Below are 144,179 nucleotides of genomic sequence, written 5' to 3'. Positions count from 1 at the left end.
GTAATTCAATCTGTGTATTTTCCACAAATAATTCTACCTCAAAACCCAGTTATACCACTCCTGATCATATACTCAAAACATGCTTCCCCATAATACATGGACACTTGCTCAACTACATTCATAGCAGCTTTATTCATAATAGGCAGAAATTGGAAACAACCCACCTGTCCCTCAACCATAGAGTTGATAAGGAATATCGTGTACATTTATGCCATGGAATACTGGTCATCTCTTAAAAATAAGGAATATTATGTAATTTTCAGGAAAATGGATGGAACTGGGAAATATCATTCTGAGTGAGGTAACTCAGACCCCGAAGAACTTGCATGGTATGTAGTCACTGATAATGAGTTATTACCCATACTGTACAAGATGTCCATGCTACAATCCAAGCACCTAAAGAAGCTAAGAAACAATAGGGCCCAAGGTAAGATGATTGAATCTCACTAAGAAGGGTAAATAAAATATCTATCCGAGGTGATTGATCAGAGGGAATTGTATGGGAGAGTGTACATGGTGAGGAACAATTTGTGGTATCAGGTGTGGTGGGAGGGCCTGTGGGGTTGAGAGTTTTGAGACATAGAAAAGCAATCCATGTGGAATCATTATAGGGGCAAGCAAGAGAGCTGGGATAGAACAGGCTGCTGGGAGTATATGGGAATGACCTTGGCTGAGACCCCAGCAGATGGGTATAAAGAATTGAAGTAGCCACCTCCTCTAGCCAGGCAGAATTTCCAATGGGGGGAGGGGGGACACAAAACCACCCACAAATCTCTCCATCCAATATTTTCCCTGCCTACAAGATATGCAGGGATAAAGATCAAGCAGTGTTTGAAGGAATAAACAACCAATGATTAAACAAATTTGAGACCTACCCCACGGAAGAGAGCCAAACTCTGACACTCTCAATGATACTTGGTTATGCTTAAGGACAGAAGCCTTGCATACTGTCTTGTGAGTTACTTCATCCAGCACCTGATGGCAACAGATGGATATCCACAGCCAATCATTAGGCAGAATTCTGGGAGTCTTGTGGAAAAATCAGAGGAAGAATAGAGGGAGCCAGATGGTTAAGAGATCAGCCCAGGGCTTTTACCAAATTCCACCAAACCCCAGAGCCTAAGGATCCAGCCCTTCCTGGAAGACAGAGGATGTCATGAAGCATGTACGCAACCCTCCCTTCGTGGATTACATTTCTCAGGAAAACCTCAGGGCACACTATCTGTTGGCCACCTACAGACAAGAGAAGTCCTTGTCACCTCATTCCCTAAGGCCCAATCAGTTTAAAAGTCATACTGTTTCACAAATGATATTGTGCCTAGTTGTTGTATAAAAACTTGCCAAATGGGCCATGTGGGATTGGCATCTCTTCTTGAGGTGCAGGACAACCCCAGCAAACTGGAACAATAAATTTCTCATGCTTTTGAATTGATCACTGGCACTGAGTCTTTACTTAGCAGTCTCCAGTAGCTATGGGCCATCAATGCCTTACAATGGGGTCAAGTATACCAGAAGGAGACCTACAGAGCTAAGCTATTCTGACCCATTGGGCGTTCAGAGAGACTGAACCAACCAAAGAGCATGCATGGCCTAGACCTATGCCTTCTACACACATGGAACAGATGTGAAGCTTGGTCTTAATGGGGTATCTCAATAATGAGATTGGGGGTTGTCTGTTTTAGACCTTTTTCTCTTCGTTTGGAACCTTTTTGACTTGTGGACTGACTTGTCTGGCTTTAGAGGGAGAGGATGCATTCAATCCTGATGCAACCTGGTGTGTCAGGGTTGTGTGGCACCTGTTAGGGGTGGGGAATTGGTGCCTTTCTTTCTCTGGGGATAATGGGAGGAGGAAATGAGGAGAAAAGGTCAGAGGGTAGGATTTAGTGGAAAGGAAAGGCAAGAGGTGATCAGCTAGTAAAGTGAATACATAAATGAATTAATGAAAACAAAAAGGAATGAAAAACTGGGAGCTAGATGTGTTAGCATTTAAACTTGGCACAAACTGAATGGAAACAAGGTTTCCTGAAACTTCTTAACAACATATATTCTCATGAGGTACTTATAATTACATTAAATAAACATGAAATTTGCAATTATTTTGATATAAGATAAAGTTCTGAATATTTGTGTGAAGCTTTGTATCTATAGTTAGTATGCACTTATAACTGATAATTAGATCATGTCAATTTTACAAAGAATGTTGTTTCAGTCAGACATTTCCCTAAGACATAAATAGGCATGGTTATATTTATTTTAGTCCTTATCTCCCTCCATTTCTACATGGTTTCTTTCCCTTCTGTTATCAACATACCCTTAAAGTTCATAGTATAGAAATTGTCTAGGTGTTTTTGTTATTTTGATTTTTATTTACCTATTTTGCAGTTTTTTTATTCCGTTGCTGATCAGGGATAAGATGAAGTCAATAGACAGCAAAAGGAAAGTGCTCAGGGACTCAAACTCCATGTCAAGAAGAAGTTTCTAGAATTTTTATATTAGGTATTAGATAAGTACATAGAATGATATTGATTTTCTGCTCTGAATTCTCAACCTATAGGGTACTGAGATAACTGTTACATATTATCACACTGTGTTTAATGGGGTTCACAGATCCTGTGAATGGCTAGGTAAATGATCTATGAAATGATGCACATCCAGACCATTCTTGGAATGACTCAGGATATTGGTATTGCATTGGCAGATCTACTTAGAAACTATCTAAAAAAAGCAAACAATCAAGCAAACCAGCAACACACACATGTATACAAATCGTTTAAACTGAAATGAATTAAAGATAATGTCAAAGTCATAAGCTTTTGTGCAAATGAGATTCCTGATTCCTTGTGATTCTGTATCCATGAGCGCATTTACCATTGTCACACATGCAAGAATCATCTGTCAGTAAGTATGAGTCCTGGCTTCTCTTTCAGACAACGGGAGTTCAATTCTATACAACCACCTTGTAGCTGACAACCATCTATACAAGGTTCTGATACCCTTTTCTGTCATGCAAGGATACATGCAAATAGAACAAGAATATACATAAATGCATACAGAAATAAATGTACCGGGACAAACTCCTAATTTCCTCTCACTCACCCATGGTGTCAGAGGTAAACTTCTGGATCCCAGAACACCCTACACTATTGCTCACCAATGGAACTCAAAGGATATACCTAAACCTCCACATACTCTCTTCCTAGAGCAACACAACTGAGACTGATCAACATCACCATTTTAATTAAATGGGCCATTTTTATTCCTTTGTGAAATTAAGTCAATTTTTTAATTTAATTTTTTAATTAGGTATTTTCCTCGTTTACATTTCCAATACTATCCCAAAAGTTCCCCATACTCACCCACCACCCCCACCCCCCGATCCCCTACCCTCCCACTCCCCCTTTTTGGCCCTGGCGTTCCCCTGTCCTGGGGCATATAAAGTTTGTAAGTCCAAAGGGCCTCTCTTTCCAGTGATGGCTGACTAGGCCATCTTTTGATACATATGCAGCTAGAGACAAGAGCTCCGGGGCTCATATTGTTGTTCCACCTATAGGGTTGCAGTTCCCCTTAGCTCCTTGGGTATTTTCTCTAGCTCTTCCATTGGGGGCCGTGTGACCCATCCACTAGCTGACTGTGAGCATCCACTTCTGTGTTTGCTAGGCCCCGGCATAGTCTCACAAGACACAGCTATATCTGGGTCCTTTCAGCAAAATCTTGCTAGTGTATGCAATGGTGTCAGCGTTTGGAAGCTAATTATGGGATGGATATCTGCATATGGCAATCACTAGATGGTCCATCCTTTCGTCACAGCTCCAAATTTTGTCTCTGTAACTCCTTCCATGGGTGTTTTGTTCCCATCTCTAGGAAGGGGCAAAGTGTCCACACTTTGGTCTTCGTTCTCCTTGAGTTTCATGAGTTTAACAAATTGTATCTTATATCTTGTGTATCCAAAGTTTCTGGGCTAATATCAACTTATCAGTGAGTACATATTGTGCGAGTTCCTTTGTGATGGGGTTACCTCACTCAGGATGATACCCTCCAGTTCCATCCATTTGCCTAGGAATTTCATAAATTCATTTTTTTAATAGCTGAGTAGTATTCCATTGTGTAAATGTACCACATTTTCTGTATCCATTCCTCTGTTGAGGGGCATCTGGGTTCTTTCCAGCTTCTGGCTATTATAAATAAGGCTGCTATGAACATAGTGGAGCATGAGTCCTTCTTACCAGTTGGGATATCTTCTGGATATATGCCCAGGAGAGGTATTGCGGGATCCTCTGGTAGTACTATGTCCAATATTTTGAGGAACCGCCAGACTGATTTCCAGAGTGGTTGGACAAGCTTGCAATCCCAAAAACAATGGAGAAGTGTTCCTCTTTCTCCACATCCTCGACAGCATCTGCTGTCATTTGAATTTTTGATCTTAGCCATTCTACTGGTGTGAGGTGGAATCTCATTGTTGTTTTGATTTGCATTTCCCTGATGATTAAGGATGTTCAACATTTTTTCAGGTGATTCTCTGCCATTCGGTATTCCTCAGGTGAGAATTCTTTGTTCAGCTCAGAGCCCCATTTTTTAATGGGGTTATTCAATTTTCTGGAGCTCACCTTCTTGAGTTCTTTATATATATTGGATATTAGTCCCCTATCCGATTTGGGATAGGTAAAGATCCTTTACCAATCTGTTGGTGGTCTTTTTGTCTTATTGACGGTGTCTTTTGCTTTGCAGAAGCTTTGCAATTTTATGAGGTACCATTTATCGATTCTCAATCTTACAGCACAAGCCATTGCTGCTCTATTCAGGAATTTTTCCCCTGTACCCAAATCTTCGAGGCTTTTCCCTACTTTCTCCTCTAAGTTTCATTGTCTCTGGTTTTATGTGAAGTTCCTTGATCCACTTAGATTTGACCTTAGTACAAGGAGATAGGAATGGATCGATTCTAATTCTTCTACATGATAACAACCAGTTGTGCCAGCACCATTTGTTGAAAATGCTGTCTTTTTTCCACTGGATGGTTTTAGCTCCCTTGTCAAAGATCAAGTGACCATAGGTGTGTGGGTTTATTTCTGGGTCTTCAATTCTATTCCTTTGGTCTGCTTGTCTGTCACTATACCAGTACCATGCAGTTTTTATCACAATTGCTCTGTAGTACAGATTTAGGTCAGGCATGGTGATTCCACCAGAGGTTCTTTTATCCTTGAGAAGAGTTTTTGCTATTCTAGGTTTTTTGTTATTCCAGATGAATTTGCAGATTGCCCTTTCTAATTCGTTGAAGAATTGAGTTGGAATTTTGATGGGGATTGCACTGAATCTGTAGATTGCTTTTGGCAAGATAGCCATTTTTACTCTATTGATCCTGCCAATCCATGAGCATGGGAGATCTTTCCATCTTCTGAGATCTTCTTTAATTTCTTTCTTCAGAGACTTGAAGTTCTTATTATACAGATCTTTAACTTCCTTAGTTAGAGTCACGCCAAGGTATTTTATATTATTTGTGACTATTGAGAAGGGTATTGTTTCCCTAACTTCTTTCTCAGCCTGTTTATCCTTTGTGTAGAGAAAGGCCATTGACTTGTTTGAGTTAATTTTATATCCAGCTACTTCACTGAAGCTGTTTATCAGGCTTAGGAGTTCTCTGGTGAAATTTTTAGGGTCACTTATATATACTATCATATCATCTGCAAAGAGTGATATTTTGACTTCTTCCTTTCCAATTTGTATCCCCTTGATCTCCTTTTGTTGTCTAATTGCTCTGGCTAGGACTTCAAGTACAATGTTGAATAGGTAGGGAGAGAGTGGACAGCCTTGTCTACTCCCTGATTTTAGTGGGATTGCTTCCAGCTTCTCACCATTTACTTTGATGTTGGCTACTGGTTTGCTGTAGATTGTCCATTTTATCTTTAAAGACGTCTTCAGCTATTTGAATAGCTACACATGTATTATGTGGATTAGTGATTGTGAAAGGTGGGATCAATAGAGGATAGAAAGGAGGGTCCTAGAACAGGAAGCCTGAGTTCCATTAGACAACCACCTGATTATTAGCTCTGAAACAAAACTTTGGTTCTCTGAAAAAGCAGCGTGTGCTCTTCACCTGTGAAGAATCTCTCTCCATCTATGCATTGTTTGTTTTAAGAATATGAAAGAATCTTAATTGTCAGAAAATATCAGGTGAGTTTACTGGTCCTAAGGAAAAAGATCAGGTAACTGGACATTCAGACAGGGAGACGTGTTGTGGGGGAAGACAGAAAGAACGAACCTGAGAGAGGTATGTTCTTTACTTTTTGTCTACCTCTGTACTTTAGGCCAGCCTAAAAGTTTATATGTATCCCACCATAGCTGATAACTTTATCCACCTTCCCAAGATTGTAAACTGGACTTCTTGCCAGAGGGTGATTGTTGCATAATCTTTAAATGTACATGCTTTATTCAATTTGGACGAAGACAATGATATTTAAAGAAAGAACTCATGTTTTACCTGTTCAATAAATATAGATTAACATATTATTTTATTGAGAGGTTACTCTACAGAAATGGGATATAATGATGAGGCCGAGGGTGATACTTTTCTCTCTTCTTTTGATTACAACTGAAGACTTAAAATACATTTTTTTTTGTACAGTAAATGGTTTATGGAGAAGAGGGACCTGCATCTCATTGGATATCTTTAAATAAATATGGGTACTTCAGAGAGTTTTGGAGTACATTGGAATAAGGCTTTAGGGACATGTGGCATAACAGATGTATATAGTGGTTCCAGCAGTCATCTCTTTAAAGCATGTCAAAAAGGTCAAGATTACAAAGCCAGACTATAAAGCCTGTTTACTTTGCACTATGTTGTCTTCTTCCCTTTAGGCATTCCTTATAGGTCCACAGTGCCTTGTGGTCTGAATATACTAGATGTTAATTATCTGTGATCCTTTTAATCTTCCTTCCTAGTAGGTGTGTCTATGTTGCTCACATTAGTTTAAATGTTTTGTGCACGTAACTGTTCTGCCACACAGGAGTGTTGTACATGTAGCCCAGGAAAAGGACAAGGGAAAGAAGTGTCAAGAAACTTTCATTTTAATGTAACAGGTTAATTTCACCAAGACCTTTGCTTCACTAATGAAAAACAGTGTCTTTCCATTTCTCCACCCATTGAACCTTCCTGACCCTGAACCAGGTAGTGAGGTTGTTAACAGTCAAATACCACACAGAGAACATCCAGGTTTATAGGTATCCAGACTAGTTAGTCTGTCCATGGAGAAGACATGTAACAATGAAAAGCTGTGTATCTGACTCCACTAGGCCCCTGTTCCCACAGTCCATACAACTGTTCCCCATGTCAAGCTCAGTTTCCAAGACCCAGTCAATGAACAACATTGTCCCTCCTGATGCAACTAGGACATGGACTCCTTGGCTTGTGGGGCATAAGGCAAGCTCTCTCCCAATGACCTGGTTGACCACATCTATAGCAGGGGCATGTTGGTCACTGAGCTTAGAAGACCAGTAGTATGGTGTCATAGCTGGGGCTGGTCAGATAGCCTTTGCCAGCCTGTGGTAATTTTTTCCGTGGGCTTCTCATCTCTCTTATGGTACACCTTGAAGGCCAGCACCAAGGCTTCTGTCTGAGAAGTGGGGTCCCTTCTCCAACAAGTTAAGTTTAACTTTTATTTTGAAGTAGCTCTGGGAAAAAAAGTAAGGCATCAGAAGTTGCTTACCTTCTGGGTTTTCAGGGTCCAGATTAGTGTATTGAAATAAAGCCTTTGTGAGGCATGCTAAAAATTGAGATGGGTTTTTCTCTTTGTCCTGGAAAACCTCGTGGAGTTTTTCAAAATTTACCATCTTTAAGACTGCCTTTTTTAGGCTGGCCTGAAGGCATGTTATAAATCAATCTCTGGGTAAAATACCAACTGCAAAATTGTAATTCCATCGAGGAACTTGGTCAGGTACTGCACTGATGCAATTAAACCAATTGGATAGGTTCCATCTATTTGGTGAATTTTGTCTGCATGTGTTTTTGTCTCTTCCCAAACTCACCTGTGTTCATCAGGAAGTAAATTATTAGTAAGGATCATATGTACATAATGGAAAGTCAAGCTATAAGATTTGGTAAAGTAAACAAAGAAGTCTCACCTGAGGAATATGAATGGCTTAGAAGCACCTGAAAAAATGTTCAGCATCCTTAATCATCAGAGAAATGCAAATCAAAACAACCCTGAGATTCCACCTCATATAAGTCAGAATGGCTAAGATCAAAAATTCAGGTGACAGCAGATGCTGGTGAGGATGTGCAGATAGAGGAACACTCCTCCATTGTTGGTGGGATTGCACACTTGTACAACCACTCTGGAAATCAGTCTGGCCGTTCCTCAGAAAATTGGACATAGTACTACCGGAGGATCCAGCAATACCTCTCCTGGGCATATATCCAGAAGATGTTCCAACCAGTAAGAAGGACTCATGCTCCACTATGTTCATAGCAATCTTATTTAAAATAGCCAGAAGCTGGAAAGAACCCAGATGTCCCTCAGTAGAGGATTAGATACAGAAAATGTGTTACATTTACACAATGGAGTACTACTCACCTATTAAAAAGAATGAATTTATGAAAGTCCTAGGCAAGTGGATGGACCTGGAGGGCATCATCCTGAGTGAGGTAACTCAATCAAAAAAGAACTCACATAATATGTACTCACTGATAAGTGGATATTAGCCCAGAAACTTAGAATACCCAAGATATGAGATACAATTTGTGAAACACATGAAACTCAAGAAGAATGAAGACCAAAGTGTGGATACTTTGCCCATTCTTAGAATTGGGATCAAAACACCCATGGAAGGAGTTACAGAGACAAAGTTTGGAGCTGAGACAAAAGGGTGGACCATCTAGAGACTGCCATACCCGGGTATCCATACCATAATCAGCCTCCAAACGCTGACACCATTGCATACACTAGCAAGATTTTGCTGAAAGGACCCAGCTATAGCTGTCTCTCGTGAGACTATGCCAGGGCCTAGCAAAACACAGAAGTGGATGCTCCCAGTCAGTATTGGATGGATCACAGGGCCCCCAATGGAGGAGCTAGAGAAAGTACCCAAGGAGCTGGGGGGATCTGCAACCCTATAGGTGGAACAACAATATGAACCAACTAGTACCCCCCCCCCCAGAACTCATGTCTCTAGCTGCATATGTATCAGAAGATGGCCTAGTCGTCCATCAGTGGAAAGATAGGCCCATTGGTCTTGCAAACTTTATATGCCTCAGTACAGGGGAACGCCAGGGCCAAGAAGTGGGAGTGAGTGGGTGGGGGAGTAGGTGTGGGAGGGTGTGGGGGACTTTTGGGATAGCATTGGAAGTGTAAATTAAATAAATACCTAATAATAATAATAATAATAATAATAATAATAGATTGCGTAATGTACTGAAACTCTTTAATAAAGGTAGAGGAATTAGAGAGACAGGAACCAAGTCTGTTTTCTATTTGAGAAAGTTCACTCAGGTAGAAAGGGACATGTACTCTGACAAGGCTGTCCACCCCAGTAACTTCCCTTAGAGGAAGGACCAGTGCTTGGTCAGGTGGCCCTGGAAGAGGACTTGGGGGTTTGGCTGTGGCCTTATAGCAGGTTATAGGAGGAGTAAAGGTCAACACCAATGCAATGTGATTGTAGTGACCTGCAGCTGGCACAGGAGGAGGGGAGGGGTTTGAGAGGTCAAGCTAGGAGGGTATGGGTTGTCCTGGTGAGAAGGAGAAACTGAGGCAGCAGTTTGGGTTTTCAGCAGCGTGGAACAGGTCTGCATTGTAAAGGAGGTGGATGAAGGGTCGTAGACTCATCTATCAGAGGTTATGTAGGTTTCACAGTTAAGAGAAGTTTGGTTGGGGTACAAGAGGAGCACATGGAGGGATGGGAGTGAAGATAGATGAATGCCTGTACAAAGGGAACCTCTTTCCATTTACCAGACCTCTGAAGTATGGATGAAGATCCCTTAAAATCATTAGATCTAGTGTACCTTTAAGTGTCCATTTGGAGCTATTGTTTAATGGGTACTTAATCCTGACCTTATTGAACTAACTTCAGAGATTTGAGATTTTCCAGGAGACATCCCAGTGGAGTGCCCATGGATGTGTTCAAAGACAATTTAGCACCCCCTGGGTGATGGGGTGTTACTGAACTATTCGTACTGGCATCCAGAGCAGAGTTCAGTAACAGGTTTAAGTCTACAGCCAAGGCTAGATGTTCAGGTCATCACAAGAATGTACTGAATTTGCCTGAAAGTGGTTCAACCTAGATGTAGGAATTTAGGAATTGCTACAAGAGCCTGAGGGATTATGAATGGCTTTCAAGAAGAGAAGTCACCCAAGGGTCTAATTCTTATCTCAAAGATCAGCTAGGAGGTTGGTCATAAGAATGAGAGCATTGAAATGCCAACCTCTTAGCCCAAGAAAGGCTGACCAGGCCCTATCTGGGCATTTAGGGTCCCTTCTGCCTACTGGGGAAACACCTTACTAAATTTCTGGTGTGTGTTCCCAGACTTTTCTGTTTAGTAGCAGAAAACATGGAACTGTATGGTTGGTGTAGACCTATCTGACTGTAACTCCACATGGTATTACACATCTTGGTGTGCCAGGATAGTGGGGAGTAGGTGCCTCTTCTTTACAGGGGAGAATGGGAGCAGGAAATGAGGGGGAAAGACAGAAGGTAGGACTGGAAGGAAAAGAAAGGCAGGATATGATCACCTGGTAAAGAAAATAAATACATGAGTTAATGAAAATCAATAGAAGTGATAAATAGGGAGCTAGCTATTTTTAACATTTAAATGTTGTCCACTGCAAACTGAATAGAAACAAGTTTTCCCTGAGACGTACTAGCAACAAATGTTTTTGTGGGCCACTTTTGTGTGTGTGTGTGTGATTTTTTTTATTAGGTATTTTCCTCATTTACATTTTCAATGCTATCCCAAAGGTCCTTCATACCCACCCCCCAATCCCCTACCCATCCACTCCCCCTTTTTGGCCCTGGCTTTCCCCTGTACTGGGACATATAAAGTTTGCAAGTCCAATGGGCCTCTCTTTGCAGTGATGGCCAACTAGACCATCTTTTAATACATATGCAACTAGAGGCAAGAGCTCCAGGGTTGCTGGTTATTTCATATCATTGTTCCACCTATACGGTTGCAGTTCCCTTTAGCTCCTTGGGTAATTTCTCTAGCTCCTCCATTGGGGGACTTGTGACCCATCCAACAGCTGACTGTGATCATCCACTTCTGTGTTTTTCCTAGGCCCCGGCATAGTCTCACAAGAGAGAGCTATATCTGGGTCCTTTCAGCAAAATCTTGCTGCTGTATGCAATGGTGTCAGCATTTGGAAGCTGATTATGGGATGGATACCTGCATATGGCAATCACTAGATGATCCATCCTTTCGTCACAGCTCCAGATTTTGTCTCTGTAACTCCTTCCCTGGGTGTTTTGTTCCCATTTCTAAGAAAGGGTAAAGTGTCCACACTTTGGTATTCTTTCTTCTTGAATTTCATGCGTTTGGCAAGTTGTATCTTATATCTTGGGTATCCTAAGTTTCTGGGCTAATATCCACTTATCAGTGAGTACATACTGTGCGAGTTCCTTTGTGATTGGGTTACCTCACTCAGGATGATACCGTCCAGGTCCATCCATTTGCCTAGGAATTTCATAAATTCATTTTTTTAATAGCTGAGTCGTATTCCATTGTGTAAATGTACCACATTTTCTGTATCCATTCCTCTGTTGAGGGGCATCTGGGTTCTTTCCAGCTTCTGACTATTATAAACAAGGCTGCTATGAACATAGTGGAGCATGTGTTCTTTTTACTGGTTGGCATATTTTCTGGATATATGCCCAGGAGAGGTATTGAGGGATCCTCCGGTAGTACTATGTCCAATTTTCTGAGGAACAGCCAGACTGATTTCCAGAGTGGTTGTACAAACTTGCAATCCCACCAACAATGGAGGAGTGTTCCCCTTTCTCCACATCCTCGCCAGCTTCTGCTGTCACCTGAGTTTTTGATCTTAATCATTCTGACTGGAGTGAAGTGGAATCTCAGTGTTGTTTTGATTTGCATTTCCCTGATGATTAAGGATGTTGAACATTTTTTCAGGTGATTCTCTGCCATTTGGTATTCCTCAGATGAGAATTCTTTGTTCAGCTCTGAGCCCCATTTTTTAATGGGGTTATTTGATTTTCTAGAGTCCACCTTCTTGAGTTCTTTATATATATTGGATATTAGTCCCCTATCCGATTTGGGATAGGTAAAGATGCTTTCCTAATCAGTTGGTGGCCTTTTTGTCTTATTGATGGTGTCTTTTGCTTTGCAGAATCTTTGCAATTTTATGAGGTCCCATTTATCGATTCTTGATCTTACAGCACAAGTCATAGTTGTTCTATTCAGGAATTTTTCCCCTGTACCCATATCTTTGAGGCTTTTTTCTACTTTCTCCTCTATAAGTTTCAGTCTGTCTGGTTTTATGTGGAGTTCCTTAATCCACTTAGATTTGACCTTAGTACAAGGAGATAGAAATGGATCAATTCGCATTCTTCTACATGATAACCGCCAGTTGTACCAGCACCATTTAATGAAAATGCTCTTTTTTCCACTGGATGGTTTTAGCTCCCTTGTCAAAGATCAAGTGACCATAGGTGTGTGGATTCATCTCTGGGTCTTCAATTCTGTTCCACTGGTCTATTGTCTGTCACTATACCAGTACCATGAAGTTTTGATCACAATTGCTCTGTAGTGCAGTTTTAGGTCCGGCATGGTGATTCCACCAGAGGTTCTTTTATCCTTGAGAAGAGTTTTTGCTATCCTCGTTTTTTTGTTATTCCAGATGAATCTGCCGATTGCCCTTTCTAATTCATTGAAGAATTGAGTTGGAATTTTGATGGGGATTGTTATAATTACACTAAAAATATCATGAGATATGCAAGTATTTTGGTATAAGATAAAGTTTTAAAGATTGTTGTGAAGCTTGGTGGCTATCATTAGTTTGTACTTATAACTGATAATCAGCATGTGCCAATTATACAAAGAATGTTGCTTCAGTCAGACATTTCCCTACAGACATAAATAGGTAAAGTTATATTTATTTTAGTTCTCATTTCCCTCCATCTGCACATGGTTTATTTCTCTTCTCTTAGCAATGTATGCTTGATGTCTATACTATAGAAATCATTGAGTTTTTTATTATTTTGATTTTTATTTACTTATTTTGCACAGCTTTTATTCCATTCCTGAGCAGGGATAAGATGATGTCAAGAGAGACTGGGAGGAAAGTGCTGAGGGACTCTAGCTCCACATCAAAAGTAAGTTTCTTGAATTTTCATATTAGATATTTAGCTAAGTAGATAGTATGATATTGAATTTCTGCTCTGAAACCAGAAAACTCCTATGTACTATTACACCCTGTTTAATGATGTTCACAGATCCAGTGAATGGATAGATAAACAATCTATGAAGAGAACTACATCCAGACCTTTCTTGGACTGACCCTGAATATTTTAATTTCTTTGGCAGACCTATATAGTGACTATATAAGAAATAAACAAGCAATACTTCAACACACACATGTGTAAAATATGTTTGAAATGTAATGAATTAAAGACAATGACAATCTGGTAAGTTTTTATGCAAAACAGACACCTGATTCCTTGTAATTATGTATCCACAAGTACTTTTTGGATTGTCAAACATAGGTCTGGAGAAATGTCTCAGTAACTAAGAGTACTGGCTGCTCTTTCCAACAACCTGAGTTCAATTCTAGACAACCCCCTGACCTGCTTAAAACTATCTATACAAGGTTCTGATGCCTTTTTCTGACATGTAAGCATACATGCAACTAGAACAGGAATATAAAATACATACAGAAATAAATGTTGAACATGGACAAACTCCTAATTTCCTCTCACTCACCAATGGTACAGTAGTTCAAACTCTGAAGCCCAGAGCACCCTACACTATTGATCACCAACTCAACTCAATGGAAACACCTGAAATTCCACAGGCTCTCTTCAGAGACACACAATCAACATCCCCATTTTAATTGAGTTCTATTTGTGAAATTGAGTCATTTTTAAAGGACTTCTTTAGCTATGTGCATAGTGACATATTACGTGTTCATGCATGTGAAAGCCAAGATCCACATAGTCCAGAAAAGAGAGTCCTTTCACCTGAAGTCTGAGTTCAAGAGTGACCTGATTATTAGCACTGAAACCAAACTTTGCTCCTATGCAAAAGCAGCATGTGCATTTAACCTGTGAGCAATCTCTCCCAAACTACGGGCTGCCTGTTTAAAGAGTGTGAATGCATGTTTATTGTCAGCAAATTTCAGGTGAGTTCACTGGTCCTAAGGAACAAGGCTAGGAAACTGGACATTCAGACAGGTAGTCAGAATGTAGGGGAAGACAGAAAGAAGGAGCCTAAGAGAGGCTTGTTTGCTTTGTCTTCCTCTGTGCCTTAGGCCAGCCTAGATGTCCATGTGTTCAACCATAGCTGATAACTTTACCCACCTTCCCAAAATTTAATTGTGACATTCCTGGCATCAATGTGTTAATTTTGACTTCTCTCCAGAGGGCATTTGTGGCAGAGTCCTTAAATTTTGATATGTTATTCTATTAAGACAATAACAATGATCTTAAGCAAAGGACTCATGTGCCAAGTGTTCAATAAATACAGAGTAACAATAAATTATTTTATTGATAGTTTGCTATACAGAAAGGGGTATAATGACTAGGCAGAGGGAGATTCTTTTCTTTTGTTTTTATTACAACTAAAGCCTTAAAATACATTTTTTAAAAGTAAATACTTCATGTAGATAAGTTACCTGCATATTATTGGACACCTTTACATATACTATAGGTACTTCATAGATTTTGGGACTCCATAGGAATAGGGCCCTAGAGACACATGTCATGAAGACCTCATATAGAGGTTCCTGTTAGTAAACTCATTAAGGCATGACAAAAATATCAAGAGTTCAAAGCTAGAATGGAAAGCCTGTTTGCTTTGCTCTATGTTGTCTTCTTAACTTTAGGCATCTTTGATGGGTCCAAGGTGCTTTGTGGTCTGAATGTACTGTATAGTAACCATTTGTGACACTTTTCTTCCTCCTTCAAAGAATTTGTCTATGTTGCTCACTTTAGTTTAAATGTTTTGTGCACATAACTGATCAGCCACACAAAAGTGTTACACATGTAGCCCAGGCAAGAGACAAGGGAAAGATGTGTCACGAATACTTTCATTTTATACATGCCATTTATCACCTAAAACTTACCTTTCTTTATAAAATAACAGTGTATTTCCAATCCTGGACCTATTCAACCTTCTAGACCCTGACCCTGATAGTGATGTTGTTAATAGTCAAAGACCCATGAGAGAGATCATCTAGGTTTATGAGTACACAAAAAAGCATCTATATATACAATGTCTGGGCAGAAGCCACATATAAATGCCAAACTCTTTTTCTGACCCCACAACCCCCCTGATATCAGATTCCATCGAAATGGTCCCAATGTTAAGCTCAACCTTCAGGGTCCCAGTCACTGTAAATCTCTTTATTTCCAACCATATGGGAAGTGTCTGAAATCACAGTTTCTGAGCACTGCAGATAAAAGATGTGTCCCAAGCCTGTCATTTATTCATATCCAGAAGTCCTGTATCTATGTTTACTGAAAACAAGAACAAAATATTGGGCCCTGGTCATAGACACAGGGCTTACCACATTTTTGACAGTTATCTGTAGCAAAAGAGATGCTCTTGGGCTGCCTTATAGCTCTGAGAGTATACATGAGCTCCTGACAAAGTTGGACAAATCTTTCTACAGAGACATGACCCAACTCATTATAGCACTGCAGAGGGGCAGGGTATTGTTCCACATTCATCTTGCTCCAGTTGGCTGTGTGCTGGAAAAGGGCCTTCAGGGTGCACATGGAGAAGTCATTGTTGTAGAAGTTGATCTGGTTGAGCTGAGTGCATTGACTGAGGGCAGGTAGGAGGGCATTGATCTGGGAGTCCTACATCCTACACCACTGAAAATCCAGAATCTCAAGAGTGTCTGCTACTTTTTGTAGGAGACCTCTCAGAGGCATAAGATCCAAAGCATATAAGATCATCCCTCTTATTTCCAGATGTTTTAATTTAAAGAGGTTTTGGGAGCAGGAAAATAAATCAAAGTCTCTCTGTGAAATTAGGCATTGAGTGATGGAGAGGGTCTCCAAGGGTGTCATCAGGCACCTAGGGATAGAGGAGACCAGAGGGTTAGTTCTAAAAAGTAGTGTTGTAAAGGTTTGGCTGGGATGTACATAGAGGTAGAATAAACCAGGGGCCCCAAGCTCAGTTTGACAAAAGGATCAAGTACATCATCTATGATGCTTACTATTGGATCTGCTCATTCATGCCAATCCCACAATTCATCCTTGGATCTCACACTCAAGCTGAAAACCAGTTCATCATTAAAAAACAAAAAACACACACACAGAAGAACTTCCAATCTAAGAAAGTCCTGACAGAATTTTGATAAATTCTGTGGACTCATTGAATCTACATTCCATCATTCCTTCTGCAATCATCCTTGCTCTAATTTACATTCACCTGTCCCATACACTCAGTGCTACTTAGGCTCAAAACGTTTCTCCCATTGGCACTTGGGGAAGATAGAAGGCTGTTCTCACAGATCTGAGCATATAGCTCATGTTCAAACTGTACTAATGAGTATCCTGACTCATCTATACACTCCCCTTTCTCTTCCCTATCCATTTGATTGGACGGGCATGATTCCAGGAAGAATTACAACTCATTCTTACAAGATCTGACCTACTCTTTACACCAAATCACTTCTCTACACCATGAGTTCTCATTTGAGATACTATTATAACTTGTAGTATTCCCATTGTATATTTCAGTATACATTGAAACAAGATACAACTTTCTGAGTCTAATGAATGTCTAAATGTTGTTCCTAGTGACTGGCAGGCATCATGGACCACTAATCTTAAGATAGACAGATTTGCTTTTGTACCTGACCCAGATCTCCATTCTTGCTTACCCTAGGACCTGATTCATGTAGTCTCTTAGAAAATGGACGTGTTTCATGAAGATATGCTGGAGACAGTTGAATTGGGAAAACTGAGAAATAATTTTGTGAACACACTTGGCTTCTGTGGCACTTGTTATATTGATAATAGGGGAGGTATTCTTGTGGAGGGGTGCCAGGAAGACTTTTTGAAGATTTTTCATGTGCCCAAAATAGGGAGCAAAATGTGCAAGCTGTAACAGAGTCCAGTCAGTATTCAGTTCTAATTCTGTGATGTGCTCTGGATCAAAAACATTAAAGATGTCTCTGATAACTTGGTCTGGTGGGTCCCAGATCTTCATCTTTATACAGCAGAAATATAGGGATCCTATTCTCTGCTTGGCCCAATTCAAGAAATATGCCTTTGATTTATTGAAGTGGGAACTGATTGACAGGTTGACTATGACCTTCAGACGCTGCCTCCGTGCATATCTCGGAAGGACCTTCACTAGCTGCTTTTCATCCAATGTCTTTGATTTACAGTCACTGTCATTTGCATCAGCCCGTATGTTCCAGAAGGCATGGTACATATTTCTCATGTCAAGAACCTGAAGTTTTGCCCTCCTGTGGTTGAAACATATGAATGTTAGCACACCCTGAATCATCTTTTGCTGCATATATCTAAACTCAGCTCCCCTCCTATTTAAGGTGTTTGATTTTTAAGCACCTGATATCCAAGGTGGACTCAGGTATGCTACAGAAGCTTTCCTGGGCTTCATTACACTTGATTACTTTCCTTTCAGTAAGGTAACCATTATTTCTCCTTAGAGATTAATTAATTATTAATTAGAAAATTTAATTATTATTACTAGTTGTGGGAAGGCCAGGGATAGGCTCATTCTACTGTGAGGCTAAATCTAATCTAGTCCATATTCAACTCTAATCCATATCCAACTGTCCTCAGTATAAGTAAACAATAGCTTTCAAGAACCTTGTATCCCTACTTGATGATGTGATTAGAAGCATCTGATCCATTTAGTACAAAGCCAATCTCCCTGGCAATGTCTATTGTGTACTCCTCATGCTCCCTTATACAATACATGGATATTGCTTACCTGGGGTGAAACTCTCTTGTCAGTCGCATGTCTATTCCATCTAGCAGGGCTTGCAAGGTTTCTAGGTTAGGCTTCTTCATCAATGACCCCACAGGGAGACAGGGGAAAGGCCAGGCTGCCACCATTGCCTTTAGGAGATTGGTTTGTCTGCCAGCAAAGGCCTCTTTGAATAGTGCTGGGAAGACCACAGTAGGCAACTCCTCCAGAGAGGACATGATCAAAGCTTCATGTGTCAGCAGAGTGTGTGTGGGTGGGGTCTGACCACTCATCCTCTCAGGTCTTCAGTAAAGGCTCCTGGGGAAGCAGTTAGAAAAGAATATATATTCAAGACAAACTTTATAATATTCCTTCACCATCACATCAACCACTTAGCTTCTGAGTTACTGCCATGACAGTCATAAAGCCACCAATTTACCTCTTCATCCTAAACTGGTGGTGTAAAGACTCTCAAACTGGCATCATGGGAATCTCTCTATTACTCTAATGGACACCTAATTTTGGGGTCAAAATATTTTTATTTGTTACTCTTTCTTTTAAAAAGGAAAGAATGAAAGAATGCAAAATGGGAGAGACTCCCAGTAACCAGTACAGCTGGCCCTGGCTGAAATATGTAACATAGAGGAGATAGAGCTTGATGAAGCAACCCCCAATGAATATGCATGGCTCCCTTTTGAGGGAAGGGGCCACTCACACATCTCAAAAATTTTAACGTAGAATTGTTACTATCTAAAGGAAAAACAGGGACAAAAATTGGAGCAAAGACTGAAGAAAAGGCCATCCAGAGACTGGAATCTTGGAATCTATAAAATTAGCAGACACCAAACCCCAACACTGTTGCTGATGCCAAGGTATGGTTGTCCTCTGAGAGCCTGTGCCTATAACTGTCTAATACAATAGTAGACACTCACAACCAACAATTGCATTGAGCTTGGGGACCACAGTGGAAGAGAAAGGGAAGGACTGAAGAAGCTGAAGGGGATTACAATCCCATAGGAAAAAATTATCAACTAACTGGACCCCTCAGATTTCCCAGGAACTAAGTCAGCAACCAGAAAACATACATGAGTGTGTCTATAGTTCCTGATACATATGTAGCAAATGATTCCTTATATGGCTTCAATAAGAGAGGAGGTCCTTTGTCCTGTGGAGGCTTGTTGTCCTAGTGAAGTGGATAAGCTAGAGGAGTGAGGCAGGAATGTGTGGGTGGGTGGGGGAGTGCCCTCTTAGTGGTAAAGAGGAGGGATCATGAGAGGGGGCTTGCAGAGCTGAAACCAGGAAATGAGATAACACTTGAAATGTAAATAAATGAAGTGATCAATAAAAAAATGGGTGGAGGGCCAGGCAGTAATGGCACATGCCTTTATTCCCATCACTTGGGAGGCAGAGGCAGGGAGATTTCTGAGTTCAAGGCCAGCCTGGTCTACAGAGTGAGTTCCAGGACAGTTAGGGCTACACAGAGAAACCCTGTCTCAAAAACCAAAAAAAAAAAAAAAAAAAAAAAAAAAAAGGGAGGGGGGCAAGGGACAAGTAGGAGGAATGGGATGAGGAACAATCAAGTGGCAGATCAGGAGGGGGATAATGAATGGAGGGTAAAAATGAATTGAAGAGAAATTAAATTTAGTAATAAAAATTTAAAAAAAAGAAAAAAAAAACAAATCAAAAACTGAATAGCAAAAAACAAACAAGAAACATACAAAAAAAACCAGTGCAAAAAAAAAATACAAACAAAAGTCTTGTGTTGCAGATCAATATTGAATTCTCACTAAGGAGGATGACAACTGTGGGTTCCTACAACTTTCAGGCTCTCTTGGGTCCCAAAAGCATACCAAACCCCTCCACAAACACACTCAAACACACACAAAAGAAAAGGAAAAGGAAAAGGAAAAGGAAAAGGAAAAGGAAAAGGAAAAGAGAAAAGGAAAAGAGAAAAAGAAAAAGGAAAAGGAAAGGAAAGGAAAGAAAAATCAGGAAATCAGGTGAAACATGTGAAAATGATCTAAAGCAAAGACTAAGGTGAGACATTTTATTAACTCAGAATTGTAATTTCTGCTATTGGGAGTTAATGATGATCAAAGTTACATGTTCTATAGGGCTACAATGTGAGCCAGGGTCTCACAAAAACAAAGAAGACCATCATTTCAGTGAAAGGAAATATGAAGGAACAGGTTAGTCAGAATGATCTGATTTCCAGCAAACCCAGAGCAACATGCCCAAGGGCTTAGAAAATTCTTGTATCAAAGAAATATATAAAGCACACTAATGAAGTATACAAGCTATCATAGAGATATATTGGAGAAGAGGCTAAAACTGCATTGGGAATGAAACCCAAGGTCTTCAATGTGTTTTACTAAAGAGACAGAAAATGAAATTTCCTGTACTATCCTGGAGTCTAAAATCAAACTGCATCAAACTGCTTAACCCTAGGGAAACCAATTACATACCCGTTGTGAGTACTGCAGTTCTGAGTCCTAGACAAACTAGGCAGTTTTTCTACCTCAAGGTCTGAATATTTTCTGTCTCCACTGAAGACTTTATATGCCTCTCTGTGTAACCTTCCCTATTGCACCTACACCCTTCAACCTCGAATTAGAATTGGATTAGATGGTTAAACTCCACCCTTTTAATTCTATATGTAACATCCAACCACTTCGTTGATTGCATTAGAGCTCTCTGTGAGAATACATCCATAGCACAACACCCCTCAAACATTCTATTTGTTACTTAACAGCACATCACTGAATTTGTGGATTTCCCCCTTCATTTGCTTTTTTATTACATAGTTTTGAGTTTGGTACAGGACTGGGTCTTGCTGTGAATCTAGAGTGGTTTCCAAACTCTAAGTTCTAGCAATCCTCTTGTCTCAGCATTCTTCTTCCTGCTAGGATTAATATGAAACACCACACTTGGGCAAATTTTTATTCATGCACACGAAGTCAGTCTGATTTGTGTCAGATCAGGGTTCAATCTATTGCTGATAATAGACATAAAACAATTCATCAATATTACTGTCACTGGATTTGAGACAGTTTTTAATAGTCAGGAATAAGTTCTGGAGCTCTAGGACTGAATTGGATGCTTCAATAAACTGCAGTAGTACCTACACAAAAGTTAGAGGAAGGAGCACGGCCAGATTCCATTAACATTGTCCAAGTGTGCTGGGTGTACACTCAGTTTGTAGGGAGCTACCAAACATACAGGGAGTCCTCTTTGGAGCAGTGCATGCAGCAGATATGACAGCCATGCCTGGAAACTCACAATTCAAGAGTTGGGAGTGAGGGATCAATTAAAACCCATCCTCAGCCATATTGTAAATAGAGGGACATCCTGAGACTTACATGTGATTCTGTTTTTAAATAGACCTAAAGAGAAACAGAAAACAGAGGGTCTGAGGCTGATGCTGCCCTTTGTAGACAGAAAACAGATAATGTGTCAGGTAGGATCAGACCAGCATGTTTGCCCAAGATGAAATCAGGAGTGGGACCTGTGCTGAGGAGTTGGATCCTCAATAATGAGCACCTGTTAATATTCTATTCTGAGCACCTACATGGTGGATTGAAATGATCTGTGAATCCAGTTCCTTGAAATCTGAACCCTCCTTCTCAACAATGTGGGCATCAGGCATACATGTGGTGCACATTCATATATGCACAGAAAACACCAAAAACACAGAGAAAAAAATCTTTAAGAGAAATAAATCTGTAAGTAGAATGGCGGCAAACACCTTTAATCCCTGAACTCTTGAGGCAAAGGTAGATTGGGCTCAGTGAGTTCAAGGCTAGCTTTATCTAAGTAGCTAATTATTAACCAGTGAAGCCTATTGACTAAGGATCTGTTTTATAATTAAAGCAGAGCTGGGATGGGTTGCACATAACTTTAATCCCAGCACCCTGCAGGCAGAGGGATGTGGACCTATAGGGCCCATACTGATCTACAGGTTAAAGTGTGGAACAGGGAAACCTGTAAAATAGGGAAACTCTCTCTCTCAAATCCAATCCAAATCGAAGAAATAAAACCAAAATCTGCTTTAGCCATGAGGTGCTACTATAAGCCTTTCATCCCAGAATTAAGGACGCAGAAGTAGGTGGACCTCTGAATTTGAGCTAGCCTGTTTTACAGAGTAAGTTCTGGATCAGTCAGATCTGTTAAACAGAAACCCTGTCTTGAAAAAGCTAAAAACAAAAAATGAAAAAAAAAATAGTGTTTTTAAGAAAAAAATTTTAGGGAGCCTAGTAGACTGTGAGATATCTCAATGGTCAATGGCACTTGTTGCCAAACCTGAATTCAGCTATGAGACACACAGATGTAAGGAGAGAAATCACTTCAGTATCTCATGGTTTCTAGACCACCAACACATTCTTGGGATCCAGGTAAAATATGAAGACCTAGATGGAATATAAGACCTAGGTAACTGCTACATATTGGGATATAACAAAATAAAGATATATAGCAAAAAGAGCCAATGAAAAACCATGAGAAATTCATATAGATGCAGGACATGTTCACACACAGTAGATTCCAATAAAAACCCAACATTGGTAGCCATAATATATGAGCAAAGGTCCCAAAGGTGATAAAGACACTGTAGGAAGTCCAACAGAGTCAATCAACTGGGACCTTTGATGCTCTCAGAAACTGAACCCCCAACCAAAGAACACACATGGGCTTGGAATAGGCCTCCCCACACAGATGTACAGCTTGGTCTTCATGTGGGTCCCCTAACAGCTGGAGTGGAGGCCTCCTTCAAAATCTGTTGCCTGTATGTGGGACATGTTCTTCTATTTGAGCTGCTTTGTCTGGACTCAGTGAGAGAGGATATGCCCTGCCTTGAAAATACTTAAAGTACAAGGGTGTGGAAATACACAGGGAGCCTCCACTCACTTAGAGGAGATGGTAAGAAGGCACCTAGACGGAGTGTGCTAGGGTGTGACCCTGGAGAGAACAGCTAGTGGGTTTTAAGATAAATAAGCAAAAAAAAAAAAAAAAAAAAAAAAAAAAAAGATAAAAGGCCTGACAAAACATTATGAGACCTAAGACCTCCAAAGAGGCCCCTGAGTTCATTTTGTGTTGGCCTGCAGACCTGCCCATCTGAATGGGATCTGTATCCTCAGGGAGACTTCATTTGAGAGAACTAATTTTTCGTTTGTTATTAATAGTTTCTGGGTTTGGGATTGGAGCTTGTGTCTATTTATTTTCTCTACACTGATATGCCATGCAGTATAGACCATCACAGGCCCTGAGAATTCTCCTTTAGTCTCTCTGAGTTCATATGTGCATTAGTTCTCCTGTGTTTAAGAAGGGCTGACTTGCTTGGTGTCCACCATCCCTAACCCTGACACACCATTTAAATTGTTTTGAAAACATTTTAGTACAGCTCAGGCTTTCATTGCACTTTCTATTACAGTCCAAGGTGTCACTGGATTTCTGAGCCTCTACTCAGACTCACATGAACTGGGAACACAGCATGCCTCATTTGTCTAGATCATGCAATTATTTAAAATCTAAGATGTGAACGCCAAAAAAGGAGTTTTCTCCTCAAGTTATATCACAGAATTCCCTGCCAAAATGGGTGAAGCCATCATCCTGCCTCAGCCTTCTGAGGGCTACCATAGTAGAAGATTGGCAAAGCATAAAGCTCACCTCTTTATTCCAGAATAGTGAAATAATTTTTTAAAGTGTGACCAAGAGAGCTCAGTCAGGCAACAGGGTCTCAAGGGTAGGAATGACGATTGAAAAGACAATGACCATTAGACAACATTATTCCATGACTCCAGCCAGAGCTAAGGCTGAAGTAGATTCACTCTTCTCCAGTCTGCTTTTATACTAGTCTAAATACATGCAAAGGATGAAGTCAGTTTTAGGTCAAGCAACAAACAAGGCAATAAACTACATACCAAGTAAGGGGACTCCAATGGAGATGTTAGCAAAGCACTGAAGTAGATGAAATGGTTTGCAACCCCATAAGAAAAACAATATCGTCCAGCCAGACCCCAAGAGCTTCCAGGGACAGAACCACCATCCAAAGAGTACACATGGAGTGAACCATTGCTCCAGATGTATATGCAAAACAGGATGGTCTTGTTGGGCATCAATGAGAGGAGAGGCCCTTGGTCCTATGAAGGCTCAATGCTCCAGTGTAGGGGAATGCCAGGGTGGGGAGTCAGGTGTGGTTGGGAAAGGGAGCACCTTCATAGAAATGGGAAGAGGGGATGGGATGGGGTTTCCAGAGGGCAAAATGGTAAAGGGAAGAAGATTTGAAATGTAAATAAATAAAATATCCAATAAAAATTCTATTGACAAAAACAAACAAAAATAAATAAATATCCCCTGATCAATATTTCTATGGGTTTATCAAGAGACCATGGTAAAACTAATGCCACATATTCCTCTGCTGAGTTTTCCTTGAGCATTGTATTAGCCCCAAAGTAAATATTCTTATCTGAGCCTACTTCACTGTCCTAGCCCTTTGTCAAATTCCTGCCAAATTCCTACAAGGAGGCCCCAAATGCACTGCACAAGGTACTCGTCATGTCCTCCTCTTACAATGGCATTTTATGGTTTTGCACATTTATTTTCAAGGACAGATTATGGCTCCCAAGTGAATTTCCCTCTGAACCATGCTGGTCACCAATGAGGAAAACACATCCAGGTGACTTGGCTCACATAGTAATCCTTCCAGCAAGAAGGCCAAGGCAAGAAGATCCCCATGGGTTGAAATTCTAAATTATCCCTGGCTATAGAACAATGTTGTCACAGAATACAATCCAAACCAAGAAGGTCAAGAGCAAAAAGGAGAATAAAGAAATCAATCAAACAATAAATAACCAAGGAAGGAAACAATAAAATTCAAGTCTTAATATGCAATACAAGGAACACAGAACCTGAAGAGACCACCCCCAGTGGATAGGCATGGCTTTCAGTTGAGGGAAGGTGCAACTCACACATCTCAAAATTTTTAACCTAGAATTGTTCCTGTCTAACAGAAAAACAGGGACAAAAAACTGAAGAAAGGGCCATCCAGACACAGGGATTTTGGGATCAATCTCATTAGGAGACATCAAACCCCTACATTATTGCTAATGACAAGATCTACTTACATAAAGGATCCAGGTATGGCCGTCCTCTGAGAGGATCTGCTATCACCTGTCTAAGATAATTACAGACACTCACAGGCAACCTTTGAACTGAGCCTGAAGACCATAATCCTCTATAATATATGATGTTCTAGAAGTATCACCATTTCTGATCTGAAGTTATACTACATAGCCATAGTATAGTGAAAACTGCATTGTGTTGGCAGGAAAATAGGTTGATCAAAGAAATGAAACTGAAGACCTGGACACTAGATTTTTAATAGAGAATTCAAAAGAGACATTGGAAAAAAGAAATCATCCCTATCAAATGGTGCCTGTCTAACAGGATATCTGCATGTTTAAGAAAGCAAGTTGCTTCGTATTTATCATCCTCCAATACTCTCAAGTCAATTGAGTAAAGATCTCAACATAAAAATTTATCAGCCAAGCTCAACAGTTCCTTTGGATTCAAGTCTTCAGTTTCTGGCCTGTGCCTTTTTGAGTACAACTGCCAAGCAAGGAAAAAAATGGCTGTTCTTGGATTGGGGCAGAAAGCAGGTTTTGCTCTGAGGCTCACAAGTGTTCATTCCCAGTTCCTACTGTGGAGGCTCAGGGTTAGCAATGCAAAGGAATTGTGTGGGCTAGGAAGATGTAAATGCTAAATACTAAGGGCACAACTGTGAAGCAGCTGCTACACCTGCATAGGTGGTAGAGGGAAGCAAGCCACCAGAATAAAAGCTCTTAGAAACAGACCAGCAAAGGGGCTAGAAGTTTCATGGCCAGAAAGAGAACAGGGCTTGGCAGCAGGATCTCAGCCTCAGCCAACACCAGAGAAACACTCAACTAGACAGAAATCACAAGCAAAGAAACAAACAATTACAACACCTGCCAGGCTCTCCATCCTTCTACTCTGAAGAGCATGAAACAGAAGATGAAAGTCACCTGGGCAGCACTCCTAGCATTATGCTGAAACCATTCCTACTGTGTTCTATCCTTGGCATGGAATTCCCCAAGGACACCCTGGACAAGCTTCTCAGAGGGACACAGGTCAATCACAGAAAAGCTCTGGGAAACAGCTTTCAGCAATATAACAGGATCAGGGATGGATCCCTTCCCATTGAGCCCAAAGCCTGGACCTGAAGGAAGTCCTTTTCTTACCAGTGGGTATTTTGACAAAAGCCTCCATGCCTTTTGAGGCTTGAAATTTTTCATGCATGGAAAAAAGTGAGTCATTGTCTTAATCTCGCCAGAGGTACTTGTGGCCCTTCCATTAATAACTGTGGTGCCTGTTAAATTGTCGAGGTCAATGCTAGGCCCTAGGCTAATTTCCTGCTCATGAGCCTGACCCAGCTCAAAGTCTCCTTTGTCTTGATCCCATTTTATCCGGAAATTTTTTTCTTTTCAGTATTGATTTGTCCTTACATTTCCCAAAAGACCTCTATAAACCTCTTTGTAGAAAATCTCTTTCTCTTCACCCGAGGAATTTGAAATTTTTACTGAAGCTATTTTCATTCATGAAAGCCCAGGACAAGTGACTGAGCTGCCTATTTAACATCAATTCCCATTGTTCGTATTTGGTTGGGTGAGACAGAATTCCATTATATAGTCTAGGCTAGAATCAGTTTGGAACCATCTTTTGTCAGTTCCCTGAAGCTTGCATCACCACAATGGATCATCTCTCGACCTGTTCTGTATGTGATGACTGTCTTAGTTCATTCGTGAATGGGTGTGTCAGCATGTATGTAGAGGTGGAGAACTGGAATCTGATAAATTTCTCTCATTTTTTCTGTGGGTCCTATTATTGAGTCCTTCACCATGGATGAAATGAAAGTTCACTATTTGTCCCAGCATGATATATGTCTGTCTGTCTGTCTGCCACTCTCATACTGCAGGTTGGGGTCTTTGGTATTGCTTACTTTTTTTTTTTTTGTTTTTGTTTTTAGAGAAAGGGTTTCCCATTAAAAAATGGGGTATAGAACTAAATAAAGAATTGTCACCTGAGGAATAACGAATGGCAGAGAAGCACCTGAATAAATGTTCAGCATCCTTAATCATCAGAGAAATGCAAATCAAAACCAACATGAGATTCCACCTCACACCAGTCAGAAAGGCTAAGATAAAAATTCCGGTGACAGCAGATGCTGGCAAGGATGTAGAGAAAGAAAAACACTCCTCCATTGTTGGTGGGATTGCAAGCTTGTACAACCACTGTGGAAATCAGTCTGGGGCTTCCTCAGAAAATTGGACATAGTACTACAGGAGGATCCCACAATACCTCTCCTGGGCATGTAACCAAAAGTTGTTCCAACCGGTAAGAAGGACACATGCTCCACTATGTTCATAGCAGCCTTATTTATAATAGCCAGAAGCTGGAAAGAACCCAGATGCCTTTCAACAGAGGAATGGATACAGAAAATGTGATACCTTTACACAATGGAGTACTACTCAGCTACTAAAAAGAATGAGTTTATGAAATTCCTAGGCAAATGGATGGACCTGGAGGGCATCATCCTGAGTGAGGTAACACAATCACAAAAGAACTCAAATGATATATACTCACTGATAAGTGGATAGTAGCCCAGAAACTTAGGGTACCCAAGATACAAGATACAATTTGCAAAACACATGAAACTCAAGAAGAATGAAGGCCAAAGTGTGGACACTTTGCCCGTTCTTAGAATTGGGAACAAAACACCCATGGAAAGAGCTATAGAGAAAAAGTTCGGAGCTGAGATGAAAGGATGGACCATCTAGAGACTGCCATACTCGGGGATCCATCCCATAATCAGCCTCCAAATCCTGACACCATTACATCACCAGCAAGATTTTGCTGAAAGGACCCTGATATAGCTGTCTTTTGTGAGGCTATGCTGGGGCCTGGCAAACACAAAAGTGGGTGCTCACAGTCAGCTATTGGATGGAACACAGGGCCCCCAATGGAGGAGCTAGAGAAAGTACCCAAGGAGCTAAAGGCATCTGCAACCCTATAGGTGGAACAATGATATGAAATAACCCGTAACCCTGGAGCTCGTGTCTCTAACTGCATGTGTATCAGAAGATGGCCTAGTTGGCCATCATTGTGAAGAGAGGCCCCTTAGTCTTGTAAACTTTATGTGCCTCAGTATGGGGTAATGCCACGGCCAAGAAGTGGGAATTGGTGGGTAGGGGTGTGGGGGTGGTTTGGGGGAATTTTGGGATAGCATTTGAAATGTAAATGAAAAAATAATTTAAAAATTAAAAAAAAAAAAACTGCCAGTGTTCCACTGGCTACAGTTGGAAGGTCAATCAAAGGCTAGGGATTTTAAACTCACCTATGTTTGTAGTTAAAAAGATATCAAGCTTGTGGAGATGATTGCAAGAGTAATAAAAGGGTTAAAAACAGATGTGGTACAGTATGGGCCTATAGTTTTCTTTATACAAGCTTTGTTGGATACTGTGATAGATACAAATTTAACCCTGCCCCAATGAATATAAGGGAAATCTCCATAGGACTTTATCTAACATGGTGCTGATGAACTGCTCCAAGAAGCTGGTATCAGTTTTGGAGACTATGGCAGGGCTTCCTGTTGTTATACAATTGGCCTATGAGAATGCCAGTGCAGCCGGCCGCATGGCCATCTGGCCATACAAATCAAAGATATATATATACATACATATATATATATAGTTATAGATAGATATAGACATAAATATATACTCATCTTTGTACAGAATTGAGCCCTCCTATAATTAGGGTCCGGCTCTGACTGCTGCCTTGCAGGTGACTACAGTACAAACAAAGCTTTACAGCATAGGGGTGATAAGGAATGTTTAAAGTATGGGGGCATAGGCCATTTTAGGAAAGACTGTCCAAAAAACAGAGGTATAGACAGGCAGTAGAATCACTCCCCTTGAGTCTGTCTTAGGTGCATGAAGGGGAATCATTGGGCCGGGCCCCAGGAAATAGGCACAAATTAAGAAGCCTTTATATTGGAGTTGATGCAAAGCTCAGAGCAGGCTCCAAGATGCTTGTGTGGCTTTCCATTTGTCTTGGTCATCCTGACCAGGCCCTAGGAAGGTGTTTACCAGACCTGCTGACAAAAGAATTGATCAACTTATTTTACTTCCTTTGCATCCACTTCCTACCAAGTTTGTTATCAGTGAGAGAGGACAAAGTTGCTTTCATTCCTCTGATGCTTACTGAGTTCATTCTATTAGTAACAAGAGACCTTACCTTAAAATACTACTTGAAGAAAAAGGCTTTGAAGAATTAATAGACACTGGACCTGATGTACTCACCTCCAAGGGATTGGCTAGTTCATTAATCCAAAGGAAATTTCAGATTTAAGATTCATGGAAGGTTAATGAAACTAGGAACTTGTGGGGGCATTTCAGGCTGGCTTGCCTATTCTAGCTGCCATTCCAGGAAATGTATATAGAATTATTATGGATTTGGTTTTTGGTTTTTTGTTTTTGTTTGTTTGTTTATTTGTTTTTTGTTTTTTTTTGGGGGGGGGTGTTGAGACAGGGCTTTTCTGTTTAGCCCTAGTTGTCCTGGAAATCACTTTGTAGATCAGGCTGGCCTCGAACTCAGAAATCTACCTGTCTTTGCCTCTGCATCTGCATCTGCCTCTGCCTGCTGAGTGCTGGGATTAAAGGTGTGAGCCACCACGCCCAGCTGGGGAATTGTTTTTATACTATTCCTTTGCACCCTGATGATGGCAAAGGGTCTGCTTTTAGTGAGCTTTTAATTTTAAAGAACAAATGAAGCAATATAATTGGCAAGTTTTGTCTCAAGTAATGGCTAATAGCCTCATATTATGTAAAAATTTTGTCGCTTCTTCAAAACACAAAGTTAGGACTTTTGACTCTTTCAGTGTACATTATTCTTTATATGGATGGTATTTTATTAGCTGATCCCTCTGATAGAATTTTACTACAAGTCTTTGCTCTTATACAACAAATTTTGGAGTAGTTGTTGCTCCAAAAAAGATTCAAAGGTAATAACTTTATGAATATTTGGGGGCTCAGTTACATCCTAAACATTCTAAACAGATTGTGGCACAAAAAAAAAATCAAGAGAGAAAAGATAATCTATTTACTACAAATTATTTTCAAAAGTTGTGTTAGGAGGATTTACTTGGCAAAGACCTCATCTTAAGCTTATAACAGGAGGACTTGATCCTCTTTGATAATTCTCAAGAAGAATGAAAATCTTAATTTCCATAACAATTAACTGATGAGGGACAAATAGCTTTATAGAAATTAAAGGAAGCTGTAAGCCAAAACAGATACAATATATAGACTATGATCATTTATTGGGTGTTTTCAGCAGTCGTTTGGCAAAAGGAACATTAATGTAGATTCAAAAAGAGAGGTTATAATTACTCTTCTCTTTCCTTTGGTGTGACAGTTATTCTGACTCAATCATCGACTGGCCTATAAATCATTCCAATATTGGAAAAAAGGGAATGACAGTCATCATTTGGAAGTCTGTGTTGGGCATTGGGCTATACACTGACAGCCGGGTCTCCAGTTGAGCTGAGATGTTGAACCACAGAACCTGGTAGTGATAATTCATCTACATAGGACAGAAGGAGTTCTCTCATAATGAAAATGAAGCCACAACATACCCAAACCTATGGGACACAATGAAAGCATTTCTAAGAGGGAAACTCAAAGCTCTGAGTGCCCCCCAAAAGGATCTAGAGAGAGCACACACTAGCAGCTTGACAACACATCTAAATGCTCTTGAAAAAAAGAAGAAAATTCACCCAAGAGGAGTAGATGAAAGGAAATAATCAAACTCAAGGGCGAATTCAACCAAGTGGAAACAAGAAGAACTATTCAAAGAATTAACCAAAAGAGGAGTTGGTTCATTGAGAAAATCAACAAGATAGAAAAACCTTTATCTATACTCACTAGAGGGCACAGGGACAGCATCCTAATTAACAAAATCAGAAATGAAAAGGGAGACATAACAACAGATCCTGAAGAAATCCAAAACACCATCAGATCCTTCTACAAAAGGCTATACTCAACAAAACTGGAAAACCTGGACGAAATGGACAAATTTCTAGACAGATACCAGGTACCAAAGTTATATCAGGATCAAGTTAATGATCTAAACAGTCCCATATCCCCTAAAGAAATAGAAGCAGTCATTAATAGTCTCCCAGCCAAAAAAAGCCCAGGACCAGATTGGTTTAGTGCAGAGTTCTATCAGACAATCAAAGAAGATATAATTCCAGTTCTGCACAAACTTTTCCACAAAATAGAAGTAGCAGGTACTCTACCCAACTCATTCTATGAAGCCACAATTACTCTGATACCTAAACCAAAGAAAGATCCAACAAAGATAGAGAACTTCAGAAAATTTACCTTATGAATATCGATGCAAAATACTCAATAAAATTCTTGCTAACCGAATCCAAGAACACATTAAAGTAATCATCCATCCTATTCAAGTTTTTTATTTCAGGGATGCAGGGATGGTTTAATATACGGAAATCCATCAACATAATCCATTATATAAACAAATTCAAAGACAAAAAACACATGATCATCTCGTTAGATGCGGAGAAAGCATTTGACAAGATCCAACACCCGTTCATGATAAAAGTCTTGAAAAGATCAGGAATTCAAGGCCCATACCTAAACATGATAAAAGCAATCTACAGCAAACCAGTAGCCAAAATCAAAGTAAATGGTGAGAAGCTGGAAGCAATCCCACTAAATTCAGGGACTAGACAAGGCTGTCCACTTTCTCCCTGCCTCTTCAACACAGTACTTGAAGTCCTAGCCAGAGCAATTCGACAACAAACAGAGATCAAGGGGATACAAATTGGAAAATATGAAGTCAAAATATCATTTTTGGCAGATGATATGATAGTATATTTATGTGACCCAAAAATTCCACCAGAGAACTCCTAAACCTGATAAACAGCTTCGGTGAAGTAGCTGGATATAAAATTAACTCAAACAAGTAAATGGCCTTTCTCTACACAAAGAATAAACAGGCTGAGAAAGAAATTAAGGAAACAACAACCTTCTTAATAGTCACAACTAATATAAAATATCTTGGCAAGACTCTAACTAAGGAAGTGAAAGATCTGTATGATAAGAACTTCAAGTCTCTGAAGAAAGAAATTAAAGAAGATCTCAGAAGATGGAAAGATCTCCCATGCTCATGGATTGGCAGGATCAACATTGTAAAAATGGCTATCTTGCCAAAAGCAATCTACAGATTCAATGCAATCCCCATCAAAATTCCAACTCAATTCTTCAATGAATTAGAAAGAGCAATCTGCAAATTCGTCTGGAATAACAGAAAAGCTAGGATAGCAAAAACTCTTCTCAAGGACTTAAGAACCCTGGTGGAATCACCATGCCTGACCTAAAGCTTTACTACAAAGCAATTGTGATAAAAACTGCATGGTACTGGTATAATGACAGACAAGTAGACCAATGGAATAGAATTGAAGACCCAGAAATGAACCCACACACCTATGGTCACTTGATCTTCGACAAGGGAGCTAAAACCATCCAGTGGAAGAAAGACAGCATTTTCAACAAATGGTGCTGGCACAACTGTTTGTTAACATGTAGAAGAATGTGAATCAATCCATTGCTATCTCCTTGTACTAAGGTCAAATCTAAGTGGATCAAAGAACTTCACATAAAACCAGAGACACTGAAACTTATAGAGGAGAAAGTGGGGAAAAGCCTTGAAGATATGGGCATAGGGGAAAAATTCCTGAATAGAACAGCAATGGCTTGTGCTGAAAGATCGAGAATTGACAAATGGGTCCTCATGAAACTGCAAAGCTTCTGTAAGGCAAAAGACACAATCAATAATACAAAAAGGCCACCAACAGACTGGGAAAGGATCTTTACCCATCCTAAATCAGATAATGGACTAATATCCTATATATATAAAGAACTCAAGAAAGTGGACTCCAGAAAATCAAATAACCCCATTAAAAAATGGGGCTCAGAGCTAAAAAAAAAATTCTCACCTGAGGAATAACGAATGGCTGAGAAGCACCTGAAAAAAATGCTCAGCATTCTTAATCATCAGAGAAATGCAAATCAAAATAACCCTGAGATTCCATCTCACACCTGTCAGAATGGCTAAGATAAAAAATTTAGGTAACAGCAGATGGTGGCGAGGATTTGGAGAAAGAGGAACTCTTCTCCATTGTTGGTGGGATTGTAAGCTTGTACAACCACTCTAGAAATCAGTCTGGCGGTTCCTCAGAAAATTGAACACAGTACTACTGGAGGATCCTGCAATACCTCTCTGGACATATATCGAGAAGATGTTCCAACCGGTAAGAAGGACACATGCTCCACTATGTTCATAGCAGCCTTATTTATAATAGCCAGAAGCTGGAAAGAACCCAGATGCCCCTCAACAGAGGAATGGATACAAAAAATATGGTACATTTACACAATGGAGTACTACTCAGCTATTAAAAAGAATGAATTTATGAAATTCCTAGGCAAATGGATGGACCTGGAGGGCATCATCCTGAGTGAGGTAACACAATCACAAAAGAACTCAAATGATATGTACTCACTGATAAGTGGCTATTAGCCCAGAAACTTAGCATACCTGAGATATAAGATACAATTTACAAAACATATGAAACCGAAGAAGAACGAAGACCAAAGTGTGGACACTTTGCCCGTTCTTAGAATTGGAAACAATCACCCATGGAAGGAGTTACAGAGACAAAGTTTGGAGCTGAGAGAAAAGGATGGACCATCTAGAGACTGCCATATCCAGGGATCCATCCCATAATTAGCCTACAAATGATGACATCATTTCATACACTAGCAAGCGTTGGCTGAAAGGACCCTGATATAGCTGTATCCTGTGAGACTAGACCGGGGCCTAGCAAACACATAAGTGGATGCTTATAGTCAGCTATTGGATGGATCACTGGGCCCCAAATGGAGGAGCTAGAGGAAGTATCCAAGGAGCTAAAGAGATCTTTAACCCTGTAGGTGCAACAACATTATGAACTAACCAGTACCCTGGAGCTCTTGACTCTAGCTGCATATGTATCAAAAGATGGCCTAGTTGGTCATCACTGGATAGAGAGGCCCTTTGGACACGCAAACTTTATATGTGCCAGTACAGGGGAATGCCAGGGCCATAAAATGGGAATGGGTGGGTAGGGAAGTGTTGTGGGGGAAGGGTATGGGGGACTTTTGGGATAGCATTCTAAATGTAATTGAGAAAAATACGTAATAATAAAAAATATTTTTTGTTAAAAAAAGGAGTTCTCTCATGTCTCCTGGAACCCTGGCTCCTGTCCAAGTTACCAACCTGTGGAGAGCCGTGAGCAATTGCCATTACAAGATGGCGCTGGCTTACTCAGTGCCTAACTAGTAAACAAGCAATTTGCGCAGGTGCTGGAGTAAATTTGTGCCAAGTCACTGCCCATCTCGGGGCATAGCAGTGGGGTGATGAGTGAGCAGCTAATCAGGAGCTGACACGTCACACGGAGGGGTATTTAAGCAGCTACTTTTTCCGGGTTCAGGGTCTTCCTGAGAAGTAAGCAATAAAGCTTTGCTGTAGAATGATCTTTTTGTCCGAGTGTGTTTTGCTGGTGAAACGTTACAAGGACAAAGTGGCGCTAATAACCCGGGAATATATCATCACCAGGCGCTGAAAGGAGACCCCCCGTTTCACGGGGCAGATTCAGAACTACGGGACAATACAGCTCTGCAAGGTATGGGCTTGAACTTTCTCCAGTGTTAGAAGCCTTTCTGTTCCTTTTTACAGGGCTCGTTCTTTTCTTTAGCTTGTGTATAGTTTCCACAGGAGGAATTGCTAACTAGTGTTCAGCCGAGGTCAGGCCAGGTTAGAAAAAAGGCAAGAAGATAGCATGGGAGCCTCCCACTCTGTGGTGACCGCCTTACGGTTGGTTGGTCCTGAGGCAGAGTGGCTTGAAAGTCTCCACCAAGACATTAGAAGGCTTTGTAAAAGAGATAGATCGCATAGCACCGAGGTTTGCGTGCTCAAGGTCCTTAACTATCTCCTCTTGGGAGAAACTCAGGTGAGATTTAGTTGGGGAGCAGGAGAACAGCAAACTTAAAGCAGGAAACAATCATGCCGTTGTGGAAGCTGATAAGACTGTGCTTAAAGGATGAGGAATGTCAACAAGTAGTTAAGGCAGGGCAGAAAATTCTGGATGAAATTCAAGAAAGCCTATCAGAGGCAGAGTGGGGAGAGAGAGTAGGAGCTAAAAGGGAGTCATGGTGCACCAATCAAGCATACAGGCCTTTCCATGGGTCTTGAACCTGAGGAAAAGATAATGTTGATACAGAATGCCCGGAGAGAGTTTAGAAGAGGAGAAAACAGAAAAACAAAAGATAATAGAAAATATAAAGATACAAAAGATAATATAAATTATAAAGATACAAAGGATAATACAAATTAGGTCAATTTACCCTCCTCTCGAGGACTTTGACTAAAGAGGCAGCCTTCATTAAAGGCTTAAAGATAGTTCTCAGGGTCACTGTGCCTCCTCTCATTCACTGGCAGTATTCCCAGAAGAAGGAGATAAGGAAGTAGAGTCTGAACATGAGAGAGAGAAAATAAGTTTTAGAAAAGCAGTTATCCCCTGTTTGGGATCTTTTAGCAAAAAAGAGAAAAAAATGAAAATAAGCTGTTTCAGAGCTCTCCTGGGAACAGAAGAAAAATGTGAGACGTCCTACTTTCTCTCTGGCTCCTATGGAGATATTCTTAGCTCTTGTTAGGATATCTGTGCCCCTTTGAGACACCAAGTTCTATTCCCTGTCTGTCTATTGTTTGTTTCTGGTGCACCAAAACAAATTGTCCATATGTCTGTCAATTCATGTTTGTTTTTGTTATGTTGTTTGAATGATTATTGTTCTGTGTTTCATGTTGAAAAAATATAAATGGTTAAAACTTTATCTGCTGGCTCTCCATCCTTTACCTTGTTTAAAAAGCAGTCTCAATTTCCACAGCACAAGCTGATAAGTTTGCTACACTGTGGCTGGGAGCCAAGTACAGCTGAAAAAGCCTTGCTGAGGGCCTATTGCAAACGGAGCTCTTAAAGGGGCAGACAGCCTTTCGCTTGTAACGGAAAGTTGGCTTGGGGTTCGGAACTCAGGGTTAGAGTCTTTCTAGACAACATGAATGAACACAAGAGGGCAGGTCTTTAGGGATACTTCAATATGGGGATAGTCTTTGGGCCAGGACTCTGGCAGAGTGTTCAGATTGAGAAAAGTTTGCATTTGGGTTGAGGCAGAGCTCAGAGGGGTGCAGCCTCAGCTTGGCTTGTGTGATACTTCTTAGTGCCTTATTACAGACCTAGCCAGATGTTGTTCTAAATAAAATTTAAATTCAAAGTTTATAAAAGGTCAATTACACTGTGAAATTTATCCATACATTGCGATTTGACTTGCCTACTTTATATAAAGTTATAGTGTACAGAGTTTGCTTACATGTATAAGTGTCTTTTCCTTGTTCCAAACAGCCATTAATTTGGTTATTGCAGAATATTGATGTTTGATTTATTGCATACCATTATATAAGGTAAAATTGATAATCATCATCCTAAGATAAGTTAAAAATTTATAAATTCATGCATGCATGCATCCCATTTATTGTGTTTAAAAATAGCCTTTATATGAGAAGAAAAAAGTACATGTGAATTAAATCACATGATTATTCTTTTGAGTTTCCTCTTGTTTCAGCACAGATAATTAAATTGTGTGCTGAAGGTGGTGTTTAAAAATATTGAACAATCAAACTTTAAGTTGTATATTAATAGTTAATATTATACCTAAGAGCTTACAATTGCTTATGCAACTTATAAGAAAAAATACTGTTTCTTTAAGAAAATTGTTTTTGGACAGTTAAGAACTTGCCCTGGGTTGCCTGGAAATGACCCCCCAGGATTTGCTTTTGTGTTATAGAGGTTTACACAAAGCTTTAACTAATAAAGATTACAGATAGCTCTTGAGAAGATACAAACTCAGGATTCTTATATTTATTTGGGTTTTAGAAGATAGTTATTTACAGAGACAACTTAAATATTTTCTCTAATTTCTGATTAATAAATAAATAAATTATACACAAGTGACTATAATGACTTTTCAAGCATTCTAGTTACAATCTCTCTTCAAGAGAAACAATTGAAAGGTAATTAGTCACTGTTCATGTTGTATTAAAACTGACTAACAGTTCAGTATCTAAAATTTTGATGAAAATACAAGATTGTATTTTGATGCGTGAGCACCCCTTTTATATTCAACATGTTAGAGCACATACATCATTACCTGGCTCCTATTCAAGAGAAAAATTCCTAAGCTGAAGTTAGCCACTGGCAAGAAAGACTAAACAGATAAGTCCTAGCTGTTTATTTTGTAAATCTAAATAGTATATATGACTGGGCTGAAAAGCCACCCTAGAAACAAATGTTCTGTTCTTGTTAGTCAAAAGATACATGACCTACACCTGGAATCATGGCGACCAACTCCCACAGGCTATATCCTGGGGAGGACTTGGAATGTATATGAAGGCCTCTATCTCAAACTGGTCATTAGATAACTAGGAGAATTAAAACTTCTTTAAAAACAAAAACATAAAGGGGGGATAAAGGCTATGATGCCAAAGATGGCTCTATGCCTTATAATATTTACTCTTAATTTCTTAAAACTGGATAATGCTGGGAGACCACCACCTGAAAGGCATGGACAATGGCCTCAACCGCCCAATGAAATGGTCAAGTAGAAGAATGTCCTTGATAATAAATGGTACGGCCCGGATCCTATCTTAATCAGATCCTGGGGAGCTATTTGTGTTTTTTCCACAGGGTGAAGAAAATCCACTTTGGGTTCTGATGCGACTGACAAGGACCGTGAAAGATCAAGACGAATCCCAAGATGATCCTGTTATTCTTACTCCTGATGATTGAGACCAGGATAAGCATACCTTTGTGGGCCATAGTAAGATCATGGCCAGTACATTTACCGGTACATTCCAATTCTTCTACCTTGCCTTTGTTTTTGGCAACTGAATATTTTTAAAGAAAAAGATTATCTTAATTGGGCAGATTTCATTAGCCAAAATAAAGTGAGCTCTGGGGTGTTATTTAATGCTTTAACACAAGTTGCTCAAGGAGCAGTCAGGCTCAAGTGATGTTGGAAGTACTGTAACTTCACCTATAAACATCACCATGATTATAATAAAGAGAAATGTGACTATTCCCAAAAAGATCACGATGGCCTGTTGACAATACTACTGCTATACGCAGCATGCCTTGGTGTCATCCGGACCTTGCATTTCCTATAGTTTTTTCACCTTGTCAATCAAAAGCTTTTTCCTCAGAAAGAAATAACATATTGTTTTGTTTTGTCATCTCCATTGGATTTTGCTGTAATAACTGGTAAAGGAGATGCTACAGGAAAAGAAAATATTTGGCCATATTACCAATGGATTCTAAGTAATGAGACAGGTGTTGGTGCCCAGTTGAAAGAAGGGCTGATGATTTTGAATCAGCGCCTCGATCTGGTTGAGGAACAAATAAGTGTTCTATACCAGTTGGCCCAGTTGGGCTGTGAAAGAAAAGTGGGTGCTCTGTGCATTACCACTGCTCTATATGATAAATTTACTCATGCATCTAATCTGTCTAGGCAGCTTTCTTTGTATCTTGCAGGAAATTGGTCTGAAAGATTCGATGAGACCCTTGAGGCCCTGAGAGCGGCTGTTCTCAGGATCAACTCGACACGAGAGGACCTGTCATTGACAGAGGGTCTCTCCTCCTGGATTTCATCTGCATTTTCTTTTTTTTCCCATTTTTTATTCGGTATTTAGCTCATTTACATTTCCAATGCTATACCAAAAGTCCCCCATACCCACCCACCCCCACTCCCCTACCCACCCACTCCCCGTTTTTGGCCCTGGCGTTCCCCTGTACTGGGGCATGAAAAGTTTGCGTGTCCAATGGGCCTCTCTTTCCAGTGATGGCCGACTAGGCCATCTTTTGATACATATGCAGCTAGAGTCAAGAGCTCCGGGGTACTGGTTAGTTCATAATGTTGTTCCACCTATAGGGTTGCAGATCCCTTTAGCTCCTTGGCTACTTTCTCTAGCTCCTCCATTGGGAGCCCTGTGATCCATCCATTAGCTGACTGTGAGCATCCACTTCTGTGTTTGCTAGGCCCCGGCATAGTCTCACAAGAGACAGCTACATCTGGGTCTTTTCGATAAAATCTTGCTAGTGTATGCAATGGTGTCAGTGTTTGGATGCTGATTATGGGGTGGATCCCTGGATATGGCTCATCTGCATTTTCTTATTTTAAGGAATGGGTGGGGCTACTTTTGTTTGCTGCTGTTATCTGCTGTGGACTTGTGTTTATGCTCTGGTTGGTTTGCAAGCTCAGAACCCAACAAAACCGTGACAAGGTTGTTATTGCTCAAGCACTTCCTGCCATTGAACAAGGGGCCTCCCTTGAAATTTGGCTATCCATGCTTAAGACTTAATTGGTATCTGAGTTCTCTGCTCTTGTGCTCTTCAGTTCTGCAGAAAATGAGAGAGACTTAACAATTAAAGCTCGCCCAGGGCCATACTCAGCTCTTGCTCCCCTAGAGGCTAGACTCATTGCACAGGAAAGAGTGAGTAGGTCTTTAACTCTTCTGGATTGTTGGGCTAAGCACTGCATAGGAGTCGCTCAGAGGTTTGGGCAGTCTGAGAAGACAAGTCGATTTGCATGAGGGTTGAGTGTCCAAGTGTCCCTCCCCTAGGAAAAAGGGCACGGGAGCACATCAGTGTTTCTCTGGGTAAAAACCTGTGAGCCTAAGAGCCAATCCTGTACATGGCTCCTATTTCTGCACACTAGGGATTCGACTTCTATCTTCATCCATTAAAGAGTGGCTTGCATTTTAATAAAATAAAAAGGGGGAGATGTGGAGAGCCATGAGCAATCGCCATTACAAGATGGCGCTGGCTTCCTCAGTGCCTAACTAGTAAACAAGCAATGTGTGCAGGTGCTGGAGTAAATTTGTGCCAAGTCACTGCTCATCTTTGGGCGTAGCAGTGGGGTGATGAATGAGCAGCTAATCAGGAGCTGACACGTCTAACAGAGGGGTATTTAAGCAGCTCCTTTTTCCAGGTTCGGGGTCTTCCTGAGAAGTAAGCAATAAAGCTTTGCTATAGAAGGATCTGTTTGTCCGAGTGTGTTTTGCTGGCGAAACGTTACAAGGACACCAACCCCCTCAGCCCCCACAAGAGAAGTGTGTGGCTAGCAGTCACGTAGGCAATGCTCCAAGCTTCTGACCTTCAGGCTAAACTCCTCCCCAGTTACCTATCAACAGAAAAGATAGCAGCATACTTTAAAAGGGGCTGTTGGGCCCCTCCTTGCTCTCTCACTCCTCTCTCCTCTCTCTTTGTCTTCTATCTTCTCTCCTCTTTCTCCCTGTCATTCTCTAGCCTTTCTTGTCTCTCTCTCTCTCCTTTCCCCCTTCTTTCCTCTTGGCCATGGCCAGTCTCTGTCTTTTCTACCTTCTCTCTCTCCCCCTGTCTTTCTATAATAAAGCTCTAAAACCATAGACAGTCTCTGCTCATCAAGGCCCACTGAATTTGGAGGATGATGAGATAGGTTTTCTCCTAATAAGCCATTTCTGATCTCCCAATTGAAGGCCTTCCTGTGCTCCATCCAAAGTCCTCTGTGCTCACTCTTGCCTGTGTGGGAACCTCTCTTTCCTTTGCCCTCTCTCCCATAACCCCGGGGCTACAGGGTATAAACCTAGGGCCCCTTTTGGTTTCAGGGCTGCCCCTTGTCCACCCCCTGTCAAATGGGTCAGAGGCTTGGATGCCCACCCGGGCTGAGTGGAAAGTGTCTGGCAACCTTCCCACTTCAGCCTGGTCAGAGCATAGGTGGAACTCTGGCTGGACATGGGCTATATATAGTCCCTCCCCCTTCTTTCTCAGGCCCCTTGTTAGTTCCCACAGTTCTGTACATTTTCAGAGAAATACTTGGAAATTAGTTACAGTTCTTTATGAAGTTACATTTGCAGGGGGTAAAATTGGACAGGAACTGGATTTTGAACAAGTGTTAGTACATGTGTTTAAGCTCCTAATCTTTTATTCCTTCAACAAGAACAACTATGTACAGCCCTTCATGAAGAATGTTACTTTTATGTCTATCATTCAGGAATAGTAAATGATTCTATTTAAAAAATTCGAGTAGGGATAGTCAAAAGGAAAAGAAAAAGGGCAGAATCAGGGATGGTTTGCATCCTGATATTCCACTTTCCCATGGCTTACAATATTAAATTCTAAACTGCTTGAACCATTAATTATAATCTTGTTGCTTTTAACTTTTGTACCTTTTATCTTAGGCAGATTGGTTGCCTTCACACAGGATCACTTTAGCAAGCTCAGCTATTTCACCATGGCACTTATTCATTGCTATAAAGAAATGCAATGAGTGCATATTCATATACCCTTTGTAGCCTTGGTCTGAATGGGAAAGAGTGTGTGACAGAAGGCCTGTAGCCAGAGACAGGTATGAGAGTTCTTATGCTTCTATCAATCTAAGAGAGTAATACATCAATGCTACATTTGTCCTCCATCATTGGTAAGAAGGAGCAATATAGGCACCAACATAAGATAGGCATAGTCACTTAGCTACTATACCCCCATATGGGAATACAAAAAAACAAAACAAAACAAAACAAAAAAAAAACCCCAAAAAACAAAAACAAAAATAAAATCAAAAATAAAAACAAAAACAAAAAACAAGTAAATCTTGTGCCCCTGTCCAGCTACTGCTCATGTTTATAAAATAAAAATGTGGGGATTATAATCTTCACCCAGCCTTGAGCAGGTAAACAGACACTGAGTGCTTGCTACAATGGGTTTTACGACCTAGGTATTCCATAGGATATTGGCAAACAGAACCCAAGTAGACATCAAAAACACAATCCACAATGATCAGGTAGACTTCATACCTGAGAAGCAGGGATGGTTTAAAGTACAAAAAGCCATCAATATAATCTACCATATAAACATACCAACGAAAAATTACATGCTACTGAGTAAGACTTTGAAAAAATCCAATGTATTATGTTGAAAATCTTTGAGAGATCAGGGATAAAAGGCACATAGCTAAATACAATAAAGTCAATATACATCAAGTCAAAATCAAAGATCAAATTAAAAGGAGAGAAACTTAAAGCAATTCCACTAAAATCAGGGACAAGGCTGTCCATCTTCTCCCTGTCTCTTTATTGCAGTACTGGGAGGCCCAGCTAGAGCAACAAGACATCTAAAAGAGGTCAATAGAATACAAATTGGAAAAAAGGAAGCCAAATTATTGTTATTTACAGGTGATATGATAGCATATGTATATGAGCCCAAATATTTTAAGAGAGAAATCTAATAGCTGATTAACTCCTTTAGCAAAGTGGCTGGATAGAAAATTAAGTAAAAAAAAATCAGTATCTTGGCTCTATACAAATGATAAATTGGCTGAAAAGGGAATTAGACAAACAATGTCCTTCACAATAATCACAAATAATATATCTTTTTGTAACCAAGCAAGTAAAAGACCTGTATGACAAGAACTTCAAGTCTTTGGAGAAAGAAAATGAGGAATATATCAGAACATGGGAAGATCTCTCATGCTCATGGATTGGTATCAATGTCTAAGGCATAGGTGTGAAGGGTAGAGTTGCATTAATAAGTACACAAGGGATGCATAGCAACAGTGTGACAATGCATAGTTTGTTGAGTGCTCAATAATCGTTTCTAGGTACTCAGAATAAAGGTTGCCTACAGATTCTAATTCTCAACAGCTTCCATATCTCAAGCCATAACTTATCTAGTTTCAAGGTGATACAAACCTCCTTGCTGAGTGAGAATTCTGTCAGCAGCCCACATAATTTAAGTGATGCTTAGTTTAATTAAAAGCAAAGTACATTTCTAATGAAAAAAATGGCGAAGAAAGCCACTTCCTCAGGCATACACCTAAATTGGCTTAACATCAGTGTTCTCTGCTGAGAAAGTACATCTTGTCCATGTCTCAGTACCCTGAGATTTACAGAAATCCTTATGTCACCTCACAGATAGCAGGCTGGGAGTCATGTAACTTTTCTACAGATCAGAAGGATTAACATAGTGAAAATGGACAACTTTTCAAATGAAATCTATAGATTCAATGAAATTCCCGTCCAAAAACTCCAACATAATTATTTACCTTGAAAGAGCAATTCTCAATTTCATATGAATAAATGAAAAACCTAGGATAGTTACAAACAATTCTCAACAATAAAATAATTTCTAGAGTTATCACCATCTCTTATTTCAAGTGGTATTACAGAGCAATGGTAATATAAACTGCATAGTGGTATTGAGACAGACAGGTTGATCAATAGAATTGAATTGATTATCCACACATCAATGTACACTTGATTTTTAACAAAGCCAAAAACAGACAATGAAAAAATGATCTTCAACAAATGGTGCTTTTCTAACTTGATATCTGTATGTAAAAGAATGTAAATAAATCCATATTCATCATCCTGCAAAGTACTCAAGATCCACGTGGTTCAAAGATTCAGTATCTTGTTTCCCTGAATCCCAGGATGCTCCACTTGATCCTACATGGGTCATGTTGTATATACATGGAGACCTATTAAAATTACACCCAACTTCTTAAAAGAGACTTTATATCCAGAAGGGCCTTAGCAAATATCTTACAGCAGAGACTGCAGATGGAAGATGCAGACAACTATACCCAGGTAAAATTTTACATCACCATAGATGTCATAAACCAGACTTTCCATGAGAAAATAAAATTTAAACAATATTTATCTTGAAATACAGCCCTATAGAAGATACTAAAAGGAAAATGCTAATCCAATCAGGTGAAGCAAACACAAAATATATACATGAAATAATATAATCGCACACCAGAAAAAACAAAAGCAGGGGAACACACACACACATATCCATCACCAACATCAGAAGAGGAATTACTAATCATTAGTCATCAATATCTCTTAACATCATTGGACTCAATTTTCAAGTAAAAAGACACAGACTAACTAATGGAATGGATGTGAAAAGAAGATCCAGCATTCCACGTCATACAAGAAACAGACCACCACAACAAAGATAGCCATTACCTTAGAGTAAAGGGATGGAAAAAGATTTTCCAAGCAAACAGACCAAGAAGCAAATTATTGTAGCCATCCTGGTAGTTTTAGAGACTTTCAGTGAAAATTATGGTAGGTCACTTCACACTCAATCATACCAAGAGGATGTTTCAGTTATCATTATCTATGCTCCAAATGAAAGGGCACATACCTTCATAAAACAAATATTATTAAAGTTTAAATAAAACCTAGAATAGCACACATTAATAGTGTGATACATCAATACACTGTTTTCACTAAAAGATAGGTCATTGAGGCAAACAGTAAACAGGGAAATAATGAAATGGAGATATGAATCAAATGGACCTAACAGATCTTCAGACCCTTTCACCCAAACACAAAGTGTAGTCTCCCCTCCCCCAGCCTGAAACCTGCTTGCTCTGGGGTGGAGCTTCCTGCTCATTCTTTCTGCCATGCCCACTGCTGGAACCTGCTGCCTTGCTGTTCTGAAGCCATCACGTGCTCACCCTGCTACTGGACTTCGAGATTATTTATCAAGTCCTCCCCCCCTTCCTTCATAACTGAGTGTTGCAACAGTAAAAATTGAGCTTTGATCAGAGTGACTTTTGACTTGGCTTCGTTCTTTCTTCTGCTCATCTAGTTCTTCTCTTTCAGCTCGAGTTGCCATCTCATTTGAAATGTTCATTGCTAGCTGTGGGCCAGCCTCAACAACAAAGGATATACCTTTCCTCAGAAACTCATGTAACCTTCTCCAAAATTGACCATGTAGCTGGTTACAAGGCAAACCTCAACAAATATAAGAAAGCTGAAATAAATCCCTATATCTTATCAGACCACTCTATTAAACCTGGACTCTAACAATAGAAACAACAGAAAGCAAACAGCCTCATGGGAACTGAACAACTGTCTACTCAGTGATCACTGGGTCAAGAAGAAATGAGTTAAAGTCTTTTGAAAAGTCAATAAAAATGAAGGCTGAACACACCCAAACTTATGGGACATGGGGAATGCAGTCCTCAGAGGTAAATTCATAACACTAATTACCATCATAAAGAATTGGATTTCTCATACCAGCATCTTAATACTACACCCGACAGCTCTAATAATAAGAGAAGCAAATACACCCACCATTTGTAAACAACAGGGCCGAAAACAATCAATTAGAAACAAATAGAGCAGTAAAAAGAATCAACCAAACAAGTTTTTTTTGTTGTTTTTTGTTTTTGTTTTTGTTTTTTTGTTTTGTTTTGTTTTGTTTTTATTTTTTTTGAGAAGATCAACAAGACAGGCAAATCTTTAGCCAAACTAACTAAAAGACAGAGAGACAGTACCCAAATTAACAAAATCAGAAATTAAAATGAAGACATGAAAAAAGACACCAAGAAAATCATTAGGTTTTACTTCAACAACGTGTACTCTACAAAATTAGAAAATCTAAATGAAATGGATGATTTTCAAGACAAATGCAAATTACAAAAGTTAAAACTCAATGTCCAGTTAACTGTTTATTCCTATAACCCCTAGAGAAATAGTAGTAGTCAGTAAAAACAGCCCATCTCCAAAAAAAAAAAAAAAAAAAAAAAAAAAAATGCTCAGGGCCAGACAGTTTTATTGCAGAACTTTACTCTACTTTGAAAGAAGAGCTTATGCCAATAATCCTCAAATTATTCCACAAAATAGAAACAAAAGGAACATTGACAACTCATTCTGAGGCCAGGGTCTCCCTGATACCTAAATTATTCAAAGTCTCAACAGAAAATAAGAACTTCAGGCTAACATCCCTTATGAATATTTACGCAAAAATATTGGAAACTGAATCCAAGTCTATGTCAAAGACACAACCCACCTTAATCAACTAGGCTTCATCCCAGGGATGCAAGGACAGTTCAATTTATGGAAAATCCATCAATGTATTCCACCATAAAAACAAACTTAAAGAAAAAAAAATCACATGATCACCTCACTCGATTCTGAGAAAGCATTTGACAAAACCTAACAGCCTATTATGTTAAAATTTTGGAGTTATCAGGATACAAGTTGGATATGTCAACATAATATAAGCAATATGTAACAAGGCAATACCCAACATCAAATTAAAAAGAGAATTTTAAAGCAATCTCTGTAAAACCAGGGACAAGACAAGTCTTCCCACTCTCTTCCTATCTACTCAACATATTACTTAAAATTCTAGCTAGAGTAAAAACTAAAGGATCTCAGGGGGATAAAAATTGGAAAGGAAGAATTCAAAGCATCACTAGTCGCAGATCATATGATATGAATAGATAAAAGATCCCCAATATTCTACCAGAGAATTCATACAGCTGATAAACACCTTCAAAAAAATGGATGGATTCAAAGCTCACTGTAAAAAATAACTCTTTTTATAGAAATGATAAACTGGCTTAGAACAAAATTAGGGAAACAGCACCCTTTACAATAGTTACAAATTATCTCGGTATAACTCTCCTCAAGCAAGTGTAAGACCTGAATGACAAGAACTTCAAGTTTTTGAAGAAAGAAACTTGAAAGAAATTGGAGAAAGAAATTGGGAACATATCACAACATGGAAAAAATCTCTCCCCTTCTGGATTGGTAGGATCAACCTAGTAAAATTGGTCATGATACCAAAAGCAATCTATAGATTTAATGCAATTCCTATCAAAATTCCAACACAATTATTTATAGACCATAAAAGAACAATTCTTATATTCGTATGAAAAAATACAGAAGTGGATGATCATAGTCATCTATTGGATGAAACACAGGGCCCCCAATGGAGAAGCTAGAGAAAGTACCCAAGGAGTTGAAGGGGTCTGTAACCATATAGCTGGAACAACAATATGAACTAACCAGTACCCCCAGAACTCATGTCTTTAACTGCAATAAGTAGCAGGAGATGGCCTAGTCGGCCATCATTGGGAAGAAAGGCCCCTTTGTCTTGCAAACTTTATATGCCCCAGTACAGGAGAATGGCAGGGCCAAGAAGTGGGAGTGGGTGGGTAGGGGAGCAGGGCAGGGTAAGGGTATAGGGGAATTTCTGGGTAGCATTTGAAATGTAAATGAAGAAAATATCTAATAAAAAATTGGAAAAAAAAGAAAAAATAAAAAAAAAAAAGATATCTAAAACAATCCTGTACAAGAAAAGTTCTGGAGTGATCACCATCTCTGCTTTCAAGTGTTACTAGAGAGCAATAGTTGAACAATGTTATCAAATTGAAGACCCGGAAATAAACCAGTACAATTATGGGCATTGGTTTTTGACAAAGAAGGCAAAACCATATAAGAAAAAAAAAAAAAAGAAAAGAAAAGAAAAGAAAAGAGCTTCAACAAATGGTGCTGTTCTAACTGGATGTCTGTATGTAGAAGAATGCAAATAGATCCATATCTATCTCCCTACAGAGCACTCAAGTCCAAGTGAATCAAATATATCAACGTAGACATGCATGCACTAATTCTAATAGAAAAGTGGGGAATAGCCTTGAACCCATTAGTACAGGAGACAACTTCCTGAACAGATCCAACATCTCAGCCCCTAAGATCAACAATTAAATGGGACCTCATGCCAGGGAGGGTGGCACACGCAGAGGCAGGTGAATTTTTGAGTTCGAGGCCAGCCTGGTCTACAAAGTGAGTTCCAGGACAGCCAGGGCTATACAGAGAAACCCTGCCTCGAAGAACCAAAAAAAAAAAAAAAAAGGGGGGGGGGACCTCATGAATCTAAAAAGCTCCTGTAAGGGAAAGAACACTGTCAAAAGGACAAAATAGAAGCCTAGAGATTGGGCAAAGATCTCTACCACCCTTACACCTGAAAGAAAACTGATAGGCAAAAAAAAAATATAAAGAACTAAAAAACATAGACACCAACAAACCAAATAACCCAAATCTTAAAAATGGGCACATAGCTAAATAGAATTCTCAACAGAGAGATATTAATGATGGAGATGTATGTACAGAAATGTTCAACACCCTTAGTCATCAGGGAAATCCAAATCAAAATGACTATAGGATTTCATTTTATATCCTTTAGAAGGGCAACAGTTCATGCTGGCTATGATGTGCAGCAAGGGGAAAACTCTTCCTTTTCTGGTAGGAGTGCAAACTCATACAACCAGTCTGGAAATCAATTCAGAGATTTCTCAAATAATTGGAAATAATTTTCCCAGAACTGATTATACCACTCCTGGTCATACACACAAAAGATACTTGATCATACTTCAAGGACAGTGTTTTAACTATGTACATAGTTTTATTGGAAATAGCCAGAAACTTGAGACAAAGCAATGTCCCACAACTGAAAAATGGATAGTGATCATATGGTACATTTACACAACAGAATACTACTCAGCTATTAAAAACAATGATATCATGGAATTTGTAGGCAAAACTCAGACCAAAAAAGGACAAATGTGGCATGGACTCATAAGTATATATTAGCCATATAGTACAGGATAACCATGCTATCCACAGACCCAAAGAAACTAAGAAGGAAGACCCAGCAGAAGATGCTTGAATCTTACTAAGAACAGAAATTAAGAACACATCAGGAATAGATGGATGGAGGGAAATGTGTGAGAGAGAAAATCTGGACAGTAACCAGAGGGATTGCATGTGAGGAGGTTGAAGGCAGAGAGAAGTGGAATCTGTGACTGTGGAGAATCTCTGAGATGAGCTAGATAACTAGGACAATGGAAACTCCCTGGAATCTATGAGAGTGACCCTAACTATGACTTCTTGAAATAGGACATACAGAAAATGAACCAGTCACATGCTGTAACTAGGCAAGATTTCTGATGGAGACAACAATTCAGCCACAAACCCTTAACCCACAAATTTCCCTGCCTATAAATATGCATGAATAAGGAAGGAGCAGAAATTGAGGGAATGCATAACTAATGACTAAACCAGTGTGAGATTCATGCCAGGAGAGAGACACTACCCCTGATGTTATATTAAGGATATTGTGTTATACTGACCGACGGGAGCCTAGCATTCATGTCATCTGAGAGGCTTCACACAGCAGCTGATGGAGACAGATGCAGAGACCCAATGCAAAACATTAGGCAGATCTTGGAGAATCTGTGGAAGAAAGGGGTTGGGGGAAGGATTGAAGAATCGGATAGCTCAAGTAAACAACAAAACTTACAGAATCAACCAACCAAGCCCGATAGGGGCTCAATGAGATTGAATTACCAACTGGAGTGCATCCACGGGATAGACCTAGGCTTCCTACACAGATGTAACAGATGTGCACCTTGGTCATTCCATGAGACCCCTAGTAGCAGGAACAGGGGCTGTCTAATTGTTGCCGCATTTGGATCTTTTTTCCCTAACTGGGCTGCCTTGTCTTGCCACAATTAAAAAAAAGAAGCACAAAGTCTACTGCAACTTGATATACCAAGGTATATTCATGGGAGACCTCCACTTCTCTGTGGAGAAATGAAGGGGAGAGGAGGTAAAGGAGGTGAGAGAGCATAACTGGCCAGACAGAGAGGAGAAGCTGCATTCTGGATGTAAAATAAATAAATTAATAAATTAATGGAAGTCATCCAGTCTCTCTTTCTTCCTATTGGGTTCCTTTGTAAGCCTTGATATGGGAGCCTTTGTCTTGCCTTGTTTTGTTCTCTCTGGCTGTCATCTCTTGGAAACCTGCTTTTTTTCTGAAGAGAAAACAAAAGGGGATTAGCTCTGGGGAGGGGAGATATGTGTTTACAGGGAGTTAGGAGGAGTAGAGGAAGGGGAAATATGAATGAGATGTATCGTATATATTTGAGAATATTTTTAACAAAATATCCATTCTCTTTTAAAATACAAAATCTCCTTTCAAAGTCCAAAGTCTCTCAAGTCTGAGCTCCTGTGAAAATCAAATGTAAATTAAATTCTTACTTTAAGAGGAGAAAACCAGGGCATAGTCACAATCAGATTAGAGCCAACCTAAATGGCAAGAGTATAAAGAACTCAATGTCCAATGCCTGGGTACTAATGAAAGACTCCGAGAGGAGCCCCTCGCTCAGGCCTCAGGACAATAGCGGACACCCAAGAACTCATGACAGACCGAGCTTGTTGCAAACCACATGAGGCTTTATTCGGGGAAAGCCAGAGCTCTGGGGACGACTCATATCCCACGCAGGGGTAGAGGAGTCGTCCTCGAGGGGAAAGAGTTCCCAGTTTTTATAGGCCCTCAGGGGGGAAAGGAGAAGGGGGAGATTAGGGGATTTCCAGATCTAAACAATGTCTATTCTCAAGAAATGGATATGGGAGGGCTACAAGGAAAGAGTCTAATGAAGGTGCAGCAATGGGCACACACCTGGTCAGAACATTGGCAGACACACAGGTTCAAGGAGTGGCCAGAGCATTGTGTACCTCTATTTTTCTAAATCAGTGAAGCTAGTTCTTCTAACACTGACATCTATCTTGCCAATTTCAGGGCTTCTGTGTCCTTTTACATTCTGCCAGGATCTTTCATTACCTTCTCTCTTCTGGGTTCCTTCAAAGGGCTTGGATCACTTCTCTGGTCTGCCCTGTACTGCACACAGAGCTTGTCTTCTAGGCTCAAGCTAGCTCCACCCCATACCTGCTGTCCTTGGTACTCATGCCAAGGTACTGCATCTCCAAATGCTGGGGGTCTGTCAACTGGGTAGCACTTTCACCCATAGCCTTTCCTAGACTCCAAGATTCCAGCAATGCTCTCCAATGCCAAGCCTCACCTGTTCTCCCCTTAGTAACTTCATAACCAGCACCACCTGGGTGATTCTTTCAATAACAAGTTCAGCTGCCAACCTTGGAATACAGCTTCTTTGTATTCTGAGAGAACACTCTCCAGATGACTTTACATCAATAATGCTGGTCTCTTAATTTATATCTGCTGATTCTTCAGCCCCAGCTGACCTATATTGATATTTCAGGAAAGAAAAGGTTTCGCTTTACTTGTTCTGGTGACTTGTTCATCAAGAGCTGATTCTTAAGCTAAAACCTGAACCATGAAGTCTTAACTCAAATGGCTCAGTAGTCTTGGCTTCCTTCTGAAGTATCACAAGCCATGCCTCCACCATCTGTACTGCTCTCGATGCTCTTACCTTCCAACCTCCTACAGAACGCCTGAGATCTCTTCACTTAATGGATTTTCTACCCAAATTTCCAAAATCCTTTCCCAATACTCCCTAAAACATGATCAGGTCTGTCAAAGTAACATCACACTCTGCCAGTACCAGGTAATGTCTTTGGGATTGTTTGCTGTGATGAACCTGGTCCACCAGCCTAGGGATAGAACTACCCACAATGGGCTGTGCACTTCCTCATTAATCACTAATTAAGAAAATGTTCTACAGGCTTGCCCATAGCGCAGTCTTATGGAGGCATATTCTCAATTCAGTTTCCCTACTCTCAGATGACTCTAGCCAGTGTAAAGTTGACACAAAACTGTCTACACACACACACACACACACACACACACACACACTTACACACAAATTTCAACCCAACAGTTTTTTCTCTTATTAGTAACAGAGGAAAACCCCTCAAGATATTTTAAGGTATTATTCTTTACATTTTTCTCACCGATGAGAACTTCATTTTTTAATGAGTCTAAGTTCCATGAATGCTGACAAAAATAAGTGAAATAAAAGTTTAAAGGTAGATACTAGACATGTAGTGAGTTTCAGGAAGGCTTGCCAGTGTGCTTTGAGCATTCTCTGTCACCACACTCTTTTAAGAGTCCACAGAGCTTGGACTTTTTCCCATCACATAGGACATAGAGGTAGAAAGGTCTCTGCTGCTCAAACTCATCTAAGATACATATATATTTCTGAGGTAGCCTGGATTATAGGAGACCATGTTTCAGTTTAGCAAAACTAACCAAGCAATAAAACTAGCCAGAAACATTAAAATGAAACAGGAGATTCTTGAGTAACAGCCTGTAAGGTCAACCCCTGGGAGCTGAGGCTGGGTTTGGTCACACATGCCAATGACTCAAGTATTCAGGAGACAGGGACAGGAGGACTGCAGATTCCAACCAATCTGAGCTACATGACTAGTTCCAGGCCAGTCTGGGCAACATATCAAAATACTGTCTCAAAAATTAAGAGTCACAAATTATCAAAGGAAAAGACACTTTGAGCTAAACTAAAACTGAATTTGGGTTTGAAACCAACCTCTAAACAGCAAATCTGGGGTCAGAAATTACAGTGCCCCATGCCACCCAATGTCCTCAGCATGGAATGGCAGGGTGGGCTGCAGAATGCAGGTGTTTAACTTACCTGTGGTGACAGTGCTCCTAGTTCAAGCAAGGACAGGCTGAAGTTTTAGGTTCTACAACTCTGAAAGTTTCCCTTACTCCTCTGGAGCAAAAAGCCACCTTCTTCCTTACTCCTCCTCTTTGCCACCCCAGATCCACCCACAAGCTACAATTTGATTCGATGGGAAGGGGTAAATCTCAGAGAGCCCCACCTCTAGTTAAAAAATCGCAGTAACCAAGGGCTGCTCAGTGAGGGGGAATTAATAAAAAAACAAAAAACAAAAAACAAAAACCCTGAGCTTCCTAATTGCTGTGCAGCTCCAGGTGGTTGGACTTGAAAACACATATACACAGGAAATAGTAAATCAGACTCAGCTGGTTGTAGTTATATATTACAGATCTGTACAGACACTCATATGTTCATGTGTCTATGTGTAGTTGTTTGTGTATTATTACTGGATCTCTCCCAATGCAATGCTCGGTTTCTTTGTGTGATGAGCAAAAAGTTAAGATTGACACATCAGGAAGGGGAGAAGTGGATTCCCTTTTTGTTGATACAAAACAACAACTATAAACTAAACAAAACGAAACAAACCAACTCTAATCTCAAAGGGAATAAAACATACTTTATTCTGGTGCCAAATAGGAGTAGTCATGTTCTGAAAAAAGATTTAGGTTACACCAAATTTCTTGTTTCAACATAAAAGCAGTCTCATGAAGTTCTTATACTAGCAACTCAAAAAAATATATAGGTAAAATTTTAATGTTAAATTTTAATATTTACATTGCTGGGAATGTTAGTAGGTAGGTTTTTAAAACCTGAAAAATCTCTCATATCAGCTTCAGATGCCATCTGAGAACATTCTGAAGTTTTTGATTGTTGGGACTGGTGTTTTTAATTTAATACACTATAAGTGTTTTTTTTTTTTTAATCTATTAGGGTATTAGGTCCTGTTTTATTCTTTAGTGACAGGGTGTTTGGTGGGACATATAGGGAGAGACAAGGCATGGCTATTTAATACACTAAAGATTCCCCAAGTCAACTGTGTTCAATTTCCTGCCTGAGGCATTCTATCTCCCCCATGTCACTGCATGCCGGTCAGCCAGTCAGCCTCTGCAGCCATCTTCCCAGGAATCTCTTTGCAGTCCTCCTTACAGAGATGAAGTACATTAAAAAGAATTGAAAATGAAATTCAGAAGGAAGTGCATATATCATCTTATTAGAGTCTGAGAGGGAGACAGGCCATCTGTAAATCCCAGAAGGTACCAGATGGGAAAGGAGATAATGAGGGAGAATCATGTCTTTAGAGTTAGGGACAGCAATGGTGGTCTGCAAACACAATATAAAAAGGCAGGTGGTATCTACAGAAGAGAAGGACAAAAAGCCTAGAGAATCACAGCAGGAATGTTTAGAACATACACAGGTATTGGAGCGAAAAAGTTTAAAGATTGCATTCACAAATTTGAGTTAGAACCCAAAAATAGGCTGGTTTGGCATTGAAGATGACCGACCAACTGGTAGGAGGGAAGTGTAAGAACAGCAGCTAAATAAGTGGTTGATCATTCTTCCCATGTCCTTGGAATATCCTCAGGTGAACCAACTCTCCTTTGGGATGCCAAGTGATTGACAGGTCAACTTGTATTAACTCCTAAATTGAAGGGATAATGCAATGTAATGTTCTAATCTTTGGTACAGATTAAAATGACAGGGTTCTCTCAGGGTCAGGGGTCAAACTCAGACCCTATAGTATGTCCAAGAGAAAGTAGCTCTTTGTATATATTGGACATTAGTCCCCTATCAGATTTAGGATTGGTAAAAATCCTTTCCCAATCTGTTGGTGGCCTTTTTGTCTTATTGACTGTGTCTTTTGCCTTACAGAAGCTTTGCAATTTCATGAGGTCCCATTTGTCAATTCTTGATCTTACAGCACAAGCCATTGCTGTTCTGTTTAGGAATTTTTCCCCAGTGCCCATATCTTCAAGGCTTTTCCCCACTTTCTCCTCTATATATTTCAGTGTCTCTGGTTTTATGTGGAGTTCTTTGCTCCATTTAGACTTGAGCTTTGTACAAGAAGATAAAAATGGATCAATTTTCATTCTTCTACATGATAATCACCAGTTGTGCCAGCACCATCTTCTGAAAATGCTGTCTTTTTTCCACTGGATAGTTTTAGCTCCCTTGTCAAAGATCAAGTGACCATAGGTGTGTGGATTCATTTCTGGGTCTTGAATTCTACTGCATTGATCTACCTGTCTCTTGCTGTATCACAATTGCTCTGTAGTACAGATTGAGGTCAGGCATGGTGATTCCACCAGAGGTTCTTTTATTATTGAGAATAGTTTTTGCTATCCTAGGTTTTTTATTATCCCAGGTGAATGTGCAAATTGCCCTTTCTATCTCAGTGAAGAAGTGAGTTGGGATTTTGATGGGGGGATTGCAATGAATCTGTAGATTGCTTTCACCAGGATAGCCATTTTTACTATATTAATCCTGACAATGCATGAGCATGGGAGGTCTCTTCATCTTCTGAGATCTTTGATTTCTTTCTTCAGAGACTTGAAGTTCTTATCATACAGATCTTTCACTTTGTTAGTTAGAGTCACACCAAGGTATTATTATTTGTGACTATTATGAAGGGTATTGTTTCCCAAATTTCTTTCTCAGCCCGTTTATTCTTTGTGTAGAAAAAGGCCATTGATGTGTTTGAGTTATTTTTATTTTTTAAAAAATATTTATTTATTTATTTATTATATGTAAGTACACTGTGGCTGTCTTTAGACACCCTAGAAGAAGAGGTCAAATCTAATTAGGGATGGTTGTGAATCATCATGTGGTTGCTGGGATTTGAACTCATGACCTTCGGAAGAACAGTTGGTGCTCTTAACTGCTGAGCCATCTCTCCAGACCCAGATAGTGAAATTTTAATGAATTTAAAATGAGTTATATCAATTTCCCCATTTTCTTCAGTGCATCTACTAAATCAGTGGTTCTTAACCTGTATGACAGGACTCCTTTGATGTACCATATTATATATCTTGCATATCAGATATTTATCCTATAATTCATAACCTTGGCAAAATACAGTAAAAATCTAACCATGAAATAACTTTTTGGTTGGGGTCCCCACAAAAATGGGAAGTGCACTGAAGAAGGGTCTCAGCACTAAGGTTGAGACCCACTGGTCTAGACTGTCTTCCCCTTTCATCCCTGCCAGGATAGTTACAGGGAAGAAGCTTCTAGGCTAGGCCGGCAGGTGAGAAGAGAGTCTGTCCTGTGGATCGCATAACAGCTCTGGGAAGCATGAAGTGCAGGAGAAACACCAGGATATATGATTTTTAAAAAAGCCACAGACATTGAAGTCGTAGGGAAGGAAAGTGACTTTTCTTAACCACAACTTAATTCTTACTGGGGGTGTCAGCATGTAGAACACACTTCATTTGGGGATTGTAGAAGGAAGGAGGTTGTTAACTCCTGGCCTTGTAGACTTAAGATGGGAAGAGAATGTTAGCTGGTTTATTCACAATTGAAACACTTTACATGGGAGGTCTTGTGGTCACAGACAGTCATTGATTTGAGCCAACAAGTTGATGCTATTGAATTGTAACCTTCTGTCTAGTTCAGTCCTGAAGGCTGAAGCATGGATAAACTGAGGCTTATTCTTTTTTTTTAAATTTTTTATTAGGTATTTTCCTCATTTACATTTCCAATGCTATCCCAAAATTCCCCCATACCACACACTCACTCACTGACCCACCCACTCCCCCTTTTGGCCCTGACATTCCCCTGAACTGGGGCATATAAAGTTTGCAAGTCCAATGGGCCTCTCTTTCCAGTGATGGCTGACTAGGCCATTTTTGATACATATGCAGCTAGAGACAAGAGCTCAGGGGTCCTGGTTTGTTCATATTGTTGTTCCACCTATAGGGTTGCAGTTCCCTTTAGCTCCTTGAGTACTTTCTCTAGATCCTCCATCTAGGACCCTGTGTTCCATCCTATAGATGACTGTGAGCATCCACTCCTGTATTTGCCAAGTAATGGCGTAGCCTCACAAGAGACATCTATATCAGGAACCGTTCAGCAAAAACTTGCTGGCATATGCAATAGTGTCTGTGTTTGGTGGCTGATTATGGGATGGACTCCTGGGTGGGGCAGTCTCTGGATGGTCCATCCTTTGTATTAGCTCCAAACTTTGTCTCTACAACTCCTTCCGTGGGTATTTTATTCCCTATTCTAGGGAGAAATGAAGTATTCATGCGTTGGTCTTCCTTCTTGATTTTCTTGTGTTTTGGGGAATGTATCTGGGGTATCCTAGGGTTTCTGAGCTAAAATCCACTTATCAGTTAGTGCATATCAAGTGACTTCTTTTGTGATTGGGTTACATCACTCAAGATGATATCCTCCAGATACATCCATTTGGCCAAGAGTTTCATAAATTCATTGTTAATAGCTGAGTAGTACTCCATTGTGTAAATGTACCACAGTTTCTGTATCCATTCTTCTGTTGAGGGACATCTGGGTTGTTTCCAGCTTTTGGCTATTATAAATAAGGCTGATATGAACATAGTGGAGTATGTGTCCTTATTACCAGTTGGAACATCTTCTGGGTATATGCCCAGGAGAGATATTCATGGATCTACTGGTAGTACTTTGTTCAGTTTTCTGAGGAGCCACCAGACTGATTTCCAGTATGGTTGTACAAGTTTGCAATCCCACCAATAATGGAAGAGTGTTCCTCTTTCTCTGCATCCTCACCAGCATCAGCTGTCACCTGAATTTTTGATCTTAGCCATTCTGAATGGTGTGAGGTGGAATCTCAGGTTTATTTTGATTTGCATTTTCCTGATGATTAAGGATGTTGAACATTTTTTCAAGTGCTTCTCAGCCCTTTGGTACTTCTTAGCTTAGAATTTTTTGTTTATATCTGTACCCCATTTTTAATGGGTTTATTTAAATTTCTGGAGTACAGCTTCTTGACCTCTTTGTATATATTGGATATTACTCCCCTATCAGATTTAGGATTGGTAAAAATCCTTTCCCAATCTGTTGGTGGCCTTTTTGTCTTATTGACAGTGTCTTTTACCTTACAGAAGCTTTGCAATTTCATGAGGTCCCATTTTTCAATTCTTGATCTTATATCACAGGCCATTTCTGTTCTGTTTAGAATTTTTTCCCCTGTGCCCATATCTTCTTGGCTTTTCTCCAATTTCTCCTCTATAAATTTTAGTGTGTCTGGTTTTATGTGGAGTTCTTTGATCCACTTAGACTTGAGCTTTGTACAAGGAGATAAGAAAGATCAATTTGCATTCTTCTACATGATAAACACCAGTTGTAACAGCACCATTTGTTGAAAATGCTGTCTTTTACCCACTAAATGGTTTCAGCTCCCTTGTCAAAGATCAAGTAACCATAGGTGTGTGGGTTCATTTCTGGGCCTTCCATTCTATTCCTTTGATCTACCTGTCTGTTGCTGTATCACAATTGCTCTGTAGTACAGCTTGAGGTCAGGCATGGTGATTCCCCCAGAGGTTTTTTTATTGTTGAGAATAGTTTTTGCTCTTCGAGGGTTTTTGTTATTCCATTTGAATTTGCAAATTTCCCTTTCTAACTCCCTGAAGTATTGACTTGGAATTTTGATGAGTATTGCATTAAATCTGTAGATTGCTTTCGGCAGGATAGCCCATTTTTACTATATTAATCCTGCCAATCCATGAGCATGAGAAATCTTTCCATCTTCTGAGACTTTCTTCAATTTCTTTCTTCAGAGACTTGAAGTTCTTGTCATACAGATATTTCACTTCCTTAATTAGAGTCAGAGCAAAGTATTTTATATTACTTGTGACTATTGAGAAGGGTGTTGTTTCCCTAATTTCTTTCTCATCCTGTTTATCCTTTGTGTAGAGAAAGGCCACTGATTTAATTTTATATCCATCTACTGCACTGAAGCTGTTTATCAGGATTAGGAGTTCTCTGGTGGAATCACTTTACGGTCACTTATATATACTATCATATCATCTGCAAATAGTGATATTTTGACTTCTTCCTTTCCATTTTGTATCCCCTTGATCTCCTTTTGTTGTCGAATTGCTCTGGCTAGGATTTCAAGTACAATGTTGAATAGGTAGGGAGAAAGTGGGCAGCCTTGTCTAGTCCCTGATTTTAGTGGAATTAATTCTAGCTTCTCACCATTTACTTTGATGTTGGCTACTGTTTTCCTGTAGATTGCTTTTATTATGTTTAGGTATGGGACTTGAATTCCTGATCTTTCCATAACTTTTATCATGAAGGGGTGTTTATTTTGTCAAATGCTTTCTCAACATCTAACAAGATGCTTATGAGGTTTTTATCTTTGAGTTTGTTTATATAGTGGATTATGTTGATGGATTTCCATATATTAAACCATCCCTGCATCCCTGGGATGAAACCTACCAGTTCAGGATGGATGATTGTTTTAATGTGTTCTGGGATTCCATTTGCGAGGATTTTAATATTTTTGAATCGATATTCCTAAGGGAAATTGGTCTGAAGTTCTCTTTCTTTGTTGGATCTTTGTGTGGTTTAGGTATCAGAGTTATTGTGGCTTCATAGAATGAATTGGGTAGAGAATATTCTGTTTCTATTTTGTGGAATAGTTTGCGGAGAGTTGGAATTAGGTCTTCTTTGAATGTCTGATAGAACTCTGCACTAAACCCATCTGGTCCTGGGCTGTTTTTGGTTGGGAGACTATTAATGACTGCTTCTATTTCCTTAGGAAAAAAAATGGGACTGTTAAGATTGTGAATCTGATCCTGATTTAACTTTGGTACCTGATATCTGTCTAGGAAGGAGTCCATTTCATCCAGGTTTTCCAGTTTTGTTGAGTATAGCCTTTTGTAGTAGGATCTGATGATTTTTGGGATTTCCTCAGGATCTATTTTTAAGTCTCCTCTTCATTTTTGATCTTGTTAAGTAGGATACTATCCCTGTACCCTCTAGTTAATCTGGCTAAGGGTTTATCTATCTTGTTGATTTTCTCAAAGAACCAGGTCCTGGTTTGGTCGATTCTTTGAATAGTTCTTTTTGTTTCCACTTGGTTGATTTGAGCCCTAAATTTGATTATTTCCTGCCGTCTACTCCTCTTGGGCGAATTTGCTTCCTTTCATTCTAGAGTTTCTAGGTGTGCTGTCAGACTGCTAGAGTATGGTCTCTCTAGTTCCTTTTTGGAGGCATTCAGGGCTATGAGTTTTCCTCTTAGGAATCCTTTCATTGTGTCCCATACGTTTGGGTATGTTGTGGCTTCATTTTCATTAAAGTCTAAAAAGTCTTTAATTTATTTCTTTATTCCTTCCTTGACCAAGGTATCATTGAGTAGAGTTTTGCTCAGTTTCCATGTGAATGTTGGCTTTCTATTATTTATGCTGTTACTGAAGATCATCCTTAGTCCATGGTGATCTGATAGGATGCATGGGATAATTTTAATATGCTTGTATATGTTAAGGCCTGTTTTGTGACTGATTATATGGTCAGTTTTGGAGGAGGTACCATAAGGTGCTGAGAAGAAGGTATATCCTTTTGTTTTAGGATAAAATGTTCTGTAAATGTCTGTTAAATCCATTTGTTTCGTAACTTCTGTTAATGTCCATGTGTCTCTGTTTAGTATCTATTTCCAGGATCTGTCCGTGGGTGGGATGGGTTTTTGAAGTTTCCCACTATTATTATGTGAGGTGCAATGTGTGCTTTGAGCTTTACTAAAGTTTCTTTAATGAATGGCTGCCCGTGCAGTTGGAGCATTGATATTTAGAATTTAGAGTTTATCTTGGTAGAGTTTACCTTTGATGTGTATGAAGTGCTCCTCCTTGTCTTTTTTGATATCTTTGGGTTGGAAGTCAATTTTATTCTTTATTAGAATGGCTACTCCAGCTTGTTTCATCAGACCATTTGCTTGGAAAATTGTTTTGCAGCCTTTTAGTCTGAGGTAGTGTCTGTCTTTGTCCCTGAGGTAGGTTTCCTCTAAGCAGCAAAAATTGGGTCCTATTTGTGCAGCCAGTCTGTTACTCTATGTCTTTTTGTTGGGGAATTGAGTCCATTGATATTAAAAGATATTAAGGAAAAGAAATTTTTGCTTCCAGTTATTTTTGTTGGTAGAGTTGGGATTCTGTTCTTGCTGCTGTCTTCTTTTAGGTTAGTAGAAGGATTATTTTCTTGCTTTTTCTAGGTTGTAGTTTCCATCCTTGTGTTGGTGTTTTCCCATTATTATCCTCTGAAGGGCTGGATTTATCTAAATGTACTGTGGGAATCTGGTTTTGTCATGGAATACTTTGGTTTCTCCATCTATGGTAATTGAGAATTTTGCTGGGTGTAGTAGCCTGGGCTGGCATTTCTGTTCTCTTAGGATCTGTATAACATCTGTCCAGGCTTTTATAGTCTCTGGTGAGAAGTCTGGAGTAATTCTAATAGGCCTGCCTTTATATGTTATTTAACCTTTTTTCCGTTACTGATTTTAAAGTTCTGTCTTTATTTAGTTCATTTGTTGTTCTGATTATTATGTGTTGGGTGGAATTTCTTTTCTGCTCCAGTCTATTTGGAGTTCTGTAGGCTTCTTGTATGTTCATGGGCATCTCTTTCTTTAGGTATGGGGAGTTTTCTTCCATAATTTTGTTGAAGATATTTGCTGGCCCTTTAAGTTGAAAATCTTCTTTCTCATCTACTCCTATTATCAGCAAGTTTGGTCTTCTCATGGTATCCTGGATTTCCTGAATGTTTTGGGTTAGGATCTGTTTCCATTATGCATTTTCTTTGATTGTTATATCCATGTTCCCTATGGGATCTTCTCCACCTGAGATTCTCTCTTCCATCTCTTGTATTATGTTGCTGATGCTCACATCTATGGTTCCTAATTTCTTTCCTAGGGTTTCTATTTCCAGAGTTGTTTTCCTTTGGCTTTTCTTCATTGTTTCTACTTTCATTTTTAGATCTTGGGTGGTTTTGTTCAATTCCATCCCGTGTTTGGTTGTGTTTTCCTGTTTTTCTTTAAGGGATTTTTGTGAATCTTCTACCTGTTTAGCAGTGTTTGCCTGTAGTTCTTTTAGGACTTCTACCTGTTTAGCAGTGTTCTCCTGTAATTCCTTGAGGGATTTTTGTGTTTCCTGTTTAAGGGTTTCTACCTCTTTAGCAATGTTCTCCTGTATTTTTTAAGTGAGTTATTAAAGCCCTTCTTAAATTTTCTACCACTATCATGAGATATGAGTTTAAATCTGCATCTTGCTTTTCAGATGTGTTGGGGCATCCAGGACTTGCTGTGGTTGGTGTACTGGGTTTTGATGATGCCCATTGTTCTTGGTTTCTGTTAGTAAGATTCTTACGTTTGCCTTTCACCATATGGAATTTTCTGGTGTTAATGTTCAAGCTGTCTCTGGCTGGAGCTTGATCCTCCTGCTATTCTGTTAGTCTCTGTCAGCACTCTCCAACTCTCACCTGAGTTCCAGTCCTCAGAGTACTCTCTGCAGGCAAGCTCTCCTCTTGCAGGGCAGGTGTCCAGAAGTGTGGGGCTCTGATCCACATCCTGACATCTGGGGTCAGAGTCATCCATGTAGGCCAACTCTCCTCTGGCAAGGAATATGCCCAGGGATCTGGGTCTCAGCTCAGCCTCCTGGCTGAGGATCAAGGCCCAATGGGACCCTGACCAAGATGCTCTGTTGCTTCTATTGCCCACATGCTCTCAGGTGATCATAAGGTCCTGGGTATGCTAGAGGTCCTGCTGTGTGGAGCATCCTCCATTGCCCAATATGCCCTCGGCCCGGTTTATGCAGAAGATGGCCGGGCTGCCCCTGACCTGAATGGGTCCCAGCCTCTGGTCGGGTGGGGTTCCTCAGTCCCTGTTCCTACTGGCACAAGACCCTCCGTGATTCTCTGGAGCTGATGTTGCATTCTACTCACCCATGATCCCAAGGTGATCCCAAGGTCCTGCATCATGGAGAGCACTCTGGATCCCTTAGCGGACTCCACAGGGCTCAGAAGGAAAATGGCAGGGGTGGCCCCAACCAGAATGAGGATCATTGAGGCTTATTCTTAAGTTACTGTTTTTAATATGAACTGGTGGAACTTTCTGTGTGTGTTTGTGTGTGTGTGTGTGTGTGTGTGTGTGTGTGTGTGTGTGTGTGTGTTGGTTGGGAGGGTTATATTGGAGAGTTCGAAAGGAGGAAAAGGAAGAGAGAGATGTTGTAATCATAATCTCAAAAATAAAATTTTATAGTGTTTATTATAAGAACTTTGCCAATAAAATCTCACATCAAAGTCAACCAGACTCAAAGTCTGTATATTTTTATAAACTTCTACACATTAAAAACAGTATTCTGATCTGTGGAACTTCACAATTGATTCTATAATTTCAATAAGGAATATATTCTAGTGCACCTATCTACCACAAAGCCTGAAAATCCCATGACATTTGAATGAGAAAACCATGTGATATATATGCTCTTTACAATGTACAACTCATGTCAGTCAGCACTTCTGTCCTCCCTGATCCTCTAGTATTTAGTCCTTTTGTCCTCTTTCTGACTGTTTCTACTGTAACCAAATGACTACTCATGTACATATATGGAAAGATACTGCATAGGAGAGAGAACATGCAATTTTCTTTCTGATATTGGGTGACCTCACTTGTTGTTAATCATTTTATGTCTATACCTTTTCTGCATATTTTATAACTTTGTTCTTCTTTAGATCTGAATAGTAATCCACGTTACATATATATCAGCCTTTCATTTTTATTCTGTCTGTTGATGAACTACTAGTTGTAATGTAATTCAGGGCTCTAGTGAACAGAGCAGCAGCAAACATTGGGGTGTGAAGTACCTCTGTAGTAGGGTATATAAAAGCAAGGTCAGATACTATTGTTAGTTTTAGTTCATTCTGAGACATCTCCAGACACTTTCTTACAATTCTTGTATAATTTGCAGTACAGGCAACTGTGACTAGTGCTCCATTCTATCTACATACTTACCAACACGTCCTGTCAGAGGTCTTTTTTTTTTTTTTTTGGTTTTCCAAGTCAGGGTTTCTCTGTATAGCCCTGGCTGTCCTGGAACTCACTTTGTAGACCAGGCTGGCCTCGAACTCAGAAATCCACCTGGCAAAGGCTACAAAAGCGGACTTATGTTTCTTTCATCAGTGACTGGGCACAAAACAAATCAACCTATAGGAAGTACCAGGACACCACAAAAAAGGGAAAACTTGACTAAATTGTGAAACCAGCTTTACTTTCACAAGCCAGTCTGACAACAGTGTTACAGGAGTTAATGGTCTCACAGTGGCATGTGCAGGTGGTTCTTATGTGTGTGGAGGGGATACATTTGTAATCAGAAAGTTAGGTGGTTCTCAATTTCAGATTCAACACAAGTGAGCTGTGCTTATCAGCTAAGCTGGTGGGAAACATACTGAGTTCTTCCAGCCCTTCTTCCAAGGACCAGCTCCTCATCCCAGCTGGCACGCCTGCATGCTGACTCCTAAGACCCCTTGAAGCCTTTTCAGAGTGTCCAAGGAGTCTCATCACCACAGTCATCATTCTCTAAGAGAATAATTCTGTGCTGAGTCACATGACTTGTAATTGCCTAATGAGAACACCAGAGGGACAGATTCAGAAAGGAACATGAGGAATTGATGACTTCAGCCTGTTCATCTGCTTCACATTTGTCAGGTCTAATGATGTCCCCTCATACAGGAAGTTACTGGTCCTCGTATTGTTTACAATCTTGAAGATAAAGGGAGACAAGTCACTAGAAAAAACAATGTTACCTTAGGAAAGTCTACATTTTATTATAGACTATACTCAACAAATGAGTGCCTTATTCCCTCCTTCTTTTTGTAATAATTTACATCCAAGAAAATGAATTATAAGCTGATGCTGAGTTTTGTGAATGAACAATCTCTGGTGGTTTGTATATGATGCTGTTTCTAGTCATGGGGGTATCTGAATACCTGCTTTCAAGTTGGTGGCATTGTTTGGGAAGTCTCAGTAGCTATGATCTTGCTGGGGAATATTTGCCACTAGGGATGGGTTTGAATTAAAAAAATGGGGGTGTTTTGGAGAGACCACACAATGGTTAAGAGGCTGCTCTTTCAGACTACTGGGATCATTTCCCATCACCCACATGAAAACTTTGGGACATGCTCTCTTAACCAGTTTTCTGCTGTGTGACAAAACATTCTGACCAAAAGCAACTTGAGGAGTCAGGATTTCTTTCCTCTTACAGCCTTCAGGTCCCAGTCCTTAACTGAGGGGCATCAGCGGAGGAAGTCAAGCAGGAACCTGGAGGGGTATACTGGAGAAAGTTCTAGAGAGGACTTGTTCCACGGGTCTTTCTTTGTCTAAGTTCTTATACAACTCAAGGTCACTTGCATACAGTTGGCCCTACCCACAGGGAGTTAGGTCCACCCCCAGCAGTCATTAATCAAGAAAATGCCCCCCCCATAGACCCATTGCCTACATGTAATCTGAGGAAGACGTTTTCTCAATAGAGACTGCTTCCCAGATAACACTAGCCACATCTGTGTCAAGTAAATGAAACTCTGCCAGGGAAGTGTTAGCATTCAGCATGTTTCTAGTGTCACCACTCCTCTTTTCTGAAGTCTTCATGAACACACTAAGGGGCAACATGTACATGGCATAAATTTCAAACCTTAGGTAATCTTAGAATCACCATGTAGTAGGTCACAGACATGGTATAAAATCCTAAACCTCCTGCACTGGCAGCCAGTCTTTGTTGTTTAAGAGTCATCAAGGCTATACTGGTTTAGAAGTCATGAAGGGTAAAGGAGAGCATCTAAAGTTTGGCCCTGTGAGAAGCCAGGAGAGGACATTGGTGAAGGTAAAGCCTCAGTGACAGTTGAAGGCACATGTATATAGGGGTGATGGAGAGAAGATGAAGTTTGGACCATGAGAGAACCTATGAGATCCTATTGCTAAAAGTGCAATCATGTCACAGCAGAAGACTCCAGTGTGTTGGAGCTGCCAGTATCATGTGATGACCCCAAGAACAACAGCAACATTGAGTGTAGCAAGCCAGTAAGCAGCACCTTTCAAGGCCTCTGCATCAGCTTCTGCCTCCAGATTTCTGCCCTATTTTAGTTCCAGATCTGAAGTCCTCTAGTGTTGCGAGCCTTCCAGCAGCTCACAAGGACAGGTACACCTGAATGACAGGCAGGCACTGAAAGAGAGGGAAACTAGGTGATGAGAGAGAGATGAAACCAAGGCAGTGTTCTGATCAAGGTTCAAATTTTTAATGGCGGACATGCTGTATAAAGGAGAGGGGAAGCCCATTCCCACCAAATCATCCTTGGAGTCCAGCTGCAGGTGTCCACCTGTAGGATCAGATGTAGACTCCTGAATATCTAGGCCAACTCCCAGCAGGTAGCAGCAGACAGCGGCTGAACAATAGAGTGATCTATGGAGGCAGGATCCACCCTAGATAATCTCTTTAGTGACAACAAAGTTGAGGAGGTCTGATTCAGTGAACTTCAGGTTGGGGGGGATGGGGGGGATGTTATACTCTAGTGACTCCTCTGACTATTGCCTGCCTTTGGTTCCTTTTCTCTAACTGGAATACCTTGTTTAGCCTCAATAAAAAAGATGCACCTTGGTAAGCTAATGTGCATTTGTGTGAGGACTCCTCTTCTCTGAGGGGAAGCCAAATAAACCTCCTCAATTTGTTTTGGTCATGATTTTATCACAGCAATAGAAACCTTAAGTAAGATAATGATTTTGGTCTGTAAGCTCTGCTCAATTCCATAGAATGCAGTTATTAATGGATTGTGATTTTTCTCTCTCAAAAAATACATGTGATTTTGAAGAATGAGCCTTATGGGCTGGGAGTCCAGGTAGTAGGATCCTTGAATGTCTGAAGCAATCCTGTGGCCAAGATCAACCTGGTTTCCAGTAGGGGGCAGCACGGACACAGAGTATAAATGGTGCCTCGGGTAGTTGTGTGTTCTCATCAAGGGCTAGGCTGAGAAGTTTCCATACACCACCACCCTCTCCCAAGCTCTTGCAACCATGATTAATTTGTACTTGAAAATATAACTATATATAAATTATATGGAATATATATGGAAAATATATGGAAATATATGATGTATGGAGATATAGATATAGAGATAGAGATATGGAAATATAACTAAATGGGCCTCAGGATGATTTTATTCTATTTTTTTTTCTTCTTTTGGTTCTTCTGCCTTTCCTGGTAGCAAAGTATTGTCCTTCAGGAAAATTATTCATAAAAAATGCCAGTCCCTTAGAATACCCAAAATACAATTTGCAAAACCCATGAAACTCAAGAAGAAGGAAGACCAAAATGTGGATACTTCATTCCTTCTTAGAATGGGGAACAAAATACTCATGGAGGAAGTTACAGAGACAAAGTTCAGAGCAGAGTCTGAATGAATGACCAACCAGAGACTGTCCCACTTGGGGATCTACCCCATAAACAACCACCAAACCCAGACACTAGGCAGATGCCAACAAGAGTCTGCTGAAAGGAATCTGATATAGCTGTCTCCTGCGAGGCTCTGCCAGTGCCTGGCAAATACAGAAGTGAATGCTCATAGTTTTCTATTGGACGGAGCACAAGGTCGCCACTGGATGAGCCAGAGAAAACAGCCAGGGAGCTGAAGGGGACTGAAGCCTCATAGAAGGAACATCAATATGAACTAACCAGTACACTTAGAGCTACTTGGAGCTATACCACCAACCAAAGAAAACACATGGTGGAACTTGAGGCTCTAGCTATATTTGTAGCAGAGGATTGCCTAGTCAGTCATCAATGGGAGGAGAGACCCTTGGTCCTGGGAAGACTCTCTGCCTCAATATAGGGGATTGCCAGGACAAGCAATGGGAGTGGGTGGGCTCTTGACCATGGGGAGGGGTAGGAGATAGGGGATTTTTGGAGGAGAAACTAGGAAAGGGGGTAACATTTGAAATGTAAATAAAAAATATCTAATAAATATAATATCAAAAAAAGAAAAGGAAAGAAAGGAAAAGAAAGAAATGCCAGTCACTCTCCCTCACTCTTGCTCAGTGATCCCTAGTTTCGAGTAACAGGAGCTTCCTTTTTAGGCTATAGCTCATGGTGGCTCTTGCATATGAAATACTTTTTACTTCAAGAGAAAAGAAAAGGGGCACAGTCACAATTAGATTAGAGGAAAACAAAACACTAGTACTGTAAATAGTTTGATATCCTCCACTCCTAAATGCTACTGGTTGAAGAATATCATTAATGGTGTCAGGGCTCTCAAAGTTATTGTAAAAGTTGACTAATTACTGCACAGAACAACCATAGCTTATGCATTAAGATCAACAATAAATGGGCTTCATGAAACTGAATATCCTCTGTAAGGCAAAAGACAGCATCAATAGGAAAAAATGGCAGCGTAAAGAATGGAAAATGAATTTTTGATCTCAGCCATCCTGACTGGTTTGAGGTGGAATCTCAGAGTTGTTTTGATTTGCATTTCCCTGATGATTAAGGATGTTGAACATTTTTTTAAGGTGCTTCTCTGCCATTCGCTATTTCTCAGGTGAGAATTCTTTGTTCAGCTCTGAGCCCCATTTTTTTAATGGGGTTATTTGATTTTCTGGAGCCCACCTTCTTGAACTCTTTATATATATATATTGGATATTAGTCCCCTATCTGATTTAGGATAGGTAAAGATCCTTTGCCAATCTGTTGATGGTCTTTTTGTCTTGTTGATGGTGTCTTTTGCCTTGCAGAAGCTTTGCAACTTTATGCGTTCCCGTTTATTGATTCTCGATCTTATGGCACAAGCCGTTGCTGTTTTTTCCGGAACATTTCCCCTGTGCCCATATCTTTGAGGCTTTTTCCTACTTTCTACTCTATAAGTTTCAGTGTCTCTGGTTTTATGTGGAGTTCCTTAATCCACTTAGATTTGACCTTAGTACAGGAGATAGGAATGGATCAATTTACATTCTTCTCCATGATAACCGCCAGTTGTGCCAGCACCATTTGTTGAAAATGCTGTCTTTTTTCCACTGGATGCTTTTAGCTCCCTTGTCAAAGGTCAAGTGACCATAGGTGTGTGGGATCAGGTGACAGCAGATGCTGGCAAGAATATGGAGAAAGAGGAACACTCCTCCATTGTTGTTGTGTTTTCAAGCTTGTAAAACCACTCTGGAAATCAGTCTGGCAGTTCCTCAGAAAACTGGATATAGTACTACCAGAGGATCCTGCAATACCTCTCCTGGGCATATATCCAGAAGATGTCCCAACCGGTAAGAAGAACACATGCTTCACTATGTTCATAGCAGCCTTGTTTATAATAGCCAGAAGCTGGAAGGAACCCAGATGTCCCTCAACAGAGGAATGGATACAGAAAATGTGGTACGTTTACACAATGGAGTACTACTCAGCTATTAAAAAGAATGAATTTATGAAATTCCTAGGCAAATGGATGGACCTGGAGGGCATCATCTTGAGTGAGGCAACCCAATAACAAAGGAACTCACACAATATTAACTCACTGATACACAATATTAACTCACTGATAAGAGGATATTAGCCCAGAAACTTAGGATACCCAAGATATAAGATACAATTTGCTAGACACATGAAACTCAAGAGAACGAAGACCAAAGTGTGGACACTTTGCCCCTTCTTAGAATTGGGAACAATACACCCATGGAAGGAGTTACAGAGACAAAGTTTAGAGCTGTGACGAAAGGATGGACCATCTAGAGCCTGCCATATCCACGGTTCCATCCCATAATCAGCTTCCAAAAGCTGACACCATTGCATATACTAGCAAGATCTTGCTGAAATGACCCAGATATAGCTGTCACATGTGAGACTATGCCGGGGCCTAACAAACACATGAGCTTACAGTCAGCTATTGGATGGATCACAGGGCCCCCAATGGAGGAGCTAGAGAAAGTACCCAAGGAGCTAAAAAGATCTGCAACCCTATAGGTAGAAAAACATTATGAACTAATCAGTACCCCAGAGCTCTTGACTCTAGCTGCACATGTATCAAAAGATGACCTAGTCGGCCATCACTGGAAAGAGAGGCCCATTGGACTTCCAAACTTTATATGCCCCAGTACAAGGGAACGCCAGGGCCAAAACGTGGGAGTGGGTGGATAGGGGAGTGGGGGTGGGTGGGTAGGTTATGGGGGACTTTTGGTATAGCATTGGAAATGTAAATGAGGAAAATACTTAACAAAAAATATACAAATAAATAAATAAATGAAAAAAAATTTATAACGCAAAAAAAGAAACTTTGCAGTTTCATGAGGTCACATCTGCCAATTCTCAATCTTACAGCACAAGCCATTGCTGTTCTATTCAGTAATTTTTCCCCTGTGCCCATATCTTTGCGGCTTTTCCCCACTTTCTCCTCTATAACTTTCAGTGTCTCTGGTTTTATGTGGAGCTCCTTGATCCACTTAGATTTGACCTTAGTACAGGGAGATAGGAATGGATCAATTCACATTCTTCTACATGATAACCACCAGTTGTGCCAGCACCATTTGTTGAAAATGCTATCTTTTTTCCACTGGATGCTTTTAGCTCCCTTGTAGAAGATCAAGTGACCATAGGTGTGTGGGTTCATTTCTGGGTCTTCAATTCTATTCTATTGGTCTACATGTCTGTCACAACTCTGACACTCTTATTGATACTTTGTTATGCTTAAGGACAGAAGCCTAGCAGCAGTATCATGTGATTAGTTTACAGTTCATAGCATACCCTCAGTCACTTCCACTCTTCTCAATCTCTCCCTATTCTCTTCCACACCTTGCCTCCCATTCTCCTCAGAAAAGGGGAGACCTCCCATGGATAAATATTAGCTTATCAATGTGCATCTTTTTCAATTAAGGCTAGACAATGGTACCCAAATAAGGGAAAGTGATCAAAAGTTAGGCAAGAGTCAGTAATCACCCCTTGTCCTGTCGTTTCAGTTCCATATGAAAGCCAAGCTTCAGAACTGTTAAATATGTGTAAGGGGCCTAGGTCTGTCTCATGAAAGTTCTCTGGTCGGTAGTTCAATCTCAATGATCCCAACTGTGGCTAGGTAGCTTGATTCTGTAGGTTTTTCTTGTGCTGTCTTTGATTTCTCTGGCTCCTTCAATCCTCCCCACCGCCTACAAAATTCCCTGAACTTCGTTTGCCTGGGGTCTCTGCATGTGATTCTATTTCTGGCTGTGTGATTCCTCTCCAAGGACAGTTGTGCTAGGCTCCTGTCTGCAGAATATCATTAGTAATGTCAGGGCTCTTGAACAGATTGGAAAAGGTGATGACTTCTTGAAATGAACACCCATGGCTCAGGCACTCAGTTCAACAGTTAATAAAAGGGACCCCATTAAATGGAATATCCTCTGGAAGACAAGGGACAGAATTAGTATGTCAAAACAGAAGCCTATAGAATGAAAAAAAAAAAACAGACATCTTTATCGTCTATTCATTTGTCAGAGGGCTGATATCCAAATAAAATAAATATCTCAAGGAACCAGACATCTACAAACCAAATACCCCATTTAAAAATAGGGTACAGAGGTCAACAGAGAATTTTCAACAGAGGAATCTCTAATGGTCAAGAAGCAATTCACAACATATTCTACTTTCCTAGTCAAATGCAGATTGAAAGTACTTTGAGAGTCCATCCTATAAACATCAGCATGGTTAAGACTAAAAACTCAAGAAGCAGTACATGCTGGTGAGAATGTGGAGTAAGGGAGACAGTCTTCAAATTCTGGTGAGTGTGTCAGCTTTTATACTACATTTGTAAATCAATCTTGGTATTTCTCACAAATAGTTCTACCTCAAAACCCAGTTATATCACTCCTGGGTAAATACTCACAACATGTTTCCCCATAATACAAGGATACTTGCTCAACTACATAGCACCTCTATTCATAATAGACAGAAAGTTGAAACAACCCACCTGTCCCTCTACCATAGAATGGATAAGGAATATTTTGTACATTTATGCCATGGAATACTGGTCATCTATTAAAAATATGGAATATTATATGATTTTCAGGCAGATGGATGAAACTGGAAAAGATCATTCTGAGTGAGGTAACTCAGACCCAGAAGGAATTGCATGTTATGTAGTCACTGTTAATGCATTATTACTTATAGAGTATAAGATGACCATGCTACAATCCAAATTCTCGAACAAACTAAGTAACAATAGGACAAAAGGTAAGGTGATTGAATCTCACTCGGAAGAGGAAATAAAATCGGTATCAGTGGTGATTTCTTAGGGAGATCTGTATAGGTGAGGGTACAGGGACAGAAACATTTTGGGGTATCAGGTATGGTGGGAAGGGCCAAGGGATTTAGAGATTTGGGAGATAGAAAAGCAATCCATGTGGGGGCATTTCAGGGAAAAGCAAGAGACCTGGGATGGAGCAGGCTGCTGGGAGTATATGGGAGGGACCTTGGCTGAGAGCCCAGCAGATGGGTATAAAGAGATGAAGTAACTACCACCTCTAGCTAGGCAGGATTTCCAATGGAGGGAGGGGGACAGCAATGCACCAATTCCTATCCAAAAATTTCCCTGCCTACAAGATATGCAGGTATAAAGATAGAGCAGAGATTGAAGGAATAAAGAACCAATGATTAACCAAACTTGAGATCTACCCCATGGAAGAGAGCCAAACTCTGACAGTCTTAATGATACTTGGTTATACTTAAGGACAGAAGCCTTGCATAACTGTCTTGTGAGTGGCTTCATCCAGCACCTGATGGCAACAGATGGATACCCACAGCCAAAAATTAGGCAGAATTCTCAGAGTCTTGTGGAAAAGTCAGAGGAAGGATAGAGGGAGCCAGATGGTGAAGAGATCAGCCCAGGGCTTTTACCAAATTTGACCAAACAGCAGAGCTTAAGGACCCAGTCATTCCTGGAAGACAGATGAGGTCATGAAGCATGTAAGCACCCTCCCTTCCTGGATTACATTTCTCAGGATTCCCCATGGGCACAGCGTCCATTGTCACCTATGGACAAGAGAAGTCCTTGCCACCTCATTTCCTAAAGACCAATTAGTTTAAAATTCATACTGTGCCTAGTTGCTGTATAAAAACTGGCCAAATGGGCCGTGTGGGTTTGGGGCCTCTTCTTGAGGTGCATGACGATCCTAGCATACTGGAACAATAAATTTCTCTTGACTTTGAAATCATCACCTTTTACGAGTTCTTCACTCGAGGGTCCCCATTAGCTAAGGGTCATCAGAGCTTTACAACAGAGTCAAGCATTCCAGAAGGAGACCTACATAACTAAGTCATGTGGACCCATTGGGAGTTCACACAGACTGAACTACCGATCAAAGAGCATGCATGGTCTGGACCTAGGCCTCCTACTCATATGGAACAGATGTGAAGCTTGGTCTTAAATGTGGGTCTCCTAAAAATCAGACTGGGTGTTTTCTCCTTTTGAACTTTGTTCTCTGCTTTTGGAACCTTTTCCCCTTGATGGGCTGACTTGTCTGGCTTCAGTGGGTGAGGATGCATTTAGTCCTGATGCAACGTGGTGTGTCAAAGTGGTGTGGAACCTGGTAGGGGTGGGGAGTGTGTGCCTCTCCTTTGCTGAGGACAATGGCAGAAAGAAATGAGATGAAAAGGTCAGAGGGTAGAACTGGGAGGAAAAGACAGGCAGGAAGTGATCAGGTGATAAAGTGAATACATAAATGAATTAATGAAAACAAAAAGAAATGAGAAACATGGAGCTAGACATGTTAGCATTTAAACTTTGCACACCACAAACTGAACAGAAACAAGTTTTTCCTGAAACATGTTAGCAACATATATTCTCATGAACCACTTATAATTACACTTAATAGTCATGAAATATGCAATTATTTTGATATAAGACAAAGTTCTGAACATTGGATTGAAGCTTGGTGCCTTTAGTTAGTATGTACTTATAACTGATAATTAGTATATGTCAATTACACAAAGAATGCTGTTTCAGTCAGACATTTCCCTAAGACATAAATAGGTAAGGTTATATTTAGTTCTTATTTCTCTCCCTCTGTACATTGTTTCTTTCTCTTCTCTGATCAAGATATGCGTAAAGACTATACTATAGAAATTGTTCAGGTTTTTTTTATTATTTTGATTTTTATTTAATTATTTTGAACGGTTTTGTTCCTTTCCTGATCAGGGATAAGATGAGGTCAAGAGACATCAAAAGGAAAGTGCTCAGGGACTCTAGCTCCCTATCAAGAGGAAGTTTTTGATTTTTTATATTAGGTATTAGATAAGTAGATAGAATGCTACTGAATTCCTGCTCTGAATTCTCAACCTAGAGGGTGCTGAGATAATTGTTACATATTATCATACCCTTTTAATTTGGTTCACAGATCCTGTGAATGGCTAGGTAAACATTCTATGAAATGAAGCTCATCCTGACCATTCTTTTTTTTTTTTTTTTTTTTTTTAAAGATTTATTTATTATATGTAAGTACACTGTAGCTGTCTTCAGACACTCCAGAAGAGGGAGTCAGATCTCGTTACAGATGGTTGTGAGCCACCATGTGGTTGCTGGGATTTGAACTCCGGACCTTCGGAAGAACAGTCGGGTGCTCTTACCCACTGAGCCATCTCACCAGCCCCCTGACCATTCTTAGAATGACTCAGTATATTGCTTTATCATTGGCTGATCTATATAGTGACTATCTAAAAAAAGGAAACAATCAAGCAAACCAGCAACACACACATGTACACAAAATGTTTGAATTGTAATGAATTAAAGATAATGCCAAAGTCGTAAGCTTTTGTGCAAAATAAATTCCTGATTCCTTTTGATTCTCTATCAATGAGTGTGCTTACCATTCTCAAACATGGGCCTGTAAGGATCAAAAACTACGAGTCCTGGTTGGTCTTTCAGACAACTGGAGTTCAGCTCTAGACAAGCACCTGGTAGCTGACAACCATCTATACAACGTTCTGATGCCTTTTTCTATCATACAAGGATACATGCAAATAAAAGAGGAATATACATTAAATCCATACAGAAATAAATATTGCAGAGTGACAAACTACTAATTTCTTCTCACTCACCCATGGTGAAAGAGTTCAAACTCTGGAGCTCAGAGCATCTTACAATATTGCTCACCAATGGAGCTCAAAGGATATGCCTAAAACTCCACATGCTCTCTTCACAGAGACACAAGTGCTAATGAACAACATCACCATTTTAATTAATTGGGCCATTTTTTATTCCCTTGTGAAATTGAGTCCTTTTTTTATTTAAAGACTTCTTCAGCTGGTGGAATAGCTACATGTGTATTATGTGGATTTGTGCATGTGAAAGGTGGGATCCACAGAGGACAGAAAGGAGGGTCCTAGCACCTGAAGCTTGAGTTCCATTTGACAGCCACCTGGTTATTAGCTCTGAAACAGAACTTTCGTTATCTGCAAAAGCAGCATGTGCTCTTCACCGGTGAAGAGTCTCTCTCAATCTACATGTTGTTTGTTTTAAGAATATGAAAGCATGTTAATTGTGGGAAAATATCAGGTGAGTTCACTGGTCTTAAGGAACAAGGTCAGGGAATTGGACATTCAGACAGGGAGAAAGGGTGTGAGGGAAGACAGAAAGAACGAGTCTGAGAGAGTTATGTTCTTTATTTTTTTTCTTCCTCTGTACTTTAGGCCAGCCTAGAAGTTCATATATTTCCCACCATAGCTGATAACTTTATCCACTTTCCCAAGATTGTGAATTTTGACATGCCTGGCCTCAATGTGTACTTTTTTACTTCTTTCCAGAGGGTGATTTTTGTAGTCTTTTAATTTAGATGCTTTATTCAATTCAGACAATAACAATGATGTTTAAACAAAGAAATCATGTTCTAAGATTTCAATAAATACAGAGTAACAAATTATTTTATTGATAGTTTACAGAAAAGGGGTATAATGACTAGGCTGAGTGAGATTTTTTTCTCTGTTCTTTTTATTACAAATGAAGATGGAAAATACAATTTTTTTTGGTAAGACATGTGTCCCAAACCTTATTTTTATTCCAATCCAGAATGTTCCCATTTTACTGCCAGCAATGACAAAGGTTGGCCACCTGGTCAAAGACCCAGCGCTCCCCACATGTGTGGCAGATATCTGTAGCAAAGGAGCTGTTCTTGGGCTGCCTTATTGCTCTCAGTGTATCCATGAGATCCTGACAAACTTGGGCAAATCTTTCTACAGAGACTTGAGCAAATTCATCATAGCACTCCAGAGGGGCAGGGTATTGTTCCACATTCATCTTGCTCCAGTTGGCTGTGTGCTGCAAAAGGTCCTTCGGGAAGGGCATGGAGAATTCATTGTTGTAGAAGTTGATATTGGAGATCTGAGAGCATTGTTTGAATGCAGGTAGGAGGACACTGAGCTGGGAGTCCTTCATTCTACACCCCTGCAAATCCAGAGTCTCAAGAATGCCTGCCACTTTCATGAGGAGACCCCTCAGAGGCATAAGATCCAAATCCAGTAAGACCACACCTCTCAATTCCAGATGTTTTAGCTGAAAGAGGCTCTGACAGCAGGCAAAGGAATCCAAATCTCTCTGTGAAACCAGGGAGTAAGTAATGGAGAGGGTCTTCAAGGGTGTCATCAAGCACCTAGAGGTAAAGGAGACAGATGGTTAATTCTGGCAAATGGCATTGGAGAGGTTTGGCAGGGATATTCAGAGTGGTAGAAGGACTCAGGTGCCCCAAGATTAGTTTTACTAAGTCATTAAGGATATCATCTATGATGCTTCCTGTTGGAAAATGCTCAGTCATGTCAACCTCATAATTTATCACCTGGCCTCACTCTAAACCTGAGAACCAGTTCATCCCCTAATCCCAGATAGCACACAGAAGAAATTCCATCCCAATAGAATTCTGACAGGATCTCAATATTTGCTGTGTGTTCACTGAATCTGCATTCTATCATTCCCTCTGCAGTCATGCTTGCTCTCATTTACAGCCCAAGCTCTACATCCTGTCCCATGTATTCAGCACTACTGTGTTCAAAATATTTAACCCATGGGAACTGGGTGATGATAGAAGGCTATTCTAACAGATCTGAGCATATAGCTCCTGTTTACCCTGTACTTGTGAGTCCCCTGACTTCTCACTACACACTTCCATTCCTCTTCAGTTTCCATTTGATTGGTCGGCCATGATTCTAGGAAGAAATACAACTGATCCTTTCTAGATCTGACCTACTCTTTACCTCAAATCACTTTCCTACTTCATGAGTGCTCATTTGAGACACTGATTTACCTTGTAAAATTTCCCTTGTATAACTGAGTATTCATGGAAACAAGACATAACTTCCAGTCTTTGGAGTCTCTAAATATTTGTTCCTAGTGACTGGTTGGCATCATGTCCCCATAACCCTTAAGAAAAGAGAGACAGATTTGCTTTGATAGCTGAACCAGCTCTCCATCATGGCTTACCCTAGGACCTGATTCATCTGGGATCTGAGAAAATGGACACAGAACATGAAAAGATGCTGCAGACAGTTGAATTTGGAGAACTGAGAAGCAAACTTGTTGATACACTTGACTTCGGTGACTCTTGTTCTATTGGGTAAATGGAAGTCGATTTTGTGGAGGGGTGCCAGGAAGACTTTGTGAAGATTTCTCATCTGCCCAAAATAGGGGGCAAAACGTGTCAACTCTAACAGAGTCCATTCAGTATTTAGTTCTAACTCCATGATGTGCTCTGGATCAAAAACGTGGAAGATATGTCTGAGAGCTTTTACTGGCAGAGTCCAGATTTTCATCTTTGTACAGCAGAAATATAGGGAGCCCTTTCTCTCCTGGGCCCACTTCAAGAACCATGATTGTGCTTCATCAAGGCAGGACCTGATGCACAGGTCAACTGTGACCTTCAGACGCTGCCTCAGTGCATATCTGGGACGGACCTGCAGGGCTTTCTTTTCATCCAAGATCTCTGCTGAATAGTCACTGTCTTCTGAATCAGTCCATATGTTCCAGAAGCTATGGTGCACATTCCTCAGGTCGAGAAACTGTAGTTTTTTCCTCCTGCAGGTGAAACATAAGTATGATGGCAGACCCTGAATTAGCTTTTACTACATATATCTAAACTCGTCTATCTTCCGTGCTAAAGTGTACATTTTTTTTCAGGACCTGATATCCAAGTTGGACTTAGGCTTGCTACTGAAGCTTTCCTGTGCTTCTGTACACATGAATACTTTTCTTTCAATAAGGTACACTTTACTTCTCCTTACTTACATTATTAGTTCTTGTGGGAATGTCAGGGATAGGCTCATTCCACTGTGAGGCCACATTTACTCTAGTCCATATTCAAGGCTAATCCATATCGAACTGTGCTCAGTACAAGTAAACAGTAGCTGTCAAGAACCCTGTATCCCTGCCTGATGATGCCATCAGAAGCATCTGATCCATTTATGACAGATCTAATCTCCCTGACAATGTCTAATGTGTACTCCTTCTGCTCCCTTCTACAGGACTTGGAAATTGCTTACCTGGGGTGAAACCCTATGGTTCGACGAATGTCTACTCCATCTAGCACAGCCTGCAATGTTTCCAGGTCAGTAGTCCTCATCAATGCCCCCACAGGGAGACAGTGGAAAGGCCAGGCTATCACCAATGCCTTTATGAGCTTGATATATCTGCCATCAATGGCCTCCTTGAAAAGTGCTGGGAAGAGTCCATGGGCCATCTCCTCCAGATCAGACATGCCTAGAGCCTGCTCTCTCTCACCAGAGTCTGAATTGCCAGCTTCTGGAGTGTGGATGGGGTATGAACATTCATCTTCTTAAGGTCTCCAATCAGAAGGATCCTGGGGAAGGAGTCAGAAATGCATATACATTTAAGAGAATATTTATAAAACTTCCTCACCATCACATCAACCACTAAGCTTCTGATTTACTTCTCATGCAATGGTAGAGACATCAATTTACCTCTTCATCCTAAGACATCATAGAAAGACAGTCGCCCACACTGTCATCATGGCAGCCTCTCTATCACCCAAATGGGTATATAATTTTTGGATCAAAAATTTTGTATGTGACACACTCTTTAAAAAAAGAAAGAATGAAAGTAATATTGAATTGGCAAGACTCACAGGACTTAATGTGGATGGCTCAAGACAACATGTGCATCACAAGCGAGATAGAACCTTAAGAGACCAGCCTCAGTGGATAGGCATGTTCCCCACGTGAGGGAAGGGCCCAGTCACCCATCTCAAAATTTTTAACTTAGAATTGTTCCCATCTAAAGAAAAACTTGGACAAAAAATGAATCAGAGATTGAAGGAAAGACCATCCAGAGACTGCCTACCCTGGGATCCATCCCATCAGCAGACACTAATCCCCGACACTATAGTTGGTGCCAAGATGTGCTTACAGATAAGAGCCTGGTATAGCTGTTCTCTGAGAGGCTGTGCCAGCATGTAAGACAATTGCAGACACTTATAGGCAACCATTGGACTGAGCCAGGGGAACACAATGGAAGGCTTAGGGAAGAACAGAAGAGGTGAAAGAGATTAAAACCCCATAGGAATAACATCAATATCCACTAACTTGACCCCTCAGAGCTCTGACGGATGAAACCATCACCCAAAGTTTGTACACGGGTGCATCCACGGCTCTGGATAAATATGTAGCTGATGATTGAATTATCTGATATCCATGGGAAGGGAGATGCTTGGTCCTGTGGAGGCTTGTTGGGGACTGGGTGTGTGTGTAAGGGAGTATTGTCTTAGAGTCAAAGTGGATAGATGATGGTCAGGGGCTGCCAAAGAAAAGACTGGGAAAAAGAACAACAATTCAAATGTAATTAAAAAATCAACAAAAAAAAAGGAAAAAGAAAAAAGAAAAAAAAATCCCAAAACAAAAATGCAACACACAACAATCATGGAAGCAGTAAACACACACACACACACACACACACACACACACACACAACACCCTGTGTCTTGGATCAATATTGATCCACTAAGCATGATGATGACAATGGGTTCCTATAATTTTCAGGGTTTTCTAGGTCCCAAATACAGACCATATCAAAAAAATCAAAGCTGTGTGAAAGCGATATAAAGCAAAGCCTAATGTAAGACATTGAGTGAGACATTAAGACACTCCAAGTGTAACTCCAGCTATTGTGAGTTAAAGGTGTTCAAAGACACATGGTCCCCTGGTCTCCAGGTGAGCCAGTGACTCACAAAAACAAGCACAAACATTTGAGTGAATGGAAATGTGAGGGAACACACTAGTAATGTTAATACTGAGGAGTCTTATGAGTCAAAAGGTTATTGCTTTTCACCCTACCCAATGCCACATGGCCATTTGTAGGACAACTTAAACAAAATAGAAAATCAACCATAATAATGAAATCACCTGGTTAACATATACGTTTGTGATGAAGCTAAAACTTCATTTGAAATTAAATCCCAGGTGTTCAATGTATTCCTCTAAGAAGAAAAAATTAACATGTTTTGTCCTAACTTGGAGTCTAAATGTCTCTACATCAAACCGCATGACCCAGGGGAATATCATTACCTACTAGTTCTGAACACTGTAGACAGGTCTCTGAGTGCTGGTCAAACAAGACAGTTATTCAGGCTGCAGTTCTCTGAATGTGTTCTCTGGCTCCAGTGAAGCCTTTATATACCTCTCTGCTCACCACTCCCTTTTGTAGCCACACCCACCAATCCCAAACTGGAATTGGAGTAAATGATTAAACTCCACCCTTTTAATCGTATTTGTAACATGCAACCTTTTCAGTGATTGAATCGGAGCTCTCAACCTCATTTCACAGCTCATGTGGGGAGGTTATGGAACAAGAGGAACACATCTCTATTGTTGAAGAGAGTCCAAACTTGCACAACCACTTGTAAGATCAATCTGGCAGTTTCTCAAATAACTGAGATTCAATCTACCTTGTAGACCCAGCTTTACCACTCACAGACAGAAAGCCAAAGAGGACCCACAATGCCACAAAGATACTTGCTTGACTATGTTCATAGTAGCCATCGTTCTACTGAAGATACCTTAAGGCCTTCTAAAACACAGCAGAACTGATGCACATATGAATTTAGAGAGCTTGAAGCAGCGGGCACAGGGCATGCACAGATTCTACCTCATGACAGTATTGAGAGAAGCTCCCATTCCGAACCCAGAAGCTGTCTCCAATCTATAAAGTAAAGTCTTCCAAATGAAACACTAAACTTGTTAAATGGAATTTTTTTTTTTTTTTTGGTTTTTTGAGTCAGGGTTTTTCTGTGTAGGCCAGGCTGTCCTGGAATTCACTTTGTAGACCAGGCTGGCCTTGAACTCAGAAATCTGCCTGCCTCTGCCTCCCAAATGCTGGTATTAAAGATGTGCACCACCACTGCCTGGAGTTAAATGGAAATTTTCTGTTGAATGCAAATCCTACTCTTAAAAGAAGACTAATTAACCAGTTGTAGGAGGGAAACAAAACAAACTCAAAGACAATTTAGCAGATCTGAGTGTTAGAAAGTTGTGTTATACACTTTTGTTTATTTATATTGTTCTGCTTTTAGATTATAAATTCTTTCTGTTTTTCTGGGATTTCTGTGTTTTTGAATGTATTCTGTATTTCTTTGGGATTTTTTTTGCTGTTGTTGTTGATGATTCTACTTTATATTTTTGATGGGTTGGCTCTCTTTTTCTGTTGGTTTATTTATATTGTCCTGTTCCAAGTTGTGTGTTTTTCTTTTCTTTTGATTTTCTGTTGCTCTTTTGGTTTATTTGTTCATTTCTCTGTTTGTTTTTCAAGCAGGGTCTCATTGTATGTTAAACTGTTCTGTAACTCACTTGCTAGGCCAGGCTGGAGGTGGTCCTGCCTCTTCCTCCCCTGTCCTGGCAGTACACTTGTGTTCTGCCACACATGTTTCTGGATTCTTTAAGTGCCTGTTTCTTTTCTCAGGAGAGATACAAAGGGTGTGGATTGAGATGGAAAATAATGTGGGAATGACCTCAGAGGAGTTGGGGGAGTTGAAACCATAATCATAACACGATGTATGAAAAAAAAATATTTCAGTAAGGGAGACGCAAAGAAAAGGGGAGGGAGATATGACTGAGTAGTTAGAGCACTGGCTTCTCTAACAGATACCTCAGGTACATATCCTAGCTTTTGTGTGTCAGCTCCTGTGTTTTTGTCCCCCATGCTCCTAACTCCTGAACCATCTCTTTATCCCATATCTGATTAACATGAAGGAGTGCCAGCTTAGCACATTGTCTACAGATAATGCCACTGAGATAGGAACTAGACAGGTTGAAGGCTCATACTACACAAAGAGGCAGAGATAGTATCTTCTTTAATTTGCGTGTAGACAGGGTTATAAATGAGGACTATTTCACCTAGGCAGCCATAACGAATAGCATGGGGGTTCATTACAGGAAAGGATCTCAGTATCCAGACTTGATAAGTGAGGTAGTACAGTTTTGGAAGCTTGAAAATTGGGAGCTATAGAACTCTTGATCATGAGAGAACCCACAACATGGAGAAGGCCAGTGGCTCCTTGAATGAGACCCAATCTTGAGGAAAGTGCCTCAAGAGAAGTTGTTCCAAGACTTGTAGCTAGCAAGCCTTTTCGTTGTGTACACTGGACTGGAAGGAAACTGATCTATATTCTGTACTTTCATAGGAACCAGTGTCATTGATGCTCTCCCCCTGGAAGAAGTGATTCTGGAATGACCCCTGAGGTTACTCTCTAGGCACATCTGGTAGAGATTTTCAAGATATGCAAAGGTTGAGGATCAAGGCTAGATGTGACCATTGTCCTGTGACAGCCACATTTCTGGGGAAAATCAATGGGAGAGGCCAAGATCATCAGTTCCTTTGGATTTTGAGTCTGTAGTCTCTGGATTTTGCCTGTTAAATTCAACTGTCAGTCAAGGAAGAAAATGGTTGCTCATAGCTTTGGGCAACAAACAGGTGTTGGTGTGACCCTCACAATGTTCCTTCCCAGGTCCTACTGGTGTGGCTCAGAGGTGAAAAAGAAAGGAATTGTGTGTGCTAGGAAGATGTGAATGGCTAAATACTATAGGCATGGTTGTTGAAGCATCTGCTATATCTGCATAGGTGATAGAGAGCACCAAGCTACCAGAATAAAAGCTCTGGGCACCTGAATAGCAAGGGGGTTAGAAGTTTCATGGCCAAACAGAGAATAGTGCTTAGTAACAGGATCTCAGCCACAGTCAGGTCCAGAGGAAACCCTCAAACAAAGACAGATGTAAAAAATACCCCCCAAAACCCCCACAAACAAACAAGAAACACACCAGATCAAGAAAAACTTTGAGACTTTCCATTCTTCTACTCTGATGAGCATGGAACAGAAGGTCAACCTCACCAGGACAGGGCTCCTTGAACCTTGGTGCAACAATACTACCCAAACAACAGATTCTACTGTGCATGAAATTCCCCAAGGACAGCCTGGACAAGCTGCTCAGAGGAACACAGGTCAATTTCAGAAAATCTCTAGAAAAAAAGTTATTGCAATATAATATGATCAGGGATCTATTGTCTCCCATTGAGCACAAAGCCTGGACCTGAAGAAAGCTTTTGCCCACCATTGGGTATGTATACAAAGCCTCCATTCCAACTCTGATGTGTGACATTGTTTATACATGCTGAAAAAGTGTGTACACATCAGTGTCTGAGTTTGGTGACTGTAAATGGGATGGATCACCAGGTGAGCCAGTCTCTAGATGGTCGTTTATTCAGTCTCTACTCCACACTTTGAGTCTGTATCTCCTTCCATGTTCCCCCCTTTTGTCCACCCCCTTTAAGATAGATAAAAGATCCACACTTTGGTCTTCCTTCTTCTTGAGTTCCATGTGGTTTGTTAATTTTATCTTGGCTATTCTGAGCTTCTAGTCTTCTGGACTAATATCCACTTATCTGTATATACGCCCCAGTGTGGGGAAATGGCAGGGCCAGGAAGCAGGAGTGGGTGGATTGGTAAGCAGGGGGAGGGGGAGGGCATAGGGGAAGGATGTTTTTCACAGGGGAAACCAGGAAAGGGGCTAATATTTGAAAATGTAAATAAAGAAAATATCCAATGAAAAGGCGGGTCATTGTCTTTATCTCTAGACAGTGGTACCTGTGGCTCTTTCATTAAAAACTGTAGTGCCTATTAACTCAGCAAGGTCAATGCCCCTAGGCTCCGGAATTCCCTGGTCATGAGCCCCATCCAGCTCAAAGTCTCTTTTCTCTTGGTCCCATTTTACTCTGAAAATCTTTCTTTCTACTTTGGATTTCTTCTTTCTTTTCCAAGGAGATCTCGTTAGCATTTTGGAGAAAGCCTTTTTTTCTTGACCCAAGGAGTTTTACTGCAGATATTTTAATTCATGAAGCCAGAACAAGAGGCTGAGCTGCCAATCAAACACCCAGCTCCCATTGTTGGTATTTGAATGGGAGACACAGAATTACATTATGTAGTTTGGGGGTCATCCTTCATCAGTTCACTGAAACTTGCACCACCACCCTTGATAGCTCTCCTGCTCTTCTGTACATGCTGACTGTCTTAGTTCATTTGTGAATTGGTGGATCAGCTAGGGAGTGTGCATGTAGAGTGGGTGGACTGTAAACTGAAGTGGTCTCTGTCAGTACAGCTGTGGGTACCACTACTGAACTCAGGCTTGACAGCAAGTGCCGTTCCCCTCTGAGCCATCTCACTGGCTCTTAAGCTCCCTTGAGGTTAATTTAAGAATTTTATTTTGTGTTTTGGGTACTTTTTTGTTTGGTTTTTGTCTCTCTGTCTGTTTGTTTGTTTGATTGATTTTTGACAGGGTTGGTCAGTTTACCCTTCTCTGGTTCTTTCTGAACTCAAGTTGTATACTAGAGTAACATTGACCTCAGAACTTCTCCTGCATCTACCTACCTAATCCTGGGTTTTAAGTCTGTACCTGCACCATCTGGGAAATTTCATCTTGTTTGTGTGTTTGTTTTGTTGTTTTTAGACAGGGTCTCTTTGTTTAAGAGCCCTAAATGTCCCATAAGCCACTCTGAGGAGCAGTCTGGCCTCGAAATCAAAGATGCTCCTGCCTCTTACTGTAGTGCTGGGATTTATGCCCTGTGCCACCCTGCCCAGCTCTGGTTTAATTTTGTGAAAGATCCTCACTCCATAGATTTCACTGGTTGGGGTTTAGTTATTAAGATAAGGGTAGCTCTGAACTCCCTGAATCAGTCAAACTTTGACTCCTGAGGGGAGGGAATCAATGTGTATGCTGCCATTCTCAGTATAAATATATTGTTTTAGTAAGATTTGTTCTATGTGTAGGGGTGCTTTGCCTACAACTATGAATGGGCAGCCCTCTCATGGCTGCTCCCCTAGAAGGTCAGAACGCAGTTTCACAACTGCTGGAACTGGAGTCACAGATCATTTCAAGCCACCATGTAGATGATAGGAATAGAAGGTTGACAGGTGTTCCTTCTTTCTAAGCCAAGTCTCCAACCCAAGACCCACATCCCTGAGGAATGTTGTTGGGCTGATCCAACTTGTCATAATCTAAGTTGCCTGAGCAGCCAAGGGCACCATCTCCCTCACACCTTCTTGTTCATGTTTGCCTTTGTCCATTTAGAAAGCAGGTCTTTTAGGGATCAGACTATACTTCAGCTTACAGTTTGGCTGAAGATGACATTCAAATGAGCCTCCTACCTCCCACTTCCAATTTTGAGCTTACCAGCATGCCCCATCTTGTCTGTTGCACAGAGAGTTTTAGAGAGGAATCCTTGAATGCTGGGTAGCTCCCTACCGAGTACACACACAACACCCTGGCCACTATAGTAATGGAATCAATCCTTGCTCCTACCCTACCTTTTGCGTGGCTGCTGCTGCAGTTTACTGACAGAGCATCCACTCCAGCCCTTCAGCTCCAGTACCTATTCCTAACTCTGACTCTGTATTCTGTCCCAAATCCAGCTAAAAAGAATACCTTTGAATTATGGTATGTCTCTGATCAATAACAGATTAAACCCTTAGCTGATGAAAACTAAAAATGACTCTGGTCCCATGAATGAAATCCAACCAGATGTGTTTATTCATAACAGTAATCCTAGCAATAAGAAGGATTCTGAGGCAGAAGAATTTCTAGAATTAGACTTCTAAAACACCCTTGGCTTCTGAGCATGACAAGATCCCTGGAACAAATTGAAAACTAAGTAAACCTTAAGTAAATGAAAGAACAAATCAAAAAACTTGATGTTATATGGTTAATTAACAAGTGGAATGTTCATATTTATCCATGAAACTTTGGGGGGGGGGATGAGGAAGAGTGGAGAGTATGTGAATACAATTCCTTCTGATTTAACCGATGAAATGATTAGATCTTTGATCTGGAATTTGAAGGGTGGAGATTAAACCAGGAAATCCAATTCCAGTTTTGGTTGGAGGGTGTGGCTAAAATAGGGAGGGGTTAGCACAGAGGTATATAAAGGCTCCAGTTGATCCAGAGAACACACTCAGAGACCTGCAGCCTGATAACTGCCTGGTGCAGCTGGGACTTGGAGACCTATCTGCAGTGCTCAACTGGTATGTACTGGTTTTTCCTTGGGTAATGCAGTTTGATGTAGAGAAGTTTAGAGTTCTTTAGAGGAACAGGTTAAAGACCTTGGGTTTCATTCCAATTGAATTTTTAGACTCATCACCGACATACTTCTGTAGCATCACTGATATATTTCTATAGCTTGCATAGTTCATTAGTGTGTTTCATATAATTTTTTGAGACAAGTATTCTGTATCTTGTTCAAACTCTCTTAGAACTGGCCATGTGGCTCCTGGGAAGCTGGAAAGCAGTTCATTCTGACTAAACTGTTCCTTCAGGTTTCTTCTTCACTGAATTTGTGTGTGTGTATGTGTGTGAGAGTGAGAGACAGGCTCTGGCTCACACTGTAGACCTGTACACCATGTATCTTTGATTTTCTTCAATGCCCAATTGCTCGAGTGAAACTTTTGAGTTATGCATATGTATTGTCTTAGGCTTTGCGTTTCATCTTTTCCACATAGCTTTCTTCTGTGTACATGATCTGCTTACCAGACCCAGGAAACCCTAAAAATTGTAGAAATGTACTGAAGTCATTCTGCTTACTGGGAATTAATATTGATCTGCATCACAAGGATTTATGTTTGTTTGTTTGGTTGGTTGGTCAGTCGGTTGGTTTTGTTTGATTTTCGATTTTTTTTTTAATTATTTTATGTAAGTACACTGTAGCTGTCTTCAGACACACCAGAATAGGGAGTCAGATCTTGTTACGGACAGTTGTGAGCTACCATGTGGTTGCTGGGATTTGAACTCTGGACCTTCGGAATAGCAGTCGGGTGCTCTTACCCACTGAGCCATCTCACCAGCCCCTGGAATATTTTTTTAAGAATGTTTTTGAGAAAGGGTAACACAAAAAGTATTTTGATTTGAAAATTATGTGCTCATTTGGTTTTTAGAAAGACCCCGGTTGTGGGAGTCTGTCTCTCCACCACCAGTTTAGGTTGAAGAGGTAAATTGATTTCTCTGTCACTGTCAGAGTAGTAACTCTGAAGATTAGTGGTTGATGTAATGGTGAAGAAGTTTTACAAACTTTGTCTTGAAAGTATATTTTTTTCTGAATCCTTCCCAAGGAGCCTTCTGACTGGAGACCGAAGAGGATGACTGTTCAGACTCCGTCCACTCTCCAGAATCTGGCATTGCAGGCTCTGCTGAGAGATGAGGCTTTGGCCTTGTTCTGTCTGGAGGAGGTGCCTTTTCTGCTCTTCCCAGCTCTGTTCAAGGAGGCCTTTGCTGGCAGACTTAAGAAGCTCATGAAGGCAATCGTGGCAGCCTGGACTTTTCCCTGTCTCCCTGTGGGGGCTTTGATGAAGTCACCTAACTTGGAGACCTTGCAGGCTGTGCTAGATGGAATAGACATGCAACTGACAAGAGAATCTCACCCCAGGTGCGTAATAATCAAGTTGTCTTTCAGGGATCATTTGGGTACACAGTAGAGATTGTGGGTTCAGGGAGAATGGCTTCCGATGGGATCATCAGACAGTGGTGCAGGAACCTTGAAGCTATTGTCTTCTTGGACTAAGGACAGTTGTAACTGACAGTTGTCAGTGGATTACAGCTTACTCTAAGTAGCCTCTAGAATGAGCTTATTCCTGGTTTTCCCACAACCACTATTAATGGGACTAAGGAGAAATAAAGAGTACCTTAGTGGAAGGAAAGTGGTCAGGTCTACACATGCAGCTCAGGGAAAGATTCTGTAGCATGCTTGTGTGCACATTGCACTCTGTTTAAAGAAATTATACCTTACCAAAGTGGGGGAGACTTGAGTTTAGAGTCAGGTAGTCAAAGCTGACTGTGGGTAGTCACGTCTGCTGACATTTGACATGTTTCACTCCCGACAGGGGAAAACTTCAGGTTCTGGACCTGAGGAATGTGCACCATGCCTTCTGGGACATATGGGCTGGTGCAGAGGATGGTAGCTGTTCTTCAGAGTCCTTGGATGAGAAGCCTACAGTAGTGAAGGTCCTTCGCAGATATGCACGGAGGAAGCAGCTGAAAGTGGTAGCAGACCTGTGCCTCAGGCCCCGCCGTGATGAAACACAAGCATACTTCTTGAAGTGGGCCCAGCAGAGAAAGGACTCCCTACATTTGTGCTGTATAAACATGAAGATCTGGGCTATGCCCGTGGACTTTGTCTTAGAGATTTTGAATGTCTTTCATCCAGAGCACATCGAGGAATTCGAACTGAACACTGAGTGGAATGTGTTTAATCTGGCCCGTTTTGCTCCCTGCTTAGGGCAGATGAGAAATCTTCGCAAACTTCTCCTGGCACCCCTCTATAAGAATGTCTTCAAGATTGCCAATAGGACAGGAGACAGAGAAAGATAAGTGTGTCAAGGAGTTCGTTTCTATCTTCTCCAAATTCAATTGTCTCCAGCATCTCTCCATGCAAGGTGTCCACTTTCTCACAGACCACATGAGTCAGGTCTTCAGGTAAGCAAGGATGGAGATCTGGGTTACCTAGCAGAGAATTTTTTTTGTCCGTTTTAAGGATTATTCATGTACAATGCCTGACAGTCAGCCACCTGGAAAAATTTTTAGTGACCTTTTAGAATATGGCCGTTATGTGTATTGATTCAAAGTCTCAAATAATTACTCCTGAAGCAAAAGACTGAAGGGAGGTAAGGAGTAGCACAGATCTGATCAGAAGAGACTGTAATTCTTCTTGGAATCACAGCCAACAAAATGATCAGAAGTGCTGGCCAGTTGTGGCACATGCCTTTAATCTTAGGACTTGGGAGGCAGAGGCAGGTGGATTGCTGAGTTCGAGGCCAGCATGGTCTACAGAGTGAGTTCCAGGACAGCCCGGCTATACAGAGAAATCCTATCTAGAGAAAAGGAACAAAATAATCAAACAAACAAACAAACAAAATGATCAGAAGGGAACAGAGAGTTAAGGTTGTAGTTAGGAGCTGGGGGAGACCATCAAAGTGAGGAGGTTAGCTCTGTGCTAAGATCTGTGGGAACAGCCTAATATCTTCCCCTACTTTCCCATGGTTTTGAGCCCCAGTACTGTGGAGTACAAGGGATATGAGGGATTGTGTGGAACTGTAAGGGATAGCAAGAGTGACTGTTCAGAAACTTGGATGAAATGCAGCTTTAAATGAGCCCACATGTAATGTCCCTAGATCCTGTCAGGACTCTTTTGTCACAGAACTTCCTCTACGTGTCTTATGGGCAAAACTGGTTTTCTGTGTGGGACTGAAGCGAGCAGATTAAGTGTGGGTGACCTTGGGTCACCTGGTCCCTTCTACAACTGTGTAAACTGCATTCCACGCTCTCCATCACCACTTGCCAGAATTAACCATCTGGTCTCACTTATTCCTAGGTGCTTGATGACACCCTTGGAGTCCCTCTCCATCACTCACTACCAAATTTCACAGTCAGACTTGGATTCCTTCTCTTGCTGTCAGAGTCTCTTTCAGCTAAAACATCTGGAGATGAAAGGCATGGTCTTACAGGTTTTGGATGTGATGCCTCTGAGAGGTCTCTTAGAGAAAGTGGCAAAAACTCTTGAGACTCTGAATTTGCAGGGATGTAAGCTGAAGGACTCTCAGCTCAATGCACTCCTACCTTCCTTCATACGATGCTCTCAGCTCACCAAGATCAACTTGTACAACAATGACTTCTCCATGCCCATCCTGAAGGACCTTTTACAGCAAACAGCCAACTGGAACAAGATGAATGTGGAACAGTACCCTGCCCCTCTGGAGTGTTATAATGAGTTGGGACATGTCTCTGTAGAAAGATTTGCCCAACTTTGTCAGGAACTCATGGATACACTAAGGGCAATAAGGCAGCCCAAGAGCCTCTCTTTTGCTACACGTATATGCCACAAATGTGGCGAGCCCTGTGTCTATGGTCAGGGGGGTAGACTTTGTTTTTGCTGGCGGTGAACATGGATTCAGAACTTCTGCATGTGAATAAATGACAGTCTTGAGACACATCTCTCATCTGGGGTGCTCAGAGACTGACTTCAGGCAATGTACAGATACTTGGAAAGGAAAGGATGTACAATAATTGGGATTTTGGAGGCTAAGCTTGACATGGGGAGCAGACTTGTGGACTGGCAAAGGCAACTTGGATGTTTTGAGTGGACTCTGCTGGGACAGATTAACTAGATCCTTTGTCATGGACTTGTAAACTTTTTGTTCTTCACTGTAATATATAATTGAATAAATAGAACATGGGTGCTTTTTTAGATGTTATTCCTGAACGTCTGAGTAGAATAATATATCTAACTTTAAGCATTTTGAGCAAATATCCTCTGGAGAGAGTCAAAATGAACACATGGATGCTAGCATGTCATGATTCAATATCTGGGGTAGGTGGATAAAGTTATCAGCTATGGTGGTTCACATATGGATATCTAGGTTGGCCGGTGGTAAAAAAATTTATAAACCCAATCTCTGTGTCTCTCACACTCCTTTTTCCTTCCTTCCTCTCACCCTGTGTCCCTGTCTGCCTGTCAACTTCACAGGCCTTGTTGCTTGGAACCTGTGAACCTGCTGGAAGTTTGCTCACAGAAAATTCCTTTCATGCTCTTCAGAAAAACAAACAAATCAACAAACAAAAGTTCATGAGCCCAAAAAGGCAATGAGCCATGTTTTAATAGTACATGTTGCTTTAGAAGAGGGAAGAATTTGATTTCAGAACTATCATCAGATGCCTCCAGCTGGAACTCAGGCTTCAGGTGTTAATCCCATTTCTTCAGAAATCTGTGGATCCTAGCATTTACAAGCACCATATGTACAATAAATCTGCATATACACAAAATTGAGAACATCTTAGAGAAAGTCACACCATTTCACACAGGTTTCAGAAAAATGAAGTAATTGATTAAAATGATATTGGTCAGTAGCAGTTCCCAGAGTTTTGTGTGCCTCCAATGGTATTCCCCTCTACCATAGTGTGAAGAGAATGTGTGAAGTTTCAGGTGTTTTCATTGAGCTTAATTGGGGACCAGTAGCCCAGTTTGTTCTGTTCTCTAGTTTGAAGCCTGCACCTTAGAAGTGTGAAAGAATACTAGTAGTTTGTCCTAGAACAATATCTGTCTATTTGACTGTCAGTCCTTTTTAAGACAGTGTTTGGGACCCTTATTATTGCTCAACAGTCCTATATGATGAGTTTCTCTCTAAAGAATCTACAATACACAAATACATTAACATGCACATACACACACCAAACAAATGAATAAAAAAATTGAGAATGAAAATTTCAAGGTAATTCCAAATATTTTCAGTATGTGAAATAAACTTTTGATTCATTGCTATTCTATACCTCCAAGTACTTTACCTATAGCAATTCGTGATATCCTTAGTTTACCCATGGTGGAAAGAGAAAGACCAGTAACTAGACTTGAGCTATGGTGGTAATTAGTCACTGAGCTGAACCATCAAGTTTGAAAATTTCAAATTATTTTCACAATATGTGAGATGGAGCCCCAAGACATCATCTATGCCAAGCAAGCATAGAACCACTGAGGTACATCTCAGGTTGATTTTGATCAACTCATCCAGTTGTTCATTTCTGTAAGATGCTTTACTTCCAGAGGGTTTTACTTTGTAGCCTATCCTGGCTGATAATTTTGTCTACCTAAGAGGGTTTGCAATCCCTCAGAAATATTTTTCTGGGGCCATTGATTCTTCAGATCATGTTGGGTTAAATTTACAAATCTCCTGCCTCATCTTCTCATACCAGTAAACATCATTTAAAACCAATGCCTGAAATGTCTTTATATGAGGAAAGAAAAATATTTGGTGTCATCTTGGGCCACATGCCTATCTTAGAGACAGCCTGTAGACATGAGATGGGTGCTTGCCCATTTGGTCAAGGTGTGGACACATGGAACCAGGTTAGTAGAGCACTCAGTGTCTGAGAGACCAGACAGTGACTTCATCCAGGGAATCAGTCTCTCTACTAGCTTCTTTGGGCTCTTTGTTGCTGTTGACACAGGCTGTCATGTATGAGCTGCCTCTGCAGTAAGACAGCTGTGTACTCCTGATACTCCTCCCTCTTCTTTCCATGTGAAGGCAAGAGGGCAATATATCAAGCCCAGTCTCCAGCAAGGTTTTCAATGGCCTTTGAATTTGGACCTCTCATTTCAATCAGTAACTTGCAGTATTAAAGGTGCGTTTTACTCTCCAATTTCTCCTTAAAAGAATCCAGTTCCATGTCAGGCGTGGTGGCACATGCCTTTAATCCCAGCACTCGGGAGGCAAAGGCAGGCAGATTTCTGAGTTTGAGGCCAGCCTGGTCTACAAAGTAAGTTCCAGTACAGCTAGGGCTATACAGAGAAACCCTGTCTCGAAAAACAAAACAAAAACAAACAAACAAAAAGAATGCAGTTCCACAGAAACTGATCTCACTGCTGGTTTGGTGGTCCACAGTTCCTGTCTCAGGATTCAGGGGTGGTAGCATCAGGGTAAATATTCAAGCTAGCCTTAGCTTCATAATTGGCTGCAGGCTAGGTTAGTCTACGTCAGACTGACTCAAAAATAAAGAAATATGTATGGAAAGTGGATTAGGGCATATCATTTCTAAGATATTGACCCAGAGCACCCATGCTCTGTGTGGGTGGAGAAGCACCCTTATAGAGGCAGGGGCAGGGGGAATGGGAAAGGAGGGTTCCAAAAGGGAGACCTGGAAAGGAAAAAAACTTTTGAAATGTAAACAAATAAAATATCCAAGAACAAAAAAAAGAAACAAAATGCATGATATGAAGAATCAACAAAACCAAGAGCTGACTGAGAAAAATCAATAAAGTGGATAAACCCTTAGCCAAACTAACTAAAGGCCATAGAGAAAGAATCCAAATGAACAAAATAAGAAATGGAAAGGGAGACTTAGCTACAGAAACTGAGGACATCCAAAAATCATCATCATATCTTAGTACAAAAGAATTGTACTCTTAAAGTAGAGAAACATTGACAAGATCGAGGATGAAATTGCTTTTATGATATCTCTGTGAAGAGAGAACACTAGAGACCTTTGTCTCAGTCCCATCAGAAAAGCTTCAATCTTACACTAATACAATGTTTATATAAGCTACTCCCTTAAAGAACCAAAGTAAATTGAACTGAAGAACAAGAGACTGTTTCCCATAAGTTAGGAATGGCATTATCGGAAATGCTGTGGACAGTTTTCCTATCAGCTACAAATGCTTCCACAGTTATTTATAATTAAAGTGAAAATAGTTGTTTGGAAGAAAAAATATAAGTAAATATTTTTTATTTTATTATTGACATTTAACAAACAAAAAAAAGAAAAAAGAAAAAAAGAAAAACTACCTTGTTTGCTTACACATTGCTGATCTATTTCAAGCTGCTTAGTTACAAATGTAATTAGGTTCTTGGGAATAATAATTTTATTAATAATACTTAAAATATTGGCTCATGTGAAGGTGTTGGGAAACATATTTTCTCTTAGTATACTCATTGTAAACTTTCATTTAAACCATAGACTATAAGTACACTGTTATTTTTGTAATGTTTGGAAGATATAGCTGGGATATATAGGCTGTGGAAGAAAAAGAGTGTTGGAGCTTTGCTCCACCCATCAAATGTGTATGCATGTATATGTACAAAGTTGAAGGTTGTGAAGCTTACTTCATCCACCGTGTGTGTGTGTGTGTGTGTGTGTGTGTGTGTGTGTGTGTGTTTGTGTGTGAGAAAGAGAGAGAGAGAGAAAATATGTATGTAAATTATGTGTGTGTGTGTGTGTGTGAGAGAGAGAGAGAGAGAGAAATTATGTATGATCCATCAACACTTCTTGCCAGTCCCACTGAGTATTTTGCTGGCAACAGATTGCTTCTTGCCAACCCCATAGAATCAACCTTTGCTCCTTCAGAGAAAAGTCAGCTGGGTGATCAGCTACCAACTCTATGCACAGCCTCAGTTTGCCCTGGATGTCAAAGCTGGCCTTTGAAAAATGAAGATGTCAACATTTTACTTCAGGATTGCAAGCAAACTTTTCTTTCCTAGGCTCAATCCAAGAAGTATGTGCATCATTCATTTGTAAGTTTTCCAAAACAGAAGTCAGCAGTTATCACCTTCACAGTAGGATTTGGTACAGCTTCCTGCTCAGGCTCTTCTACCTACTTCTGGATCTTGGTCTCTCCTGAGCAGCTAGCACCAGCAATTCCAGTCCATGTATCCCAAACATCATGATGCTCATTCTGCATATCGGGTACTCAAAGTTTCCACCTCCTATGGGTAACAGGTGAAGTGTCAGTGGAAAAGAGACGACTTTCCATGGAGTCAGCTCCTCCTTTCTCCTATCTGGTCTAGGCAGTGTTTGGTTTTTCTCCTAGTGCTGAATGTCCACTAACAACCTAATGTTGTTAATGACTTTTTCTGAGCTGCCTCCATAGCCCTGTGAGTTTACTCCATTCTGTTACTCTTTAACTGGTACTACTACTACCTGTGGGAGAGTCAAGGGAAGGCTCTTTCCCTGTACCTACATCTTTACTATTAGTCCACGGTACACTGAACAGTATTTTCTCATCAGAGAACAACATCAGTCAAGGCATCTGCAATCTTGCTAGTGAAACTTCTGATCTACCTCTGTTCCCATCCTGCAAGATCCAGTCGATTACTTCCCCAAACCCCAGTGTCCCCCACTTGATGTTACATGGGCCATGCTTACCTGAGTTGAAATTCATGTGTAAATAGGACATATAATCCACCCAGCATACCTGAAATATTGCCTTCTCGAGCCTGTATATCAAGGCACCACAGGAAAGAAGATGGAAGGCCATGCTGACACCATAGCCTTCACAACCTAGTGAATCTATCAGTGAAAGCCTCCTTGAACAGTGCTGGGAGAAGATCAATGAGCAATTTCTCCAGAGACAACCAAGGTCTCATACTTCAGTGCCTTCTTCCTTATCAGCTCCAGGAATTGGGGTGGACCATGAACTGCCATCCTGATTGGTTCTGGGAAAAATTCCAAGATAGAACAAACAAGTAAACTTTAACTCACACAAACACAAATCAGTGTCCAACAAGTATCACTAAAGGCTTACAATCTGATAAAGTTACTAAACATATTCTTTCAGTCTTCCTGTCTCTGGCCTCTAATCTCAGACTAGGGTAGTTGGATGGCTGAAGTGCCAGAAGGTAAGTAGTTCCAGATCAGCCATGCATATGGAGAACACCTAAATAAACCCAAACATTTAAAAACAAAACCAAACAAACAAAGAGTACTCCACACATTGCAGTATATGCCTTTCATCCCAGCACTCAGGATGCAAAGATGTGGAGATTTTTCTTTCTAGCCTGTTCCACACAATAAGTTCCAGGCTACTTAGAACCATGTGGTAAGAGTATTTAAAACACACATGCACACTCACACACAACCACACACCCATACACATACAGCACACATTTTTTTGGGATTCTATTGCTGTGGTGAAAAGTCAAGCCAAAGGCAAGCTGAGGGTAAAAAGGTTTATTTGGCTCACCCTTCTACACTGTAGTCCATCATCAAAGCAAGCAAGGATAGAAAAACATGACAGGAACCTAGAAGCAAGAGCTGAGGCAGAGGACATGGCAACTTCTTGCCTTGTTCTTGGTAGTTTGCTTTCTTTTAGGACCACCAGACCAGGAATAGCACCACCATAAGTCAGCTGGACATCCCCATCAAGCACTAAGAAAATTCTCCATTGACCTGCTCACAGCCCATACATATGAAGCCATTTTCCGAACAGTTGTTCCTTCCTCTCAGATTACTCTAACATGTGTCAGTTGACATAAAACTATCCAGCACATCTTTCCCTGGTAAGCTTGACACAAAAACACTTTGTGAGACATAACCCTTCCCTTTTGGGTGGCGGGTGTTGATCACCAAGATCTCGGGTTAATAAATATCACAAATATAAAACATGAATAAGTAAACCTTCACAACCTTTACAAATTCGATCACATCGAAAGTACAGTCTCTGAAAAAAGAATCCAGTCTCCTCCAAGTCATCTGCCTGTCAGATCCAACTGTGGCACCTAGATGTACCCTGTCCACTGAGCTCCATTTTCCAGTCCATGGCTCTGCCTGCATTTCTGCAGGTCTCTCAGCATCTAGAATGTTCTAGTCAGTCTCTGCCCAAGGTCTCTTGCCTGCCAGGTTTCCTTAGGCCACACACAGCAGAGCAAATTTCACCTTGTACCCTGCAGTCCACCTGCTTGCTCACAAATCTGCCCTGCTTTTCAGGAGGCTTGCTGGCACCAGAGACAACCCTAGAGCTAAAGGTCAGCATAAGAACACAATCAACAACAGCCAAGGCAATATGGCAACTCCAAATCCCAGATATCCTAATGTAGCTGAAGCAGAACAAAATGATCTTAAATTCAATTTTATGAAGACGATAGACACCTTTAAAGAAAAAAAATGAATAAATCCCTTAATGAAACACAAGAAATATAATCAAACAGGTGAAGGAAACACATAAAACTGTTCAAGACTTGAAAATAGAAGAGAAACCACTGAAGAAAATACAAACAGAGGCAATCTTAGGGATGGCAAACCTAGATAGGAGAAGAAACACCACAGACACAAGCATCTTTAACATAATACAAGACATAGAAAAGAAAATTTCATGTGTCAAAGATAGAGTAGAAGTATTTGATACATCAGTCAAATAAAATGTTAAATCGAAGGAGGTTCTGACTTACAACATCCAGGAAATTTGGAACACTATAAAAAGACCAAACCTAAGAACAATAGAAATAGAAGAAGAAGATTCTTAGCTCCAAAGACACAGAAAATATTTTCAACAAAATAATAAAAGAAAAATTTACTAACCTAAAGTTAGAGTTGCTTATAAACATACAAAAAGCTTAAACAACACCAAATAGATTGGACCAAAAAAATCCTCCTGCCACATAATAATTAAGACACTAAATGTAACAAACAGAAATTATATCAAAAGCTGCAAGGGGAAAAGGCCAAGTAATATATAAAGGGATACTTATTAGAATTACACCCAACTTCTCAAAAGAGAGTTTAAAATCCAGAAGGTCCTGGTGCAGACTCTAAGGGACCACAGGTGGATGGCCCAGACTACTATACCCAGGTAAAACTTTACATCACTATATATGGAGAAAACAAGATTGTCCATGACAAAACAAATTTAAACCATGTCCATCACCAAATACAGCCCCATAGGAGATACTAGAAGGAAAACTCCACTCAAGTAAGTTAACTTCACACAACAAATGAAATAATCCCATAGTAGCAAACCCAAACTGGAAACACACACACACACACACACACACACACACACACACACACACACACACGCACGCACACACACTCATAACCAACATCAAAACAGGAATCATCACTTATTGCTCATCAATATCTCTCAACATCAATGGGCTCAATTTTCCAGTCCAAAGACACAGACTACCAGAATGGATGTGAAAACAAGACCCTGAATTTGCTTCATAAAAGAAACAGAATTCAACAACAAAGATAGACATTACCTTAAAGTAAAGGGTAGGAAAAAGATTTTCTAAGCGAAAAGACCAAGAAGCAAGTCAGTGTAGCTATTCTAATATATTTTGACTTTCAATGTACATTATGGAAGGACACTTCATATTCAAAAAATATAAAAATCCACTATAAGGATGACTCAATTATGATTAGTTCCACAAATGCCAGGGAACACATATTAGTAAAAGATTACTAATGCTTAAATCACACTTCCAATATCATACATTGGTAGTGAGAGACTTCAACACCTTGCTTTAACCAAAAGACAGATTATCGAGGCAGAACCTAAGCAAAAATCAGAAATAATGAAACAAGCAGAAGTTATGAATCAACGGGACTTAACAGATACCTTTAGAACATTTCACCCAAACAAGAAAGAATATACCTTCTCAGCACCCCATGGAACCTTGTCCAAAAGTGGCCATGTAGTTGCTTACAAAGCAAACCTTAAGAGATACATGAAAACTGAAATAATTACCTGTCTCTTAACAGACCACAATGGATCAAACTGGATTTCAACAGCAGTATAAACAACAGAAAGCCAACAAATTCCTGGAAACTAACAACCCTCTACTCAATGATTACTCAATGGGTCAGAGAAGAAATATATTAAAGACATTGTAAAATTCAATGAAGATGAAGGCAGAACATACCGAAACCTAAAGGATACAATGAAAGCAGTGTTAAGAGGCAAATTCATAGCACTAAGTTCCAATTGAGTACTACTCAGCTATTAACAAAATGGAGTTATGAAATTCTTGAACAAATGGATGTATCTGGAGGATATCATCCTTACTGAGATAACCCAATCACAAAAGAAGTCATTAGATATGCACTCACTTATAAATGGATATTAGAAACATAGAACACCCAAGATTCAATTTGCAAAACACAAGAAAATCAAGAAGAGTGAAGACCAATTTGTGGATAATTCATTCCTCCTTAGAATAGGGAACAAAATACCCATGAAAGGAGTTATAGAGACAAAGTTTGGAGCTAAGATGAAAGGATGGACTATCCAGAGACTGCCCCACCTGGGGATCCATCCCATAGTCAGCCACCAAGCCCAGACACTACTGCATATGCCAGAAAGTTTTTGCTGAAGGGACCCTGTTATAGCTGTCTCATATGAGTGCGTGGCAAATACAGAAGTGGATGCTCACATTCATCTATAATATCGAACACAGGGTCACCAATGGAGAAGCTAGAGAAAGCACCCAAGGAGCTGAAGGGGTCTGCAACCCTATAGGTGGGAACAACAATATGAACTAACCAGTACCCCCAGAGCCCATACCTCTAGCTGCATATGTAGCAGAAGATAGCCTAGTTGGCCATCACTGGGAAGAGAGGCCCCTTGGTATTGCAAACTTTATATGCCCCAGTACAGGGAAACGCCAGGGTCAAAAAGCAGGAGTGGGTGGGTAGGGGAGCAGGGTGGGGGGAACTTTCGGGGTAGCATTTGAAATGTATATAAAGAAAATATCAAATTTAAAAATAAGATACAACTTGCAAAACACATGAAACTGAAGAAGAACGAAGACCAAAATGTGGTCACTTTGCCCCTTCTTAGAAATGGAAACAATCACCCAGGAAAGAGTTACAGAGAAAAAGTTTGGAGCTGAGACAAAAGGATAGACCATCTAGAGACTGCCATATCCAGGGATTCATCCCATAATTAGCCTCCAAACGATGACACCATCGCATACACTAGCAAGCATTTGCTGCAAGGACCCTGATATAGCTCTCTCTTGTAACACTTGTAACAAAAATATTAAAAAAAAAAAAAGAAAATTAAAAAAAAGAATTAGCAAGGTACTTGCTGCTGGGTTAAACTCTTGTTGGTCTGCTCCTGAGTAGACTCCATATCCTGGTCCATCCTAGAGCAACCACTGCATTCAGAGTCTTGGAGCTGCTGCTGGGAGCCTGGTAGACTTGGAACCCATCAACAACCCCCCACCCCCGAATACCGCTCCCCTTTCTTCCATCCATTCCACCCCTTCTACCTGATCCTTGCTGCTGTGGCAGACTTCTAGTTGGTCTGCTCTGTGAAAACTCCATATCCCAATCTATCCTAGAGGACCTGCTGCACTCAGAGCAGTTGTTCTACCAGTGTCTGACAAATACAGATGTGGATACTCACAGTCTACCATTGGCTGAGCACAGGATCCCCAATAAATGACCTACAGAAAGGACCCAAGGAGCTGACAGGTTTTGCAGCACCATAGGAGGAACAACATTATGAACTAACCATTATCCCCAGAGTTCCCAGGAACTAAACCACCAACTAAAGAGTACACATCATGGGACTCATGGCTCCTATGCTCATGGATTGATAGAATTAACATAGTAAAAATGGCCATTCTGCCAAAGGCAATCTATAGATTCAATGTAATCCCCATCAAAATCCCAACACAATTCTTCAAAGACATAGAAAGAGCAATTCTCCAATTCTTCTGGAAAGGAAAAAAAATCCCAGAATAGTGAAAACAATTCTTAACAATAGAAGAGCAGCTGGGGGAATCACCATCCCTGACATGAAGCTTTACTACAAAGCAATGGTGATAAAAACTGCACAGTATTGGTAGAGAAACAGACATGTTGAACAATGGAATAGAATTGAAGACCCAGAAATAAAAGCTCACACTTATGGTCATTTGGTCTTTGACAAAAACACCAAAAATATACAATGGAATAAAGAAAGCATCTTCAATAAATGATGCTGGTCTAACTGGCTGTTTGTTTGTAGAAGAATGAAAATAGTCCCGCATTTGCACCTTGTACAAAGCTCAAGTCCAAGTGGATTAAGGATCTCAACATAAATCAAGACACATTGAATCTAGTAGAAGAGAAAGTGAAAAAGAGCCTTTAAGGATAGCTAAAAGCAATCCATGTGGGGAATATCAGGGACAAGGCAGAGACCTGGGGTGGGTCAGGCTCCTGGGAGGATATGGGAGTGACCCTGGGTGAGACCCCAGGAGCTAGGGATAAGGAGACTGAAATGGCCACTTCCTGTAGCCAGGCAGGATTTCCAGTGGAAGGAGGGGGACAACAACCTACCCACAAAACCTTCCATCCAAAAATGTCCCTGCCTACAAGATAAACAGGGATAAAGATGGAGCTGAGATTGAAGGAATAACCAACCAATGAGTGGACAAAGTTGAGACCTACCTCATAGAGGAGAGCCAAACCCTGACACTCTTGATGATACTTGGTTGCACTTCAGGACAGAAGCCTAGCATAAACATCATGTGAGGATTCATACAGCAAGTGATGGCAACAGATGGACATGCACAGCCAAATATTAGGCAGAATTCAGGGAATCTTTTGATATAGTCAGAGGAAGGATTGAGGGAGCCAGATGGGTCAAGTATACCAGAAGGAGACCTAGAGAGCCAAGTCACCTGGACCCATTGGGCATTCATAGAGATTGAGCCACCAACCAAAAAGCATGCATGGTCCAGACCTAGGGCCCCTACAAATGTGGAGCAGATGTGAAGCTTGGTCTTAATGTGTGTCACCTAAAAATTAGATCTGGGGTTGTCTCTTATTGAATTTTGTTGCCTTCCATGGAATCTATGGGAACCTAGTGGGGCTATCTTATTTGGCCACAGTAGGAGAGGATGCATTTGTTCCTGATGCAACTTGGTTTGCCAGGGTGGTGTGGTAGCTGATGGGGTTGCATAGTGAATACCTTTCCTTCTCTTGGGAGAATGGGAGGAGGAAATGATGAGAAAGGGTCGAAGGGTAGGCCTGGGAGGAAAGGGAAGGCAGGATGTGATCAAATGGTAAAGTGCATAAATGAATGAGTGAAAATAAACAGAAATGATAAATAGGGAGCTAGACATGTTTAACATTTAAACTTTTTCAGCTGCAAACTGAATAGAAATGTGTTCTCCCTGAAATATGTTAGCAACCTATGTTTTCATGGTCTACTTATAATTAAACTAAATAGTGATTAAATATGCAAAAATTTTGGTATAAGATAAAGTTGTAAGGATTGTTGTGAAGCTTTGTGGCTATAGTTAGTATGTACTTATAACTGATAATTAGCATATGTAAATTATAAACACACAATGTTGTTCAGTCAGACATCATCCTACAGATACAAATAGGTAGGGTTATATTTATTTTAGTTTCTTATCTCCCCCCTCTTCACATTGTTTCTTTCTCCTCTCTTATCAGTATATGCTTAAAATTTATACTATAAAAATTGTTCAGGTTTTTTATTCTTTTGAATTTTATTTACTTATTTGTCACAGCTTTTATTCCATTCCTGAGCAGGGATAAGATGAAGTCAAGAGAGACCGGAAGGAAAGTGCTAAGGGATTCTAGCTCCATGTCAGGAGGAAGTTTTGTGGATTTTGATATTAGTTATTTAGATAAGTAGATAGAATGACATAGAATTTCTCCTCTGCAGTCTCAACCTACAGGGTGTGGAGATAACTCTTATGTATTATTACATCCTGTTTAATGGGGTTCACAGATCCAGTGAATGGATAGAAAAACACTTTACAAAGTAAAACACACCCAGAGATTTCTTGGATTGACTTAGGACATTGGTATTACTTTGATATATCTACACAGTGATTATCTAAAAACAAACAAACAAACAAACACACCATCAACACGCACAAGGTCACCAAATATTTGAAATGTAATTAATTAAATATAATGCCAAACTGGTAAGCTTTCCTGCAACATAGATACCTGTTTCCTTGTGAATCTGTATCTGTGAGTGCTTTTTCCCTTGTCAAACATAGGCCTGGAGAGATGATGGCTCAGTAAGTAAGAGTCTTGGTTGCTCTTTCAGACAACCTGAGTTCAATTCTAGACAATTACCTGGTAGCTGATAACCATCTATACAGGGTTCTGATGCCTTTTTCTGTCATGCCAGCTTACATAGTAATAGAACAGGAATAAACATAAAATGCATACAGAAATAAATGTTGTACATTGACAAATTCCTAATTTCCTCTACTCATCCATAGTTTAGGAGCTCAAACTCTGGAGCCCAAAGCACCCTACCCTATTGCTCTCCAGCTGAGCTCAATGGACACACCTGAAAGTTCACATGCTCTCTTCACAGAGACACACAACTGTTGATGATCACCATCCAAGTTTTAATTAATTGGGCCATTTTCTTTATTACTTTGTGAAACTGAGTCCTTTTTTATTTAAGAAATTCTTTGACTAGGTGTATAGCTACATGTATATTATGTGGGTTTGTGTATGTGAAAGGGGCATTCACAGAGGCCAGAAAAGAGGGTCCTATCACCTGAAGCCTGAGTTCCATTGGACAGACACCTGATTATTAGCTCTGAAACAGAACTTTGTTCCTCTGCAAAAGCAGCCTGTGCTCTCCACCTATGAAGAGTCTCTCTCCATCTATGCATTGTTTATTTTAAGAATACAAATGCATGTTAATTGTGGGGAAATTTCAGGTGAGTCCTAAGGAACAAGGTCAGGGAACTGTTGAGCTAGGAAGACAGGTTGCAAGGGAAGACAGAAAGAAGGAGTGTAAGAGAGATTTGTTGTTTGGTTTTTCTTCCTCTTTACCTTAGGCCAGCCTAAATGTCCATATGGGTCCCACCTTAGCTGATAACTTTATCCATCTTCCAAAGATTGTGAAAGGCCTGGCATCAATGTGTACATTTTAACTTCACTCCAGAGGGTTTACTATACAGAAAATGGGTATAATGACTTGGCAGAGGGAGTCTTTTTTCTTTTGTTCTTTTTTTTATTACAACTGAAGAATTAAAGTACATTTGTTTTGTAAAGTACATGCTTTATGTAGTGGAGAGACCTGCATATTATGGGATACCTTTATATAAAATATGGGTGTGTCATAGAGTTTTGGAGTCCACTGGAATAAGGCTTTAGAGACATGTGGCATAATGGATGGATATAGAGGTTCCAGTAGTCACTTCATTAAAGCATGATAAAAAGATCAAGATTACAAAGCCAGACTGGAAATCCTGTTTACTTTGCCCTATGTTGTCTTCTTTCCTTTAGGCATCTCGGTTGAGTCCAAGGTTCCTTGAAATCTGAATGTACTAGATATTAATTGTGATCCTTTTAATCTTCCTTCGTAGGAGGTGTGACTATGTTGCTCAAATTGTTTAAATATTTTGTGCACATAACTGATCAGCCACCCAGGAGGGTTGTACACGTAACCCAGGCAAAGTACAAGGGAAATAAGTGTCAAGAAAAGTTTCATTTTATACATTTCCAATTTCTTTTTTGTGTGTGTGTGTGTGTTCTTTCCACACCAATACTCTTTTTTTTTAAATTAGGTATTTTCCTCGTTTACATTTTCAATGCTATCCCAAAGGTCCCCCATACCCACATCCCCAATCCCCTACCCACCCACTCCCCCTTTTTGGACCTGGCGTTCCCTTGTACTGGGGCATATAAAGTTTGAAAGTCCAATGGGCCTCTCTTTGCAGACTAGGCCATCTTTTGATACATATGCAGCTAAAGACAAGAGCTCCCGGGTACTGGTTAGTTCATATTGTTGTTCCAACTATAGGGTTGCAGTTCCCTTTAGCTCCTTGGGTAATTTCTCTAGCTCCTCCATTGGAGGCCGTGTGACCCATCCAATAGCTGACTGTGATCATCCACTACTGTGTTTGCTAGGCCCCGGCATAGTCTCACAAGAGAGCTATATCTGGGTCCTTTTAGCAAAATCTTGATAGTGTATGCAATGGTGTCAGCATTTGGAAGCTGATTATGGGATGGATCCCTGCATATGGCAATCACTAGAAGGTCCATCCTTTCCTCACAGCTCCAAATTTTGTCTCTGTAACTCCTTCCATGGGTGTTTTGTTCCCATTTCTAAGAAAGGGTAAAGGGTCCACACTTTGGTCTTTGTTCTTCTTGAATTTCATGTGTTTGCCAAGTTGTATCTTATATCTTGGGTATCCTAAGTTTCTGGGCTAATATCCACTTATCAGTGAGTACATATTGTGCGAGTTCCTTTGTGATTGGGTTACTTCACTCAGGATGATACCCTCCAGGTCCAGCCATTTGCCTAGGAATTTCATAAATTCATTCTTTTTAATAGCTGAGTAGTATTCCATTGTGTAAATATACCACATTTTCTGTATCCATTCCTCTGTTGAGGGGCATCTGGTTTCTTTCCAGCTTCTGGCTATTATAAATAAGGCTGCTATGAACATAGTGGAGCATGTGTTCTTCTTACCGGTTGGGACATTTTCTGGATATATGCCCAGGAGACTTATTGTGTGATTCTCCTGTAGTACTATGTCCAATTTTCTGAGGAACTGCCAGACTGATTTCCAGAGTGGTTGTACAAGCTTGCAATCCCACCAACAATGGAGGAGTGTTCCCCTTTCTCCACATCCTCGCCAGCATCTGCTGTCACCTGAGTTTTTGATCTTAGCCATTCTGACTGGAGTGAAGTGGAATCTCAGTGTTGTTTTGATTTGCATTTCCCTGATGATTAAGGATGTTGAACATTTTTTCAGGTGCTTCTCTGCCATTCGATATTCCTCAGGTGAGAATTCTTTGTTCAGCTCTGAGCCCCATTTTTAATGGGGTTATTTGACTTTCTGGAGTCCACCTTCTTGAGTTCTTTATATATATTGGATATTAGTCCCCTATCCGATTTGGGATAGGTAAAGATCCTTTCCCAATCTGTTGGTGGCCTTTTTGTCTTATTGACGGTGTCTTTTGCTTTGCAGAAGCTTTGCAATTTTATGAGGTCCCATTTATCGATTCTTGATCTTACAGCACAAGCCATTGTTGTTCTATTCAGGAATTTTTCCCCTGTACCCATATCTTCGAGGCTTTTCCCTACTCTCTCCTCTATAAGTTTCAGTGTGTCTGGTTTTATGTGGAGTTCCTTAATCCACTTATATTTGACGTTAGTACAAGGAGATAGAAATGGATCAATTCGCATTCTTCTACGTGATAACTGCCAGTTGTGCCAGTACCATTTGTTGAAAAGGCTGTCTTTTTTCCACTGGATGGTTTTAGCTCCCTTGACAAAGATCAAGTGACCATAGGTGTGTGGATTCATCTCTGGGTCTTCAATTCTGTTCCATTGGTCTACTTGTCTGTCACTACATTTCCAATTTCAAACAGACTTTTTCTTCCCATGAAATACCAGTGTTTTCCATTCCTGGGCCCATCTAACCTTTCTGACCCTGAACCAGATAGTGAGGTTGGTAACAGTCAAAGACCACACAGAGAGAACATCCAGGTTTATAAGTATAGAACTAAGCATCTAGTTAGTTTGTCCGGGGAGAAGCCAGGTATCAATGCCAAACTGTGTTTCTGACTCCAATTGGCCCCTGTTCCCTCCACCCTTCCAACTGTTCCTCCATGTCAAGCTCAGTCTCCAAGACACCAGTCACTGTACATCCTTATGTTTCCAACCATCTGAGCAGTGTCAGAAGCCATGGGCTCCTAGGTCCCCAGATGAAAGATGTATATCAAGCCTATTGTTTATTCAAATCCAGAACTCATATTTCCCAATTTGCTGCCAACAACAACAACAACAACATCTGGACACCTGGTGTTAGACACAGCACTCACCACATGTATGGCATATATCTGTAACAAATGAAGTGTTCTTGGGCTGCCTTTTTGCCCTGAGTGTATCTATGAGCTCCTGAGCCCATCATAGATCATAGCACTCCAGAGGGGCAGTGTATTGTTTCACATTCATCTTGGTCCAGTTGGCTGTTGATGCGAAAGGTCCTTCAGGATGGGCATGGAGAAATCACTGTTGTAGAAGTTGACATTGGAGATCTGAGTGCATTGTTTGAATCCAGGTAGGAGGGCATTGACCTGGGAGTCATTCACCCTACATCCTTGCAAATCCAGAGTCTCAAGAGTGCTTACCACTTTCATGAGGAGACATCTCAGAGCCATAAGATCAAAATCCAGTAAAACCACACCTCTCAATCCCAGATGTTTTAGCTGAAAGAGGATCTGACAGCAGGAGCAGGAATCCAGGTCTCTCTGTGAAATTAGGGAGTAACTAATGGAGAGGGTCTTCAAGGGTGTCACAAGGAACCTAGGGTTAAAGGACACAGAGAGTTAGTTCAGTCAAATGGTCTTGTAGAGGTTTGGCATGGATATACTGAGTGGTAGAAAGAACCAGGTGCCCCACGTTCAGTTTGACTAAATGATTAAGGACATCATTTATGATACTTTCTATTGGAACCTGTTCAGTCCATTCAACCCCACAATTCATCTCCTGTCCTCACTCTCAAGCTAAAAATCAATTCATTCCTTAAGCCCAGAAAGCACTCAGAAGAAATTTCCATCCCATGAAATTTTTGACAGGATCCCAATATTTGCTGTGTGTTCACTGAATCTGCATACTTTCATTCCCACTGCAGTCGTGCTTGCTCTCATTTACAGCCCAAGCTCTACCTCCTATCCCATGCATTCAGTGCTACTTGGGCTCAAAATATTTCACTCATGGAAACTGGGTAAATATAGAAGGCTACTCTCATAGTTCAGATCATAAAACCCATGTTCACAATGTGCCAATGAGTTCCCTTACTACTCACTACCGTGTCCCCTTTCTCTTCCCTTTCCATATGATTCTGTGGGAATGATTTCAATTACAACTAATTTTTACTAGCTTTAACCTACTATTTACACCCAATCGCTTCTCTCCATCAGGAGTTCTCATCTGAGACACTGATTTACCTTGTAAAATTTCCCTTGTTTATCTCAGTGTACATAGAAACAAGACATAACTTTCTGATTCTTATGGGTCTCTAAATGTTTGTTCCTAGTGGCTGGCTGGCATCATGTACCACTAATCCTTATGATAAGACAGACAGACTTGCTCTGATAGCTGAACCAGCTCTCCATTATGGCCTACCGTAGGACCTGATTCATCTGGGATATGAGAAAATGGATGCAGAACATGAAAAGTTGCTGGAGACAGTTGAATGAGAAGAACTGAGAAGTAAACTTGTTGATACACTTGGCTTCTCTGACTCTTGTTCTATTGAAAATAGGAAAGGTGATACCAGGAAGGGATACCAGGAAGACTTTTCAAAGATTTCACAGCTGCCCAAAGTAGTGAACAAAATATGCCAACTCTAACAGGGTCCAATTCAACTCCAATTCAGTGATGTGCTCTGCATAAAAAATATTCAAGGGGGCGAAGAGTTGGCAGACAACGCCAAGGTCCCCAGAGGACTCTCTACAGTATCTTAGGACCCCTGGTGAATGGAACACAAGTTCTGTTCCAATCTAATCACGCTGGACCTGAGACAGCATTAATTAGGGAAACAGAAAATGCAGCCTGACCAGGGTCACAAGTTCCTTCCTTTTGGCGCCAGGACCTGGTCACCTTAGGCATGAAGTCAGCGGACACCCCCAAGGTCACTAGAGGACTCTCTACTTGATCTTAGGACCTCTGGTGAGTAGAACACAACTTCTGCCAGTAGGCAGGTTCAAACGCCAGATATCTGGGCACCTTCCCTATAAAAGGAGAGCTTGCCTGCAGAGAGTGCTCTGACTACTGAAACTCAGGAGAGAGCTAGTCTCCCAGGTCTGCTGATGAGGGCTAACAGAATCACGACATCAACAAGCTCTAACCAGAGACAACTATAACAAATAAGTCCAGAGAATACCAGATGACAAAGGCAAACTTAAGAATCTTACTAACAGAAACCAAGACCAATCACCAACATCAGAACGCAGCACTCCCAACTTGCCCAGCCCTGGGCACCCCAACACACCTGAAAAGCTAGACCTGGATTTAAAAGCATATCTCATGATGATGGTAGAGGACACCAAGAAGAACTTTAATAGCTCAGTTAAAGTACTGCAGGAGAATATGGTAAAGAGTTACAAGTCCTTAAAGAAAAACAGGAAAACACAACCAAACTGGTAGAAGTCCTTGAAGAAAAGCAGGAAAACACATCCAAACAGGTGATGAAAATGAACAAAACCATACTAGACCTAAAAAGGGAAGTAGACACAATAAAGAAAACACAAAATGAGGCAACACTGGAGATAGAAACCCTATGTAAGAAATCTGGAATGATGGATGCAAGCATCAGCAACAGAACACAAGAGATGGAAGAGAGAATGTTATGTGCAGAAGATTCCATAGAGAACATCGGCACAACAACCAAAGAAAATGCAAAATGCAAAAGAATCCTAAATCGAAATATCCAGAAAATCCAGGACACAATGAGAACACCAAACCTACGGATAATAGGAGTAGATGAGAATGAAGATTTTCAACTTAAAGGGCCAGCAAATATCTTCAAGAAAATAATAGGAGAAAATTTCCCAAATCTAAAAAGGACACACTCATGAACATAAAAGAAGTCTACAGACCTCCAAATAGACTGGACCAGAAAAGAAATTCCTCCCGACACATAATAATCAGAACAACAAATGCACTAAATAAACATAGAATATTAAAAGCAGTAAGGGAAAAAGGTCAAGTAACATATAAAGGCAGGCCTAACAAAATTACACCAGACTTTTCACCAGAGACTATGAAAGCCAGAAGATGCTGGACAGATGTTATACAGACACTAAGAGAACACAAATGCCAGCCCAGGCTACTATACCCAGCCAAACACTCAATTATCATAGATGGAGAAATCAAAGTATTCCAGGAAAAAAACCAAATTCATACATTATCTCTCCACGAATCCAGCCCTTCAAAAAATAATAACAGAAAAAAAAAAATACAAGGACAGAAACCACACCCTACATAAAGCAAGAAAGTAATTCTTCAACAAACCTAAAAAAGACAGACACAAGAACAGAATTCCAACTCTAACAACAAAAATAATAGGAAGCATCAATTACTTTACCTCAATACATCTTAATATCAATGAAATCAATTTCCCAATAAAAAAACCATAGACTAACAGACTGGCTACACAAAAAGGACCCAATATTTTGCTGCTTACAGGAAACCCATCTGAGGGAAAAAGACAGAAACTACCTCAGAATAAAAGGCTAGAAAACAATTTTCCAAGCAAATGGTCTGAAGAAACAATCTGGAATAGGCATTCTAATATTTAATAAAATCAATTTCCAACCCAAAGTTATCAAAAAAGACAAGAAGGGACACTTCATACTCATCAAATGTAAAGTCTTCCAAGGAGAACTCTCAATTCTGAATATCTATGCTCCAAATGCAAGGGCAGCCACATTCATTAAACACACTTTAGTAAAGCTCAAAGCACACATCGCACCTCAATCAATAATAGTGGGAGACTTCAACACACCACTTTCATCAATGGAAAGATTGTGGAAACAGAAACTAAACAGGGACACAGTGAAACTAACAGAAGTGGTGAAACAAATAGATTTAACAGATATCTACAGCACATTTTTTTTTCCTAAAACAAAAGGATATACTTTCTTCTCAGCACCTCATGGTACCTTCTCCAAAATTGATCATATAATTGGTCACAAAACAGGCCTCAACAGATACAAAAACATTGAAATTGTCCCATGCATCCTGTCAGATCACCATGGACTAAGGCTGATCTTCAATAACAACATAATTAATAGAAAGCCAACATTCACTTGGAAACTGAACAACACTCTTCTCAATGATACATTTGTCAAGGAAGGAATAAAGAAAGAAATTAAAGAATTTTTAGAGTTTAATGAAAATGAAGCCACTACATACCCCATATTATGGGACAGAATAAAATCATTTCTGAGATGAAAACTCATAGCTCTGAGTGCCTCCGAAATGAAACTAGAGAGAGCAAACACTGGCAGCTTGATAACACACCTAAAAGCTCTAGAGAAAAAGGAAGGAAATTCACCCAAAAGGTGTAGATGACAGGAAATAATCAAATTCAGGGGCGAAATCAACCAAGTGGAAACAAGAAGAACTATTCAAAAAATCAACCAAACAAGGAGCTGGTTCTTTGAGAAAATCAACAAGATAGATAAACCCTTACCCAGACTAATGAGAGGGCACAGGGACAGCATCCTAATTAACATAATCAGAAATGAAAAGGGAGACATAACAACAAATCCTGAAAAAAACCAAAAAAACATCAGATCCGTCTATAAAAGGCTATACTCAACAAAACAGGAAAACCTGGACGAAATGAACAAATTTTAGACAGATACCAGGTACCAAAGTTAAACCAGGATCAAGTTAATGATCTAAACAGTCCTATATTCCCTAAAAATTTAGCAGCAGTCATTAATAGTCTCCCAAACAAAAAAAGCCCAAGACCAGATGGGTTTAGGGCAGAATTCTATCAGACCTTCAAAGAAGATTTGATTCCAGTTCTTCACGAACTATTCCACAAAATAGAAGTAGAAGGTACTCTACCCAACTCATTCTATGAAGTCATAATTACTCTGATACCTAAACTACAGAAATATCCAACAAAGATAGAGAACTTCAGACCAATTTCTGTTATGAATATCGATGCAAAAATACTCAATAAAATTCTAGCTAACCGAATCCAAGAACACTTTAAAACAATCATCCATCCTGACCAAGTAGATTTTATTCCAGGGATGCAGGGATGGTTTAATATACAGAAATCCATCAACTTAATCCATTATATAAACAAACTCAAAGACAATAAACACATAATCATCTCCTTAGACGATGAGAAAGCATTTGACAAAATCCAACACCCATTCATGATAAAACTCTTGGAAAGATCAGGAATTCAAGGCCCATACCTAAACATGACAAAAGCAATCTACAGCAAACCAATAGCCAACATTAGAGTAAATGGGGAGAAGCTGAAAGCAATCCCACTAATATCAGGGATTAGACAAGTCTGCCCACTTTCTCCCTACCTATTCAACATTGTATTTGAAGTCCTAGCCAAAGCAATTCAACAACAAAAGGAGATCAACGGGATACAAATTGGAAAAGAAGAAGTCAAAATATCACTTTTTGCAGATGACATGATAGTATATATAAGTGACCCTAAAAATTCTGCCAGAGAACTCCTAAAACTGATAAAAAAGCTTCAATGAAGTAGCTGGATATAAAATTAACTCAAACAAGTCAATGGCCTTTCTCAACACAAAGAATAAGCAGGTTGAGAAAGAAATTAGGGAAACAACACCCTTCTCAATAGTCACAAATAATATAAAATACCTTGGTGTGACTCTAACTAAGGAAGTGAAAGGTCTGTATGATAAGAACTTCAAGTCTCTGAGGAAAGAAATTAAAGAAGATCTCAGAGGATGGAAACATTTCCCATGCTCATGGACTGGCAGGATCAACATTGTAAAAATGGCTATCTTGCCAAAAGCAATCTACAGATTCATTGCAATTCCCATCAAAATTCCAACTCAATTCTTCAATGAATTAGAAAAAGCAATCTGAAAATTCATCTGAAATACAAAAACCTAGGATAGGAAAAACTCTTCTCAAGGATAAAAGAACCTCTGGTGGAATCACCATGCCTGACCTAAAGCTGTACTACAGAGCAATTGTGATAAAAACTGCATGGTACTGGTATAGTGACAGACAGGTAGACCAATGGAATAGAATTGAAGACCCAGAAATGAATCCACACACCTATGGTCACTTGATCTTTGACAAAAAAGTTAAAACCATCCAGTGGAAAACAGACAGCATTTTCAAAAAATGGTGCTGGCACAACTGGTGGTTATCATTTAGAGGAATGTGAATTGATGATTCCTATCTCCTTGTACTAAGGTCAAATCTAAGTGGATCAAGGAGCTCCACATAAAACCAGAGACGCTGAAACTTATAGAGGAGAAAGTGGGGAAAAGCCTCGAAGATATTGGCACAGGGGAAAAATTCCTGAATAGAAGAGCAATGGCTTGTGCTGTAAGATCAAGAGTCAACAAATGGGACGCCATGAAACTGCAAAGCTTCTGTAAGGCAAAAGACACTGTCAATAAGACAAAAAGGCCACCAACAGATTGGGAAAGGATCTTTACCTATCCTAAATCAGATAGGGGGCTAATATCCAATATATATAAAGAACTGAAGAGGGTGGACTCCAGAAAATCAAATAATCCCATTAAAAATGGGGTACAGAGCTAAACAAAGAATTCTCACCTGTGGAATACCGAATGGCTGAGAAACACCTGAAAAAATGAGCAGTATCCTTAATCATTAGAGAAATGCAAGTCAAAACAACCTTGAGATTCCATCTCACACCAGTCAGAATGGCTAACATAAAAATTTCAGGTAACAGCAGATGTTGGCAAGAATGTGGAGAAAGAGGAACACTCCCCCACTGTTGGTGGGATTACAAGCTTGTATAACCACTCTGGAAGTTAGTCTGGTGGTTCCTCAGAAAATTGGACATAGTACTGCCAGAGGAACCCGCAATACCTCTCTTGGGTATATATCTGTTCTGTCCGGCCAGTAGATCACAACATGGGTTCTAGCCTGGAAAGGCATTTTGGAAACCTGGAAGAGAAGAGGGGCTAGGTGGCGAGATAAAGAAATGCAGCTAAGACAGGCATTCTGATCAAAGCTCAATTTTACTGTTCCACATGCAATTATAATACAGGGGAAGGGGGCCTGATCCCCGACAATTAATCTTGGAGTCCAATAGCAGGGTGACCACGTGCAGGGCTCCAAACAGCAAAGAGGCAGTTTCCAGCAGTGGGCATGGCAGAACAATTAAATGGGAAGCTCCACCCCTGGGCAAACAGGTTTCAGGCTGGGGGAGGGGAGACTACATCTCCTCCCTTTTGTTAACAAAAAAAAGAAAAAAAAGAAAAAGCTGGCCTAAGGCAAAAAATTTATTTATGCTCCATAGTTTTGCCTGAATTTTAGGGCTAAAGAAAAAAAACCTGTCTCAGTGGGATTCCCTAACTTTTTTTATGGTAAACTGTATCTGGCTAAGACTGTCCTTTCTATCCTAGTAAACAACTAACAGAAAAGCCTGGAGCTGTAGGCTCTGACTTTATAATGCTAATTAGTACTGAATAGGTAACTTCCTAGTTGAATTTTAAGTAGGGCGTTGGAACCCTGGCTAAGTTTGGCTGAACAAATTTGAAATACACTTTATTAAGAATAACAGTTAGTTGATATTCCTCCGCACTTTTGGATGACAGGAGGGAAACAGGGAGGAGGGGTATGACCGGCTCCATAGTACAAGGCCAATTGGCTTTTTATATTGGGGTGGGAGGCAGTGAAGACAGTACAGTCTCCAACATCTCTCCCCCCTATTAATTAAGTTAAATAAGGCAACGCTTAACTGAGGTGATCAAAAGATTTTCTCATCCATAGATGAGTGGGCTTTTAACCTTGGCTTGGGTGGACATTGACACGATCCCTCCCGTGGGTGCTGTCACGACCCACACCTGTGGCTCTTGGTATCTTTTGGGGAGGGGAGGCAGAGCCGTAGATATTTTTGGTTTATTAGATATCAACCTCCTTTTTAAACTGGGTATAACCCACAGGAAAATCAGAAATGGTCAAGCTGGACTTTTCCCTGCAGTAGTTCTCTGCACCAAGCGATACCCATACTATATTCGTATGATTACAAACTAGTATGCACAGTTCTGAGTACTGTGTAGCTCCTAAAGGAGAATTATCAACCTCAGATTTAGCAAGGCCTAGGCAAGAATTATGTTATTAGTAACCCCACGATTTGTGGCTAAAATAGGAGCTGGAAGTCATTTCTCCTCATCCCTGTATTTTCCACAGCCTGAGGAAATAAGGACACCTTGCAGTAAGAGCAAGGGTGAAAAGCCAGGGGTCAGCTAAGGGACTAAACCCATCTATCAAAATAAAAACTAATCTCTATTAATATTAGAAATATCTACTTTTCTAGCCCTCTTGGTAAACCTAATTTTTAACTTAGACTGAAAGCCACGTGCTGGAATTTTGTGGGACTGAAGATAACAGCTGCCACCTGTGCGCTCTAGGGGGCAGGGATGTACATATGTTGATCTGGCTGGAGAATGTTGATTAACCTGCTTGAAAAACAAAATCTCTACAGTGAGAAAGTAGGAAAGCAGAAATTCTTTTGGAAAAGTTCAGGTACTTTATTTAAATGTAAATAGTAAAGCTGAGGTTAATCTCTAGCCTCCTGTTGGGTAGCAGGCCCAGAGAGTAGCAGGAAAACAGCTTTTCTGGGAGCTTTCATTCCCAGCCGAATTTTAAGCACAAGAGGAATTTTAGTCTTCAGAATGATACTTAAGAGAAGAGTCCGAATCTGTGTTCATCTGACGAATTAATCTCTCTGCAGAAGATATTCCAACTAGTAAGAAAGACACATGCTCCACTATGTTCATAGCAGACCTATTTATAATAGCCCGAACTGGAAATAACCCAGATGTCCCTCAACAGAGGAATGGATACAAAAAATGTGGTACATTTACACAATGGACTACTACTCAGCTATTAAAAAGAATGAATTTATGAAATTCCTAGGCAAATGGTTGGACCTGGATGGCATTATCCTGAGTGAGGTAACCCAATCACAAAAGAACTCACATGATATGTACTCACTGATACATGGATATTATCCCAGAAACTTAGAATACCCAAGATATAAGTTACAATTTGCAAAATACATGAAACTCAAGAAGAAGAAAGACCAAAGTGTGGACACTTTGCCCCTTATTAGAATTGGGAACAAAACACCCATGGAAGGAGTTACAGAGACAAAGTTTGGAGCTGAGACAAAAGGATGGACCATCTTGAGACTGCCATATCCAGGGATCCATCCCATAATCAGCCTGCAAAGGCTGACACCATTGTATACACTAGCAAGATTTTGTGGAAATGACCCTGATATAGCTGTCTCTTGTGAGACTATGCCGGGCCTAGCAAACACATAAGTGGATGCTCACAGTCAGCTATTGGATGGATTATAGGGCCCCCAATGGAGGAGCCAGAGAAAGTACCCAAGGAGCTAATGGGATTTGCAACACTATAGGTGGAACAACATTATAAACTAACCAGTACCCTGGAGCTCTTGACTCTAGCTGCGTATGTATCAAAACATGGTCTAGTCGGCCATCACTGGAAAGAGAGGCCCATTGGACAAACTTTATATGCCCCATTACAGGGGAACGCCAGGTTCAAAAAGTGGGAGTGGATGGTAAGGGGAGTGCGAGAGAGGGTATGGGGGACTTTTGGGATAGCATTGGAAATGTAAATGAGGAAAATACCTAATAAAAAAAGAAAAAAAGAAAAAAAAGCAAGTGAATGAAAGGTAGATAGAAAAATGGGAGAGACTCACAGGACTCAATGAGGATGTCACTGTGGGAAATTGCAGGCTAGTATCCAGTTGAGCTGAGGTCTGAACCCCGATGGTCATAATTCACCTTCATGACATGTTAGGCATTCCCTCATGGTCCTGGAACTCTGACCCCTCCCTAAGTTACCGCCCACCACAGCCACCACAAGAGAAGCATGGTCAGTAGTGACATAGACAATGGCCCACGCTTCTGACCTTCATGCTCAACTCCTACACAGTTACCTAGCAACAGTAAAGACCATAAAAGAGGTGTTCAGCCCACACCTCACTCTCTCTTACTCTTATGCTCTTACTTCTTACCCTTCATTCTCACCCTCTCTCTCTCCTCTCTTTGTCTTCTCTCCTCTTCTCTCTCCCTCTTTCTCTCCTCTCTCTCTCTCTTGCTTGCTCTCTCTCTCTCCCTATCTCTCTTTCTCTCTCTCTCTCTGCATTTCTATAATAAAGCTCTTAAACCAGAGAGAGTCTCTGCTCCATCAAGATCCACTGTGCACTTTGGTCAGTGTTGGGAACCTCTTCCCTTATTCCTCGCTCTCCTAACCCTGGGGCTACAGGGTGTGGCCTTGGGGGTCTCAGATCAGGGGCTGCCCCTTCTCCATCCCCTGCTAACTGGGACAGAAGCTATGCTCACCCAGGGCCAAGTGGAAAGTGTCCAGCAGCCCTCCAGTGCCTGCGTCCTGCCCAGAGCACAGGAACTCTGGCCAGATATGGGCCCCTTTTCCCTTCCCCCTCCTCCCAGGGCCTTCCCTTGCGCCCCCCCCCCATTTTTTTTGATCCCAACATGTCCCTAGCTGAAATAAGGAACAAAGGAGAGATAGAACCTTAAGAGACTACCCACAGTGCATAGGCATGGCTCTCAGTTGAGCGAAGCAGCCAGTCAACCATCTCGAAATTTTAACCCTGAGCTGGGCAGTGGTGGCACACACCTTTAATCCCAGCACTTGAGAGGCAGAGGCAGGTGGGTTTCTGAGTTCGAAGCCAGCCTAGTCTACAAAGTGAGTTCCAGGACAGCCAGGGCTATACAGAGAAACCCCATCTCTTGAAAAAATGCTCAGCATCCTTAATCATCAGGGAATAGCAAATCAAAACAAACCTGAGATGCCACGTCACAACAGTCAGAATGGCTAAGGTAAAAAATTCATGTGACAGTAGATGCTGGAAAGGATGTGGAAAAAGAGGAACACTCCTCCATTGTTGGTGGGATTGTAAACTTGTACAATCACTCTGGAAATCAGTCTGGTGGTTCCTCAGAAAATTGGACATAGTACTATCGGAGGATCCAGTAATACCCCTCCTGGGCATATATCCAGAAGATGTTCCAACTAGCAATAAGAACACATGCTCCACTATGTTCATAGCAGCTTTATTTATAATAGCCAGAAGCTGGAAAGAACCCAGATGTCCCTCAATAGAAGAATGGATACAGAATATGTAGTATATTTACAGAACGGAGTACTTCTCAGCTATTAAAAACAATAATTTTATGAAATTCCTAGTCAAATAGATGGATCTGGAGGGCATCATCCTGAGTGAGGTAACCCAATCACAAATAACTCACGTGATATGTACTCAGTGGTAAGTGGATATTAGCCCAGAAACTTAGAATACCCAAGACACAATTTGTGAAACACATGAAACTCAAGAAGAACAACAACCAAAGTGTGGATACTTTGCCCCTTCTTAGAATTGGGAACAAAACACCCATGGAAGGAGTTATGGAGCTGAGATGAAAGAATGGACCATCCAGTTACTGCCCCATCTGGGGGTCCATCCCATAATCAGACACCAAACGCAGACACTATTGCATACGCCAGCAAGATTTTGCTGAAAGGACCATGATATAGCTGTCTCTTGTGAGGCTATTCCAGTGCCTGACTAACACAGAATTGGATTCTCATAGTCAGCTATTGGATGGAACATAGGGCCACCAATGGAGGAGCTAGAGGAAGTATCCAAGGAGCTGAAGGTGTCTGCAATCCTATAGGTGGAACAACAATATGAACTAACAAGTGGCCCCAGAACTTTTGTCTCTAGCTGCATATGTATCAGAAGATGGCCTAGTTGGCCATCATTGGGAAGAGAGGCCTCTTGGTCTTGAAAACTTTATATGCCCCAGTACAGGGGAAACACCAGTTCCAAGCAGTGGGAGTGTGTGGGTAGGGGAACAGGGGTGGAGGGAGGGTATAGAGGACTTTTAGGATAGTATTTGAAATGTAAATGAAGTAAATACCTAATTTTAAAAAATGGAAAAAAAAACCCTCTCTTGAAAAACAAAACAAAACAAAACATAAAAATTTAACCCTGAATTGTTCCTGTATAAATGAAAAATAGTTACAAAAAAATGGAGCAGAGATTGAAAGAAAGGCCATCCAGAGACTGGGATCTTGGGATCCATTCAAATAGCAGACAGGAAACCCCAACACTGTTGATGATGCCAAGATATGGCTGTCCTCTGAGGGGCTATGTCAGCATCTGTCTAAGACAATTGCAGACACTCACATCCAGCTAATGGATTGACCTTGGGGACCCTAATGAAGTAGATCTGGAAGGACTAAAGGAGCTGAAAGGGATTGTAACCCCATAGGAAGCAAACAACATCAACTGACTGGACTCCTCAGATTTCCCAGGGACTAAGTCACCAGCCAAAGAGTATACATGAATTGGTCTATGGTTCATGATACATATGTAACAAAGGATTGCTTTATCTTGCATCAATGTGAGAGGAGCCCTTTGTCCTTTGGAGGCTTGTTTCCCCAGTTAAGGGGGATGCTAGTGGGGATGAGACTGGAGTGAGTGGGTAGGGTACACCCTCTTAGAGGTAAAGGGGAAGAGAATGGAAGGGGGTTTGAAGGTGAAAACTGGAAGTGAGAAAACTCCAGCTGCATATGTAGCAGAGGATGGCCTCTGGGGAATCAATGGCAAGGAGGTGGGAGTGGGTGGCTGGGTAGAGGAACACCCTCATAGAAGCAGGGGGAGGGAGGATATGATAGGGTGTTTCCTGGAGGGAGGAAAACTGGGAAAGGGGATGGATAAAATTTGAAATGTAACTAAAGAAAACATCCCCGAAAATGAAAATTAATATAATATTCAATAAAAAAAGGAAAAAAATGGCGAGGAATTATGGGATGAGGAACAATAAGAGCTCAGACCAGCATTGGGATAAGGACTGTACTGTAAATAAAGAATTTAAGGAATATTAAATTTATTAATAAAGAAAAAGAAAAAACGTAAAATAAGAAAAAAACAAAGCAAGCAACCAACAAAATCAATAAATCCAAACCAAACAAGCTAACATACAATAAAACAAACAAATACATCCTGTGTTGAGGATCAGTATTGAATTCCCATAAGCAGGTTGATGACAATGGGTTTCTACAATTTTCAGGCATTCCTGGGTCGCAAAAGCATATCATATCCAAAAAAGAAAACTTTGTTTAAATGATGCAAAGACAAAGGTAAGACACATGAGTAACACGCAAGTTTCATTCTAGCTATTGGGAATGGAAGGAGATCAAAGATGCATGGTCTACAATGTGAGTAAGGGTCTCACAAAAACAAATAAAGACAATTACTTCAGTGAAAGGAAACAGGAGGGCACATGTTAGTCATAATGATCTGATTTCTACCTTACCAAGACTCACATGGTTAACAACATAGAGCATACTTGTCTCAAAAAATTATATGGAGAACACCAATGAAATATACATGCTATCATAGAAATATATTGGTGATGAGGCTAAAACTTTATTTGGAATGAAAGCCAACATCTTCAATGTGTTCTTCTAAAGAAATGGAAATTAAAATTTGGAATCCTATCCTGGAGTCTAAATTTCTCTACTTCAAACTGCATGACTGAAGGGAAAATCATGACATGCCTATTGTAAGCACAGCAGATCAGTCTCTGAGTCTCAGATGAACCAGGCAGCTATCCAGGCTCCAGGTCTCTGAATATTATCTATGTCTCCACTGAAGCCTTTATAAAACTCTCTGCCTACTCCTCCCTGTTGCAGCCATGCCTCCAAACACAAACTGGAATTGAATTAGATCTTTAAACTTCACCCTTTAAATTGTATTCATAACATCCATTACACGGATTGATTCAGAGTTCATTGTGAGTATATCTCCATGTTGCCCCGCCCCTCAAACATTTCACTTATTAATTAACATCACATCACTTAATTTGTGATATTTTTCCTTCATTTGCTTAATTATTATGTAGTTTTGAGTTTGATATGACAGGTCTGTGTCTTGCTCTGAAGCTATGATTTTATAAATCTAAGTTCTAGCAATCCTCCTGCCTCAGCATCCTTTTTCCTGCTAGTATTACTGTTTTGAATCACTGTACCTAGGTGAATGTTGTTCATATGATTAAATCAGTCTGATTTGCCTCAGAACAGTGTTTAGTCTGTTGCTGATAATAGACATAAAATAATTCATAGATATTACTGTCACTTGATTTGAGAAAAACAATTTTCTAATAGTCAGGAATATGTTCTGGAGCTCAAGGACTGAATTAGATGCTTTTGCAATAAACTTCAGTAATACCTGCACAAAAGTTAGAGGACAGGGAAAGGCTTGATTCCATTAACATTGTCCCAGGATTCTGGGTGTGTATTCAGTTTGTAAAGAGTTATCCAGCATACAGGAAGTCCTCTCTCCAGCACCGCATGCAGCAAACAATATGGCCATGCCTAGAACATCACAATTCAAAAGTTGGAAGCAAGAGGATCAATTCAAGGCCATCCTCAGCCATATTGTTAAGAGAAGGATAGCCTGAGCCTTATAATTGGGCCCACTTCTTAACAGAGCCAAACACAGTCAGAAAATGGTAGGTCTGAGAGAGATGCTACCCTTAGCAGACAGAAAACAGATAATGTGCCAGGAAGGATCAGGCCAGCACGCTTGCTCAAGATGAAATCAGGTGTGGGATCGGTGCTGTGGAGTTAGCTGCCCAATAATGAGCACCTGTTAATCTTCTATTCCCAGCACCTACTTGATGATGTGACTCCAGTTTTTTGAAATCTGAAGCCTACTTCTGACCTTCTTGGGCACTTTCTTGGCATACATGTGGTGCACATTCATATATTCAGGGAAAACACCAAAACAAAGAGAACAAGTCATTAATAAAATAAATCTGTAAGTAGAACAGTGGCAAACCCCTTTAATCTCTCAAATCTGGAGGCAAAGGTAGCCTGGGTTCGATGAGTTTGAGACTAGCCTTATGTAAGTAGATATTTATTAACTAGTGAAGCCTATGGAGTAAGCATCTGTTTTAGAATTTAACTAGAGCTGGCTGGGCTGGCACATAATTCTAATCCCAGCTCCCTACAGACAGAAGGAGGTGGACCTTTAGAGCCCAGACCGATCTACAGAAGGAAATGTGAGATGGGGAAACTCTAAAATAGAGAAATACACTCTCAAAAACCAAACCAAAACAAACAACACAAAAATCTAATTTAGCTGGGAGGTGCTACTACAGGCCTTTAATTCCAGCATTTGCGAGGCAGAGGTAGGTGGACTTCTGAGTTTGAGCTAGCCTGGTCTACCAAGTGAGATCTGGGACAGCCAGTCCTGTTAAACAGAATGCCTGTCTCAAAAGTGTAAAAACAAAAAATGAAAATTAAATGTTTTCTAAAAAAAAAAAACCAAAAACTTTAAGAGATCTTAGTAGGCTGTGAGATGGCTCAGTGATCAATGGTACTTCCTACCAAGCCTGAATGCAACAATGGGACCACAGGTGTAAGGAGAGAAAGCACTACAGGTTCTAGTGCTCCCAAGTCTACATGTAAAGTCCTCTGCCAACACACCAACACATTCCTCACACCCAGGTAAAATATGAAGGCCTAGATGGAATTTAAGGCCTAGGTAACTGTTTCCTGTCTGCCAAGTATAAGGAAACTTTCTCATATGTTCCTGCTCCCACTAGTAAAATTTCTAATCCCAAAATCAATTACATATTCTGTTATGTACTGTGCCAATAGAAATGGATCATGATAGAAGTCAGTAGATCTGTTTTGTATAGTTACCCACAATAAACTAGAACCCAAACCAACCACCCAACAGCACTTCATGCATTTATGTATAAAATTTATAGTACTTTCCTTTGTAAGCTTGCCCTGGGATGGACCCCAACATAAGAGAAGCACTCATACTGATATAAAAATTATTTGGGATAAGATTTCCATTTTGAGTAGTGGCTCAGTTTAGTGTAAGTTCCCAGGACCTTCCTGGCAACTAACATCTTACTTGGCAGATGGAGACACGTACATGTATGTGGGTAACTGACATCCTGGTTGGCAAGTTAAGATATGAAGGTTAGAAAGTCCCATTCTGGAGTCCCATGCTACAGTTCAATACTCCAACCCATGGAGCAGGACAGCTGTATAACAAAGACATGTTCTTTTAGGAATCCTTTAACCCTAAATCTTGATTGGTGAAATATCTCGGCACAGATTGTTGTGGATTTTGTGCTTGAGAACCCTGTAGGATAGAAGAAAGCTCTGGCTGGCTTTAATGAGTGACAGGCCCTGTCATGGGTTCTTGCTCTCCCACAATCCTGAGTGTCACAGCTCTGATATTCAGTGCTTGTACTGTTTTGCCAGGGAAATGTTAGTGGTCCCCCAATGTACACACAGGAGCTGATCTGATAAAACTCACAGCTGGGCCATTATTCTATTCAATCTAGTTTGGCCCCTCCTTCACCCCCAACTAACTTCCATCATGCAGAACTGTTTTAGTGGTGGTTGAAGGCCTAATGTCTATTGAGGCAAGACTGTAATAGTAAGCAGTAAACAGGGAGTACATGTGCAAGCATCTAATTGAAAAGCTACTGTGGCCTTTAACATAATTGGCTGGTACTTGGAGTCATATCACACATAAACCTTCTGTTTCACTCTGCAGTAGTGGTTGTTAGGCAAAGTGTGGGCTTATAACCTGGGGTTCAGGATTTTGGGGGGAATGAACTGGAGACACTGGCCTTGTTGAGGGTGTAACCTGAAAACTCTGTTCTTGTTGGGAATTAGCCTAGAGATGGAAGCTAGACTCAGGTTTTGTTGAGGGCAACTTGGAAACTAATGCCAGGTAACATAAGTTTACCTGAGTTCAAACTTAGGTCAGGTTCTCTAAAATGAAGTCCGAACTTAAAATATTTGGCCTCTCATCCCCCTTTCTCTTGTGACTAGAAATCTCAATCATGGAACTTTCTGAAGCTTCATGAAATCAGTAATAGGGTTATGTCTTTTTTGGTGTCCCTGGGGCATGGGTAGGGGCCCATCTGTGGGAGATAGGAAAGAGTTTTGAGGCTGAATTCTCCTCCTGCTGGCCAGGGTCTTCTTCAAGTGCAAACAAATGCTTGGTGAATCCGTGCTCCAACTCTGTAGCACAGGGACCCTTTTAGGGAAGCTCTGGCAGTGTCTCTTGACCAAGGTACAATCTCTGGGTAAAGTTTGTGGAACTCTAGAGGTGGTCATGTTTTATGGGAAGCATAAAGGTTAAGCCAAACACATTTATGTACCCATTGGACACACTTTAAATTGTGTTACAATTAGCAATCATCTGTTTTTGTAATAATTTCTGTCAGTAAGTGAACTAAACATAACTTCAAAAGGGGGAAGCCCTATCAGGTACAGGAAGTTCTATACTCTATAAGGATGAAGGGGAGAATTGTCACCCAGTCACCATCAGTCTTTAAGGTTAATTTAGTTAGTGTCTCCTTTGGGGTTCTATTTATCTTCTCTACCTGGCCTGATTTCTGGTGTCTATAAGCACATGAAATTTCCAGTCAATCCCCAGAATATTAGCTAATCTCTAACTTACCTAGGACACAAATGTAGGTCCATTATCTGACCCTATAAACTTAAAAAATATATATCTTGGAAGAATTTCTTTGTTACCATCTGTATAGTTTCATGTTAATTGGGAAAGTCTCAATCTATCCTGGTAAGATATCTATAAATATCAGCAAATGTTTGTACCCAGATTTATTTGGTTTTATTTCTGTAGAGTCCATTCCCTGATAGACTCTTGGCTTGGTGATATGATATTGAGTATCAGGGTCTTTCTCATTGTCAACCACATTAGTTAATTGACAGGCCTCATAGTTCTTAACAATGTCAACTGGTTTCAAATTGGCATCCTCTATCATTAATTATGACACTGAGACATGGGCCAGTTTTGGCCTAGATCACATCTTCTGACTGGTCAGAGTGTGTGGGATCTCCTGGGTCTAGTGAAATCAAGGACATGAGAAGTCCAAATTCTAGGGCCATCCACTGGGCTGACTTCTTTCCCACTGGTTGGAATCTAGTCATTGACAGTGAATGATGGCCAGCTTTTTAGGCTCCTATAGAAGCCTTAGTATGAAGAGGATATCCTCTATATTTTTGATAATCCTTCCTGGGTTGGTGAGTAGGCCTCTTTCTTATAAATAGGCCTACAGAAATGAGCAGTAGCAAAGGCACCCTGGCCGTCTGGGTCTCTTGTCTTTTCTCAACTCTAAAGCATTAGTCAGAGTTGCTAGTTCAAACTTCTGGGCTGAAATTCCTGCCAGGAGTGGCTCTTTCCATATGATCTTGGTGTCTGAGACAACTGCTGTTCCAGCATACCTCTGTTTATCTTGAATGAGGCTGTTGCCATTGGTGAACAATGCCATCACTGCATCCATCTGAGCAGTCATGCAGAGGCCCAACCACTGTGGTGAGGATCAGGCAATAGGCTAGCTGAAAAGTTATCCTGGGGCGCTCAAGAAAAGAGGCTGGTAAGGAGTCATTCTGGCATCTTCATTAACCAGGAGGTTGTTTCTGTACTGATGTGTAAACAGGGCAGGTTCCAGCTTCTGCCAGTTGGTGACACATTAGCCATTGGCTAATAGAGGGCCCGAATTTTGAATATGTATCCCCAGTTCTAGGGAGCTAACCTGTAGCTGACAGGGTAAATCCATTTTAGTGGAGGATTAATAGTCCAAATTTGTCAAGGTCTCTAAGAGGTCCTGGATTTTTGATTACTTCTGTTGTCACAAGAAAGTCATTTATACAGATGAAGAAACTTTATCTTCAGCCTTTAGAAGACAAAATGTTGAAACTTATTAATTATCAACAAAAAGCTAGTGGCTTTTCCTTTGACTTTAAGTTTACCCTGGGCTTACGGAGGGGGCACTTTTGATCTTTAGGGCCTCCTTGCCTTCTTTTTCTCAGGCTATTTGTTTTTGGCATCTCTTATGGTCTTCTGGTAAAAGCTAGAGTGATTGCTGTCTTGGCTTCTAATAATTTAGGGTACATGGATGTATATTATTGAAATGCTTCTATGACCCTCTCTAAAAGTCTTTTACTGTCTAATATCATACACTATGGCCAAATTTGGGGTCCATTTGTGGCTGCATTGAGACCTTCCAGTAGAGCCTATGGTAGACCAAGAGCCTCTCCCTTCCTTCAATGGTGTTAAAAAATCTCAATCTGGGCAAATAAGGGGAAAGTAAGCACATTGTGGGAGGCTCCCCTGTGGGGCCAGGAAGCTGGTTCCTGTCCCCTTCTGTGGTGGAGGGAACCTGTAGAATACACCCTGTAGAATATGATAGAGGTAATCTGTCTCATATTAATACATCAATCAAAGTAAAAAAAAAAATCAGTCACTTTGCCAAAGTCACCTGTCAAAGTCACCAGTCAAAGTTATCTCATCAAAGTCAGTTATTTTGTATCAAAAACCACAAATACAACACACAAAACCACAAAAACTTCACTGTCTACAGGGCAGTAATAATAATGACCAGAACTTAATACTTTTGAAAAACACCTCTTTATAACACCACAAACACAAATCCAATCGTCTCTCCTTATTAGGTAGGAAGGAAATATAACCAGAAGCAATGCACATTCACAAGAAAGAAACAGATTGGTGGGGATTTGAGCCCATGCCCACCCAAACCTAGGCTCAGAATGGTTCCTGGCCCTGCACCCAGATACATCTTTCCTCACCATAACAAACCACAAAAACAAATTCAAGGCCTTGTACCCAGAAGGATGTTACACCATTTATAGTCAGTGAACAAAGGAACCAGAAACAAAAATCAATCAAACTAGAAATAAATAAATAAATAAATAAATAAATAAATAAAATAGAGTCTGTAGTAACAAGAATGAACCAGAAGATGGCACTCACAGAGAGGGATGTGCTGCCACTCAATTGTGAACAGTCAGCCAGCAACAAAAACCAAAACCACGAGGGAAGTGGAAAACCCGGACCTGACCTGGGACACAAGCCCCTTCCGCTCCACTCGAGCCCCGAGGTACCTTGCCAGTGGAGTCTCGCCCAACACCCGCAAGGGCACACACAGGATTCCCCACGGGATCCTAAGACCTCTGGTGAGTGGAACACAGAGCCCCTGCCCCAATCCAATCTCGCAGACCCTGAGACTGCGGTACATAGGGAAGCAGACTACCCGGGCCTGACCGGGGCACAAGCCCCTTCTGCTCCACTCGAGCCCCGGGGTACCTTGCCAGTGGAGTCACCCAACACCCGCAAGGGCCCACATAGGATTCCCCACGGGATCCTAAGACCTCTAGTGAGAGGAACACAACTCCTGCCAGGAATCCGGTTCGAACACCAGGTATTTGGGTACCTTCCCTGCAAGAAGAGAGCTTGCCTGCAGAGAATACTCTGCCCAATGAAACTATGGAGAGTGCTACCCTCCCAGGTCTGCTTATAGAGGCTAACAGAGTCACCTGAAGAACAAGCTCTTAACAGAGACAACTATAAGAACTAGCTTCAGAGATTACCAGATGGTGAAAGGCAAACGTAAAAATCCTACTAACAGAAATCAAGACCACTCACCATCATCAGAACGCAGCACTCCCACCCCACCTAGTCCTGGGCACCCCAACACAACCAAAAATCTAGACCCAGATTTAAAAACATTTCTCATGATGATGATAGAGGACATCAAGAAGGACTTTCATAAGTCACTTAAAGAATCACAGGAGAGCACTGCTAAAGAGTTACAGGCCCTTAAAGAAAAGCAGGAAAACACAACCAAACAGGTAGAAGTCCTTAAAGAAAAACAGGAAAACACATCCAAACAGGTGATGGAAATGAACAAAACCGTACTAGAACTAAAAAGGGAAGTAGACACAATAAAGTAAACCCAAAGCGAGGCAACTCTGGAGATAGAAACTCTAGGAAAGAGATCTGGAACCATAGATGCGAGCATCTGCAACAGAATACAAGAAATGGAAGAGAGAATCTCAGGTGCAGAAGATTCCATAGAGAACATCGACACAACAGTCAAAGAAAATACAAAATGCAAAAGGATCCTAACTCAAAACATCCAGGAAATCCAGGACACAATGATAAGACCAAACCTACGGATATTAGGAATTGATGAGAATGAAGATTTTCAACTTAAAGGGCCAGCTAATATCTTCAACAAAATAATTGAAGAAAACTTCCCAAACATAAAAAAGAGATGCCCATGATCATACAAGAAGCCTACAGAACTCCAAATAGACTGGACCAGAAAAGAAATTCCTCCCGACACATAATAATCAGAACAACAAATGCACTAAATAAAGATAGAATATTAAAAGCAGTAAGGGAGAAAGGTCAAGTAACATATAAAGGAAGGCCTATCAGAATTACACCAGACTTTTCACCAGAGACTATGAAAGCCAGAAGAGCCTGGACAGATGGTATACAGACACTAAGAGAACACAAATGCCAGCCCAGGCTAATATACCCGGCCAAACTCTTAATTACCATAGATGGAGAAACCAAAGTATTCCACGACAAAACCAAATTCACACAATATCTTTCCACGAATCCAGCCCTTCAAAGGATAATAACAGAAAAGAAGCAATACAAGGACAGAAATCACGCCCTAGAACAAACAAGAAAGTAATCCCTCAACAAACCAAAAAGAAGACAGCCACAAGAACAGAATGCCAACTCTAACAACAAAAATAATAGGAAGCAACAATTACTTTTCCTTAATATCTCTTAATATCAATGGACTCAATTCCCGAATAAAGAGACATAGACTAACAGACTGGCTACACAAACAGGACCCAACATTCTGCTGCTTACCGGAAACCCATCTCAGGAAAAAAGACAGACACTACCTCAGAGTGAAAGGCTGGAAAACAATTTTCCAAGCAAATGGTCTGAAGAAACAGGCTGGAGTAGCCATTCTAATATCGGATAAAATCGACTTGCAACCCAAAGTTATCAAAAAAGACAAAGAGGGACACTTCATACTCATCAAAGGTAAAATCCTCCAAGAGGAACTCTCAATTCTGAATATCTACGCTCCAAATGCAAGGGCAGCCACATTCATTAAAAACACTTTAGTAAAGCTCAAAGCACACATTGCACCTCACACAATAATAGTGGGAGACTTCAACACATCACTTTCATCAATGGACAGATCGTGGAAACAGAAACTAAACAGGGACACAGTGAAACTAACAGAAGTTATGAAACAAATGGACCTGACAGATATCTACAGAACATTTTATCCTAAAACAAAAGGATATACCTTATTCTCAGCACCTCACGGGACCTTCTCCAAAATTGACCATATAATTGGTCACAAAACAGGCCTCAGCAGATACAAAAATATTGAAATTGTCCCATGTGTCCTATCAGACCACCATGGCCTAAGACTGATCTTCAATAACAACATTAATAATGGAAAGCCAACATTCACATGGAAAATGAACAACACTCTTCTCAATGATACCTTGGTCAAGGAAGGAATAAAGAAAGAAATTAAAGACTTTTTAGAGTTTAATGAAAATGAAGCCACAACGTACACAAACCTATGGGACACAATGAAAGCATTTCTAAGAGGGAAACTCCTAGCTGTGAGTGCCTCCAAGAAGAAACGGGAGAGAGCACATACTTGCAGCTTGACAATACATCTAAAAGCTCTAGAAAAAAAGGAAGCAAATTCACCCAAGAGGAGTAGACGGCAGGAAATAATCAAACTCAGGGGTGAAATCAACCAAGTGGAAAAAAGAACTATTCAAAGAAGTAACCAAACGAGGAGTTGGTTCTTTGAGAAAATCAACAAGATAGATAAACCCTTAGCTAGAATCACTAAAGGGCACAGGGACAAAAATCCTAATTAACAAAATCAGAACTGAAAAGGGAGACATAACAACAGATCCTGAAGAAATCCAAAACACCATCAGATCCTTCTACAAAAGGCTATACTCAACAAAACTGGAAAACCTGGACGAAATGGACAAATTTCTATACAGATACCAGGTACCAAAGTTTAATCAGGATCAAGTTGACCTTCTAAACAGTCCCATATTCCCTAAAGAAATAGAAGCAGTCATTAAGTCTCCCAGCCAAAAAAGGCCCAGGACCAGACAGGTTTAGTGCAGAGTTCTATCAGACCTTCAAAGAAGATCTAATTCCAGTTCTGCACAAACTATTTCACAAGATAGAAGTAGAAGGTACTCTACCCAAATCATTTTATGAAGTCACTATGACTCTGATACCTAAACCACAGAAAGATCGAACAAATATAGAGAACTTCAGACCAATTTCTCTTATGAATATCGATGCAAAAATCCTTAATAAAATTCTTGCTAACCGAATCCAAGAACACATTAAAGCAATCATCCATCCTGACCAAGTAGATTTTATTCCAGGGATGCAGGGATGGTTTAATATACGAAAATCCATCAATGTAATCCATTATATAAACAAACTCAAAGACAAAAACCACATGATCATCTCGTTAGATGCAGAAAAAGCATTTGACAAGATCCAACACCCATTCATGATAAAAGTTCTGGAAATATCAGGAAGTCAAGGCCCATACCTAAACATAATAAAAGCAATCTACAGCAAACCAGTAGCCAACATCAAAGTAAATGGAGAGAAGCTGGAAGCAATCCCACTAAAATCAGGGACTAGACAAGGCTGCCCACTCTCTCCCTACTTTTTCAACATAGTACTTGAAGTATTAACCGGAGCTATTCCACAACAAAAGGAGATCAAGGGCATACAAATTGGGAAAGAGGAGGTCAAAATATCACTTTTTGCAGATGATATGATAGTATATATAAGTGACCCTAAAAATTCCACCAGAGAACTCCTAAACCTGATAAACAGCTTCGGTGAAGTAGCTGGCTATAAAATAAACTCAAACAATTCAATGGCCTTTCCCTATACAAAGAATAAACAGGCTGAGAAAGAAATTAGGGAAACAACACCCTTCTCAATAGTCACAAATAATATAAAATACCTTGGTGTGACTCTAACTAAGGAAGTGAAAGATCTGTATGATAAGAACTTCAAGTCTCTAAAGAAAGAAATTAAAGAAGATCTCAGAAGATGGAAAGATCTCCCATGCTCATGGATTGGCAGGATCAACATTGTAAAAATGGCTATCCTGCCAAAAGCAATCTACAGATTCAATGCAATCCCCATCAAAATTCCAACTCAATTCTTCAACGAATTAGAGGAGCAATTTGCAAATTCATCTGGAATAACAAAAAACCTAGGATAGCAAAAACTCTTCTCAAGGATAAAAGAACCTCTGGTGGAATCACCATGCCTGACCTAAAGCTTTACTACAGAGCATTGTGATAAAAACTGCATGGTACTGGTATAGAGACAGACAAGTAGACCAATGCAATAGAATTGAAGACCCAGAAATGAACCCACACACCTATGGTCACTTGATCTTCAACAAGGGAGCTAAAACCATCCAGTGGAAGAAAGACAACATTTTCAACAATTGGTGCTGGCACAACTGGTTGTTATCATGTAGAAGAATGCAAATCAATCCATACTTATCTCCTTGTACTAAGGTCAAATCTAAGTGGATCAAGGAACTTCACATAAAACCAGAGACACTGAAACTTATAGAGGAGAAAGTGGGGAAAAGCCTTGAAGATATGGGCACAGGGGAAAAATTCCTGAACAGAACAGCAATGGTTTGTGCTCTAAGATCAAGAATTGAAAAATGCGACCTAATGAAACTCCAAAGTTTCTGCAAGGCAAAAGACACCATCAATAAGACAAAAAGGCCACCAACAGATTGGGAAAGGATCTTTACCTATCCTAAATCAGATAGGGGACTAATATCCAACATATATAAAGAACTCAAGAAGGTGGACTTCAGAAAATCAAATAACCCCATTAAAAAATGGGGCTCAGAACTGAACAAAGAATTCTCACCTGAGGAATACCGAATGGCAGAGAAGCACCTGAAAAAATGTTCAACATCCTTAATCATCAGGGAAATGCAAATCAAAACAACCCTGAGATTCCACCTCACACCAGTCAGAATGGCTAAGATAAAAAATTCAGGTGACAGCAGATGCTGGCGTGGATGTGGAGATAGAGGAACACTCCTCCATTGTTGTGGGATTGCAGGCTTGTACAACCACTCTGGAAATCAGTCTGGCGGTTCCTCAGAAAATTGGACATAGTACTACCAGAGGATCCAGCAATACCTCTCCTGGGCATATATCCAGAAGATGCCCCAACTGGTAAGAAGGACACATGTTCCACTATGTTCATAGCAGCCTTATTTATAATAGCCAGAAGCTGGAAAGAACCCAGATGCCCCTCAAAAGAGGAATGGATACAGAAAATGTGGTACATCTACACAATGGGGTACTACTCAGCTATTAAAAAGAATGAATTTATGAAATTCCTAGCCAAATGGATGGACCTGGAGGGCATCATCCTTAGTGAGGTAACACATTCACAAAGGAACTCACACAATATGTACTCACTGATAAGTGGATATTAGCCCAAAACCTAGGATACCCAAGATATAAGATACAATTTCCTAAACACAGGAAACTCAAGAAAAATGAAGACTGAAGTGTGGACACTATGCCCCTCCTTAGAAGTGGGAACAAAACACCCTTGGAAGGAGTTACAGAGACAAAGTTTGGAGCTGAGATGAAAGGATGGACCATGTAGAGACTGCCATATCCAGGGATCCACCCCATAATCAGCATCCAAATGCTGACACCATTGCATACACTAGCAAGATTTTATCAAAAGGACCCAGATGTAGCTGTCTCTTGTGAGACTATGCCGGGGCCTAGCAAACACAGAAGTGGATGCTCACAGTCACCTAATGGATGGATCACAGGGCTACCAATGGAGGAGCTAGAGAAAGTACCCAAGGAGCTAAAGGGATCTGCAACCCTATAGGTGGAACAACATTATGAACTAACCAGTACCCCAGATTTCTTGACTCTAGCTGCATATGTATCAAAAGATGGCCTAGTCGGCCATCACTGGAAAGAGAGGCCCATTGGACACGCAAACTTTATATGCCCCAGTACAGGGGAACTCCAGGGCCAAAAATGGGGAGTGGGTGGATAGGGGAGTGGGTGTGGGTGGCTATGGGGGACTTTTGGTATAGCATTGGAAATGTAAATGAGCTAAAAACCTAATAAAAAATGGGAAAAAAGAAAATATCTAATTAAAAAAAAAGAAAAAATAAATTTAAAAAGGTAAAAGAAAACAAAACAACATAAAATTTGGGGCAGTGGACTGTGTTTAACATGTACATTAATCCCTTCTTAAGGTGTGTGTGTGTGTGTGTACATACATATACATATAAATCATATACATCCCTGTGCAGATATTCCCCTGCTGCGATTCTGCTCCCCAGTTATGATTATTCTGCAGGTCTATCTCTACAAAAAGAAGAAGACAGCCCTGCATTCACAGGCTTGGCAGACACCGACCAGCCATCTCCTTGGACCTGCCTGGGGCCATGAACCTGACTTTGTCCAGACATATCATCAGACTGGAGACTTTTGAGACATGCAGAAGCTGAGATCCATAGATGACAGACAGTCTTGGGTCCTTCCAGCAACAGATAGAATCTCTTGCCAGAGCCTAATGGTTACTAGAATTGGGGGGGGGGGGGGAACTTGCATGATAGTAAGGAAAAAGATCTCTACACAGATAAAGCAAATGTTGTCTGAGACCAATGTTAATACTCTAAAAAAACTTGTACAGACTTACTCTTGATTTCAATCCACTGAGCAATTAAGTTGGTTCAATAGCCCCCTGTCTTCCCAGCCCCACCCGTTTCCCCTCTAGTTTATGTTGTGCTGTATTTTAATTGTTACATTCCACCCCATCCAAAATTTTAACTACAAATAACAGCCAACAGTTACTCCAACAACACCTCTCCTTTATAAAAAGGAAAAGGAGTTGTGAGTCAGTGGACCATGCCAACAGACAGAAGAACTTTTAAGGCAGTAGCAAAGTTCAGAATTCCCATAAAACTCATAATTAAGAGCAGCAGGAGTTTGAACTAGCTCCTGACCAGATTCCTGTCCTGGAGCACGAGATAATGACACCCCACTAAGGGACCATGATAACCTGTAATGTAGCATAGAACTTAGAGTTCTTGCAGCTAATGAGGTATCTAGATAGGCCCCAAGTGTTTAGCCAATGAGCACCACCCCTGAACACCCCTTCCTGCAAAAGGTATTTAATCTCTAGTTTGCATCCTCACCCACCATGAATAAAGCAGTTTGGACAAGCAAAAAAAAAAAAAAAAACAAAAAACAAAAACCACATGAGACACAATGAAATCAGTGGTAAGAGAAAAACTCATAGCTCTAAATGCCTCCAAAAAGTATATGAAGAGAGCTTACACTAACAGCTTGACAGCACCCCTAAAATCTCCATAATGAAAAGCAGCAAATAAACCCAAGAAGTGTAGATGGCAGGAAATAATCAAACTTAGGGCTGAAATCAACCAAATAGAAACAAAAAGAACTATACAAAGCAGCAACCAAACTAGGAGTTGGTTCTTTGAGGAAATCAACAAGATAGATAAACTTTTAGCCAGACTAACCAGAGGGGGCAGTGACAGTATGCAAATTAATAAATTCAGAAATGAAAAATGAGACATATCTTAAAATAATTATGTTTGTTGAATATTAACAGTTGAAAACTTTAAAATCATGTCCTACTAAAAAAAAAATACAGCAGCTGGAAATAACAAGAACCAACCAGAAAGTGTTGCTCACAGAAGGTGGAAGTGGCACCACTCAGATCTGGAAGAAAAAATATACAGCCCTCAGTAACAAGAACCAACCAGAAAGTGGTGCTAACACACAAATGGCACCCCTCAGTACTGCACAAATGTTTCCTCAGACCTGGAAAAATCACCATCGTAGTGTGAGTCAGTTATCTTTACACAGGTTTTCCTTACACTCTTGATCTCACAGAAAGTTTCTAACATTCAGACAAATTAGCTCTTGCACAATTCACAAGTTTTTGCTCCAACGAGCAAGTGCTCACCTGGTCAGAGCACACAGAAAACTTCTGACACTCAGGTTCCTCAGCATGGCTCAAACCTAGAAGTATTACCATGGCAACACAAGCCACCAGGTTCCACACAAATAAATTATCTCAGCTTGGTTGGAAACATTTATCTCCACACAAGCTGGCTTCTGTTCTGCTCTGTAGATCTCCCACAGAAAGCTCTGACAAATTCAGCACTCAGACAGGGAAAAAGCAGAAAGTTTAACACAATGTCACAAACATAAAATGCAAATACCTAGACTAGTTTGCCACCTTCAAGACCCTCTACATCAGTAGTCCTAGATGTCATGGGAAACTTCCCAACCAATGCACCAAAATGTTGTGCCAGGTATATGTTAGTGATCCCCCAACACATACCCAGGAGCCAGTAGGGTGCTACCCACAGTAGGGTTTTTATTCTATTCTAGGTAGCTCATGACCCCCAAAGCACCTTCATCATGCAGGACTGTTTTGGTAGTAGGGGAGCCCTGAATGTCTATGGGGCAAGGTTTTCTAGTAAGCAGCAAGCAGAGAGTATGTGTGCAAACATCTAATTGGAAAGAGTCTGTGGCCTTTAATAAAATTTGCTTGTGCTGGGTGTCATATCATAAACTTAACTTCTGTTCCCCTCTGCATTGGTGGTCATTAGGCAAGGGGTGAGCTTGCAACCTGTGAATGAACCCACGTCCTCTGGAAGCACATCCAATGCTCATAACTGCTTAGCCATCTCTCCAGCTCCTATTATATGAATCTTAAGAAAACAATCAGAAAGAATCAGTAGGTGCAGGTTTGTTGGGGGGAATAACTTTTAGACACTGGTCTTGTTGAGGGTTTAACCTGGAAACTGGTATTGTTGTGGATTAGCCTAGAGACTGGAGCTAGACTCAGGTTTTGTTGGGGAGCAACTTAGAAACTAATGAGGGGTGCTAGCCTATAATTTTACCTGATTTGAAACTTAGGCCAGTGTGACTATAATGAGCCAAGGTCCCTGTCTATGTTGCTTGCTCTTCCCCAATCCGGAGTGCCAGAGCTCCAACATTCAGAGCTTGTATACTTGTACTATCTCACATTTCAAGTCTGGATATTGAGATGCTCAACCCAGTACATATTATTTAAAGGTGTCTAGGTGAAATACTTCCAGTCTATACCACAGGCTAGACTCAAACTAGATAGGATCTTGTTTCTGCCTCCTTGTGTAGTATGAGCCTTAAGCCTGTCTAGCTCCCATATTTGGTACCACCAGCTCTAGACAATGTGCCAAGCTGATTCTTTCTGGTGGTTTTCTTAAGATTCATATAGTAGGAGCTGGAGAGACAGCTAAGCAGTAATGAGCATGGGATGTGCTTGCAGAGGACATGGGTTCATTCATAACACACTTATCATGGCTCACAACTGTTTATGATTCCAGTTCCAGGGCTTCCAATGCCTTCACACAAACATACTTGCAGGCAACATACAAACGCAGGTAAAATAAAAGATAATAAAGGACATAAAAGTCAAAAGCAGATTTACATAATTTTTAAACTACTTATTTTAATTTATTTATCTTTGCACTATGTAGTACTATGTGTATTTTATGGATATCAGTAGTTAGGCTCATAAATGGGGTTACAGATATTTGGGAGCTTCTTTGTTGGACACTGGAAAATGACCTTTGGTTCTCTGTAAGAGCAGCCAGTGCTCTTGACTCCTTAGACATCTCCCAACCCCCACTTTGTGTTCTCCATATGTCGAAAATAGACTTTTAATACAGTATGCTCTGATTATATTTGTTCCACCCTCAACTCTTCTTAGATCCTCTCCTACTTCTCCTTTATCTCAATTTATGCCCTTGCTGTCTCTTCTCAAAACAAACAGGTAGCTAAAGAATACAAGAAGGAGCCAAGTGTGGTAGAACACACCTTTAATCCTAGTATTTAAGAGGAAGAGGCAGGCAGATCTCCATGAGGCGGTCTAGCCTAATCTACAAAGTGAGTTCCAGGACAGCCAGAGTTGCACAGGGAAAGCATGTCTTAAAAAACAAACAATCACCCTTCCGGTCCGAGCAACACCAGGGTAGCTAGGGTGCACAGTCGGCTGACTACCGCCAGCTACCCACAACACCCGCCAAGCGATCTTAAGACTTCTGGTTGCTATTAAAAAGAATGAATTTATGAAATTCCTAGGCAAATGGATGGACCTGGAGGGCATCATCCTGAGTGAGGTAACACATTCACAAAGGAACTCACACAATATGTACTCACTGATAAGTGGATATTAGCCCAAAACCTAGGATACCCAAGATATAAGATACAATTTTTTAAACACAGGAAACTCAAGAAAAATGAAGACTGAAGTGTGGACACTATGCCACTCCTTAGAAGTGGGAACAAAACATCCTTGGAAGGAGTTACAGAGACAAAGTTTGGAGCTGAGATGAAAGGATGGACCATGTAGAGACTGCCATATCCAGGGATCCACCCCATAATCAGCATCCAAATGCTGACACCATTGCATACACTAGCAAGATTTTATCAAAAGGACCCAGATGTAGCTGTCTCTTGTGAGACTATGCCGGGGCCTAGCAAACACAGAAGTGGATGCTCACAGTCACCTAATGGATGGATCACAGGGCTACCAATGGAGGAGCTAGAGAAAGTACCCAAGGAGCTAAAGGGATCTGCAACCCTATAGGTGGAACAACATTATGAACTAACCAGTACCCCAGATTTCTTGACTCTAGCTGCATATGTATCAAAAGATGGCCTAGTCGGCCATCACTGGAAAGAGAGGCCCATTGGACACGCAAACTTTATATGCCCCAGTACAGGGGAACGCCAGGGCCAAAAAGGGGGAGTGGGTGGGTAGGGGAGTGGGGGTGGGTGGGTATGGGGGACTTTTGGTATAGCATTGGAAATGTAAATGAGCTAAATACCTAATTAAAAAAAAAAAAAAAAACAATTGGAGGACAGATTAAAAAAAAAAAAAAAAAAGGGGGACGTAGCATTAGGAAGGTTGAGAACCAACGGTTTAGAGAGTATTTCCTTCCTGCTCGGCATAGTCTAAGCTGTTTTACAAATGAGGACATAGACTTAGGGTCAGACCTGGCTACCTGACCTCCAGAGCTTGAAGTGTTATATCTATCAGATTGTACACTGAAACCCACAAGTAGGTAGTTAAACCAGCTAGGGATATAGCCACTGACCATGTTTCATTGTTTGGGTTTGGCTTTTTTTCTACTAACAGGAAGAATTTGGCAAATTTCCAACCCATCTGCCCATAACTCCACTTTATCTAATAAAACAGAAATAATACTCTGAAGATTGAATGAAATACATGCTTATAACAGTGTCTAGCCTGTGCTACAATTTGCTGCGAATTTCCATTGTATGTTACCATCAATAAATGCGGTACTTACTGTTTCTTTGGGAAACAAAAAAAAAAAAAAAAACAAACAAACAAACAAAAAAAAAAGACTTCTGGTGAGTGGAACACAGCATCTGCTCCAATCCAATCTCGCGGGACCTAAGACTGCATTAGTTAGGAAAGCAGAAAACCGGGTCTGAGTAGGGGCACAAGCCCCCTCCGGTCTGAGCAGCACCAGGGTAGCTAAGGCACACAGTCGGCTGACTACCACCAGATACCCACAACACCAGCCACGCCATCTTAAGAATTCTGAGGATTGGGATCTGCCCGGAGCAGGAGGGCTTTGCCTGAGCATCAGCAGCAGACATCTTGGTTCCTCGACCCTGCCGAGTGTATCCTGCCCAGACAGCTGGCCATTTTCCTGGCCAGAGGATAGGGATCTGCCCGACCTGGGAGCATTTTGCCTGAGCATCAGCAGCAGACATCTTGGTTCCGGGATCCTGCCGAGTGTACCCTGCACAGACATCTTGGTTCCAGGACCCCGCTGAGTGTATCCTGCACAGCTCCAGAGAATACCAGATGGTGAAAGGCAAACGTAAAAATCCTACTATCAGAAATCAAGACCACTCACCATCATCAGAATGCAGCACTCCCACCCCAACTAGTCCTGGGCACCCCAACACAACCGAAAAGCTAGACCCGGATTTAAAAGCATATCTCATGATGATGGTAGAGGACATCAAGAAGGACTTTAATAACTCACTTAAAGAAATACAGGAGAACACTGCTAAAGAGTTACAAGTCCTTAAAGAAAAACAGGAAAACACAACCAACATATCAAAATTTATGGGACACAGAGAATACAGTTCTCAGAGGTAAATTCATAACACTAAGTATCTTTATAAAGAATTAGATTTCTCATACTAGCAATTTAATACTACACCAGAAAGCCCTAGAAAGAAAAGAAGTAAACACATCCAATAGTTGTAGACAATAGAGCTGAAACCAATCAATTAGAAACAAAAAGAACAGTACAAAGAATCAAGCTAACAAGTTGGTTTTTTGAGAAGACCAACAAGACAGACAAATCTTTAGTCAAACTAACAAAAGGCAGAGAGACACTACCCAAATTAACAAATTCAGAAGTGCAAATAATGACAACAGGCACCAAAGAAATCATTAGGTTTTACTTCAAGAACTTGTACTCCTCAAAACTGGAAATTCTAAATGAAATGGAAGATTTTCAAGACAAATGCAACTTACAAAAGTTAAAACTCAATGTCAGGTTAACTGTCTAGTCGTATAACGCCTAGGGATATAGTAGTAGTCATTAAAAATCACTCATCTGCATATGTATCAAAAATGGCCTAATCGGCCATCACTGCAAAGAGAGGCCCATTGGACTTGCAAACATTATATGCCCCAGTACATGGGAAAGCCAGGGCCAAAAAGGGGGAGTGGGTGGGTAGGGGAGTGGGGGTGGGTGGGTATGGGGGACTTTTGGTATAGCATTGGAAATGTAAATGAGCTAAATACCTATTAAAAAATGGAAAAAAAATCACTCATCCAAAAAATTCTTATGGTCAGATGGCTTTAGTGTAGAACTTTACCATACTTCGAAAGAAGAGCTTATGCCAATAATCCTCAAATTATTCCATATAATAGAAACAAAAGGAACACTGACAAACTCATTCTAAGGCCAGAGTCTCCCTGCTGCCTAACTTATATAAAGCCTCAACATAAAAGGAGAACTTCAAACTAACATCCCTTATGAATATTTATACAAAAATACTCAATAAAATATAGGAAACTGAATCCAAGAACACAACAAAGACATAATTCACCATAATCAAGTAGGCTTCATCCCAGGGATGCAAGGAGAGTTCAACATATGAAAATTCACCAATGTATTTCACCATAAATACAAACTTAAAGAAAAAATATCACATGACCATCTATATCACTATATGCTGAGAAAGCCTTTGACAAAAACTAACAGCCTATTATGTTAAAAGTCTTAAGGTTATCAGGATTCATGTTGGATATGTAAACATAAGAGAAGCAACATACAACAAACCAATAGGCAACATCAAATTAAAAAGAGAAACCTAAAGCAATCTCAGAAAAACCAGCAACAAGTCTTCCCACTCTCTCCCTATCTACTCAGCACAGTACTTGAAATTCTAGCTAGAGCAAAAACCAAAGGATTTCAAGGGGACAAAAATTGGGAAGGAAGAAATTAAAGTATCACTAGTCACAGATCATATCGTAGTATAGGTAAGAGATCTACAAAATTATATCAGAGAATCCCTACAGCTGATAAACACCTTCAGCAAAATGGCTAGATAACCAAACTCACTGTAAAAAAAAAATAACCCTTTTTTAGACAAATGATAAACTGACTTAGAAAGAAATTAGGGAAACATCACCGTTTATAATACTTACAAAATATCTTGGTGTAACTCTACTCAAGCAAGTGTAAGACATGAATGACAAGAACTTCAAGTTTTTGAAGAAAGAAACTTGAAAGAAATTGGAGGAAGAAATTTAGGAAGATATCAGAACATAGAAAAATCTCCACATACATCGATTCATGGCCTCAATCTAGTGAAAATAGCTGTAATACCAAAAGCAATCTACAGATTCAATGCAATTTCCGTCAAAATTCCAACACAATTATTTACAGATATGGAAAGAACTATTATAATCTTCATATGGAAAAATAAACAAGATAATTAAAACAATCCTGTATAATAAAAGTTCTGGAGTCATCACCATCTTTGACTTCAAGTGGCTCTAGAGAGTAATAGTAATAAACCTTGAATCATTGGTATCAAGACAGAGAGGTTGAATCAAATTGAGGACCCAGAAATAAACCACTATAATTATGGACAATGGTTTTTCACAAGGAACTCAAAAGCATACAATAAAAAAAGAAAAGATCGCCGGGTGTGGTGGCACACGCCTTTAATCCCAGCACTCGGGAGGCAGAGGCAGGTGGATTTCTGAGTTCGAGGCCAGCCTGGTCTACAAAGTGAGTTCCAGGACAGCCAGAGCTATAAAGAGAAACCCTGTCTCGAAAAAACAAAAAAACAAAACAAAACAAAAAGAAAAGATCTTCAACAAATGGTGCTGGTCTAACTGGATGTCTGCAAGTAAAAGAATTCAAATAGTTCCATATCTATCACCATACAGAACACTGCAGTCCAAGTGGACCAAAAACCTCAACCTAAACCTAGATATATTAAATATAATTAAAAAGTGGGTAATAGCTTTGAAACCATTATTACAGGAGCCATCTTCCTGAAAGATCCAACATCTCAGTCGCTAAGATCAAAAAGTAATAAATGGGACCTCATGAAACTAAAAAAAATCTCCTGTATGGAAAAGGAGATTTTGTCAAGGACAATGGTCAAAAGGACAAAACAGTAGCCTAGAGATTGGGAAAAGATCTCCACCAACCTTCCATCTGAAAGAGGGATGATATACAAATTACCTAAAGAACTAAAAAAAGTAGACACTAACAAACCAAGTAGCCCAAATTTTTAAAATGGGGTAGACAGCTAAATAGAATTTTCAACAGAGGAATATTTAATGACCAAGAAGCACTTACAGAAATGCTCAACATCCTTAGTCATCAGGGAAATCCAAATCAAAAATGACTCTGGAATTTCATTTTACACCCTTTAGAAGGGCAACAGTTCATGCTAGCTAGAGTGTGGAGCATGGGGAACACTCTCTTTCTTTGCTGGTAGGAGTACAAACTTGTACAACCAGTCTGAAAATAAATTCAGTGCTTTCTCAAATAATTGGAAATAATTCTCTCAGAAATGATTATACCACTCCTGGCCATATATTCAAAAGATGCTGCATCATACCACAAGAATAGTGTTTTAACTATGTGCACAGTTTTTTTTTTTTTTTTTTTTTTTTTTTTTGGAAATAGCCAGAAACTTGAAACAACTCAAATGTCCCTCAACTGAAGAATGGAAAATGAATATATGGTACATTTACACAACAGAATACTACTCAGCTGTTAAAAACAATGACATCATGAAATTTGCAGGCTAAACCGAGACTCAGAAAGGCAAATGTGGCATGTACTCACGAGTGAATATTAACCATAAAGTACAGGATAACCTTGTTATCCAGAGACCTAAAGGAACTAAGAAGGAAGGCCCCGCAGAGGATATTTGGATGTTACTAAGAACATAAATAAAGTATACATCAGGAGTAGATGGATGGAGGGAACTATGTGTAAGGGAAATTCTGGAATGTAACCAGAGTTGTCACATGTGGTGAAGATGAGGTGATAGAGAAGTGGAATCTGTGACTTTGGAGAATCTCTGAGATGAGCTAGATAACTAGAACAATGGAAACTCCCTTGAATCTATGAGAGTGACCCTAGCTATCTATGACTTCTTGCAATAGGACCTATGGAACATGAACCAGTCACCTCTTGTAATTAGGCAAATCTTCTGATGGAGACAACAACTCACCCACAAACTTTTTTTTTCCTGCTTATAAATATGCATGGATAAAGAAGGAGCAGAAATTGAGGGAATGCCTAACGAACGACTGGCCCAATGTGAGACCCATGCCATGAGAGAAACACGACCCCTGATGTTATAGTAACAATAGTGTGGATATTTACAGACAGGAGCCTAGCATACATGCCATTTGAGAGGCTTCATCCATCAACTCATGGAAACACATGCAGAGACCCACTGCAAAACATTAGGCAGAGCTTGAAGAATCTGTGGAAAAGGGGGAGGTAACATTGAAGAATCAGATAAGCCAAGGATACAAGAAAACCTACAGATTCAACCAACCTTGCCCTATAGGGTCTCACTGAGACTGAATTACCAACATAGGATAGAAATAGGCTCCCTACACAGATGTAACAGATATGCACCTTGTTCTTTCCATGGGATCCCTAATAGCAGGACCAGGGGCTAACTGCCTTTGGATCCCTTTCCCCTAACTTGGCTGCCTTTTCTTACCTTAATAGAAAAGGATGCAACTAGTCCACTGAAACTTGATATACCAAGGCAAATCCATGGGAGGCCTCCACTTCTCTGGGGAGAAACTTTGGGAGTGGAGGGAAGGGAGGTGAAAGGGAGTGACTGGGAAGACAGGGAGGGGAAGCTTCACTCTGGATGTAAAATAAATAACTTAATACATTAATCGAAATCATCCAGTCTCTCCTCCTTTTGGGTTCCCTTGTACAGCCTTGATATGGGGGCCTTTGTCTCCCCTTGCTTTGTTGTCTCTGGCTTTCATCCCTTGGAAACCTGCTTTTTTTCTGAAGAGAAAACAAAGGGGGATTGGATCTGGGGAGGGAGGTATATGTTGACAGTGAGTTGGGCAGAGTAGAGGAAGAGGGAAATGTGCTTTAGATGTGTCATATATATTAGAGAAGAATATTGTAAACAAAATATCCATTCGCTTTTAAAATACAAAATCTCCTTTCAAAGTTCAAAGTCTCTCAAGTTTGGGCTCCTGTGAAAATCAAATGTCAATTAAATTCTTACTTCAAGAGGAGAGAAACAGGGCACAGTCACAATCAGATTAGAGTCAACCTCAATGACAAGAGTATAATGTACTCAATGTCCAATGTCTGGGTACTACCCCGTCTTTTCTGGGTTCCTTCAAAGGGCTTGGGTCACTTCTCTACTCTGCCCTGTATAGCACACAGAGCTTGTCTTCTAGACTCAGGCTGGCTCCATTCCATACCTGCTGTTCTTGGTGCTCATGCCTAGGTACTGTATCTCCAAATGCCGGGGTCTCTCAACTGGGTAGCACTTTCACCCATAGCCTTTCCTAGACTCCAAGACTCCAAGACTCCAGCACTGCTTTCCAGTGCCAAGCTTCACCTGTTCTCCCCTTAGTAACTTCAAAACCAGCACCACCAGGGTGATTCTTTCACTACCTAGTTCAGCTGTCAACCTTGAAATAAAGCTTCTTTGGATTCTGAAAGAACACTTTCCAGATGACCTCACCTCAATAATGCTGGTCTGTTATCTCAGCTGATTCTTCAGCCCCAGCTGACCTGTTGATATTTCAGGAAATCAAAGGTTTCACTTTACTTGTTCTGGTGACTTGTTAATCAAGAGCTGATTCTTAAGCTAAAATCTGAACTATGAAGTCTTAACTCAAATGACTCAGTAGTGTCTTGGCTTCCCTCTGAAACATCACAAGCCAGGCCTCCATCATCTGTACTGCTCTCATTGCTCTTACCTTCCAACATCCTACAGAACATCTAACTGAGATCTCCTCACTCTATGGATTTTCGAGTCCAAATTTCCAAAGTCCTTCCACAATCCTCCCTAAAACATGACCAGGTGTGTCAAAACAACAGCCCACTATGCCAGTACCAGGTTATGTCTTTGGGATTGTTTGCTGTGATGAACCAGGTCCACGAGCCCAGGGGTGGAACTACCCACAATGGGCTGTGCCCTTCCTCATTAATCACTAATTAAGAAAATGCTCCACAGGCTTGCCTATAGCACAGTCTTATGGAGGCATATTCCCTCCTCTCAGATGACTCTAGCCAGTGTCAGGTTGTCACAAAACACACCACTCCCTCTCCCTCTCCCTCCACACACACACTTACACACACACTTATACACAATCACACACAAATTCCAACCCAACAGAGTTTTCTCTTATTAGCAACAGAGGTAAACTCCTCTTCAAGATATTTAATGTATTTTTCTATATATTTCTCTTAACCATG

At 40.5% G+C, this 144,179-nt stretch overlaps 1 long non-coding RNA gene and 3 pseudogenes across 2 annotated transcripts; 1 reads left to right on the top strand and 3 right to left on the bottom strand.

The window, feature by feature from the left end:
• Nucleotides 1-14,688: 14,688 nt before the first annotated feature.
• Nucleotides 14,689-52,678, bottom strand: Gm6367 (predicted gene 6367; annotated as a pseudogene). The gene is made up of 4 exons (NR_044992.2): nt 52,597-52,678; nt 18,131-18,424; nt 17,022-17,639; nt 14,689-16,237 (listed from the first exon to the last, which is right to left on the bottom strand). The product of NR_044992.2 is annotated as a predicted gene 6367 (transcript).
• Nucleotides 52,679-75,606: 22,928 nt separating this feature from the next.
• Nucleotides 75,607-94,778, bottom strand: Gm7647 (annotated as a pseudogene).
• Gm3176 lies at nt 86,029-90,057 on the top strand (annotated as a pseudogene).
• Nucleotides 94,779-94,993: 215 nt separating the features above from the next.
• On the bottom strand, nt 94,994-115,959 carry Gm42118. The gene is made up of 3 exons (XR_880439.1): nt 115,781-115,959; nt 106,455-106,629; nt 94,994-95,032 (listed from the first exon to the last, which is right to left on the bottom strand). It is a non-coding gene; the product is annotated as a predicted gene, 42118 (long non-coding RNA).
• Between the last annotated feature and the right edge of the window lie 28,220 nt (nt 115,960-144,179).

Source organism: Mus musculus, chromosome 5 (genome assembly GCF_000001635.26).
Source record: "Mus musculus strain C57BL/6J chromosome 5, GRCm38.p6 C57BL/6J".
In the NCBI taxonomy this organism is placed as follows: Eukaryota; Metazoa; Chordata; class Mammalia; order Rodentia; family Muridae; genus Mus; species Mus musculus.
This window is presented reverse-complemented; position numbering and strand designations above follow the sequence as displayed.